Source organism: Trematomus bernacchii, unplaced genomic scaffold (genome assembly GCF_902827165.1).
Source record: "Trematomus bernacchii unplaced genomic scaffold, fTreBer1.1, whole genome shotgun sequence".
Classification (NCBI taxonomy): Eukaryota; Metazoa; Chordata; class Actinopteri; order Perciformes; family Nototheniidae; genus Trematomus; species Trematomus bernacchii.
The window spans coordinates 2,740,940-2,885,118 of NW_022987524.1; the positions used below are offsets into that span (position 1 = coordinate 2,740,940).

The 144,179-nt window shown below is 43.3% G+C and overlaps 6 protein-coding genes across 9 annotated transcripts; 2 read left to right on the plus strand and 4 right to left on the minus strand.

The window, feature by feature from the left end:
* The first annotated feature begins 7,102 nt into the window (after positions 1-7,102).
* On the plus strand, positions 7,103-9,745 carry LOC117473677 (homeobox protein engrailed-2b-like). Its single transcript, XM_034119412.1, has 2 exons — positions 7,103-7,571; positions 9,429-9,745. The coding sequence occupies exons 1-2, from the start codon at positions 7,103-7,105 to the stop codon at positions 9,743-9,745; spliced, it is 786 nt and encodes a 261-aa protein (XP_033975303.1).
* Positions 9,746-20,461: 10,716 nt separating this feature from the next.
* On the minus strand, positions 20,462-40,892 carry cnpy1 (canopy FGF signaling regulator 1). The gene is made up of 6 exons (XM_034119426.1): positions 40,787-40,892; positions 36,911-37,013; positions 34,725-34,840; positions 25,360-25,572; positions 24,428-24,524; positions 20,462-20,634 (listed from the first exon to the last, which is right to left on the minus strand). The coding sequence occupies exons 2-6, from the start codon at positions 37,002-37,004 to the stop codon at positions 20,594-20,596; spliced, it is 561 nt and encodes a 186-aa protein (XP_033975317.1). The 5' UTR covers positions 37,005-37,013; positions 40,787-40,892; the 3' UTR covers positions 20,462-20,593.
* Positions 40,893-52,900: 12,008 nt separating this feature from the next.
* On the minus strand, positions 52,901-55,664 carry LOC117473697. Its single transcript, XM_034119450.1, has 3 exons — positions 55,098-55,664; positions 53,932-54,067; positions 52,901-53,723 (listed from the first exon to the last, which is right to left on the minus strand). The coding sequence occupies exons 1-3, from the start codon at positions 55,232-55,234 to the stop codon at positions 52,971-52,973; spliced, it is 1,026 nt and encodes a 341-aa protein (XP_033975341.1). The 5' UTR covers positions 55,235-55,664; the 3' UTR covers positions 52,901-52,970.
* A 9,250-nt stretch (positions 55,665-64,914) lies between these two features.
* On the plus strand, positions 64,915-66,407 carry LOC117473301. Its single transcript, XM_034118820.1, has 3 exons — positions 64,915-65,236; positions 65,489-65,662; positions 65,967-66,407. The coding sequence occupies exons 1-3, from the start codon at positions 64,915-64,917 to the stop codon at positions 66,218-66,220; spliced, it is 750 nt and encodes a 249-aa protein (XP_033974711.1). The 3' UTR covers positions 66,221-66,407.
* Positions 66,408-91,000: 24,593 nt separating this feature from the next.
* Positions 91,001-113,186, minus strand: LOC117473703 (retinitis pigmentosa 1-like 1 protein). Of its 4 annotated transcripts, none has more exons than XM_034119472.1 (12): positions 113,020-113,186; positions 107,521-107,679; positions 106,563-106,607; positions 104,794-104,862; positions 97,608-97,697; positions 97,110-97,181; positions 96,620-96,735; positions 96,395-96,475; positions 95,509-96,289; positions 94,949-94,993; positions 94,763-94,804; positions 91,001-93,224 (listed from the first exon to the last, which is right to left on the minus strand). In XM_034119472.1, the coding sequence occupies exons 1-12, from the start codon at positions 113,060-113,062 to the stop codon at positions 93,217-93,219; spliced, it is 1,551 nt and encodes a 516-aa protein (XP_033975363.1). In that variant the 5' UTR covers positions 113,063-113,186; the 3' UTR covers positions 91,001-93,216. The 4 variants fall into 4 exon arrangements, with proteins under 4 accessions (XP_033975363.1, XP_033975354.1, XP_033975371.1 ...); XM_034119463.1 differs by having other exon boundaries at positions 94,763-94,807; XM_034119480.1 differs by lacking the exon at positions 106,563-106,607 and having other exon boundaries at positions 94,763-94,807.
* LOC117473726 (legumin B-like) lies at positions 98,048-104,787 on the minus strand. Its single transcript, XM_034119501.1, has one exon. It carries the CDS (start codon positions 100,303-100,305, stop codon positions 99,787-99,789), a length of 519 nt encoding a protein of 172 aa, XP_033975392.1. The 5' UTR covers positions 100,306-104,787; the 3' UTR covers positions 98,048-99,786.
* Positions 113,187-144,179: the final 30,993 nt, after the last annotated feature.

A 144,179-nucleotide genomic window follows, 5' to 3' on the forward strand; every position in this document is an offset into this window, starting at 1 on the left:
GAGACACAGAGACACAGAGACACAGAGACAGAGACACATAGACACAGAGACACAGAGACACAGAGACACAGAGACACAGAGACACAGAGACACAGAGACAGAGACACATAGACACAGAGACACAGAGACACAGAGACACAGAGACACAGAGACACAGAGACAGAGACACAGAGACACATAGACACAGAGACACAGAGTCACAGAGACACAGAGACACAGAGACACAGAGACACAGAGACACAGAGACACAGAGTCACAGAGACACAGAGACACATAGACACAGAGACACAGAGACACATAGACACAGAGACACAGAGACACAGAGACACAGAGACAGAGAGACACAGAGTCAGAGAGACAGAGACACAGAGTCACAGAGACACAGAGACACAGAGTCACAGAGACACAGAGACACATAGACACAGAGACACAGAGACACAGACACAGAGACACAGAGACACAGAGACACAGAGACACAGAGACACATAGACACAGAGACACAGAGACACAGAGACACAGAGACACAGAGTCACAGAGACACAGAGTCACAGAGACACAGAGACAGAGACACAGAGACACAGAGACACAGAGACACAGAGACAGAGACACAGAGACACAGAGACACAGAGACACAGAGTCACAGAGACACAGAGACACAGAGACAGAGACACAGAGTCACAGAGACACAGAGACAGAGACACAGAGACACAGAGACACAGAGACACAGAGACACAGAGTCACAGACACAGAGACACAGAGACACAGAGACACAGAGACACAGAGACACAGAGTCACAGAGACACAGAGAGACAGAGACACAGAGACACAGAGTCAGAGACACAGAGACACAGAGACACAGAGACACAGAGACACAGAGACAGAGACACAGAGACACAGAGAGACAGAGAGACAGAGACACAGAGACACAGAGTCACAGAGACACAGAGTCACAGAGACACAGAGACAGAGACACAGAGACACAGAGACAGAGAGACACAGAGACACAGAGACACAGAGACACAGAGACACAGAGACAGAGAGACACAGAGTCACAGAGAGACAGAGACACAGAGACACAGAGACAGAGACACAGAGACACAGAGACACAGAGACAGAGAGACACAGAGTCACAGAGACAGAGAGACAGAGACACAGAGACACAGAGTCACAGAGACACAGAGACACAGAGACACAGAGACAGAGAGACACAGAGTCACAGAGAGACAGAGACACAGAGACACAGAGACAGAGACACAGAGACACAGAGACACAGAGACACAGAGACACAGAGACAGAGAGACACAGAGTCACAGAGAGACAGAGACACAGAGACACAGAGACAGAGACACAGAGACACAGAGACAGAGAGACACAGAGTCACAGAGACACAGAGACACAGAGACACAGAGACAGAGACACAGACACAGAGACACAGAGTCACAGAGACACAGAGACACAGAGACAGAGACACAGAGACACAGAGTCACAGAGACACAGAGACACAGAGACACAGAGACAGAGACACAGAGTCACAGAGACACAGAGACACAGAGACACAGAGACACAGAGACACAGAGACACAGAGACACAGAGACACAGAGACACAGAGACACAGAGACACAGAGACAGAGACACAGAGACACAGAGACACAGAGACACAGAGACACATAGACACAGAGACACAGAGACACAGAGACACATAGACACATAGACACAGAGTCACAGAGACACAGAGACACAGAGACACAGAGACACAGAGACACAGAGACACAGAGACACAGAGACAGAGACACATAGACACAGAGACACAGAGACACAGAGACACAGAGACACAGAGACACAGAGACAGAGACACATAGACACAGAGACACAGAGACACAGAGACACAGAGACACAGAGACACAGAGACACAGAGACAGAGACACAGAGACACATAGACACAGAGACACAGAGTCACAGAGACACAGAGACACAGAGACACAGAGACACAGAGACACAGAGACACAGAGTCACAGAGACACAGAGACACATAGACACAGAGACACAGAGACACATAGACACAGAGACACAGAGACACAGAGACACAGAGACAGAGAGACACAGAGTCAGAGAGACAGAGACACAGAGTCACAGAGACACAGAGACACAGAGTCACAGAGACACAGAGACACAGAGACACAGAGACACAGAGACACAGAGACACAGAGTCACAGAGACAGAGAGACACAGAGTCACAGAGAGACAGAGACACAGAGTCACAGAGACACAGAGACACAGAGACACAGAGACACAGAGTCACAGAGAGACAGAGACACAGAGTCACAGAGACACAGAGACACAGAGACACAGAGACACAGAGACACAGAGTCACAGAGACAGAGACACAGAGTCACAGAGTCACAGAGACACAGAGACACAGAGACACAGAGACACAGAGTCACAGAGACACAGAGACACAGAGACACAGAGTCACAGAGACACAGAGTCACAGAGACACAGAGACACAGAGTCACAGAGACACAGAGTCACAGAGACACAGAGTCACAGAGACACAGAGACACAGAGTCACAGAGACACAGAGACACAGAGACACAGAGACACAGAGTCACAGAGACACAGAGACACAGAGACACAGAGTCACAGAGTCACAGAGACACAGAGACACAGAGACACAGAGACACAGAGACACAGAGAGACAGAGAGAGACAAATACACATGGCCTCATTACTGCAGGAAGACAGATGAAGAGGGAAACAACTGGAGAAGTGACAGCTCCAGGCCGGAGAGGAAGTAAAGATTGACAGCTGTTTTGGGATCTGCTGATATGGGATCTGCTGATCTGGGCTCTGCTGATCTGGGCATGTTGATCTGGGCCTGCTGATCTGGGTTCTGCTGATCTGGGCTCTGCTGCTCTGGGATCTGCTGATCTGGGCTCTGATCTTCTCTGGATGATCTGGTCACAGGTCAGCCGGCTTCTTCATGTCCCTTTGCCGATAGAGCCAGAGTGTGTCCCCGCACTAATTCCCTCCATGCATACACAGGCAGACAGAGTGGAAGAGGAAGTGTCCCATAACCTCCGGGCCCCCCTCGCCCCCCCTCCCCTCGGGGAGGTTTTGTAAAGCGGACAGGAAGCTGATGGTCCCAGCTGACCTCGGCTTTGTCTCTCGGCTCATCTCACATCTGGGCACCAACACAATGTGGAGACAGCAGCATTCAGAGGCACAAAGCCTGCACTCCCCCCCCTCACTGCACATTCAGGCTGTGATATGGAAATGGAAATTGTTATTAGATATGTCGAGGATGATGAGGCTCTGCAGGTCAGGACCTGTGTTCTCACTGTAGCGTTAAAAGGTAAAGTCTTCCACTCATCTGACATTTCTCTCCATCTTTCTGCCTGTACACTTATGTTCTTCAGAAATTCTCTGATATGTTAGTAATGATGAACTATTTTGACTAAATACTGATCTGTGGGTCAGATTGAAAGTTCAAATCTGGTGTGATTTGAAAGGATTCTCTCAGCGACACATCAGACAGAAGCAGCACGTGTTCCTTTACTGTCTGGTTCTAATGCTCTTGCATGATCCTTCCATTAATGTATAATGGAAGGATGTACCATGCAGTATTATAGCATTATCAAAACTAGTGCATAACACGTATAACACTTATTAAAGCTGAAATCATGAACTGAAATCATTAACATCAGCATATGTGCAACACTTTTCTAAAGATCCCTTAAAGTCCTCAGGTACACAGGCTGCATGACTTTTTTAGATGAAAGAGTCGGCTGTGTAATACGCAGCGCGGCCTGACAGTGAAGGCATCACTCCGGTGCCCGTCACAAACAATGGAGAGAACCAGGAGAACCTCAGAAGGCTGCGCAGCTCTCCGTCTTCCTCTATTATTAATGATTTCTATTTTTTCAGATCATTCTCCTTCAGTCAGGATTAGCACAGAGACCGCTCTTTTAAGTGAATACAATAAACCCTATGAATCCATAACGATCCTGATATCTCTTACGTTTCCAATCCACATAATGTGCAATATTTTATACATTAAATAACAATACGTTATTATTAAGATTGCGTACTAATAATACATTGGTAAAAAGGGAAATCGAACAGGAGAGCGGCCTATAGAGCCGGCGTTGTGTCCCTCATGTTTTACGCGTACCGCATGTCTGTAATAAATACTCATAACTGTCACCCCTGAACTCTCTGTGTAACAGTTGGAAGTGCAATATTAAGACAAATACTACTTAAGTGTTTTGATGGATTTGGTTTTCTTAATCTTGTTTTTGTCATAGATTTATGTCCTTTGTTTAAATTGGATATTTGGCACGTTTGTGACATTTTCATCCGCGTTTCTGTTTTTTGTTGAAGGTTCAATCAAATTAACGAACACTTTTTAAATGAGCTCTTCAACAGCACATTGTTATCTGTTACAACTAATCGAAAAAATGTATACGTTATTTTTTTTTTAAAAGGAAGGTTGAGTGAAGTACATTGAAGTCCCCATCGCCAGCGGCTTTCAATTAGGGTTACAAAATCAATCATTAAGCTTTCTTTAGCAATTTGATTTTAACCCTCATCTAAATTCACCTGCAGTGCTAGTATTTCAAAGATTGTGAATAACGGCAGAGACCCCGGTGAGGCCCCCCAACACCGCGCTGTCAGGAAACAGAGGTTTTAGTAATTGGTCATTTGGCATCAATATGACATATTTCTCCTTATATGATTATTCTTCCTTCATGCATGCGATCATTCTTCCTGAACTCCCTCGGCCTCATCAAAACATTAAATCAACTCTAAACTGCATTGTCATTTTTGACTATTTACATTTTGAGACTTTTAACTTTAAAAAAACATTTCAACCCCGTTATGTTAATGGTTACTTTGCAGATTATGATTTTGAATTCAGCATGCAATCATCTCATGCTCAGTGTTGCTACAGTCCTCAGAATGTGCAGCTGTTGTTTAACGCAGAGAGAAATCCTGCACGAGCGGTCCGATATGAACAATAAATATTAGTATAATTGTTTTTATTTCCCAGTTATTACCTTCAGTCGCCACTAATACAGTCATATTTTTTTCTGCATATGAACGTGAAACAGAAGTGTTTTTTAAACGATGTAGCCTAAACAGAGAGTGAGTGTGTGTGTGAGCGGGCGACTCATTTCGCGCGGGTGTGAGCGAACTGAAGCGAAATCCTCTTCGCCTGATCCAAAGAAAAAATGACTTCTTGGTCCATGCTTGCACGCGACGAATAGAAAGTCTTCAGATTATTTACTTTATATCATTTATTATTATATAATTTATATAATTATACTGCAGTGTAAACATACTCAGTTACAAGGAACAGTCCTGCATTCATAATTGTAAAGGTTACTAGCATCAAAATATACTTGATCCAGAATGGCCCATTTAAGCACCATGTAATACAAATAATTGTTGTGATCATCACTTTAATGGTGCACTTGGTTTTAGTTGGATTTATTTGACTCACCTTATATACTAGCTTAACCAATAATATTATATAATAATGTAGTTGTTGATTCAGTAAAGGTAAGTAAATAAGTGATTGAGTAAAGGTACAACATTTGCCTACAAAATATATTGAGTAAAAGTGTTCCACTACTGCATAGACCTAAGAAACAAACACATGGGTTGGAGCAGGCTTGTTGTTATATTTTAAATGAACCAGAAGAGGAAAATACCCCATGACCCCCATCTCACAGTTCTATACACGTTGCCCTAAAGGCTACATACCCCAGCCGAGCCCCCCAGCAGGAACAGGCTGTTATCAGAGGCACTGCACCCTACAGAATGACTAACCCACACAGTCTGCAGGACACTGCGCTGCACCATAACCAACTCATGGTGCTTTGGCCCAGGTTCTATGATCTCCAGATGGACTTGAACACTCCTGGAAGCAGGCTGGTTATTGGTCCACATAACAGGTCCAATGATGGAGTGCAGGCAGAGCATGAACCTGCTGTAAATATCAGAGGAATGAATTCAGAGGTTCTCACTACAACTTGACTTTTACACATGTTCAGCTCCATGTAATGTTATTCAGCTGTATTTCAATTAAAGATGCAAAGCCTTCATTGTCCAAGGTGCAGCATGCAACAAACTAAAGACTTCAAAACAATACAAAATAGTGCAAGGAAAACTTGAAATGAACTAGTGCTAGACAATAGTGCAAGTGACACAATGTGCACGTAATACAGAAATAAGCTACATTGAAAAGAGAATAAGATAAAAACTGAATGTAAAATGTTAAATAATGTACAGTGTAAAATACAATCTGTAAAATACAACTGGTTCTTTTTGGCTATCAATGCAATGATGTCCAGCCCACAAACACCGGCGCCCAGCAGCTGATGTGTTGCTGGGACAGTGTGGACCCATCTTATAAGACACGCTGATAGGCTATCACTCAAAGCTGGGCTGAACACTGTTTTCTGTTAGGAGCTACATTAACCATAACACTAAAATCCTTTAAATGTTTAAATAATTAGGCTACACATTTCCGCTGTAACCTGAATGCATCATAAACCATTATTCTCCGTCTCCAGGGAATTCCGGGAAGATCACATGACACCAATTTTGCAGCTCTATTGGTCCGAGGCACGTGTCTAGGAGAGCCGTAGTACAACGTCATCACAACCTCATCAGCCAATCAGAAATGAGAACCAAATTCCGTAGTGAAAGTATTTGAGCGGCGTCTTTATCAGACTACTTTAGTCCTACTAGAAGCATCAAAACTAGTGTGCAGGGACTGCAAATAAATCTTTTTTTTTTCTACCACTTTTACGATTTTGAAGTAAATACAAATATGGCATCAAGTCCTGGCATGAGGCTTTTTATTAGAAGCTGAGCATGCCTTTATTCTGTCCTTATTCTAAGCGGCGCGTCAGCAAAAACAAAAGAAAGTATTGTGCCAAAAAAAGGAACTAGTCCAGCTCCTCCAAGGTTTGGTGTTCCAGTCAAAAAAGGGTATCATTAATCATCGAAAATAAAGTGAAGCGGACCACAGCACAGGAGTTACTTTGTGTTGAGGGCCCAGAGGCAGAGGCTGAGGGGGATCCGGATCCATCACTATGGAAGGAAAGGCTCGCAGAGACCCGCAGCGCCCGCAGGACTCCGGCCAGGAGTCCAACCGGGCCATCCTGCCCCTCCTGCAGCCACCTGTCCACCAGCAGGCCCACAGGGTCACCAACTTCTATATAGACAACATCTTAAGACCGGACTTCGGACGAAAGAGGAAGGACGGGACTCTGGTCCGGGAGGGGGGCAGTCTGGCAGTGATCCTCCGCAGAGAGGAGCAGACAGGGAGGAAGTCTAGAACTGGAAATGCGCCGCAGCGCGGAGCGGGAGGCGAGGAGGAGCAGGACGAGACGGGAGAATCCGACCAGCAGGACCCGGACACTGTGGCCGAAAGGCCGGAGCTGAGAGCCGGGGAGGAGGCGATAGAGGGCCGGGGGGAGGCCAGCTCGGCCCCCGCCTCCAAGCCGATGCTGTGGCCGGCTTGGGTTTATTGTACCCGCTACTCAGACCGCCCGTCAGCAGGTTGGTGGAAATATTGCTGGTCCACTTTTCGTTAAATTAGAAGAACTGAAATAAATGAAAGGAATGTTTAAGGTCCGTTAAACTGAAAACAGATACATGTTTTTCAGAGAAGAAATACTCCCAGGATATCTTTAACCGGTTTCAAAGCTCTCGAGGATAGCCTACTTCTTAGAGAAAGAGAATGACATTTTATTCTCTGAGCTTTGCAACCCCCCCAACCCCAATTGATTTATCTTTTATTGCACCATCCTAACAATAATCATCTTATTATTTAATCATTTCAATAATAAAAAACCGAGCCGAGTCCTATTTAAATAAAACAAACTACTCTAAACGCAAATGAGAAAGTCGTCGGAGGAGTTTCGGATGGGAATGTTGGCTTTAAAATCACCTTCAAGTTGACAACACGACTTAATGTTACAGGAAGCGACATGAAAACAAAGTTATAGTTAAATACAAGTCGAAAGTTAAGTTACAATATGGAGAAGGGAACTAAAACCAAGTTTAACGCCATTGTTCATCAGTCTTCTTTGTTGATATACCATTAGCATATTTTTTTTGACAATGGCGGGGTCTAAAAAGTGAGGGCCGTGTGTCCCAAAAGAGAAAGATTCGATGTGAAATGCTGAATAAAACTTCAAAGCCCTTTAACCCGCCAACGAAATAAACAAGTCATTTTTGATAGCGTTTCTATTTTATGAACATCCTCGAAGTGAAGCGGTGTGAGGGTCCTCTGTCTCTGCGCCGCTGGGGGGGCTCGGACCGCTTTAACACACATCATGTTTTATCCTGTTTTATCATGTTTTATCCTGTTTTATCATGTTTTATCCTGTTTTATCATGAACACATTATGGCTGGTCGCAGGCAGGGTTATGTTCTGAGTGGACGCATGGTGCACTTGGACTTTCCTTTGTCGTGATTTAGATGCACTGATTAATAATGTTCAAAACTAGAAACCCAGCAGAGGAAGGGGATTTGCGATCTGTCGGAGGGGCGGGAGAAAAAAGCCCAAAACGAAGCGAAAACCGTGAGAATTATAGTTTGTGTTGTTGTATGGAAACTCAAAAAAAGTTCCATCGAGGTCCAGGCCCGACATATGGAAGTGACCACAAAGAGGCAGGGAGCTGCATGGTTAGGACTATTAAACCCAATATAACTGTGGGAATTAGTGAGAAAGGTTTTATAAAATGATTAAAGATGTATTGGTGTCCCTGTGGTGTCACCTCGATGTAGCTCTTCTTTATTGTACGCACCGAGGCCCAGGCAGAATGTTCCTTCTCTTTATTTCCGCTTTGCCTTTATCGTGAAATATCTGAATATTATATTAGTAACGAAAAGAGTTATGGCTAATTTTAGGAGAGTACTTTAAAAAAAATGGAGTTCCTATGGTAACAGGGAGAGAAAGAGGCGCCTAACTCCCCATCCTCCATCCCAACCCCACCCCCATCTGCACCTCCTCCCTCCTCCCTGAGCCGCATGATAACAGACCATATTACCCCTTACAGCTGTGATTAAATGTGTCTGTGGATTTTTTATTTAGGCTATTTAAATTACACTTAAAGTATTCACGGACCCAAAAGCGAGTATTTTCCCCAAAACGTTTAGTTCCTTATGACCCAAAGTCACCATTCAGTTCCAAACAAAGGTAATATATATCATGCTACATTCAAATAGTTCGTTTAATAGCAGGGACTTGTAATACTGAACATGTTTCTCCACCTGCTGAGAGCCTTTCTCTCAGGGTGGTGCAGGGACGCGTTCATGGAGCACTCTGTGTTCACGGAACCAGCTCACACTTTAATAAAACACCTGTGATTTTTAAATATGAGAAATATTAACTGAACTTTACACCTCAAGGGCCCAGATCCCGCAAACCAAAGAAGGCCCTGACCCCCAGCCCGGAGGACAAGCGGCCCCGCACGGCCTTCACGGCGGAGCAGCTGCAGCGGCTGAAGACGGAGTTTCAGGGGAACCGGTACCTGACGGAGGAGCGGCGGCAGGCCCTGGCCGGGGAGCTGGGCCTCAACGAGTCCCAGATCAAGATCTGGTTCCAGAACAAACGAGCCAAAATCAAGAAAGCCACCGGGAATAAAAACGCTCTGGCGCTGCACCTCATGGCGCAGGGACTGTACAACCACGCCGGGGCCAAGGAGGACAAGTCGGACAGCGACTAGAGGAGACCCGGGGACGGGGGTCCGGACCATGCAATAAAATCACTCCAGTACCAGCATTCATATTTAAACTCAACCAGAGACTGTGTGTGTGTGTGTGTGTGTGTGTGTGTGTGTGTGTGTGTGTGTGTGTGTGTGTGTGTGTGTGTGTGTGTGTGTGTGTGTGTGTGTGTGTGTGTGTGTGTGTGTGTGTGTGTGTGTGTGTGTGTGTGTGTGTGTGTGTGTGTGTGTGTGTGTGTGTGTGTGTGTGTGTGTGTGAAGGGATGCTCATTAATGACGGTGCCCAAAATGTCCAAAAACTCCAAAGTGGTGGTGCGTTCGTGTTGCGCCTACGAGTCGAAACAAACAAACCAATTTCTGTACGATGTAACGTCCAATAAAGAAGAGCCATGCTGCTGGTGCACTGTTAACAACACCATCCCGCCATTATTGGCCGGTAAATGGCTCTGGGTCTGGTCTGAAACCAAACCCCTGGAGAGAAGGGAGGCCTGTCGGCTGCTGATATCAAACCCTGTCACCTGAAGGTATAACCTGTCCCAGGTGAGGCAGTCAAGCTTATGTACTTTTGGGATAACATATGCGTTTTGAAATCATTTTGATTGGTCTACTAAAAAAAGGATTATCATAATTATTCATATTGTTACTCGGATGTTTCTTTTTAGAGTGACATTCCGGTGACATTAACTCGGAAAACTTTCTGAGTTGTATTTCCATCTATAACAGCAATATGTTGACATGAAGGGGTGCGGGGTGGGGGTCTGTTCCGGGGTCCAGACACGGCCCAAAAGCGGACAGCCCCAATCCATCAGGGTCAAATATGGACATTAAATCGCGGCCTGACGTCACATTAACTGTATTAGCGAGAAGTCAGCCAATAAGAGCTGAAAACCCGAGCTCGAGGCCGACAGAGGCGGATGGACGCGCCGTCACGCGCAGCCTGTCTCCGTGTGTTGTGGCTGAGGAACTTTTTGTATTGATTATCAAAACTTTATGCTGAAATCCAAAGATTGTGTCTCCTGCAGCATGGAGACTGTGAGGGTACTTTGTGTTGTGTTTTCTCTTTCTCTGTTTCCTTTTACTCTCTATTCAGTCTGTAACATGTCTCCGGTGTGTGTGTGTGTGTGTGTGTGTGTGTGTGTGTGTGTGTGTGTGTGTGTGTGTGTGTGTTAGATGGCGCCATGCAACGTTGAGGAATGTAATGTTATCTGAAATTAAAAGTCTGCTTTTTAGAAGCTGTCTGTTTAAACTGAAAACCTGGAAAAAGAGCCACACTGAAGAACACAGTCTGATGTCTGATTTGAGCCTATAGTGCTGAGAGATTGACATGCTTTTCTTTAAGATAATACATTCGTTAATATTCTTTTTCTATAAACCCTTTTTATGAAATGTGTCCAGAACCTTTGTGTTTCTGCCTGTCGCCTGAAGCCTTTAAACAGACTGTCCGCTGCAGCTTCGCCAGGAAGCCTCGAATGTTCAAAGACCTTTTTATTATTATTTATATTACAGTGAACCTCTACAGTCGCGTTCACGGTGCTGGAGTGTTTGCATAACTTATTTTTACTACCTTTGTTGAATGCTACATGTAGGCCTTGCCGGGTCTCCTTGATGCAGATCCAAACCAAATGGTGGTCTTACGATGCTGTGAATGTCCCTGTTTTATTTCTCTGCTGTGTTATAGGGTTGGCTCTTATTGCACCCAACTAACGGAGGAGCTTCTGCCTTACGGTTTCAAAAGAACACATAATGAACATTTAGTGGTTTTCTCCTCTCAGCTGAAAATCTCTTTTATATGATCCTATGTAAATAATTTATATATAATAATGTTGTGATGGTCAATAAAAGACAACAATGCAAATGTGTATTTTCAGAAGATTTCTTTTTATTATATAGGCTGGAGCACACGGGAGAAATGAAGTCTTCTGTGAAGATGAGTCTGCTTCATAATGATTGGGATGGCACGGGGCTTCATCTCTGAGCACCAAGCTCTTTAGTTGAATGCCACTGTGCAATAAGAATACACCAACCATAGCCCATAAGGGCAGCCCACAATTTCATTTCAAGTAGAATCATCTTTATATAAGTACAACATCAAATGATAATAAAGCTGATAACTGAAGCACTGCAGGCTTCTAAACCTTTGGAGATACAAGCCGTCATGATTATGACATAACCATCGTTGGAAGAATTACCTCCTTTACTTAAGTAAAAGTAGCAATACTTTGGTCTGAAAATACTTAATTACAAGTAAAATTCCTGAATTCAAAATATTGCATAGAAGTACAAGTATTGCCAGCTAAATGTAATTTAAGTATCAAAAGTAAAATGACTCATAGACCATGGCTCTTTTGAAAATGATATTATTTTAGAATATTAAGTTATTCCTCCTTCTAATTGCTTACAATTACATGTAGAGCATTAACTTGTAGTGTGTTAATTTTAAACATACATATTGTTGGTACCATTATATCCTATAATAATGTCATGTATTTTATATGGAAACCGTAGCTGTAGTGTCAAATAAATGTAGAGCAGTAAAAAGTAGAAAAAATGTAGAGGAGTAGAAGTACAAAGTAGCACAAAATGGAAATACTCAAGTAAAGTACAAGTTTGACAAATTAGTACTTAAATTCAATACTTGAGTAAATGTACCAGACAAGGTTAGATTTTTCACTTTTATTTAGATTACATTTTTGACACATTTGGAACAATTAGTTTGCGTCTCCCTCCCTGTTCTTGAACGTAGAATACTCAGATACACACACTTCTTCCAGACCTAACTGCTGTTCTTGAACGTAGAATACTCAGATACACACACTTCTTCCAGACCTAACTACTGTTCTTGAACGTAGAATACTCAGATACACACACTTCTTCCAGACCTAACTGCTGTTCTTGAACGTAGAATACTCAGATACACACACTTCTTCCAGACCTAACTGCTGTTCTTGCCAGTTTTTGAACCCTAAAATAGAGCCAGATTCCAGAAAGTAGCTGAACTATAATTAAGGCTGAAAAATAATTGTCCATTATCTTCAAGTATTTAGGCTATTGTGTCAAATGAGACAAAACGACAAGAACAGGTTGATATTAAATGGAAAACTCACAGAGTGAAATGTAGTCTCTGCATTTAACCCGTCCAATACGGAGCAGTGTGCACACAGCGGCAGGGAGCAGGGTGAGACGGAGAGACTGATAACCTCAGCTCAGGTGAAGTTAAGGACTCTCTGAGTGTTTAGATAGTTCACTTAGTCTAAGTTATCTCTGTGGGTCTCAAACGGTTTGGTTACCATTTATGTAAACACATATTTCCATTTGAGGGGGGAGTGATTAGTAAAATATGCATGAATAATACAAACAAAAAAGTTAACTAGGTGAAAAAAGGTAAGATGCACTTATAAAACTTGTTGAGAGCTAAAACTAGTCTTTGCTGCTGCCTCAAAGAGGAGCAGGGGGGAGAGGGGGGGAGGAGGGAGAGGAGGGAGACAGGAGAGGCTGGTTCAGGAGCACAGACACACTCACAACTATAAATGAACCAAAAATAAATAAATAAACAACTTTCAATTTTTTAAAAATATTGGATATGGTATCTTATTGGTTATGGCCATGTTCTTATGATTTTATGATTATTTAAATGTATACAGTTCTGTTTCATACGGGTGTAGTCTCTTTATTTCCCCCTCAAAGTGCACCAGATTGATGCATTTAAGTCCAACATTTAAAAAAAGCAACGCTGTAAATATTCACAAATAAATCCAGCAAAATGGCACAAAAGCTGGTAGTGGCCTGGCTGGGTGTATAATTCCCGGCCTGACTTATTGTCCCAGTCCGGCCCTGGTTTGAGTTGAGTTACTTGAAAAACTAAAGTGAAACTTGATTTATTTGATTGTGGGGTCTGATTATTCAATGTCCTTGTTTATTTGTGAGATGCAGTGGTACAAAGAAAATGCCTACTTTGTTTGGGACTAGTAGGTAAAAAAACACTGGTTGTTCTTGTTCCAGTCTGTTACTGTCACTTTGTTTTTGACACTTTAAAATACTATCCTACTAAAATGCTGTACAAATCAGATTACTAAATACATTTCAAAATGTTTCCCCAACATTTTTTATTTTTCAATATTGCGATAAATACCGTACCGTGGACTTGTTATTGCGATATTATCGTACCGTGAGTTTTTTGTATCGTTACATCCCTAGTATACACATCATTGACCTGATCAGTTTGTCCAAGTAGCAAAGTCTGCTACACAATAGAAGAAACAAAAAACACACACGACTAGAACCCACCCACCAAAGTTAAAAACGGTTCAAATCAAAATGATTTGCAAACCCAAAACACACACAGAGGATCCAGCAGTGAAATGGACCTTTACACAGAAATCATTTCTGTATATTGTTTACCTGAACCTCGTAATGACTTGGAGAAAAGTAGGGAAAAGAAAAAAAGATAAAAAGAAAAAAATATGGAGAGCAATAGGAGATCTGTGTTCTGTGACTCCTGCACTGCAGCGGCTCTGTGAATGGCTGCAGTCTCATCTGCATTTCCTTTCTTGGCTGGCTTGTATGTGGAAGTAGCACCCAACGGTCGCTGACTCCATGAGCTGAGCTGCTGTTGACTGGAGTAGAGAGGAGGGGGGGGGAGCTTGGTTTATATGCACAGTGTGGGGCTGTCAGTCTGTATAACCGCCAGAGAACCTGGATGAAGGTCAACATGTGTTGGACGTTGATTCAAAAAGCAGCAGGTGACAACACTTCAGCCAAAAAACGGAGAGAAACGGACATCCCAAAGCCCAGCTCCAAATGAGAGGACGTCCTTTAGTTCTTTTAATCATGGCATTACATTTTATTATTGATAACCATTCTTCACTGTCTGCCTCACTTCATGCATGGCACAATTCCTTTTTTACTGAAATTGATTTATTCAGGATAACCCCTTGAGATGAACCATCTCATTTTCAAGAGGGTCCTAACATATGGTACAAACAGCAAGACAGTAAACAACTAAAAGATATAACAAACAAGCAAATTGACACAACCAAATCAAGTCACAATACAACCAACAGGCATGACTACTACAATCACAACACCAAATATGAAATTAGAAATTAGTATGTAACCACTATACGGCCACAGAGAAGACATGCACAAATACATTTGCCCAGCAATAAAATGAAATAAATACAAACGTAGTGTTTTGTACGTAAATCATCGATAGCATGTACAATTCACCTCACCAAGCATGGTGCTGGACACACACTCACACCAGCAGGACTCTAAGATGCTGGTCTCCTCTCTGGTGGGCTGAAGACATCAGAAAACAGATCTGAAAATATTTGATCAAGCTGTATGCTGAGAAAAAAAGTCATTCAAAAACCACCTCACAAAGTTCCAGAACGAAAACACTCCCTCGGCAATAACAAGCCGCTGCTGTCACACACTCATTGTTTTTAATGTTCTCTCCAAAATAGTATTTTTTTGTGGCTGTAAACCACAGCCATGTATAGATGAGAGTAACACCTACGTCACTTCCGGGCGAAAATTACGGCACCGCCCACTTTTGGGCCGATGATTACGATGGCCAGTCAGGCAAACAGTTACATTAAATCATTTGAAATCGGGCTCGATATATGGTTCAATTAAAATCAGTAGGCGAGGCTGTAATTTCAGCCGGCTGTTACTCTCATGAGCGAGGCGGAAAATAATAGTTTTATCATGCCAAAAAGCTGCTGTGTCGTTTATTGCACCTCAAACATTAAAACAAATCCAGAGTTCAGTGTTTCTGTACTTCCTCTAAGAACAAAGGACAGTAAAAGAAGAGCTCTGTGGCTTCAGGCTCGATCGCCGTTCAAATGACAGCGTTGGTTTCCCCCAAAAGTGGGCGGGGCCGTAACGTGACGTAGATGTTACTCTCATCTATGGACATCGATTGCCTACTGCTATATTTAACCATATATCGAGCCCGATCTTGGATTTACAATGGCTTAATGTAATGGCCATTGTAATCGGGCTCTTTGAAGATCCAAAAATCCACGGTTTTCTTAAATTTCTGATCGGATTGGCAAAAACTTCAGAATTTGTATTGACCGCCATTCAAATGACAGCGTTGTTTTTCCCAAAAAGTGGGCGGAGCCGTACTTTTTGCCCGGAAGTGACGCATTTGTTACTCTCATGTATATCTGTGAAAGTTATGTCCTGACACTTTTGTGGATGCATAAAAAAAAATCTTAACTCATCACTGCTACTCTTGGTTTTCATCAGCGCTTGCTGATCGTACGTTCTTTTAAGGAATTCAATGCTTAAACAGCATCATGGGGAACATCATCAAAACGGAGCAGCAACATTTAGTAGAAGCAGCATCATCATCAGACACTGCTGGGACTGCCGGTCTATCCCAAAAGCACAGGTCTAAAGTCTTTTAAATCAAATACAAATATTATATATCAAAACAAATCTGGCTAAATATAGTACCTTAAAGGTGGGGTAGGTAAGTTTGAGAAACCGGCTCGAGATACACTTTTTGTTATATTCCATGGAATGCTCTTAACATCCCGATAGCAATGAATATCTTAAGTGCTTTGACAAAAAATCCATAAAGAAAAGTCATCTGTGGAAGCCGTAGTACTGTAAAAAGCACGACCAATCATTTTAGCCGGCCCGGCTAAAATAACTGGATGGCCTACCTGCCTGTCAGCCTTCCATCTGGGCACAAACTTATCTCGAGCCCTCATTGGTCATGTGCGCGTTCGTGTGTGTTGGAGGAGGGGCTCTGTAAGGAAGTGGCAGATTTTCTCCGGTTGTGTATTTTCAAATTCTAGCGATCTCGAGCCGGTTTCTCAAACTTACCTACCCTACCTTTAAGCGAGGCACTTTTTTATTTTGGACTTCCATTTATAAACTGTATTTCTCCAAAGACTGCGGTAACAGAGAATGAAACGTAAAGATAAAACAACACCACACATTGGTTTTTATAAAACATTTTAACCAGCAAGGTCACGAGAGGCTGTAGCTAATCACAAGCAAACCACATTCTCAAACACGACTGTCACAATTAACTATGAAAACTCTGTGAGAGGGTTAGGGTTGTAAGACGAGAACTTGGACAACACAAAAACTGGGCAGCAGGTAGCCCTAAACTAAAGCATTCATTACGATATCATCTGTTTTACTCTGAAGGGGACCATCGTTTACTAAATGGACGAAGTGAAGAGGAGGGTTATTTCCTCATAGACTTCTCTACAATCAGATTTATTTTTACAACCACAGGATTTGCTCCCTGCTGGCCATTAGAGAGAATGCAGGGTCAGGCAATATTGCGTTGGCTTCACTTTAGAGAACACAAGGTTTCCACCTGTGAGCATGGTCAAATGTTGCTGAATCTGTCCATGGAAACATTCAGGCAAAATGTGCTGTTGTTTTCTGGCTTTGTGCAAAGTATCATGGGTAAAACATAAAAAAACCCATCTTATTTACCCTAAGTTCTTCCATCTCCTTGTCATAAAACTAACCCCTCCAACAGGCAGAGGCAAAGGGCAGAGGAGCAGAGAAAAGAACATATAAGTACATATTAAAAAGTATTGATGTCCCCTGTGTCTCTGTCAGACAAAAGACGGGCCGTCCAGCACCCCTTCCCCCCACTGAGTAATTTAACCATAGTTCTCTAAATGCTTCCTAGTAAAACTTGGAATATGGAATGAAGGGGACGGGGGCTCTGTGGCGGAAATATAATTACGGCCACTAAAAGCTGGGGAAGGTGGAGAATGGGGGATGACATCAGACCAATTTCACACTGTGGCCCTGGATGGCCAGCCCAAGCCAGGGCCTCGCCGCGCAACACTGATCAAAGCCTGCTGCAGCCGCCCCAAAAGCCAAAAAAAGGGAGACTTAACTATGCTAATCTCCAGGACAAATATATTTTAATCTTGTTAGAATACAAGTTAATGCCGCAGCTCAGTGACCAAACTTTATGCTATAAGAGAAGGAAACAAGAATACAAAATCACACTTAGTCTCCAAGTTTTCTATTCAGCAAGCAAATGTTGATTCTCATGAAAAACAAGAGTTGAGGAAATAGTCATACCTCATATGGTCATCATGTTCTCCAGACACTGTGAGCTCATGCAGTACAGATCCTAAAGTCACTGATAGTATAATATGCTTCACAAATGTTGCTCTTCCTAACAATCAATAACCAGATTAGAACGATTGTGCACCTGATTATTTATGTCCTAGGTCAATGTTCACTGACAATGCAGGGCATAGTGTCCTTTAGGAGGCATAAGGCAGGGGTATGGAGGTCAGGGTGGTGGACAGGACTTTGATTCAGGGGAAAAGGAGTTCACTCACAGACCTGCAATCAACAGCCGTGTCATCTCCAAAGTACTTGCAGGTATCTGGGTGCACGATAACATTACTAAAAACTAGTCAAATGATGAAAAGACAAACACCCAACACTTTATCCCAATCTAAACGGCTTTATCTCTGCTTATAATCACTCACAGGGAATCTGTCAGAACAGCAGATCAACATTAGAACTGGATGTTGCTCTTTAAACTGTGATACATCTCTCTGTGTTCCCAGATGTCAGCAGGAAAGAACGATAGACAGAACCACCAACAACAGACCCAGTTTGTATGACATTGGAATTTCCCTTTAGCTAGACTCAGAGTTCCGCTATATAATATTTAGGTCCCTCTGCCAATAAGACTGTCTATGCCCTCAGAGCGGCTCTACTTAAGTAAACTGAAGACCCAGTGGTCCATCAATGGGCTGTGGGAAATGAGCATTTAACGGGTGTGAGGGTTGTCTGTCACGCTGTTAGCAGTCAGCACCTTGGTAACCCTTGATCTGTCAGGGGTGGAAGCTGGGCTTCTAGACACTTCTAAACAGGCAGCTAAACAATGAGCTTGTATGGATCCTACTGTGACTTCAATCCCTGGGCAGAAAGGAAACTAAAGCGGCAGGGAGGGAGGGAGGTACAGACGTCCTGCTGCGGGGGGGCAGCTGATCTCAGGTTGAGGTTGTGTTTTTTGCTTTGGAAGATGCACAACCTGCACAAAGTTGTCTTGCAGTGGCACATGGCTCAGACTCACGCTAGAGTTTGTATTTGCTAATGTTAACAGCGTTATTATCTATAAAGGAAAGCTTCTCAGAGAATCTGAAAAAGGAGTCTGGGGACCCCTTCAGACTGGTTTTTGTACTGATTAATAGCCTACCCTCTTTGTTGACCACTGTGGTTTGGTAAGGCTGGCTTCTTTCTAATTCCACACTACCTCCTGATCGCATGGTCGCACATCCTCACCACTAAGCTAAAGGCGGCTAATGTGTCTGCTGTGATGGTGTTAAGCCACCTTTGTTTTTAAGACTAATAGAAGTTTCAAACTTCGCCCAGTAAGGTATTTACTGACGTATTTTATGTCGTAGAGCAACACGTGTGTTATCCACAGACCTTTTTTCAGGATAACATCCAAAAACACATTCAGATCAAATGAGTGAACAGGAAGTGGCAAAATGCTGACTCGTGTTCAGGTTAAAGGACTCATTCCTGCACCTCTAAGCTGCCTGGTTGGTGAATGAAGACAAAAGCTGTATGGTACATGATTTCTTATGGCCTGTAGTTTATAAGAGCTACACTATGACTTTTTTTGTGACAAAAAAGTAAGTATGTATCTCCAAAGTGGACTTACTCTTATTAACAGAGCCAATAGAGTGCCACAGTGTCGCGTCCTAAACCCCGGAAGTAAGCTGAGCATGGGTTCCTTCGACAAAAAAGCAATGCAATTTCTCCACCCATCTTTTATAATTTTCTAATCATAAATCTATCGATCATAAATCTATCGCTTCGATTTATGATTTGAAAATTATAAAAGATGGGTAGACATGTGGAGATTATCCGGCTGAACAAAACGTGATCCGTCTCTTAAATGTGTGTCAACCACAGACCTTATTTCAAGCTATTTTCCAAAATCCTATGGAGAAATTGCATTGCATTTTTGTCGAAGGAACGGGAAGGATAATAATTAATTATTTATTTTCTATTTAATGAAATGTACATTTAATATTATATTAATTAATGTGTAATCGAAATGCTGCTATGACAAAAAATATCTGAAATTGTGATCAATAAAGTACATCTGACACTATCATATCTAATCTAATGGTGCTTAAATGGGCCATTCTGCATAATGAGTATTTTAACTTTTGGTACTTAAAGTATATTTAAATGCCATCACTTTTGCCCTTTTGAATGCAGAATTCTTACTTATAACAAAAAAAATGTACACTGTAGTTTTCCTACTTTTACTTAAGAAAATAATCTAAATACTGAATCTCTGTTCCTGTATGTACCTCATCTGAACTGTTCAGAGAGCATGACAAAGAAATCACTATATTTATAACAAAAGAAAGAACACAAATGAATGTGAGATAAACACACTTTTGTAATTATAGTGTAGATTGGATGGCACATATGATGGTTAATTCTATCATTCATTTATTTCCCATTTTTCCAGCTGAAGATGTCAGACTGTGGAGCTGGAGACAGGGAATCGTTGGCTTTAAGTTGCCGCACAGTGTTCATATCAGATCGTATGATGTTCTTCCAGCTCAAAGCCATCAGTTAGGTGACTGAAAGCCTTCATCTCTGTGCCTGGTGCATACCACAGGGTCAGACAGACATTAAAGCAGCTGCTGACAACACTATTTACAAAAAATAATATGCACATAATGGCTTTCAACATTAGATTTTTTTATTTATTACAAAAGGTCAGTAATTTGTCAAAAACAGATTATTTGAAATATTATTTGATTTGTTGTGATCTCTGCAACAAAGCTGGTCCCACCTCCGTCCTTTGAAACTCTACAATTCCTCGTTAGTGTGACTGCTGTCTTTACAGTAGTCTGAAATCAAATCAGAAAAACACAAATAGTTAATGACTCGAGTGTGTGGTGGAAATTCTTGGAATGAGCTAGTCAAAGAGATGGGTCTTTAATCTTTTGCAAAAGAGGCACACAGCATACAGAAAGCTATGTCTCCACAGCCGAGTACAAAAACTGAAACTGAAGAGAGTTTCAGTTTTTGCAATTCTCTGATAATCATAATTCCCAATACAAATGACAACAGTAATAATAGATGAGTGAAAAGGTGGTACTATGTTGATTTATGACATAAACACAAAGAGGGGACTTGCACTCTGAGTGTGTGTGAAACACCCTGAAGTGTGTGTTCAGTATGGAAACCAACCCAAAAGGGAAGAATCAGCAATACAAATGATTCAATAACCACCGGAGTTCACTGTGCAAGGTCATTTTTGTATATCGTAGCAGAGGGGAAGGCATTCAACTAAATGAAAATATTGAAATCAGAAACAAGCAACGAAAAGACCAATGTTAAATGTTTTTTGAACAAAGCATGTGGGTCATTTATCAAAGCTATTAATATTACAAATACTTTTCAATTATTTTAATTCAGCTCATTCTCCATGACCTTTTTCAAAGCAATATTATAGAGCTATCCTGTGTGATTGGAATGCTGCTGCCAAGTTATTAAACCCTCCAACATGAAGTTATTAAACCCTCCAACAGGAAGTTATTAAACTCTCCAACATGAAGTTATTAAACCCTCCAACAGGAAGTTATTAAACCCTCCAACAGGAAGTTATTAAACCCTCCAACATGAAGTTATTAAACCCTCCAACATGAAGTTATTAAACCCTCCAACAGGAAGTTATTAAACCCTCCAACATGAAGTTATTAAACCCTCCAACATGAAGTTATTAAACCCTCCAACATGAAGTTATTAAACCCTCCAACAGGAAGTTATTAAACCCTCCAACATGAAGTTATTAAACCCTCCAACAGGAAGTTATTAAACCCTCCAACATGAAGTTATTAAACCCTCCAACAGGAAGTTATTAAACCCTCCAACAGGAAGTTATTAAACCCTCCAACATGAAGTTATTAAACCCTCCAACAGGAAGTTATTAAACCCTCCAACAGGAAGTTATCAAACCCTCCAACAGGAAGTTATCAAACCCTCTAACAGGAAGTTATTAAACCCTCCAACATGAAGTTATTAAACCCTCCAACATGAAGTTATTAAACCCTCATCCAGGAAGTTATTAAACCCTCCAACATGAAGTTATTAAACCCTCCAACAGGAAGTTATTAAACCCTCCAACATGAAGTTATTAAACCCTCCAACAGGAAGTTATTAAACCCTCCAACATGAAGTTATTAAACCCTCCAACAGGAAGTTATTAAACCCTCCAACATGAAGTTATTAAACCCTCCAACAGGAAGTTATTAAACCCTCCAACATGAAGTTATTAAACCCTCCAACAGGAAGTTATTAAACCCTCCAACAGGAAGTTATTAAACCCTCCAACATGAAGTTATTAAACCCTCCAACAGGAAGTTATTAAACCCTCCAACAGGAAGTTATCAAACCCTCCAACAGGAAGTTATCAAACCCTCTAACAGGAAGTTATTAAACCCTCCAACATGAAGTTATTAAACCCTCCAACATGAAGTTATTAAACCCTCATCCAGGAAGTTATTAAACCCTCCAACATGAAGTTATTAAACCCTCCAACAGGAAGTTATTAAACCCTCCAACATGAAGTTATTAAATCCTCCAACAGGAAGTTATTAAACCCTCCAACAGGAAGTTATCAAACCCTCCAACAGGAAGTTATCAAACCCTCTAACATGAAGTTATCAAACCCTCCAACACGAAGTTATTAACCTGTTAAGCCCTGAGCCTGTTTTTCAGGTCTCAGGCTCGAAAATGACATTCCCAGAACAAATGACCATATCTTCCCTTCTAAAAGGGTTAAATTAATAATCTTTTTTCTCAAAGTAATGATAAACCTGTGAGTTGGATGTAGAAAAGTCAGAATCAATATAGATGTTTTTTATTTTAAAGAAAATTTAGATTTTACATAGTAAAAAACTGTAAATTATAGTGTCCGTCCAAAAATTCTTTTTTACTTATAGTGAAAACTACCCTTGGATGATGGGTTAGTAGACTAAAAGCTTTAGGAATCCAAAGTACAACATATAATAAGTACCCTGTATCAAGATTGATGCAAAACAAGTGACATTTGACCTTTTTAGAGAGATTTAGCAAAAATAAACCACTTCTGGGGTCATTTGGGTGGATTTTTCATATCTCTGGCCCCCCTTGCTCGATTTTGATGGTTGACACCTCTTTCTGACCGTTAGAGCCAATAGAATCCAAGGGGGAGTCCCCCACACACACGTTGTGAAGAGAAAAGGTGGGGGCTTCGCGCATGTAATTTTGCATCAGAGTGGACCTATCTCTAGCTTTGACATCTGGAAACGGAAAAGCAGTTTTAATGCTTATGGATTATCAGAAATCATTTCAAAGGGACACAGACACATTAGATTAACCTATGGATTAACTTCAGCAGCGTTTTTATCATTTTAATGCCATTGAAAACCACTTTGGAGAGACTACAGAGCCAAGGTAAAAATCTTAGCATTTTTAGCTACCTAGCGTCACCTATTTTGATGTCCGTTTTTGCTTATAACGTCGCAAATACGTATAATTCAGTGGTAATGTCGGTGTCAATCGATTCTGTGTCACCTCACGATGTGAATCGATGTGTTGGATGTGGTGAAAAGATAAATAATAAGGTTTTGTGAGTGATCTTCGGTGCAGTAAGGTGTTAGCATTTTTCGCTCGTTGCTAATTCAGAGGCTCAGTGTTTATCATTGTGGGTTTTCTTTGAAAAAAAAAAAAAAAAAATGATCAGTTAGATGAGTTTCTTCCCGTTACATGGATATAAAACATTCATAGTTTTATTAAATGAACATGCCCTCAGACACTGTTTCCTGCAAGATGTTGCGGCAGTACCCCGGTACCGGGGTCTCTCGGGCTTAACAGGTTAAACCCTCCAACATGAAGTTATTAAACCCTCCAACAGGAAGTTATTAAACCCTCCAACAGGAAGTTATTAAACCCTCCAACAGGAAGTTAATAAACCCTCCAACAGGAAGTTATTAAACCCTCCAACAGGAAGTTAATAAACCCTCCAACAGGAAGTTATTAAACCCTCCAACAGGAAGTTATTAAACCCTCCAACAGGAAGTTATTAAACCCTCCAACAGGAAGTTAATAAACCCTCCAACAGGAAGTTATTAAACCCTCCAACAGGAAGTTATTAAACCCTCCAACAGGAAGTTAATAAACCCTCCAACAGGAAGTTATTAAACCCTCCAACAGGAAGTTAATAAACCCTCCAACAGGAAGTTAATAAACCCTCCAACAGGAAGTTAATAAACCCTCCAACAGGAAGTTATTAAACCCTCCAACAGGAAGTTATTAAACCCTCCAACAGGAAGTTATTAAACCCTCCAACAGGAAGTTAATAAACCCTCCAACAGGAAGTTATTAAACCCTCCAACAGGAAGTTATCAAACCCTCCAACAGGAAGTCTGCATGTGTCCTGACTAAACTAGCTTCCCTGCCTGACCCCGTTTATTGATTCTAAACTGGTTAGGAAAAGTTGGGACAGTTCCTGTTTCTGTCAGAGAGGGGAGTTCTTGCAGAAGCTTCTCCCGTATGTACTCCCCCAGCTGAGGGAAGGAGCCTCCTTCAGCTGAGAGTGAGACCACTCCGTCACAGAGTGGGAGTGTGTGTGCTGTGTGATAGGATGGAGCGCTGTACCTGAGACTCTGCTGCACAACTCCTCGCTCACATGCTCCGTGTCCCGTCTGAACAACAAGATGATCTCATCCTCCAGATCATCCACCAGCGACTCACACTGGGAGAAACACAAAGCAGAGACCACACACGAGATTAGGTAGAAGCTGAATAAATGTTGGATCCTGAACCCCAGACAAAACACAGGGGGCCGCCATTTTGAAACTAGCTGACGAGGATCCCTGACTTTTTAAATTAGCTTGGCTTTTAAACATTGCTATGTTCAGTCTGTCTGCAATAACCACATCTACAGGGTGTGTCGTGAAGCTCAATGTGAATTCTCAGCATTCCAGTACCCTAGTAAGGATACAAGGAGTAGGGTTAAAACAAACACACATGAAAGCCTTTGAGATTTTATTTCCTGCATGTAGAAACAAACATGATTTTTAAACATCTGTTTTATCTGTTAAATGTTTGGGTTAGTCTAACTTTTATTGTGCAATGATTGTGTAATCCTCTACACACTCGCTTTTGATTGGACAGTACTACAAATGTTTCCTCGCAGCAATGACACACACACACACACACACACACACACACACACACACACACACACACACACACACACACACACACACACACACACACACACACACACACACACACACACACACACACACACACACACACACACACACACACCACACACACACACACACACACACACACACACACACCACACACACACACACACACACACACACACCAACACACACACACACACACACACCACACACACACACACACACACACACACACACACACACACACACACACCACACACACACACACACACACACACACACACACACACACACACACACACACACACACACACACACACACACACACACACACACACACACACACACTTCATTCTGTATGTTTGCACTCACTGCGAACTTCAGAGCGTTGGATGCGTCTGGGCCGTCAAACTGGAAGTGGTTAAAGTCGGGGAAGTCCCCGGGGGCCCCGCCGCTCCTGGGAGCAAACCTCCTGTACTGCTTGTGCTGGGTGTCGGGGTCAACATGGAGGGCGTAGTCGTTCATGCTGTTGCACACCTCCTCCAGGAGCTCACTGAGGTGAGTCTCTGAGCGGGCGAGGGGTACCTGGCCCCCAGGAGAGAGAGAGAGAGAGAGAGAGAGAGAGAGAAAGAAAGAAAGAAAGAAAGAAAGAGAGAGAGAGAGAGAGAGAGAGAGAGAGAGAGAGCAGACGTTGAGCTGATGCTTCCTCTCTGGATCAACAAACTAATGGCTTCCCTCATATTTACCCAGAGTTTCCTGCACCAAGTGAAACATTAACATTTGTACACTAAGCTCCATGTATGGTAAACACAAAGAACATTAAACTAAGCACATGTGTCACTGCCATGGCAACCATGATAACACAAATGTTGAGCCTCAGTGTCTGCTACATCGCAGGGCCCCTGGGGTCAGCAGGGCGGCCCCTTGTTTCCGCAGTGTCTCCTCCATACTCACTAACAAACCTCACCCTCCAACTCTGACTTTTAACCTGCGCATACCCTCCCAACCTCTCCACCCAGTCTCCCCGTCCTCTTCCTCTCCCCCGGTGAAGACACAAAGCCAGGCGCTGGTGTCTAGACGGGTCAGGACAGGTGCAGCGCAGCACTCCCCCCACCCCTGAAGGAGAGCGGGTGACAGGGGGTGACGCCCTGGGGATGAAGGGGCAAGGATGGGGAGGTGAAAAGGGTGAAAGGGTGGGGTGTTATCTTTACACCTCCGAATGGGCTGGAAAAATCCAAAGGGAGTTGGTTTCCTGAGGAGGGTGGGGTGAGTGGAGGACTGAACAGAAGCCAAGTGCAGGGTAAACAGCTCCTCTGCTTCTGCTGGCCCCCGGAGCCCCCTCCACCCTCCAACCATCAAAGGTGGGAATCTTCCTTGTGTTCTTGGTCTAAAGGTGGCAGGGTGGGTGTGGGGGTGTGGCACAGGGAGGAAGAGGGGGTTGGTTGGAGGGCATTTTGTAGTAGATTTATTCTTCCCTGAACCCTTTTGTGCTTTTTAGGAATTGGCAGTGATCCCAGAGCCTACTGGTTACATTAGACGCACGCACGCACACACACAGGATGTCACAAAGTCACAAAGCGCCTCTCCACCATCTGTTTGCCTCTTCCTCTCCTCAAATATGTGGTTGATGGTGGAAACCAGTGGAGCCGCTGACTAATCCCTGCGTGGTCTTTAAGGCCCGCCCCCCTCTTTAACTTCTGCCTCTTTCAGCTGGAGATCCATGAGCTTGACAACACTGTTGTGCTGAGGAGGAAGTGGGTTGGTGAACAGAATGTGTTACAGCACGGGGCCAAAGGTCGGAGGGCGAGCAGCGAGGGATGTAGGTCAGGAAGGCCAATGACGATGAGGTTCACCTATCAATCAAAATGTGTTTGTGATGACTTTGACACCAGTGCTGACATCCACAGAGAGAGGGAAATGAGTCGTTGGCTCTCACTTATAACATTTGTGGAGCTGTCTTTTTGATTACCTACTGATGCTCATGACTTTATGATTTGCTCTAAAACATTTGCAAAATGTTTTGTATTGTTCAACAAACAGCCCAAAAAACAAAGGTGTCCAGTTTCCTATTTTAAAAGAAAATAGTCGTGGAAATGACTTTGGGGCCATTATCAATTCCTTCATTTTGCATTTGTTAGGTTGCTATTGTTAAACTAGTACAGCCTACACATTTTGTAAAGGTTTGGATATTAGCGAAAGTGCCAGATTAAATATTTAAACAAATACAAGGAAAGAGAAAGCATTGTTTATCTTCTTCAATTAGTTTTTAATTTATTATAAATAAAACAACAACATGTACACCTCTTGTGAATATGACGTCTACCCCTGTAAATTAAATACTCCAGTACAAATGATGTCCTGACTATTCAAGTTTTTGCTTATCATTATGAAATGAATGATCGCACTGGTGATAAAATAATGATATCATGTGATTTTGTCCTTCCTAGTTGCTAATGGTTACTATCCCCGGTAACTAAAGAGTATCAATGTGTGGTGGATAAAACCATTTTTTTGTATTTTTATATTATATGGTAATTATAATATGTATTATTTAAGTATCATCTATATGTTGCAGTTGGCATGGCTAAAGCTAAATTAGCCAAATTAAGCTAATGTGGACTATTTTATATAGAGGTTTTTTTTTGTTCAACCAAAAACATTCTTACAAAACTAAAGTGAGTACTACAGATGTCAGGTAAATGTACGGTTACAGCTTAATAAGCAGGTCAAATCACGGCTTATTTTCTCATTGTCTGAAATCCGACATTACGCGAACACAAACGTTGTGTTATGACTGTGGGCCATCACATAACTGCTGAAATGTGACTTTTTTATTGTATATATGAAATTGATAAATACAGAGTCTAAAATCTAAACACAAATTAAATCACATGAAAAAAAATAAAAAAGACAACTCGCCCCAACGGACAATAAAACACGTCGGTCCCGTCTTTATCATGCCATGCTACCAAATGGTTTGGAATTAAAGCCCTTCCTTGCCAGTCGGAGTCTTGTGAAAGGGAGCTGTCAGTCACAGTGTTGTTTGAAGAATGGGGCTGGGGGGCGGGGGGTGGGGGGGGAGAGACCGGTTGGGCCAGAGAATAGGCTTCTCAGGGATGCTATCCTCCATTCAATTCCCATTGGACAAGGAGCCATTATTGCTTGCTGTGGACAGGGGCCTTTCAATTTCATTGTCCTGGTTTTATGGGCAAATGAAGACCCATATATTAATAATAATAATGAAATTGTCATCAAAGCTGCGAGTGGAAGGAGAAGCTGAAATGTCATTTTGACCATAAGATTAGTTCATATTAAATGATAAAGGTTTGATGATAATAATATCACTTCATTATGACAAAAAAGACATATTGAGACATTTGTAATTAGCTGGCACTTCTGAATGTAAATGAAATGCATCCTTATAAAAGCATTCATCCTACTCTAAAGATGTTTAATTCTGAAGAGGATAAAGTATAGCTACATCAGCTGTCACATTTCTTCAAAGCAAGAGGGAACATTTTGGGAAATAATATTTTAGTTTTTATTCATTATTCCAATGAGAAGATCAATGTAAATCCAGGGTGTGGTTAGCTTAGCATTAAGACCAGAACCAGTGGAAAACTGCTAGCCGGGCTCTGTGAAACGGAAAATATGTACTTTTATTAAAGAGTGCAAGGAAAAATATTTACCCGCACTATAATCTCTAAAAACAAATCAGCTGAATTGAGCGTTAAGTTGTATTCAAAGACATAAAGAATTCAGCTGTTTATTTTTTCACTGAAGTACATCACAAACAAGCCTGTTTTTTTGCTAGCCAAATTAGCAACCAGATTAAGGTTAAGTATGGATGCACTTTACTAATTAAACTAGCTAGCGCTAGCTGGTCATTTCATGTTCGTTTAGCTAACAGTGGCCCTGGCTCTTGCCCTAAATCGTCATTAAAATCAGGTGTAGGGAAGCACCCCCCTCACCCCAAACCATACATACTTTTCTTGAGATTAATCAAATATGAAATGTATTATTGAGTTTTAGAGTGTTCCAGTAAGGTAGATTTCTTTGGAAGGTGTACACAGGTTCACATTTCCCCCAGTAAATATGGCATGAGCCCTCATAAAACCGCAAACTGTTGGTTTTATAAATTTGTGTTGGATTTAACAAAAAGGACTTGAGGCAGGCTAATTTATAGAATATCTAATTCACAGGCATTTCATGTGTCTCTGTTTCTCTGTTGAACGATTCCTTTAACAACCTTTGGGCAGATTAAACGCGAAAGCGCTCTGGATTATAAAAAAAATAAAATCAGTTAACTGCATGTCACCTCACTCAGTCACATATTATGTGTCACTATGTCAGCGTGTCATTGTGCATCCTCTCATTCTCAATGCATGACTTCCCATCGGTCACTATGAGATCAGCTCACCGCTGCAACTAAGTTCAATGTCTTTGGAGGCCTTAAATGTGTCATTGTTGCAGCAGGCAGGTTTAACTTTTGTGCAAAAGACCAGCCCCATGCCCCCAGGAAGTCCTACTGTGAGGAGGCCAAAGAGCAGAGACTTAAAACCTGCAAATCCTCCTCACTGATGGCATCTAAGCTGTGACATCCCTCCCTCTCCGATTCACACTAGGTCAAAAGCTGCTGAAAGGAGGGAGTCGGAGGGCATGGGATCAAGGTTTGGCTTCTTCTGTGGCTCAGTAACATTTGATTGAGCAAACAATGCAACAGGTGGAGGTTCGTGTTAGCTAAGGGCAGAGGAGGAGTCATCTCCGGAAGACTATCTGTTCCTGGTTACTATAGCATGACCACAACCCAAACTGTCGTCACTAGAAGAGCTGCTTCATCCACAGTTGGTCAAATACACCAGGGTCTTTAGGATCAAATATAAAGAAAACATAAGTTTGGGTGTCAAGTTGCACAACCATGGACAATTCTAGAAGTATTCAAATGGTTGCTCTAGAGAGGCTATACCTTTAGTGCAGTGAGTGGGTTGGGGCTACATCATGCCATCCAGCTGCCAGGTCCTCAGGGAGGGGCCCGCGTTCTGTTCCTGCACCAAAGCTTTCCTCTGCTTAACCAGTTGCTGATTCTTCCCCTGTTTTTGCCATTTTAGGGCCATGTGATTCATGTTCAATATCTGCACTGGAGCAACTTTGGGTCAAACTTGGTGATGTGATTAATTAGATTACATTTGTTATACGCGTTAAGGTTTCCAGATTAATTGTTAGCGTTAACGCTCACTGATATCATAGTGACCGTCGACAGCTCTAGTTATTATGCTCCAAATATCTGGAACAAACTAGCAGAAAACAGCAGTTCTGCTCTCACTGCTTTTAAATCCAGGCTGTAGACTTTTCTTTCTGCCGTTGCCTTTTATTAAATCAAAGAGCTATTCATATCTCACACTGCACTGTTGTGCCTTTTTTTGTTCTTTTAATATGTACATTTTTGGCTTTTTAATTAATGTCTGAAATGTATAATAATAATAATTTTAAATTCATTCAATTTATAGCACTTTTCAAGATACACAAAGACGCTTAATGTCATTTCATGATGTTCCTTTAATGCTTCTTGTGTTTCTGTAAATGACCTTGGAGTGCCTTGTTGCACTGCCTAACGTAGGGCCTGTTGCACTGCCTAACTTAGGGCCTGCTGCACTGCCTAACTTAGGGCCTGCTGCACTGCCTAACTTAGGGCCTGCTGCACTGCCTAACTTAGGGCCTGCTGCACTGCCTAACTTAGGGCCTGCTGCACTGCCTAACTTAGGGCCTGTTGCACTGCCTAACTTAGGGCCTGTTGCACTGCCTAACTTAGGGCCTGCTGCACTGCCTAACTTAGGGCCTGCTGCACTGCCTGCTGCACTGCCTAACTTAGGGCCTGTTGCACTGCCTAACTTAGGGCCTGTTGCACTGCCTAACTTAGGGCCTGCTGCACTGCCTAACTTAGGGCCTGCTGCACTGCCTAACTTAGGGCCTGCTGCACTGCCTGCTGCACTGCCTAACTTAGGGCCTGTTGCACTGCCTAACTTAGGGCCTGCTGCACTGCCTAACTTAGGGCCTGCTGCACTGCCTGCTGCACTGCCTAACTTAGGGCCTGCTGCACTGCCTAACTTAGGGCCTGCTGCACTGCCTAACTTAGGGCCTGTTGCACTGCCTAACTTAGGGCTTGCTGCACTGCCTAACTTAGGGCCTGCTGCACTGCCTAACTTAGGGCCTGTTGCACTGCCTAACTTAGGGCCTGCTGCACTGCCTAACTTAGGGCCTGCTGCACTGCCTAACTTAGGGCCTGCTGCACTGCCTAACTTAGGGCCTGCTGCACTGCCTAACTTAGGGCTTGCTGCACTGCCTAACTTAGGGCCTGTTGCACTGCCTAACTTAGGGCCTGCTGCACTGCCTGCTGCACTGCCTAACTTAGGGCCTGCTGCACTGCCTAACTTAGGGCCTGCTGCACTGCCTAACTTAGGGCCTGTTGCACTGCCTAACTTAGGGCTTGCTGCACTGCCTAACTTAGGGCCTGCTGCACTGCCTAACTTAGGGCCTGTTGCACTGCCTAACTTAGGGCCTGCTGCACTGCCTAACTTAGGGCCTGCTGCACTGCCTAACTTAGGGCCTGCTGCACTGCCTAACTTAGGGCCTGCTGCACTGCCTAACTTAGGGCTTGCTGCACTGCCTAACTTAGGGCCTGCTGCACTGCCTAACTTAGGGCCTGCTGCACTGCCTAACTTAGGGCCTGCTGCACTGCCTAACTTAGGGCCTGCTGCACTGCCTAACTTAGGGCCTGCTGCACTCAAATAGCGATTTTTTTCTGAATTCCCTAAAAAGCACTCTATAAATAAGATATATATTATTATTATCATTATTACACCACTAATAATGATAATAATGGAACAAATGGGTGGACTGCTGAGTGGACTGATACAGTATATATGAGGCTGGTGGTGTGGCAGTGTATTCTCTTTGCCTCAGTGACATTAGCTTTATAGAAGCTAACATGCATGTTAAACTCTAGGTTGTTTTTATAAAAGAGTGTTGACTTTCACAAAAGGGCCTTATAATTCAAAATCAGAAACCGGTTTATTACCAGGTAGGTTTACACGTACGAGGAATTTGACTTGGTGTCGTGGTGCATACATAAATATTATACTCTGTATTGAGGTCTCTTTAAATAAAATATAATGTGTGAACCCATTCATTTCACAGAAAACAACATGAAGACACGCTGTATCATGGAAGGACTCGACCTACAGATGTTTTCCTCTCAGCATTATCTGCACACTCGATCAGTGCAGCTGTCAGTGATTAAAATCCACCAAATCAATGAGAGCTGGACACCTCAAGATAGCCTGGTCCCTGGGCAGAGGAGGACGTCCAGGGTCCAGTGGGATATGACCTCATTATCCCAGGAACAATAGGATCCATAATCTCACTGTGTTCACAAAGCATCACACACACAGCCACACCAGAGAGCAATGAGCTCTGAGGTGAAATCTACTCTAGTGTCACCTTTATACTTGATTATTCATTTATAATGTTATGCCAGTGACAAGCAATAACTTTGGTCTGTATTACTTCTTGCACTATTTAATGGTTCTTTAAATTAATTGTATTGTTTTGTGTCTTATATACGTATACTGATGTTGCATTGTTGGAAGGTGGAACTTATCTAAACTGTAACTACTTTGCATATCATATGACAATAAAGCCTTGGAATCCTAAGAGTAGATCCAAGCGAGAAACAAGATGCGTTTACTACTAATAAAATGCCTACATAACCTGTGTTGGAAAAAAGAAATGATGCCAACACACTGAAAAAGATGTAGCCTTTAAAGCGCTGACACCACTGACCAGCAAGGTGTGAACTTTCATGTAGAACTCAATAAAAAACATTTTTATAATTATTATTACGTCACCGCGTATACTTCAGCAGAATATCAAAACAACGGCCCAGGGTGCAAAACGCACCAATGAAAGCGACCCTCTACCACACAAAACAACACCTGTAAATAACCCAATTTGTGTTATTTGAAATTGAAAAGGATATTGCATTGTGTTTGTTACTTTCGTTGCAGTTGTATGTCTTAAGTGTAATTTGGCATGCTTTTATTTTGAAGGCGAGTTTACGCTGTTGACAGGAAGTTGTTTTTGCTATGGAAACAAGAAAAGCTTCACAGCGGGTTGAACTTGTCATAAAGTCCGCGATAATAAAACCCACCCATTTAGAGGGAAGATATGATTGGTCAATTGTACTGTCATTTAGTGGGAATGCTGATACAGCATTCCAACTGTTATTCTACGGACAAAATTGTTATTATTCCGCCGGAATTTTGCACCTCTTCTCCTCCTGCATTCAACATCGCAGAAACTCTATTCAAACATCAAAACGTTCAGCTCGGTCGGGAATCGATGGCTATTACTTTTATCATTCATAACTTTCATAATTCCAGAGATACATCCCATAATTCATCAAATTTTTAACCATTGAAGTCAATGGAGAAACTCTTCAGACTTGAACAATCTTCATGCGACTTCAACTGCTAACTGTTCATTCATACTTTCACTCAGAAACCTCATTCCAACTTTAAAATGTTACACATCTTTCTGACATTATTCGTGTAACACAACGATTTCTTCAAATGCCATTGCCATGGCAACACAATGCTCGCCATGAAACACGGTTTTCTCATAACTTCAGTGAAAATGCTTCAAACGGCCCAAAACTTCACAGGTTTGGTAACGATGCAGCCATCAACGCATCTAACCGTATTATGGGGTGTCATCAAATGCCGTTGCCATGGCGACAGACCACTCGCCATGAAGCACGATGTCGCTGTAAGTCCAATGGACACGGTCCGATCGTCCCCCAAACTTCGCTTGTATATCACCGGTCCAGCCCTCAACAGCTCTACGTCAATTATGGGGTTTCTTCAAATGCCGTTGCCATGGCAACACAATGCTCGCCATGAAACACGGTTTTCTCATAACTTCAGTGAAAATGCTCCAAACGGCCCAAAACTTCACAGGTTTGGTAACGATGCAGCCATCAACGCATCTAAGCGTATTATGGGGTGTCATCAAATGCCGTTGCCATGGCGACAGATCATTCACCATCAAGTTAGTTCAAAAGTTTGCAGTTCAAATATTCAAGCCTTTTTACTTTCTTTTCTTCACTCATCACACATTCAAGCCCCCAGCTTTCATGTATCATTTCAATCTAAATTATTCACTTTCTTCTTACACATTACATTTCAGCATAGCAGTTTAGCGTCAGATTTTCAGCATAAAGCATTCCCACTAGCAATTTCTTCAGGAATTGCATTCTCTAGTTTGACATTACTCTCTCCTTCAGTTACTATAGTGGGCCCTCTGTGAATTTACAGCAGGACCACCAATCAGCTCCTGTCTTCACAGGAACTCGCAGAGACGGCTAAAGGAGCTTCTTTCATTTAACCCTTCACATTCAAACAGAAACTGAATAGGCAGATTCGAAGGATTTATTTATCTGGAAATGTTATTTTAAATACAATTAAATCAAGTTATTTTGGTAAAACTAATGAAAAATATAACAACAACAAAAAAATATATATATATATTTAAAAAAATATATATATTTTTTAATGTTTTTAAATATTATTTTGTAGAATATCTTAGGCCCTCAGAGAGGAGCTAGAGGGACCTGGCGGCTCTCCACTGTGTGTATGTACCGAGAGCTGTAGGACAGGGGGGGACACATCAGTTTACTTTACCTTTTTGTCTTTCATGGTTCCGTCAGGGTTGAGTCTAAAGCTGCCAACGTTGATGGTTTTCTTTGGGTCAATCTGGCTGATCGAGTAGTTCAGTTCGTCAGCAATGGCCTTGCATGCTGGGAAACAAAGGTAAACCTCAGTGATGGCAACAAACTGCTTATTGTCATGAATTGAATTTTGTTTAGTAGGTTCTTTAAATAGAAAGTTCAAGGGTAATTTGTGTTGACTGAAGGGTACTCAATGTTACTGTTAATAAATGATACTGACTAACATGTTTAAGCTGTTTAGGACAAAGACGTCTGACACTGCAACCCTATGTGTGTCCAATGCACTCATACATCTCATGAGTTTCTGACAACAAGTAAATCGTGTGGCTGTCATTTTTCATTTTATGATCTGGATTTCATTTTAGAATATTTAGCCATCTTGCTTATAGGGCACATTTCAGGCAGACACACCACCACACTTTATCATGCTAGGTAGGGGTCGACCGATTATCAGCCTAACACTATAAACTGAGGAGTGATTCCACTGAGTTTAATGTATTATCTTCACTCTGCTGTTAACTGCTCGCATGTTAAGAAGTATCTGATCAGTGATGCACTGCAGCGTCCAATCAGTGAGCGATACACAGTAAGGGGGCAGGGCGAGTGTCTGAGGATTTCCCTGAAGGATGGTCTGGTGGTTCATTGGTTATCGCTCCTCGCTCCTCCGGCACAATTAAGCGCCATGGGACGCTCCTTAAGATGGTTATTACACAAAACTCTACTTCCGTTGAGAGAGAGGACTGAGGAGCGAGGAAATGATGAATTATGCGGCTTTCACACCAGCGCATTTCCCTTTCGAGCTCCTAGCTAGAGCTTTTCTGGTTCAGCTCCGGTTTCCCTTTTCTGCTCCCGCTCTGTTCACACCGCCCAGCTGCCGCTGCTGCGTCATGGCGTCACCGTTTACATCGCTGATTTCCTCCCCAACGGAGCTCACAACAACAACAACGGGGGGTGACTGCGTCGGGTCGATGATCGTGTTGCTTTTAATCATACGAAGCCAGATTAAATTAAATAACGACTTCTCCAACCTTATACTTTTCTCCAGAGTGCCGTGGTTCATTGTTTATTAATGTGTTTCAGCGGCATTTACCGACCGCTGCAGTGCTGGCTGCTCTTCCACGGGAGTTTATTCTCCCGTTAGCTCCGGGTTAGCTCACACGGCTCTAAAGTATTCACTGTCTGACTGTCACACAAGCAGCTGATACATATCCCCAGTTCCCCTTAAGTGAATGCGTGTCAGTCTGAATTGACGCTGTTTGGCATCACAACGCTGTTATGAAAGTTTCTCTGGTATAACATGGGTGATGTTAGCATAGCAACCGAAGCTAAACTGACTACTTGCTAAGCCGTTTTCTACAGGCACATTTTACCGGCGTATTTTTCATTATGATTCTACTTGTGATAGTCGGACATGACAACCTGTGCAGCCCATGTATTGATTCCATCCGATAGCTGCTATAATAACAAACAAAACATCTGCCTGCTCTCCACAATGATCAATAACAGCGAACGGATGGTCAAAGTAAGGTACAAATAAACAGAATCACACGAAGCCTGGTTAGTGTTGCCTGACTTTATAAAGTGTTTTTTTTTTTTATAAGTGTGTGGTTGCCTTCTAGTCACTTTGCTCAGCACTACTGCTTGTATGCAGGCATGACGAGACTCTTCAGTCGACCCATGTTCAGGGGAGGTGGGTTTAGTTTCCTGCACGCCTCGACGTAAGAGAGACGTAAGCGACGCCGCCTCTTAGCTCCGAAGCTCTTGCCTCTAGACCGACAATTTTTTGGAGCTGGAAGTGAACCGCATTCCGGAGCTATGACGCGGCGCCGCTGCGGTGTGAACAGGAAAAACCGGCGCTTTTCCAGCTCCAGCTCCGAGCCGGAGCTGGAAAAGCGCCGGTGTGAAAGGGGCATAAGAGGCCTGAGGTCCAGCAGCCCTGGTCCAGCCGTACACTTATTCTCTTTACTTCCCAATTGTTTTTATTTGACAAGTTAACCTCCTTTATTTATGCTAAGTAATAGCAGAAGGCAGTAAATGTGGAGGGACAGACACTTCTGTTACCCTTCAAAACACGGGATTGAATTCAAATGTTTTTGAACAACAGCAGCATCTTCAGTACTTTAGGGATGAGTGACTCACCGGAGCAGTAGAGCTGCTGGTCCCTCTTCCCCTGGCTGCTACTGATGAACACAGAGAGCACCATCATAGTCGCATGAATAATCCATGAGGCCATATTACAAACCTAGCAGGACAGACAGTTATATTAGCAGTGTGATTAGACAGGAGCGCATTCTCAGGAAACCAACGTAACATACATACGTAACATTGGTCAAGGTCATTTAATAAACCAAACAAGTGACACAATTGCATTTTCCATTCAACTGAATTATCAACACATAAAGTGCTGGGCATTCATTCATTAGCATATATTTGTTTATATAATTTAGTGGGAATGTTGATACAGTGACAAACATGGAGGGTGACAGGAAAGACAACGAACCGACATGGAGCACAGGGGAAGACAAGACTAAATACACAGAAGGGTAATCACAGGACAAGACACAGCTGGGCAGGGGAGGCAGAAACACAAGGGCAACAGGTGAACACAATCAGGGCAAACTCAGGAAGGAAGACCAGACACAGGGAGAACAGAATTTCAAAAATAAAACCATGACTAGACAGACAAAAACTAAAATCGTGACAGTGCAGGTGTAGCTGTTTTTCAGGGTTCTCCAGCAAGATCACATCGAAATGGAAATAGAAAATGGCACTTTGAGTCATTGAAAGGTTTGGATATTTGAAAAGTTATGTTTATATTGTAATATTGTCAGAGGCAAATTAATACCAGTTGTATGAGAGTATTAAAAAGACTGTTGAAATACTCAGTGGTGGCTCTAGGCCTGGGCATCATGAACAGCCACTGATGTCCTATAGCTATCTGTGTGCAGCTTCTGACACTTATTTGATGCTTGAATAAAATATACTTGTTTGAACTTTGTGTCTCTAGGCTAGCTGGTTTGTGTAAGTAGCCTTTTGTAAGTGCTATTATAATGATATTACTAGTTAGTTTTTAAGAGTTCACACATACCTTGAAAACCCCAGTTTTCAGAATGAGTATAGTTGTTGGTCAGACACACATCCCAGTACTTTGTAATGTGGATAACTTTCCTACCAGATGAACAAATCATTAACCAGACTGGTAGGCCTACCCGTTACATCAGCTAGTCTGGTGAGAGGTCTGGTGTTTGTGCCGTGCAAACTGGTTTCACTGGGATGGATTCAAACTCCCTGCCTGAATTATTGTCTCAGTCTGCCATAGGGGATAGGCTGTGAGGGATAGTAACTAAGTACATTTACTTAAGTAGCCTACTGTACTCAAGTACAAGTACATTTTGAGGTACTTGTACTTTACCTGAGTATTTTCACTTTATGCTACTTTATACTTTACTCCAGGGCCGTATCCACCATTGAGGTCACCGAGGTCCGGACCTCTGTAATTTTTTTACCTGCTTGTGTTCATCAGGACATCATATGACCAGCAGATCCTGTGTGAACGCTCTATGTTATTCAGTGGACGTCCGACAACATGCACACTAACTTATATTGCAGCTATAGGCTATACTTTGGTTTACATTGCGTGAATAAACTAGCTAGAGAGCTAAAGTTAATTACATTCATCCAATGTCAGAAGGATTACCTTTTAACAAACGTTGTAATGCTTTTCTTTCATTTCAATTTGAGTAAAACATTGAAGATATAACATTGTATTGTTTTATTTTTACACTGACTCAGATATAATGAAAAGACTACGTCAGTCGAAGCTCAGCTTTGGTTAGGAAGAGACAGGACAGGCAGAGAGAAAGAGAGAGAGAGAAAGTGATGGAAGTCAGGGAGGAACTGCAGGTTCAGTCACACAAAAGAATGTAGGCTTAATAACCCCATCTATCTATCTATCTATCTATTTATCTATCCATCTATTTATTTATTTATCTATCCATCCATCCATCCATCCATCCATCTATCTATCTATCCATCTATCTATCTATCCATCTATCTATCCATCTATCTATTTATTTATCTATCCATCTATCTATCTATATATCTATCTATCTATCTACCTATCTATCTACCTATCCATCTATCTATCTACCTATCTATCTATTTATCTATAACAATAGTCTTCATTTACACTATAGACCAGGGGTCGGCAACCCCTGGCACGCGTGCCACCAATGGCACGCGGCACCGTAACCAGTGGCACACTAGGAATAAGTGGAATAAGTGTACAAAATATTTATTTTATTTTCGGATCCTGAACGAGACCGCCGCCAGAGCGCGTCTCCCTGTTACCTGCAGAAGGAAGCCATGCACGCAACGCAGCCCCACTCAAAAAGGCCGATCGCGAGACGTAACATACAAGACACTTTTCTCTGTGTGCGGCAAAACAAGCTCGCCAAAATGGCTTCACTAGTCTGGCAGTATTTTAAGGTGTCCGAAAAAGACAATAAAATAGCGGTATGCAACGTGTGTGAAGCAGAAATCCTGCAGCTCCACCCGCTGTGACGGACCGGTGAGCGGAGCAGAACACACACTAAGAGTTAGACCTAACACACTTAGCTATTTGATCTACCTTTGGAACTAGTTATAAATATATTTATTCTTCACTGTCACTCATTACTGGATCAGTGAGCTGCATGAGATACTGACAGGCTGTCAGGAGAGAGAGAGGGGGAGAGAGGAAAAGAGAGCGCTTCCGCTCATTTCCCCCGTGTTATTATCCAAAGTTAATGTAAACTTGAATAATGTAGGCTACTTCATTTGAATGTAACAATTATGTTTGTTGTTGTTTGTGGAAGCGCCAGTGAATGAGCCCCATTAACTGAGTTTTAAACATCACTTTTCACGAGTGTTTTCGTCGAGCTCTTCAACACCCCCGTTGATAATTCACGATCGTCGGCACGCTGATAAAACATTTTTTTTTAGAATGGCACTTCATATCAAAAAGGTTGCCGACCCCTGCTATAGACAATAGGCATAATTTTAAAACAACATACATCTATTGCAGTTATGATGTCATAATAACATACAATTGTATAAAACACATTTTGCTTGCATTTTTGTTCTCTTTTGAGAATCAAACAAAACAGATTTAAATAAAAAAAATAATGCAAACAAACAAGTGAAATGAACTAAATTGCTGAATTGCTTTTAATTCACTGGCAGGAGCGACAAGTGAGAAGGAGCAACAAGTGAACAACGAGGGAGAGATTGAACAAAGAGAAAGAGTAGAGGACAGAGAGAGTAATGAACAGGAAGAAGACAGAGAGACTAAAGAAGATGGAAGAGAGGCTGCAGGTTATGGAAAGGAGAGAGACATGGAAAATGAATGTTGACAATATTGTGTGATCATTTGAGCCTCTTCTGCATGTCCAGATCATTCATAGTAACAATCAACTGATTCTTATGCATTACACTTTCAAAAATAATGTATTCTGCAGCCCACTGACATGGTTTGAAATCAATATATTATCCAATTTGTGACCCCCCACAGGACTTAAAAAGCACCTAACTAGATCATGAAAACCCCACAAATCTCGGGGGGGTATATCCCCGAACCCCCCTAGCATGTTCGGACCTCGGTATTTAGGAAATCCTGGATACGGCCCTGCTTTACTCCATTACATTTTGGAAGCCATCTTTAGGCTCTCCCCTTCCCTTACCTGACAGAGGCAGCCTAAATACCAAACAGCGACAGACAGGTGATCAGCCTGCAGCCCACCTGTGCCCCCCTGTGAGCACCTGCGTCATGTTCTTCTTTATTTTGTTGTTTAGGAATTCATTACGGATCGACTGGGAGATTACCGACATATTACTTGCATTTGCAATTTTAAGTTCAGTTCTGAGCATTGCGTTATTAAATGACAGATGAGCAAACATGAACTATATTGAACTAGCCTATATATTGTTAAATGTCGCTGTGGAGTGTGTTCATCGGACGCCAGCGGCATGTCTTACCTGACAGGAGCTCCACAGCGGGCTCTCTGACTGATGACCGCCGAGCTGTCACTACTTTACCCTGTACATGTTAATATTTCATCTATGATCAGCACTCGCAGCTTACATTCAAACTACACTACAAGTTGTACATCTCCGGTCAAAACTTTCAAAGTAAAATTCTCGTTGAACAACACTTTGCTATATCTGCGTAACACACGGGGATTGAGTAAACAATTAACATGTAGGAAGTAATACACAGTAAATAATATTTATTTTTCTAAAATGGCATCTTTCACTACTGTGTTTACTTCATTCAAGCCCTTTCCTGCTTTTATTTTGAAAGCGCAGTCCGCTGAATTCCTCTCTCGCTCCGCCTGGTTCCTACTGACTTGACGCATGACGGTGAAGCTTCACGTGCTGGCCTGTGGTTGAGCCACGTTCACCCGTCAACCATCTGCTGAACCAATCATATTCAAGACTCGAAGAGCACAGACCAATCACAGCTGCGGCCACAAATACAAGAAAACAGGTAACAGCTAAAGGAAGTGGTGGGAAGTAACTAAGTAAATTACTCAAGTACTGTACTTAAGTACAATACTTGAGTATTTCCATGTTATGCTACTTTATAATACTTCTACTCTACTATATTTAAAAAGGGAAATAATGTAATTGCATATATTTAAAAGCTGTAGCTACTTTTAACAAAATGCATCTCTAAAAATAAGAGTAACTCTTCAAGTCACAAAAGAGTCAAATTGTTTAAATATATTTTGTAAAGTCAACCAGAACTGTGTTTATCTACAACAGTAAAATGCTACATAATGCAACAATTTTGTCTAGAAATGTCACATATATAATTATATACACACATAAAGGCAATTTTTCTGCCGAATGAGTACTTTTACTTTTTCTACTTTAAATACATGTTGCTGATAATACTTTTGTACTTTAATTAAGTTAGATTTTGAATGCAGGACTTATAATGAAGTATTTTGAAAAACAATGTATTGGTACTCAAGTAAAGAATCTAAATACTTCTTCCACCAACCTTTTTACCTGATATGGTCAGACAAACAAAATATGCAATGACAAGTGTAATAGTTTACACTTAATAATTGAATGCTGAAATGAAGTAGGGTTAACTATCAAGTAGTAGGCAACTTCCAATCAGGAGCTCCCGTCTCTGCTGAGGCAACACACTGTCTCCTCCTACCTGAGTGGGGAAGCAGGTGGTCTCTTCACAGGGGCTCTGACCTGCTTTTCCTCATACTATTTAATGTCCTCTATAACATCAACGTCTCCATAGCACAGGTAGATGAAAATGTCCTCAGTTCAGCGTGACTTGTAGTGGTGTGAGAAGTAGCCGTGTGAAGCCAGACAAATCTAAGCTGCAGAGGTCACAAACTGTATTTAAGTGTAATCTTGAGATACTTGTACTTTACTTGAGTATTTCCATGTTATCCTTACTTATGGCGCGTTTCCACTACACGGCCTTGCTCGGCCTCGCTCGGTATGGCTAGGCCTCGTTAGGACTGGCTCACTTTATGGCGCATTTCCATTACAGTTTAGGAACTGGGGTAGTATCTATAGTAACGCAGTGTAGGCGGAGCCGTGACGTCATTTTCAATGAGAACCCCAGAAAAACAACACAGCCGTTAGCTGTTAGCACTCAGAGCTCACAGCCCCTCATATATGTTCAGAAACTAGACAAAAGTTAAACAAGTACAAACCACAGACTGCCTGTGTCATGGCGAATACAGTCGCTGCTTTATTAATGTCTGTATAGGCCGTTGTTGTGAGTGTGGACGGTCGGAGCATACTTAGCTTAGCCAATCTCCATTTAGAAAACACGCATTTTAAAAGGTTTTTCGCCTGCCGTCTGTCTGCAGACTTGTCAAAGCATTAATTCATGGTTTTTACAAACCGGTATCAGTATGTTGTTACTTCGGCATCATTTTGAAACGTGTATTACAATTAAATCACGGTCAAATATGTCCATCTTGTTGTAGTTGTAGCCCCCTTGCCAGCGATTCTCTCTCTAGTTTAGCATACTCAGCCCGACTCAGCCTGGTTGTCTCTGGCCCCAGACCCACGATTTTATGAGGCCAGAAAAACTGTGAATTAGGACCCGCCGGCCGGTACTAGGCCAAGTGGAAACGCAACCAAAGACGGGCCGCTGACGTCACAGCCCTCTTAAACCGTGCTCCGCGCTGTAGTGGAAACGCGCCTTTATACTCCACTACAATTCAGAGGTAAATGGTGTACTTTTACTCCCCTACATGTATTTATCTGTAGTTACTTTACAGATCTGGATGAATGATGTGAAATATAATCAAGTCTTAAAGGTCCCATGTCATGCTTTTCCGGTTATTACCCGTCCCCTTGTGTGTTATGAAGGTTTTTATGTAAACGGTCTGCAGAGTCACAAACCCTCAAAGTACACCCTGTAGGGAGTAAAACTCTAACACAGAAAAGACCTGTCTATGCTGCCCCAGAACGCCTCGTTGGAGATTTCTCTTTTTCCATTGTTTACTTCTTGGGTACAGTGACGTGCCCATACCCAAATGGACCCATTGGTCCAAATGGACCAATCCGTGTAGCCGTTACGTCCGCGGAGCCGTTACGTTAAGTAAACTTCCTCACACACACACACTCTTAATCTTTTCTCAGCTGCAGCTCCGCCGATTTCTCCTCCCTGAGACGGCGGGATGCGGCGAGGCTGTGAGTCGGTGTGTGAGCACACACACAAACTCCCAGCCAGGCTGCGGGTGTGTGTGTGTGTTCGGGCTGGTTTCGGGCTGGGTTTCGCTGTGTCTCGCTGTCTCGCAGATGGCCACTGGGCTCATAGGGAGGGGGGGACAGGAGCTCCAACAAGCCGTTTAGGACAGAGTGTGAATGCACATACTATACAGAGATGCTGTATGAGAAACCAATGCGATTTTGGAAAATTGCACAATATAAATCTATTCTAGTAGACCTCAACAATGGAATTATGATCAGTAGAAATGGCCTTTAAATCAGACTTTAGTTCCACCTGGAGTAAATTCACAAGCGACCCTGCAGTATACAAAGTCATTCAAACTAGCTGCTCCTTTACCAGCTTTGAGAACACTTTCATGCATCAATATTTATAATCAAAACATATCATATAGAGTGGAGGAAATCATTATTATATTATATATATATAGTACTTGGTGGAGAAACCCTTGTTGGACAGCACAGAGGTCAGATGCTTCTTGTAGTTGGTCTCCAGGTCTGTGCACATCTCAGGAAGGATGTTGGCCCACTCCTCTCTGAAGATCCTCTCCAAATCCTTCAGGTTTTGAGGCTGATGCTTGGCATCTGGAAGCTTCAGCTCCCTCCACAGATTTTCTATGGGATTAAGGTCTGGAGACTGGCTAGGCCCCTCCCTCACCTAAATGTGATTCTTCTTTAGTGAACACACTCTCACTCCATAAACGTCCAGGAGCGACGCTTGGTCAGGGTCCCGAGGCGTGCAGTTGGGACGCTCCTAGGCTCCTTCAGCTTCATAAAGGGACGCAAATAGCTTTCAACTGATTGCAATGTATTCCCATCGGCGACGGGATTTGACGCTCATGGAAGCACGGCATTCGTTTGTGTCGGAGGCTGTTAAAGGCAATGTGAGCGTCCATTCCCATTGGATAACGGAGAATTGTACACCCGGAAGTAAGTATTCCCCTTACTGTCGATTGATTTGACAGTGATATCTGCACTACTCATCAACTCAAAAACACCAGATTATCCTTGTTAATTAAACGACATTGATAGGTTTTAGTGTGTGTACAATGCTTTTGTCACGTTTTCCCCTTCAATTCTGAGAAACAAGTTGTTTTCTATGAGTTTTGGATGGCCGAAGACATTACATTACCCACAATCCTCTGTAGCAACCATAGACTGTATAAAACAATTAAATAATACATTATTCCGAGTGTGCTTGCTTTTCTGTTTGAAAGTCATCACATAACGGCATTGTAATACACGTTTCGGCTGCATTAAATATGACATATCTGCCGTAGTTAACTCTATTTATAGAGCCCTGATGACAAGACTTCTAGACAAACAGGAACTGCTGCCAAAACTGAAAACTTGACGTGGATCTTAAATATATAAGCAATTAAACAACATCTTACATTTCTTTTCACACAATACGTCTCCTTGCAGTATCAACACTAATTCGGCTGACTTTTATATTTGATCCAATTGGTAGATAGGCTGTATTTACGCCATAACGGTACACAGCTGATAGAAAGGGACACCTACTGGTTAAAGCACGTTATTGCATTTTATAATTTTATTATTAGATATTAAAGGTGGGGTAGGTAAGTTTGAGAAACCGGCTCGAGATCGCTAGAATTTGAAAATACACAACCGGAGAAAATCTGCCACTTCCTTATAGAGCCCCTCCTCCAACACACACAAACGCGCACATGACCAATGAGGGCACGAGATAAGTTTGTGCACAGATGGAAGGCTGACAGGCAAGTAGGCCATCCAGTTATTTTAGCCAGGCCGGCTAAAATGATTGGTCGTACTTTTTACAGTATTACGGCTTCCACAGATTTTAGGGATTTTTTGTCAAAGCACTTAAGATATTCATTGCTATCGGGATGTTAAGAGCATTCCATGGAATATAACAAAAAGTGTATCTCGAGCCGGTTTCTCAAACTTACCTACCCCACCTTTAAGATTTAATAAACTATGAATGTTTCATATCTATGTAACGGGAAGAAACTCAGCTAACTGATCTTTTTTTTTTTTTTTTTTAAAAACCTCAAAGCCAATGCTGAGCCTCTGAATTAGCCACGGGCAAAACAATCTTAAGGCTGTTAGCACAGAACTCTAGCTATACCGATCAATATACTTATTGGATCTGCACAAATAAGTTTAGATAACATCCTGAGATTCCACAGATTATAGAAATATAAGGATCATCACTGAGCGATCAGAACTCGTGACAGGGGAAGCAAATACAGACAACACACAACGTAGCTTTAGGTAGCAAAACACGGAGATATGCTCACTTTAGCTGTTATTCTGATCAAAAGTCGTGTTCAATGGCATTAAAACGAGAGAAAACGCGGCTGAAGGTTAATCCATAGGTTATACCAATGTGTCTGTCACTTTGAAAAAATTATTGATAATCCATAATTCCATTTTTATGCAAACATCGGAGAAGAAAAATTAGCTGCTAATGGTAGCCACCAGAGGTTAGCGCAGCTTCCGGTTTTTCTACGCGTCACTATCACTCCTTATTTGGTAACGTGTGTGTGTGGAACTTTCCCTCGATTCCATTGGCTCTGACGGTTAGCAAGAGATGTCAATCATCAAAATCGACCAAGGGGGGCCAGAGATAGGTCAAATCCACCCAAATGACCCCAGAAGTGGGTTTTCTTTGCTAAATCTCTCTAAAAAGGTCAAATGTCACTTGTTTTGCATCAATCTTGATACAGGGTACTTATTATATGTTGTACTTTGGATTCCTAAAGCTTTTAGTCTACTAACCCATCATCCAAGGGTAGTTTTCACTATAAGTAAAAAAGAATATTTGGACGGACACTATAATTTACAGTTTTTTACTATGTTCAATCTGAATTTTCTTTAAAATAAAAAAACATCTATATTGATTCTGACTTCTCTACATCCAACTCACAGGTTTATCATTACTTTGAGAAAAAAGATTATTAATCTTCCCCTTTTAGAAGTGTAGTTATGGTCATTTGTTCTGGGAATGTCAATTTCGAGCCTGAGACCTGAAAAACAGGCTTGGGGCCACAAAAACCATTAATCATCACCACATTTCATTTAACACCCTTTGAAACTGTAAATATTGTATCAGACTACTGGTATACATGAAAAACTGCAGTAAATATACAAAGAATAGACACTGAACATGTATTGCGTGTGCCAGATGTGATCCATGTGGGGGGATGGGCACATAAGAGCGGGACATGTGTCAAATTGTTCTGTGTGTGTTTGTGTGTGCCAGGTGTGATTCACATGGGGGGATTGGGCACATAAGGGGGGAACACATCTAGTGTGTGTGTGTGTGTGTGTGTGTGTGTGTGTGTGTGTGTGTGTGTGTGTGTGTGTGTGTGTGTGTGTGTGTGTGTGTGTGTGTGTTGTGTGAGATCTGGATGGTTACTAATTCCTTTTCTTTATGGCGGTCATTTTTGACCGGCAACACCATGGGTCATCCAAAATTCAAAGAAAGTGGTGATCAGCAATTGTATATGTTCAAATGTCTACTGTGAAGGATATCATAAAGCCTTAATGCAATTGAATGTAAAACAAAAAAGTTATGATTGATGAAAGTAGTAAATCGGTCAGATTTGACCCGAAGACAACAGGAGGGTTAAATCCATGCAGGTATGTGGTGCAGTGACCTGCCTGTAAGGTCAATGGAATTGGGCTAGTATCAAAGGCAGATTTACACACATGAACCCAATGGAGATACCTTCCTTCACCATTCAGTTGGGTGGTTGCACAATGACTAGCAGATTGGTCAGAGAACCATATGCTTCATATTTTATATGCATAGGCCTACAAGTAAATAACATTTCGCTTTTTTGTTTCCCTTGCAAGGTTAATGTCATGACATTTGGTACTCATATATTGCCACATTTGCCAAATGAGTCCCTGACTTTTCCTGATGCGCCACAAGCAGGGATCCATCAGGATGAATTATATTACTATTAGTGATGCTATGACTTCATTTCTCACAATCATCAGGTCAAAATGTCAATTTTTATATTTCTTAGATATATGTAATATTGTAGTGTGGCTTTCTATCCACTCTCCCAAAACTCAGTACTTCTTGAAAGTTCCTCCACCCTACTGATCAGGCCTGTTTCTAGACATGAATGTAGAGAATGTAGAGAAGCCTATAGATAGTGTTCTACCATAACAATGTAAAAAAATGATTTTCATTGAAAACAGTGAGAAATAATTGAATCATCAAAGTAAAAAACAGAACAAATAAATAAAATAAAAAGAGGGAAGCAGAGGTGTTCTCTGGTGACAACTGAATCAATGAGTCCATGAATCCAGAGTGTGTCTGCTTCCCAGCATATCTGCCCCATCTGTTTGAATGCCTGGACCCAGAGGGAGGATGGAGGCAGATAAAAGGGTGAGGGGAGACATCAGGACGCAGTCCTCACTCTGCTCCACTGTGATGCAGCCTGAGGATGACGATGGCCGCCCATGTGCCAGTTCATCCATCCAACATGTTGGTGTGGATGGCTCCAAATAATGGTTCACACATACAGGCAGCTGCGGGGGGGTGAAGGTCCTTTTTTGAGGTACACATTGTTTTCTTCCTGTGATGGTGCACACAGGCCAAACAAAGTTTCACACTGAACCTTGATGATCCCTGTGTGTCCTCCCTGATGCCTGGTCCTGCTGAGAGAACAGGGCTCTGACGGTAACTCATGCTCCCCAGAGGATTGACTCCATTGGTAGTGTTGACCTTGTGGGCTTTCCATGCAGCATACTATGTAACATACAATGTAACATGCTGCTGAACACAACATTGATGCCAGCTGTAAATCCAGTGGAATGATGTGTGGTGCCCTCTTAATGACTAACATACAGTTGATATAAACAGAAAAGGATTGCACAAACAGGGATATCTCATGCAGTAAGCTGCTTATGAATCCATTAGCGTATTTGTATCATCTGGAGTACAGACTGTGACCTTGGCAGCGGGGGGTGTGTGTGTGTGATCTGCTCAACCCGGTATCACGGCAAGACGTGAACATGTGACGATCTACCATGCTGGGAGACGTGAATATGTCACGGTTTCGTCCCTTCAAACATGACAGTTACACGGTATTGTTAACATGGCCCAGAGCCGTATAATAGAATCTATCTATATGGCGCTGACATGGCCCAACCAGTGGAGAAATACCCGGAAGTGCCTAGCAAATGGTCTACCGCGCCTATTGGTCGGTTTTTATTGTCAAAATGAGATGTTTTTAATTTATTTTTTAATCGTCACACTTGATTTCGCCGATTTTCTTGTTGCCCTAGCTGGTCGACACCTCTTTTAGCAGAAACAAAGGCTACATTAATGTATTAAATCGATGTTAATCCATGTGTGTGGAGGTGAGGATGTGGAATTAACGGACGTGACGTTGTGCGATTGCGTTGCCAGGCAACGCAATTTACAAACTCTTCAACTACAACCCTAATTATATTTAAAAACATTTTAGAAGGTCTCACGAAATACTTTAATGTAAATTAAAATGTAAATGTGAAGGGGTGTGTGTAATATGGTGATTGACATTATTCACCCACGGATCTATGGGTGGGGGGTATTGTTCCGCACGGACATTTTAGTTAAACGGACTTACTGTTGATGTGAAATCCGAAAAAAAATACGTTATACACCATAACGGTGCACAGCTGATATAAAAGGACTTGTCGTTTTTAAAGATATTTGTGATTTTCTTTGAATATAAGAATGTAAATACTGAGTTGAGAGAATAGTCAGGGGATTTGGGTGATGGGAGACACATCTATGGATTCACAATTTCAATAGCTTACTGTTAAATGACGGATATACCTTTCTGTCTGATGTTTTACAAATCAGATATTATAAGTAAAACATGTGAAATAATATAGCAATATCCTGTACAATTATGTGAAAACATGAATAAAACTACACATCTTCAGATGTTATACATACACAAGTGTCCTACACTAATAATACAAAGTTATTATGGCTGTGTGTACCTTGTGTGCACCGCCTAGTGGTTAAAGCACGTTATTGAATTAGTTGTGTATATGATATGTCAATGATCCTTAGAAAATCTTGAAATCTTGAAAGGGATGTGCAAAATAGCCATTATATACAGTCTTTCATTAACTATTAGTAGAGAATAACGAGTAATGAATATACTTTATAGGGATCTGCAGATAAATGTTTAGTCTTCTCAAGCAGCAACTATCAAATATCTCTCCTGATTGTTGGCACTTGACAATCACCTTTCCCTGAATTTTACTCAGGTGTAACTAAAGCCTGATTTAAGGGTTGTTTATATTTCACATCATTAATCAGAATCTGCAAAGTAACTAAAATAAATGTAGTGGAGTAAAAATACCAGGTTAACCTCTGAATTGTAGTGGAGTAGAATTGCTGTTTTGTTTAGTAATGGATATTGAATATGGAATAAAGGTTTTGACAAGACCTGGTGTAACAATAATCAAAAAGGACATTAAAAGAGCTCCAGATGTCAATGATCTAAACAAAACAGCACACCTGAAATGTATATTTAAATACTTTATTAAGGGCAGTGAATTAGTTTTTTCTGTATGTTTTTCAAATCAGTGTTATACAGTAAGTGTCATAGACAGTGTTACATTGCTATTATTATCCTTAAAATATATATAAAACAAAACCATTTATGATCTTTTTTTTTGGGTGGTTTACTAATGACAGTTAATTCTGTTTCTGCTATTGATGGTTTCATTTTTGTGAAAAATAATAAAATAATAAAATTAAATAACGTGCTTTAACCACTAGATGTGCCTTTCTATCAGCTGTGCACCGTTATGGTGTAAATACAGGCTATCTACCAATTGGATCAAATATAAAAGTCAGCCGAATTAGTATTGATACTGCAAGGAGACGTATTGTGTGAAAATAAATGTAAGATGTTGTTTAATTGCTGATATATTTATGATCCACGTCACGTTTTCAGTTTTGGCGGCAGTGCTTCCTGTTTGTCCAGAAGTCTTCTCATCAGGGCTCTATAAATACAGAACTACGGCAGATATGTAATATTTAATGCAGCCGAACCGTGTATTACAATGCCGTTATGTGATGACCTCCAAAGAGAAAAGCAAGCAAACTCGGAATAAAGTATTATTTTATTTTTTTTAAATGTTTTCGGATTTTACATCAACAGGAGTCCGGTTAACTAAAATGTCCGTGCGGAACAATACCCCCAACCCATAGATCCGTGGGTGAATAATGTCAATCACCACATTACACACATTCCTTCACATTTACATTTTAATTTACATTAAAGTATTTCGTGAGGCCGTCTAAAATGTTTTAAAATATAATTAGGGTTGTAGTTGAAGAGTTTGTAAATTGCGTTGCCTGGCAACGCAATCGCACATCGTCACGTCCGTTAATAGGCTACATGCACAGTCACTTCCGCATTGTGCGTAGTACTGCCCAACTGTTTCCGGTACAACAACAACAACGGCGACGTTCTACACCCGGTGTCTACAAGAGCTCCTGAAATTGAAAATTAGCGATGTTCATCGCATTTGCAGGACGACTAAAGCCCCAGCCAGCAAACTCGATAAAGGCTTCAAATTATATGCTGCGTCATATATACACAACTATGAAGGTAAGAAGGTAACAGGTACTAACCAGCTAGCTTATGCTACAGGTTACGCTAACGTCAGCTGTCAAAAGCTAGGTAACGCCAGAGCCCTATAGTAGAACTACTATTATACTACTACTACTACTACTATAGTAGACTACTATAGGGCTCTGGGTAACGCTATGTACTGTTTCTGGTGTTAATTCTTTAAAACATTAGCCATTTTACTCAAAAATACTATCGTTTAATAGCCTTATAGCCTAGCCAACTAAAGGTTGTCTTGTTGTTAGCCACACTGCATAATGGTATCAGCTTTTGTAAAGCAATGTTGCCATAGATGTTTTGACGTGAGTATAGATCTAACGCTGTTGCTCTGTTTTTCTTCATTCAGTGTCCAATAAAGACAGGCTGACAGGGCAGGTCAGCGTGAGAGCCTTGTGCTACAGGTCAATGAGGAAGAGCGAGACAGCACACAGTTTGAGTGTAGGCAGGCAGCATTGACACTGTGTTCCCCCCTGTTTATTGAGTTTCAGTTCAGTTAAGCATTAGTTTACCTTAAGGGAATCTCAACAGTGTCCTACTTCTCCCTGCTTTATCACAGCTGATTGGTCAGATATTATTACATTGATTATGGATGTGTAAGTTTGGGGGTTCAAATATATAGTCAAAACTGCTTTAATACAATTTTCAAGGCATCTTAGTTTCCAAAGAAGGTTCATTGTGGTATTGTAGGGTTAGAGGGTAACACTAAGCATTCAGGAATACATGCTTCTTCTAGGATAATGGGTCAGTAAAAATAACCAATAATTCTACTCATAACCTCCTGGCTCATTTACCACAAGTGAGGTTACTAATCACTAGTATTTCTTCTCTCTTTTTTAGATAACGCTTCGTGATTCATCACCAGTGGTGCTCCTGTGTTGCAGGAACTGTTTTGTGCAATCACACAGTAGCATTGCTGTTCCAAACGGCACACTACACTGAACTGAACATGCCAGTTGTGCCGCCTGTGCATAGCTGTACTGAATCGGAACAGCAATGGCACAAGCCGCGAACAATGGTAATTTCAATAAGGTTCAAATACTTCTTTCACAGAGTTTTTGTTTTAAAGTGACTCAACTAACAGTATTTGTCTTTTCCTTAAGGGTGTGAAGCCAGGGCCCATCAACTCCATGGTCTTCACCAAGCCTGTACCAAATAGGATGGTGCAGACTGGAGTAAGGTAATTTTAGCTGAAAAATTGTGTTTCCTGTGTTTTTTTAAATTCATAATGCTATTCTGGTGCTGTATTCCTTACCTTTATTGTCACATTAATGTGCTATATTGTCTTTGCCATTCTTTGTAGGAGTGGATTCTACAGAGGCATGGTGGGGCCATTACCAGATCCCTGCCTGTTCAGAGTTACGGAGGCATACTCAGCATTCAGCATTGAAGACAGACCGCTTGTGACCACAATGAACATGAGACCCTTGTGGAAAGTGCCTTCGGGATGGTGCAGGAGGGCAGTGTTCTGTCTTATCAGATGCCTGCTTTGACGTCTCGGTACACCACACTTCACACTGACACACCACCAACACCCCACTTGCCCACATGTTTTTGATATATATTGTTTGTCACATTTCATATGTAAATAAATATACAATTGTATTTAAAAAGACAATAAAGTGAAGTGATTTTTTGTAATTAATAGTAAATCATTGCATTTGTAAGAAATCATCAACACATTGTAATTTGCAATTTACCATTTATTCAAACAAAACACTAGTGTGTGTTAGGCAACACGGGATTACGGTGTGCTCACCCAGCTTAATCACAGCTACCTGCACAGGTGTCATCATCTTGTCTTATTTCACCCATTTCTTGACCAGTGCTTTGTTCTGATAGTTTGACAGCATACATGCTACTGCAAACAGTTGGTTGATGTTGTAGGCATGGGACAGGAGGATGACATCATCAAAAAGCTTGTTCTCTTTTATCCTCCTAATGACACGCTCCACATGAACCCTCAGTCTGGCAATGGCCTGTGTCTCCCTCACCTGATAGGCTGGCATTTGCTTCTGCTGTGACAGAAAAGGTGGGCAGTACACCTTGCATTTGCAGCAATCGCTGATCAGGAAGCCCTTATCTACCATCACTGCCATGTTTTCAGTCAACAACGCAGCTATTCCAGATTGTTTGAAAATCTCCTTGTCGCTGACAGAACCACCATACAGACTGGAAACAAATGTCACTGCGCCATGTGGGGCTATGCCAACCAGGGCTTTCATGGTGCAGTGAGATTTGTATGTGGAATACATTTCACTTTGGAGGAGGAGTGAGGATGGTGTTTGACACCTCAGCTCTGTGCAATCCAGGATCACCTGTGTGTCTGGGAAATCTTTGAATGCCTCTGGGAGGTGGGCTTGAACTTCTGCAGGTGTAAGCCAGATGCACTGTGACCCCAATAAAGTTGTAAGAAAACTTGTCCATGTTGCAATGATGCGGCTCACAGTGGACTGGTGTACGTTGAAGCGGTTTGCAAGGTCCCTCTCTTTCAAACCCACCGACAGGAAGCATAGAAAAAGAAAGAACTCGTCAATTGGCTGAAGCAGCTGTCTCTGGAAGATAAAAACAAAAAAAGGTTACTGTATTAATGTCATGAGTGTAGCACACTGGGAAAAACATGAAGTTGTTTTAGTTCTCTGATGTATTCAAAAAGGATTGAGTACTTTAGCCTTTTAGCCTACACAAAAGCAATGAAATGTCGGAGAAACATTTTCCCTTCAGTTTGTGTTTAGATTGTGTGTTAAAAGAAACGTAGCCTACCGTTGATGGACGTGCGTGTGTAACCACTTCTTCATTCCTCTTGGCAGCTGATATCGCTCTTGTAACACGAACCATTTTATGAATTGAAGGCTCAATCAAAGACCAGAAGGCCATCAGGTGGTTATAGCTCGGGAATCTGTTCACAAAAGACACATGTCAGTCATTAATTGACAGTAAATACAATCGTGTTAACTGTAACACATGGGCTAATGTTTTCCTCTTGTTTGCTATAATACATTACAATTCAAACTGATTAAGAAGGCACTTGGTGCAGGTATAGTAATCTACAGCAGTAAAATGTAACAACTACATTAAAGCAGCAGTAATAATAATCTAAAACATACAGGGAACATTTTACACACAATGACTACTTTTACTCTTCATTCTTAAGTGTGCAACTGGGGGAAACACAGTGGATATTGACATACTTTTACTTTGGTAAGGTTTTGAAGATTTCCACTTGTAGTAAAGTATTATCAGTATGTTGTTAGTATTAGTATGTTTTACTCCACCACATTTAGTTAACCTTCATAGTTTCTAGTTACTTTTTATATATGAAAACACATGATTTATGATTCTACATGTTCAGTTCAGGAGTATTTTAAAACCATAGTATTTGTACTTATACTTCAGTTAAGTTGACAAAAAACACACTGGACGCTGCACTAGGTCAGAAACCAGAGGAGACTGAACTCCACCACAGACGGACCACTTTTGGTCAAAATGTCCTCTCCGTTAACACAGGGGTATCTCCTCTTGCACTTTATCTAGCACTTTTATCTTCTCTTGCACTTTATATGTCGTAGCTGCTATATTGTACTGCCATGTGGTAAATACTTGTGTATGCTGCTCTTGCTCTTTTGCACTTTTTGCATATCATGTATTTTGTTTTTACCATGTTTGTAAAATGTAATTTTCTTAAATGTTTAATGTGAGGGACTGCGGATGGAAATTAGCTCAAAGCTAAATCTGGCACTGTTACGCTTGATACATTTTAATGTTGTAAGTGTTCATTACTGTGCATTGTCCCTGCCAAATAAACGATTAAATAAATAAAATATCCCAACACTGCATGCATATAGTCAGCGGTCACACGGCAGGTAAACAGGATTCTTTATAAGCTAACCCATCTCAAAAACTTGGATAGAATTGAGACAAAACATTACCTGGTATAGAATCGGATGTTGTCGTCGGAGCCAGCAAACCGCTGTAAGCAAAACTCTCGCTGGACTCTTAACTCCTGCAGTTGCTTCTGCAGATCCTCCACTGTTTTGGAGTTGTCTTCTGTAGCTTGAGAGGACATGTCCAGTGAAGCTGGTTCAGGGGTTGAGCAGTAATCATGGTCACGGACATCGATGTGCTCTTCCTGCTCCTCCCGAGAGACTGGTTCAGTGGGCCGCTCCCTTCTCTCCCAAACACTAGCCCGCTGTGTTTGAGCAGTAAAGTGATTCCACTCAAACAGAGTTGGTACAGCACCTTTCACAAGCCTCCTACGGCCATCAAGGGTTTTTGGCTCTATTAGTTGATCCGTAGCGAAGTGACGACTGCAGACCTTGGAGTGAGAGGATATTGTAAAGTTATCGCGCCGTATTTTTACCAGCCACTGTCTTCGCAGCTCGAGTTCGGTTGGAAAGCCATGGAAACTTAGGACGCCGTTGAATTTAGCTGACGCCGTACAAAGTGGGACACAGCAGTGCTCGGAGTAGTTATTCACTTGTCTTTGCAAATGTTCCGTTTTGAAAATCTTCCGCCGACTCATATTTAAACCATAGATTTAAACAGTAAAACCTTTGTGGACGATCTCCCGCTCAGCTACGCAGACCGGAAGTAAACCGGAAGCAGCCGAGCAGTATTACGGCTAAGGCGGAAGTACGTCTCAGACCCTAGTGCATGTAGCCTATTCCACATCCTCACCTCCACACACATGGATTAACATCGATTTAATACATTAATGTAGCCTTTGTTTCTGCTAAAAGAGGTGTCGACCAGCTAGGGCAACAAGAAAATCGGCAAAATCGAGTGTGACGATTAAAAAATAAATTAAAAACATCTAATTTTGACAATAAAAACCGACCAATAGGCGCGGTAGACCATTTGCTAGGCACTTCCGGGTATTTCTCCACTGGTTGGGCCATGTTAACAATACCGTGTAACTGTCACGTTTGAAGGGACGAAACCGTGACATATTCACGTCTCCCAGCATGGTAGATCGTCACATGTTCACGTCTTGCCGTGATACCGGGTTGGATCTGCTTGGACAGCTAATAGTGACAGCTAATTCAGAGCTCCTCAGTCTGAACTAAAGCGTGTTCTGATGAACTCCGCCTCACTGAGAGGATTATTTACCTCCTCACAGGTGTGTAATCAGGTGCCTGTGTGACAAGATAATTGTTTCTTCCCCTTTGTTTGTTTGTTGAAGAAAGGACACTGCTTTGATCCGGTGGATGATGTTACCGTTGTGTTTTCGTGATAAAGGAAGGGAGAATATAATGAAGCATCAATATGTGATCAGTTTGCTGACTGGATCATTACAGTCCGACCGTGTAGTAGACTGACAATGTTAAGAGGATGTGTCTTTATTCGTAAATAACCATCAGTGAAGAGGACGAGCACTCATTAGTCAGTTCAATTTACTAACATTAGAAATGAACTGCACCTAGACACTGTGTGTTAGACACTGTTGCCACCTAGTGACACCGGAAAGAGGACCGCTGGATTGATCTCTGTTTTGTTCAAGTGGCAACCTCTATGCCTGAAAGGTGAAGCCAATCCAGAAGTGTCTTAAAGCTGCCTTCTTTCTAATGAGGGGGACCCTCCCCTGGATGAAGAAGTCTTGTCGTTTAAAGTTTAGAAAAAAATGACCTGGCTTCTCACTTGATTAATTACCTCAGTTCAAGGTTGTGGTTAAGCTGCATTCACATGACAAGTGGTAAAATGGGCGTTGCACAGTGTTCAGAATCACGAAAACGGACTGTTTTCACCGCCCAACCTCGGGGAGAGCAAAGAGAAAATCATTTGAATGCAGTTTTATATGGTATCAATCACTGGTTCAATAATATTTGTTAATACAACATGTCCATTTCGTTTTTATCTCATAACTTTAACCCTTACACTGTGGGTTTTCAGTTAATGAAAGTTAATGTAACATTTTGACCCCCTTATATATTTTGTGCTCAGTTTGCTTGTACTCTGCTCAACCCTCTGGCTTCAAATAACACGATGGAAAGGGGAAAGGCCAGTGGCGAAACTGATGAGGGTGTTGTGGGCATACTCCACCCACAGGAGTTGTTTTGACCAGGCCGTTGGATGATCGGACACCATGCAACGGAGAGTGGTCTCCATCTCCTGATTCTTCCGTTCGGTCTGGCCGTTGGCCTGTGGGTGGAAACCGGAGGTGAGACTGACAGTCGCCCCGATCAGTTCACAAAATTCTCCTTAGCTGACGGGATCTTAGGCAGGGGTATGAAATGAGCCAATTTACTAAACCGGTCTAGCACCGTCAAAATGGCAGTATGTCCGTGGGACGGTGGTAGACCAGTCACAAAGTCCAGAGAAATATGTGACCAAGGGCGACACGGGACTGGTGACGGATGAAGGAGGCCAGCAGGCGCCTGGTGAGAGGGTTTGTGCCGATTGCAAGGCGTTCACAAACTCCCGGGCAGGACCATCCCTCGGGTACGTTGAATCCCAGGATGGCAGGAAAGTCTGGAGCTGTGAGCCCACTGAAGCACCTCAGCCCTAAAAAATTGAGGCACAAACAACCGGTTGGGAGGACAAGAACTAGGACCGGGTTGGTCCACCAAATCGGTTTTAACCCTCTCCTCAATCTCCCAAGCGAGGACACCGATCACTCGAGGAGCAGGGAGAATAGTGTCCGGGATACCGCAGGTGTCTCAGGCGGTAGGAGAGGAAAAAGTTAAACCGGGTGAAAAATAACGACCACCTGGCTTGCCGGGAATTAAGTCTTTGTGCCGACCTGATATATTCCAGGTTCTTATGGTCGGTCCAAACCTGAAATGGTAGTTCTGTCCCCTCAAGCCAGTGTCGCCACTCCTCCAACGCCAACTTGACTGCTAGAAGCTCCCGGTTCCCCACGTCATAGTTTCTCTCCGCCGGACTCAATCTTCTCGAAAAGAAAGCACAGGGGTGAAGCTTCTGGTCCTTACCAGAACATTGCGACAGGATGGCCCCCACCCCTACGTCAGAAGCATCCACCTCCACCACCAACTGTCCAGCGGGGGCTGGTACTTGTAGGATAGGAGCCGACGTAAACTGGCCCTTGAGGTCCTGAAAAGCCTCCTCGGCTGCAGGGGGTTAGGGTTAGAAACAGCGTCTGAGGCAGGGGCGTCGCCTGGACCTGAAAACATTCGGGGCTTAGCCCACAGTGGCGGCGGCACTACAGTGGCATTTTTTACTGCAACACTCCCCACACGCACACACACAGTACACCCGCGACTGTTAGCGACTGTTAGCGCGAGCTCCGCGCTGTAGTGGAAATGCGCCATAATGGCGCATTTCCACTACAGCGCGGAGCTCGCTTTAAGCGTGCCGTGTCGTGCCGTGCCCGTTTTTGGTTGCGCTTCCACTAGGCCTAGTTACGGCCCGGCCCGGGGCCACTTTTTCACCTCTTTTCTGGCCCGACAAAATTGTGGTTCTATCGGGGCCAACAAACAGGGCTGAGTCGGGCTGAGTATGCTAAACTAGAGAGAGGAGCGCTGGCAAGGGGGCTACAACTACAACAAGATGGACATATTTGACCGTGATTTAATTGTAATACACGTTTCAAAATGATGCCGAAGTAACAACATACTGATACCGGTTAGTAAAAACCATGAATTAATGCTTTGTCAAGTCTGCAGACAGACGGCAGGCGAAAAACCTTTTAAAATGCGTGTTTTTCTAGATGGAGATTGGCTAAGCTAACGCAGTATATGCTCCGACCGTCCACACTCACAACAACGGCCTATACAGACATAAATAAAGCAGCGACTGTATTCACCATGACACAGGCAGTCTGTGGTTTGTACTTGTTTAACTTTTGTCGAGTTTCTGAACAGATATGAGGAGCTGTGAGCTCTGAGTGCTAACAGCTAACGGCTGTGTTGTGTTTCTGGAGTTCTCATTGAAGATGACGTCACGGCTCCGCCTACACTGCGTTACTATAGTAACTACCCCAGTTCCTAAACTGTAATGGAAGCGCAGCATGAAGTGAGTCGGCCCTGTTAAGGCCCAACGCGGCCAAGCCGTACCGAGCCGTACCGAGTGTGGCCGAGGCCGACCGTGTAGTGGAAATGCGCCATAATGAAGGCTCGATAATCAGCTCACGGCATATAGGCAGGGGTAAAGTGGTATTTTTTATGAGTGGGGGGCTCACCTCCTCGTGGGGGGTCCGGGGGGATGCTCCCCCGGGAAGATTTTTTTTTTAAATATTGAAGTTAAATGCATCAATCTGGTGCACTTTGAGAGCAAAATGAAGAGATCTATGGATACCTCTCTCAACACCCATATGAAGCAGAACTGTAAACAGATGTACTTTTTCTTTATGGATATTTTACTAATCACTCCGCTTTTAAACTCTATTCTTGTTTTACTGCCATATAGTATTTCATAACTGTTTTTCCTTTATTCTCTTTTTTTTAATAACTATAATGATCATATGAAGGTGTGCCGCGGAAATAATCTTTTGAACAATTTGTGACCAAACCGTTTGAGACCCACTGAGATAACTTAGACTAAAGTTAACTATCTAAACACTCAGAGAGTCCTTTAGCTCACCTGAGTCTCTCAGTCTGAGAGGAGAGGACTCTCCTCCAGCTTCTTGTGGAACAAACAGCTCCTTATGTCCGTTAGTGCAGCTAGCTAACCAGATGCTAACAACACGGTCCATGCTGACACCGGTCTCTCCCTCCCCCTCTCTCCCTCTCTCCCCCTCTCTCTCTCTCTCACATGCGCTATTGCCACACACACACACAGAGCCGAGCTTGAATGACACACGTTTATTTCCATGCAACTCTCTGATTGGTCTGGTGTCATGCCTCTGTTGCATTCACTGAACACGGGAAATTACAGTGCTGCCGTCCTCTCTTGTGTCATGATGAGGTTCACGTAAAGCACGGTTAATGTATTATATTATTGAGGGAGAATTGTCCGGGGCTACAGAAAAAACATTCGGGGCTAAAGCCCCGGATGCCCAGGCCAGGCGACGCCACTGGTCTGAGGGCTTCTTAACATTTAACAAACTATGAATGTGTCATACCCACCTAACGGGATGAAACTCAGCTAACTGACGATACGAACCATTTTTACCGAAACAAAACACAAGTCTCACAAGAAGCGTCTAAATGAGCCCTGAGCGAAAAAATTGTAACGCACTTAGCATAGAACTCACGGTAGAAATATTTATCTGCACAAACAAGATATATATAGAAAGCTGAGATTCCACAGATTCTAGCGGTATAAGTATCATCACTGTGCGACCAAAACTCACGGCAGCTCAGGCAAACCCAGACAACGCACAGCATAGCTTTACTGAGCCAAGACGGCAAATAGTCTTACCTTTGCTGTTTTTCTGATCAAAAGTTGTGTTCAATGGCATTAAAACGAGAAAAACGTTGCTGCAGGTTAATCCAATGTGTCTGTGTCACTTTGAAATGATTACTGATAATCCATCCTTCCATTTTTGTCAAAAACGGAGATTTCATATTAGCTGCTATTAGCTGCTATTAGAGCCACAACCCAGCTTCCGGTTTTGGGCAAACTGCTTGCGCATCATTCTCACTCCTCAATGGAAATGTTTAGATGGATTTAGGAACTTCCCCTCGATTCTATTGGCTCTAACGGTTCAAACAAAATTAACCGAGGGGGGCCAGAGATATGGCAAATCCACCCAAATGACCCCAGAAGTGTTTTTTTTTGTTGCTAAACCTCTCTAAAAAGGTCAAATGTCACTTGTTTTGCATCAATCTTGATATAGGGTACTTATTATATGTTATAGTTTGGATTCCTAAAGCTTTTAGTCTACTATCCCATCATTCAAGGGTGGTTTTCAATATAAGTAATGGTTTTCTTTTGGACGGACACTATAATTTAAAATGTTTTACTATGTTCAATCTGAATTTAATTCTGAGGGAGAGGTTAAAAAGAGAAGTAAGAGGTGGAGCAATAAAATCTGCAGCTATCTTTAAAAAGAAAGGTTCTACGTTGTCCGGGCCAGCCGGTTTCTTAGGATCTAACTTAGATAATGCTTCATGAACAACATTTACAGTAAAAGGAGTAAAACTGAAAGGGTTTTCCAGACCACATTGTTCAGAGTCACGGATTGGGGTGTTCACAGAAGCAGAGTTAGTGACAGAATCAAACAGAGAGCCACAGGACACAAAATGCTCATTAAAACAATTTAACATGGTGGCCCTGTCTGATATAGAGCCAGATGCTGTGGTAATGCACGGAGGTAGCTCATTACGGATCTCACCGGTGGATATCGATTTTATGGCTTTCCAAAATTTCCTATGATTATTTAGGTTTTCTGTGGTAACTGACAGATAATAGTTAGACTTAGCACTTTTGACATGTGAAGTGAAGCTATTCCTTAGCTGCCTAAAACGCAGCCATTCTACCTCTGAGCCTGATTTCCTAGCCTTTGCCCAGGCCTTGTTTCTCTCATGTAGGAGACTAGATAAGTCAGCAGAAAACCAAGGATTGTCTCGTCCCTTTACTCTAAATGTACGCAGGGGTGCATGTCTATCAATGATCTCCATAAAACCAAGATACAAATAAGACCATGCAGTTTCTACATCAGCACACAGATCGATTTTTCCCCAATCAAACCCAAACAGATCATGTACAAAACCCTGCTCCACAAAATGTTTTTTGTCTCTCTTACTGATAATGCGAGGTTTAACCTTTTGGACCTTAGTGTCCCTAATTGTGGCTACAGCACAGTGGTCACTCACATCATTCGCAAATACTCCCACAGATGAGTATTTATAGGGAACATTAGTTAGAATGAGATCAATTAGGGAGGATTTATTAGGGGACTTAATGTTAGGGCGAGTAGGACTTATTCTTAACATAAATGGCAACTCCACCACCTTTATTAGGCCGGTCTGAACGATACACATTATTACCATTTAAGGCAATGTCAGAGGCCAAAATAGATTTATTTAGCCATGTTTCTGATAAAACAATGACGTCAGCGTCAGTCGAGCTTGCCCAAATGCCACAATCTAGTTTACCTAACGCACATTCAAGTGGATGAAACCCAACCCAGACCTAGCTTTAAAATCAGCAGGAGTAGCGATCTGACTACTACTACTGGGCGGACCAGGGTTAGGTTGAACATTTCCTGACAGTAATAACAACAACAAAAACAGGCATCTTTTCCTCTTAAACGACACACATACATTGTCATCTACTTTAGAATCACCGGAAAGGTCTGCGAGAGTTTGATTAGAGTTTAAGAAGCAGTCCTGAAGTACCATCATCGCAGGCAAACAAAAAAGACAAACATATTTTATCGAGCAGATTGTCTGCGACAAGGCAACCGGTAACTGTTTGTGTAACACATCCGATCCTTTGCAGGGGATGCCTACTGCGGGTGGCAGAACAGACCTGAATCCAGTAGACTTCTCAGGATGACTAGAGATCTTCTCATAGTCCAGAACAGTTAACAGGCACAGCAGAATCCCGATATGGGCCATTTTCCCAGACCAGCACACAGTATCCGCGATGATCCTGGGGCAAAAATCCTATTCCTCACAGCAGCAAAAGACAGGCGAAAGCAGCAGCGTGGAAGCGCTCCGGTCTCTCCGTGGTATCCCCGGGGTAAAAGGTCTCCTCAGCAAAGCAGCACACGACACTGCAGCACACGACAGGTGGGAGCAGGCCTCCGCAACAGCAGAACCAGGACAGGTGGAAAGCAGGCCCCAGCCGCGGCAAATCCTCCTCCGCACAACAGCACACGCCCGGTGGAAGCAGGCCCCAGCCCGAAGCGTGGAGCCACTCCGTCTCACCGCGATGTCTCCGGGATAAAATCCTCCTCAGTACAGCCGTACTCTACAGGTGGGAGCAGGCCTCCGCAGATCGTAGATGATCTGATTGTGGTTTCAGTAGTGTGTAGGATTCAGGCCTCTGTCTGTCGGTCTGTCGGCTAGCCTTTGACGATATATCCAATCGTATTTACATTGAATACCCGTCTTTAGCCACACAAAGTAATGTTATATCGTTATTAGAAGTTACCAGAAACTGCAGAAATCACTGAAATGTTTGGTCTCTGAGCCCAACCCACGAGCTGCGTTAGCGAGCGGCTCGGTGGCCACCGGTAAAGTCAATATATTCCGCCGGAACCCCTGTGATATCCGGAACCAGGTTCATATCCACGGATAGTTGAGGTGCGGCGGCCTGCTTGAGGCAAACCTGATGACAGGAGGGACTCCAACCTAAGATGGACCCCGTCGCCCAGTCGATGTTCGGGTTGTGGCGGCGGAGCCTCGAATAGCCCCAAAATCAGAGGAATTTGGGGGGACCGTAGCACATGAAACTGGATTGTCTCATGGTGGTCCCCCGACATAAGCATATGGACCGGTGTCGTTTGGTGTGTCACCGTTCCCAGCAGTTGACCATCCAAAGCATTAGCCGGCACCGGCTGGGGCAGCTGAACCTGTTGGATGCCCAGCTGCCGTGCGAGTTCCTCGTCAATGATGCTGACATCTGATCCGGAGTCGATAAACACAGCCAGGGCCTGAGATTTGCCTGTCAGGAGGAGTCGAGCATGGCAAAAGGGTCTTTGATTGGGGATCAGCTCAGAGGTTTGGCCCACCAGTATACTCCCCATTACTTGTGAGCCCTGCCTTTTACTGGTCAATGGGAAACAAAATGTCCAGCCCGACCACAGTAAAGGCATAGATTACCTCTTCGGCGTAATTCCCTTTCCTCAGAGGTAAGACTGGTACGACCCACTTGCATAGGCTCGACCTCCCCGTACCGTGAGTCAGAGTAGGGATGGGAATTCTCTGCCGAAACCGGAAGTCGAAATCCCCCAGAAACCGGAAGTCGAGGTTCCCCGGAAGTCGTTGTCGCGAGCGGTGGTCTGCTGGTCTCGTCTCCGGGTCTGGATTCGCCTGTCAATCCGAGAGGTGAGCTCGATCAACCCATCCAAGGAATGAGGGAGATCAAAGGAAACCAGGTAGCTAAGGTAGCTATCGTGACCTCCTGTCTTTGGATGGCATCCTCAACCCTCTCAAAGCGGTCTCTAGGAGACCCGGTGTTTGCTTGGTCCATTTCTGGCCAGATCGTTCTGTCACGAACGAGCTGAGAACCAAAATGCAACACACGGGAGACCAGGGAAAGTCGGTAACCAGCTTTATTATAAATTGTTTCCAATGAAAAGTTCTGGTGTAAGACAAACCGGCAGACAGTAGGCAAAGGGCTGATCGGAGACAGGCGAGGGTTTCAGGAATAGGCAAGACGGGAGATGCAGGTACAGGCAGGGTCAGGGAACAGGCGAAGCAGGCTGGTCAGGGACAGACAAGGTCGGAACCGGGAGAGCAATCTGGGAGGTAATGCGGGAAAGAGCTGCATGCTATGATCTGGCACTGAGGTGAGAGTGAAGGGGGCCTATATACTAGTGGAGCTGATGGGTGTAACAGAGTGTGAGAGAGAAACAGGGTGTGACTACCAGTGACTAATGGCGCATTTCCATTGCAGCGCGTAGCTCGCTTTAAGCGTGCCGTGTCGTGCCGTCCCCTTTTTTGGTTGTGCTTCCACTAGGCCTCGTCCTGGCGCGGCACGGCGCGGGGCCACTTTTTCCCCTCTTTTCTGGCCCTAGAAAATTGTGGTTCTATCGAGGCCACACTAGCGGGCCAACAACTGGGCGGACTGCTGATTGGTCAGAGAGAATCGTCACAATTCTCGCGCGAGTTGATCATCCCTAGCGTCGCATATAATGTGATGCTTGCAGCATTTTTGAAAACAGAGAAGCTAGAAATGGCAAAAAAAAGCACACCGTGGTCCGTTGACGAGGTCACGACGTTCCTCCATCTTATAGCAGATGATAAAATACAGCGGGAGCTCGACGGCACAACACGGAACCTAAAAGTTTTCCAGGAGGTCTCTGCACTGTTGTCCGTACGCGGATACTCAAGGACTTTCCAGCAGTGTACAACGGACCACAACGGCCGGAGTGGTTCGGATAGGAGAAGCTGGAAGTGGTTCGATCTGATGGACGATATTTATGGCCATAGACCGTCCAGCGTTGGGAGGGAGGGAGGCCTGGACTCTGCAACCGCGTTGCTGGAGTCTCTGCATGGTAAGTCTTTGCTAACGCTCTGTTATTTGCTAGTCTATTTTATCCTTACATTTAAGTTCTACAACCCATGCTTGTATGGATCCCCGAAGAGCTACATAGCTAGGGCAGATAGCATTAGCTAGAGCTATTGTTTGCTACCACCACATGTGCCATTGTTTACGTTCAGTTTTTCTTTTCTACAGTTGTTGTTGTTGCTATTTAGTATTGTGCTGCAGTAGTTTGTGGAATTAACAAGTCATGTTGCTGTTATAGATGATGCCATTGTCTCGAGTGAGGAGGAACAGTCCCGAGTAATGGGTGATCCGTCCTCGTCGTCGTCGAATCCAGAAGGGACCCCAACTCGACCCCAGACACCAGGCCCAACCGAACACCCGACAACTCAACCACCAACGCCGAGTGCCATCGCGACACCGCAGCGTGTTCTAGGTAAGAAATAGGCATGGCAAAACGACTGCAATTGTGACTTTTTTTTAAACTTTAGATCATCCATCGTCAGTAAGTAAAATAAGCTATACCACTGTGTGGAAGTGCTCTGTTACAAGTAACTAGCTAGTAAGCAGCTAGTACAATTTTGTGTGACATCCTATTATATACATATATTTATATTCATTATCAACAGGCTGGACATAATGTAATTCACTTTCACAATCATTGTGTGACCTGTACCTGTCCTGTGTTTTTCATTGTTATTGCTAATTCTTATTGCTATAATTATCTTATCATCATACAGGCAAGAGGAAACGAGGAGGAGACGAGCACCTGGCACAGGAGGAACGGCACCATGTAAGGCACCTGGCCCAGGTGGATCGGCACTGGCAGCTGACCATGGAGGAAACTGTCCGGGCAAGGCAGGAGGAAATGGCCTTCAGAAGGGAGGAGAACGCTCAAACGCAGGCATTTAACATAGCCTTCCTGCGCACTCTTGGCCAGGTTGTGAACAGCCAACGTGGCCCATCTCTTCATGAAGATGACCAACCTCTGTAATTGCCACAGTAGTGTCTTGTACATGTTTTACCCTTTTTTTTTTTGTTTTTTAATGCCATGCCTTTTTATGCTGCAGCAACATTTTTAAATTTTGTACAATATCTTGCCTTTTTATGCTGCAACACATTTTTTTATTTTGTACAATGCCATGGCTTTTTTATAATTCAATAAAGTACTTCTCATCTTATCTCTTGTTGATAAATGCATCGTCTGATTTCCTGCCATAATCTGATTAACCAACTGATTTTAGGGACCATGTAAACAAAGTCACTGGGTTGCCACTCACACACAATTTTGTCATCCAATGATAAACAGAAATGAAATGTACACGTTTCATTAAAGGCCTTTAAATCAGCAGAACAAAATCACTGAGAATTGTGTCTTAGTCCAACCTTTAAAAAAAAATGCACATATGCACATAATTTTGAGGCTGAAGTTATAGGCCTATATTTGTTCTAAATAATAATAAAAATAGGCTACTAATAACATTTGGGGATCTAACATTGTACATGAATTTATAAAGCAATAAGAAACACCAGTTAGGAAAAAGGGCATAAGATAAAAAGGGAATTTGAAGAATAGATTTAAAGCAAGAAATAGTTTGCTAGCTTGAGGTCCTCCTCTAAAACATTCTTTGGTAACTGACACATTAAAGTCGAAAACTACCTTTTATAAATAAACTGGAAGGGGGTATTTCGGAAAAAAAACGGAAAGAGGATGATAAGACATCATTTGTATTTGTTTAGTTTACTTGGATATTTGCTTAATTTAGAGATTTTCTTTTCAGGATCTGATATTTGCTCAAATGTTCTTATGGGGCAGTACTTACTGGTACTTGACATTCTAATATTTACTAAATAGTCAATTCTGATAACATTTTTTGGTTTAAATCATTTGACAAACACATCTATGTGAAAGAGAAAAAAAGATTTATTTATGTTCAACACAATGTAGTAATAATAAACACAAAACAAAATGTCACTACCCTTAAATGGCCCACAATCTTTCAATTGCTATTCAGGTAGCGCATCAAACCCTCTCTTATGTCAGTGCCCCCCTCCTCTGCACCTTGTGCCACTGCCACCCCAGGCTCTGCTGCTGCTGCTGGTGCATCCCATTCATCATCGTAGGCCTCTCCATGAGTCTCGCAGAGGTTATGCAGAGCACAGCATGTCAGCACCATAGATTTCACAAGGTTCATCACAGTCATTCCTTTTCATGAGGCAACGCCACCTTCCCTTCAGTCTACCAAATGCGTTTTCGACCACTACCCGTGCTCTGCAAATGCCCTTGTTGTAGATCACATGTTCTGCTGTCAGCTGTCTATTGTCAGGGAACGTTTTCATGAGCCAGTTTTGTAAGGGATAGGCATTGTCTCCCAGGATGTAGTAGCCAGCATTAACCCCACCAATGTTCCTGGTGCAAGCTGGAAAGTAGTTGCCACGACTGGCCAACTCCCACAATGAGGACAGCCTCAAAACCCGAGCATCATGCATGCTCCCAGGCATTCCTGCAAACACATTCCAGAAATGTCCCCTACCATCAACAACTCCTTGAAGGATGATGGAGTGCCAGCCTTTACGGTTAAAATAGTCACAGTGGTATTCCTGTGGTGCCAAGATGGGTATGTGTGATCCATCAATAGCACCTACACACTGTGGGAGCCCCCACCTCGTCTCAGTGTAGTCGGCCATTTCTGCAAACTTCGCCCGGTCTGGTGAACGAATTAGTTCCGGCACTAACAAAGTCTCTGCAGCAGCACAGAAGTCTTGCACACACCGGCACACAGTTGTGTTGCTCACCCCGAAAAGATGTCCAATGCTTCGGTACTCTGAGCCGGTCGCAAGCTTCCACAGTGCGATGGCCACCCTCTTCTCTAGAGGTATACACTTGCGGAATGATGTGTCCTGTCTCTCCATCGCTGGCCGCAGTTTGTTGCACAGGTAGGTGTATGTGTCAGACATCCTAAAGTTTTCCACCCACTGAGTGTGTGTGAAAGACGGAACAATCACACCCCACCACTCGGTAGCTCGGTCGAGCATCCAAACACATGGTCTGCGGCGGCGACCTAACGTCTGAAATACACAAACAAAAGCATACATATTTTAATACGTAAAAGTGGTAGCTACAATTAATTAAATACTTGAAACACTTTGGTCGTATAGTGAGCGTGAAACACATTGCTAGTTAGCGAACGTTAGCTTACCGAGTAGCGTTGAGTCGTGCCGGAGTAGTCTCTGCTGCTTTCTACGATTGCCATAAGTCTCCCATGAGCTTCTTCTCTCTTACGTCTTGCTATAAGCCGCCTTTTTCGAAACAAAGTCTTCCTTCTTGCTGTGATAAAACACCACAGACACAGAAACAACTTAACGATGGTATCCACATCCTCCATTGTTGCGTGTTGTGTCGCATTGAAGATGACGTCACGGCAGTTGTATGCAGCGTCGCTCCGCCTACACTGCGTTACTATAGTAACTGCCCCAGTTCCTAAACTGTAATGGAAGCGCAGCATGAAGTGAGTCGGCCCTGTTAAGGCCCAACGTGGCCAAGCCGTACCGAGCCGTACCGAGTGTGGCCGAGGCCGACCGTGTAGTGGAAATGCGCCATAAGGTGGCTGAGAAATGCTAATGCAGAACATAGGTAAGTGAGGGAGCTATCCTTACAGCTATCCTTGCTGTAAGCACCCAAGGTTAAACCATGACGTATAACGGAGGAATAAATCCACGTGGGGCATCGGTACTTTGCTCAACTGGAACTCCAGCATTGGGGCGTGAAAAAATATACTCCTTTCAGGTATTTCAATGCTTTACTAAACAAATTCGATTAGATTAGATACGCTTATTTATACTGTATCTAGAGGGGTAAAATGAACACAGTCTAACACATATTTCAGTGTAACTCCACCTGCATTTTGAAAAGCAAAATAAAGAGAATAAGAGAAACATCTTTGGTATGATTTGATCACTGTAATCAGGAGCCGACTGCCTGTGATGTTATCTGCTGATGGCATGGAACACAAAAGACACAGGGTGATGGGGGGGGGGGGGTTATTTAGATGGTTTTAGGGGGATGGTTAGGTGTAAGGGGGGCCCTTCAACTGATGAGGGGGGGGGAGGCAGGGAAGGCAGATTGGCTGCCACAGATACACGACAGTTGGCTTGCTGTGCATGTAAAGGAGCTTTTTGTACTTACATTTTGTCAATGTCTATTTTTAATCACCATCATAATAATTAATAGCACAAGAACACAGAGTAGCAAGGAGTTTTACCAAAAAAAAGTCATTTTCCTGCTTAATGTTGCCCTGCCAGTTTCATTTTCGTGTCTGTTTTAAAGCCTGTGTAGGAGGGGGCTTCTCAGTGGGCAGGGCTCCAAAGAACCAATCTGAGATGTCATGTGGAATCATCTCATTACACTTGCTGAGGGAATTAACCTTGACGTTCAGTAGCAGGGCTGTAATTTAGGCTTCACAGCGTTAAAGATTGCCTGTCAGGTTTGATCCGGTGCCAGCTTTGTACTTCACACACTCCAGGGTATCCTTCTACCATAAGATGTGTGAGAGCTGCATGGAGTGAGATTTGGTACAATGTTCTGGTTTCAGAATAGCAGAATTTAGTTTCACTAAAACACGTTTTACCTGCATCAGATTTCATGAAGACTAGATCAAAATTCATTTCATAGTTGACAAGGAGCTGTATTTGAAATAAAAGCACTTGACATGAATTATGCCGCTCTCAGATGGTTAGTACCTTCCCCTCGACTGCCTGTTTGTGTTTTTATCATGTTCTGTTGTGTTTAACGTCTTAGAATATTTACCAAATTGTACGGTGTCCTTGGGTGTCACGAAAGGCGCCCTTCAATAAAATGTATTATTATTATTATCTGGAAAGAGAACAAATACAATTGTAAAAATAAATGTGTATTTTAATAATGAAAGTGGCTAACCCTGCATACTGCATATTAACCTCACAGAGTATACTATACTATACTAGCCATATTATTTATATGTTTATATGTCACACAAATCTTTTGTACCTAATATTACATTGGGATTTACAAAGACCAAAGGAGGCGGTGCTGTGTTTGTTGGGCTGAGTCAACCTAGATTTAAGTGAGATGTGGTTCAGAAGCATGTTGTGTACTCTTGCTGACAGTAATTACACATTATACAATAATACAGAAATATATTATATTCAAATTTTACAGTTATCACCTCTAAACCATTTCATAGTATGAACATTGTTCATATATAGAAAATGTATTTAGCTGGGTTCTCTTTAGTGTTCTTAGAACATGTTTGACAGTGTAGAGCCTTGTTGTAATGTTTAGAGGCCATCACTTCTCCAATGTGTTTACCATAGATCAGCAGGTACACAAGTATACCATAAATATATTTGCCCGTGGAAAGCAGCGGTATCGGGTACCATACTTACTTGTAACCCGGTGACAGTTGCCATGGTTTTTTAACAAGCTCTTATTCTTCTGTTGACAGTGTGTCCTCAGTGGTGCTGCGAGTGTTTGCTTTCCACAAAATACCAATTAACCCGTCCTCCTCTCCCCTCCACTATGTTGGTGTTAGGGATTACCCAGTAGACGACTTGGCACTGTTCCTGCTGTCAAGGTCTACAACTTGACATTTCAAATGTGCCCCAGTGATATTTAGTTGGTTTGCTTCTCCTGACTGGAATGTGATATAATGGATTACAGCACAAATGACCAGTGGAGGGGTTTCAGGATGATTGTGCTGGCTTCATGTTAACTACTCTTTCCAAAGCATTGACATCAGGAAAGAAAACACAAGCGCTGCAATATTTTGGACATTGTAAAATACATAATTATGAACTTTTCGCAACAAAGAAAGTTCTATCTCACACAGGCTCCGCCCTCTACTGGACTCTATGGGTACTACTCCTCAACAATGATACGCGAGCGTTCACACACTGAATTTACATAAACGTAGCCGGCCAATCAGGGTGAGCCTACCTGAATGCGCGCGCAGGCCGCACAGTATATAAGGCAGCTACACCTCCTGACTGTGATCCTTTTCTCTTCAGCGAGCGGGACAACACCTGAGAAAAGCATTCGAAACAAGTAAAAAAAGTATCTTACCTCCAGGCAAGCGAATGGAGGAAACCCGGGCCTGTCCCTCATGCCCGGCTTAATAGCAGGCGCCGATCCCCACCAGCTCTGGTTCGAGTGCCTGGGACCAGACCACGCCGAAGACGAGTTTGAGGTGGTGGACGTGGGAGACCAGGATATGGCCGAGGCGACGCCACCAACGTTCGCCATCGCAGCCGTGCGGGTTATGGCTCCGTTTGCTGAGGAGGAAGAAGATGACTTCGCCTCATCGGTGTCTGGCACTTCCGAGTCCGGAATCCACGGAAGTCCGCCGTACATGTCTGCCCGCCAGGGCTTCCCCCTGGTGATGGCCATGGCGGCGGAACGTGTCGGACTACCGCTCCCCCCACCACTGCTGCCGAAGCCGGTAAGCCGGTTACGGTTTGCCCAGCCTGCTCCCACAGGCAGCAGGCTGGGCGGGGAACCTCTGCCCCGCTGCCGCGTGACAGGGCGGCTGCAAATATCAAGGGTGTGTAGGGCGTCCTTGGCCACAGTGCGATCACGCCACGTGGCACTTTCCAAAAAAAGACCGTGATGATCTCCTGGGAGCCCCCGTGTCTACGGAAGGGCTCTTTGGATCGATTTTCTCGGTCACGTGGATGAGGGGAAGTCGCAGCTCATCCTCAAAGGGGAGAATGCTGCGCTATTGTGATACACTGTCCCACACTAGAGCCACCCCCGCTGTAACTTCAGTATAGGAGGCAGCGGGTGGGCGCGCTCACGTGAGTGTTATAAACCGCAGGAAGTGCCGTCTAAGCGCTGTGCGCGTTCAGTGACACTATAGCCGGCCTGTTGCTGTCAGAAAACACCTCACCTGGGGCCTCATTTATAAAGGGATATACGCTCAAAAAATGGCGTACGCCAGTTTCTGCGCAATGTTTGCGATTTATAAAATACTAACTTGACGGGAAAATGTGCGGTCCTCCACGCAATCTCTAACCCATGCGTACGCACTAAGCACAACAACGGGAGAGACGAGAAACTGTGACACCGTTGGCAGAAGGAAGAATGGAGAGAAATATGTGGAAATAATACCATAAATAAAATGTTACCTCTCATTTATCAAATATAAAGAATTCATTTTCAAACATTGATTAAAGTCAATCTTAAAATGATTAAACAAACGCCTGTTTGTACAGCTAATATAACACAACACATTAGTTGTATTTCCTTTAACTGGTGGATTATGGATATATAGTTGCTGATCGACAGCTGGAACACAAACCACCAAATACAACAAAATAATTCAGATCCAGTCGTCATGACTCCACTCCGGAGGGATTCCCCGATCATTTCTTACAGTTTCTCATCAAGGGGGGGTCTCCTGTCTCCGGGACAAACACACTGCCTGAGGAAGGTTATGTGTATTCGGACCACTTATTTATTTATTTTGGTGACGATCCGACCTCCATGCTGCTACTCTGGTTCAAACTGCATCCACCAAACAATATGATTTATCTCCACCTCCCCAAAATAACCAAAATCTGACACGGTGTGAGATGTCTTTTTTAGCTGTTCGGTCGTCATTTCCTGCGATCTTCTTCATGCAGTCAGTCAAAATGAATGAATGAATGGGCGTTTCTTTGACTATTTATAGGCAAATATGGGCGTTACGAGTCGATTGTGATTTATAAAGGGAAACAGGCGTAGAAAGTGCCGTACGCACTTCACTCGCCGGTACGCAATGTTTTGTGAATCGGAAAATGTCGGATATTTTCTGTACCTATTTTTTTGCTTTGTACTACGTAAGCAACCTTCCCACGTGAATCCTACGCAAGGCGTTATAAATGAGGCCCCTGGTATAGTGGCTCCGATTAAATGCATTTCACCGTTAATGTGAAACACAGCGTTAAAACTAAGGCGCAAGAGTGGCCGCGGTGCGTTCAAGGACCTCCGCGGAGGCTCTTCCCTTTTCGCCATTTGCGGCTCCACAGCTGCTTGCATGTCCCCTAACACAGTTTTATGGGGAATGGAAGCTCAGCTGTGTACTGACAGCAGTGGCGAGCCGTGAGCTTTATACCTAGGCCCTCTGACCCCCACCCCTTCCCTCGAAAAAAAGACGTTATTACGTCACAGCGTATACTTCAGCGGAATATCAAAACAACGGCCCAGGGTGCAAAACGCATCAATGACAGCGACCCTCTACCACACAAAACAACACCTGTGAACCCAATTTGTGTTCTTTGACATTGAAAATGATATTGCATTGTGTTTGTTACTTTCATTGCAGTTGTATGTCTTAAGTGTAATTTGGCATGCTTTTATTTTGAAGGCGAGTTCACGCTGTTGACAGGAAGTTGTTGTTGCTATGGAAACAAGAAAAGTTTCACAGCGGGCGGAACTCGTCATAAAGTCCGCGATAATAAAACCCACCCATTTAGAGGGAAGATATGATTGGTCAATTGTACTGTCATTTGACATTACTCTCTCGTTCAGTTACTATAGCGGGCCCTCTGTGAATCGCAGAGAGGCCCGCTATAGTAACTGACTGTTACTGTGAATACAGTCGCTGCTTTATTTATGTCTGTATAGGCCGTTGTTGTGAGTGTGGACGGTCGGAGCATATACTGCGTTAGCTTAGCCAATCTCCATCTAGAAAAACACGAATTTTAAAAGGTTTTTCGCCTGCCGTCTGTCTGCAGACTTGACAAAGCATTAATTCATGGTTTTTACTAACCGGTATCAGTATGTTGTTACTTCGGCATCATTTTGAAACGTGTATTACAATTAAATCACGGTCAAATATGTCCATCTTGTTGTAGTTCTAGCCCTCTTGCCAGCGCTCCTCTCTCTAGTTTAGCATACTCAGCCCGACTCAGCCCTGTTTGTTGGCCCCGATAGAACCACAATTTTGTCGGGCCAGAAAAGAGGTGAAAAAGTGGCCCCGGGCCGGGCCGGGCCGGGCCGTTACTAGGCCTAGTGGAAGCGCAACCAAAAACGGGCACGGCACGACACGGCACGCTTAAAGCGAGCTCCGCGCTGTAGTGGAACTGCGCCATTAGTAGGGGCTTGGACTGTGAGCCGTAGGGTCGCCGGTTCAAGTCCCCGACCAGACCTAAATATGGAGTGTGGACTGCTACTTGGAGAGGTCCCAGTTCACCTCTTGCCCTGCCTTGAGCAAGGCACCGGACAACCCAACACATATATTCACAGAACATTCTCTACATTACGCCTGCAACTGTCCCAGTCAGAACGTGTGGTGTGTGTGGTGTCAGCAGCTGAGCTGTACCATGGCTGACCAGCTAAACGTCTTCATTCACTGCCTGTCACACTGATCCGACACACACATTCACTGTGTCCTGTGTATGTGCGTTCGCCTGTGTGTATGTGTGTGTGCATATGGCCTGAGGACTGTGTCCTGTCACGCTCGTCATTTTTCATTCAGTCCTGCAGGTGCTCAACGCTTCTGCTAATCTTTTCCTGATAACTGCTTTACCATACTGTAAATACTGCAGATACATTAAAAAAAAATCGCGGACCGGTTGTCAATTTTGACTGATTTTAATATTTACTCACCACCAGCAGGTAGCAACAGAGACTAATTGTATGTAACAGCCTGAACAAATACTAGAACAATATGCATCCAAAACATATTAACAAAGTTTAAAAAAGAACCGGTGTTGTTTTTTGGTTTTTCGGAAACATATACACAAGGCCCATAACTTTGACCCAGTTTATCAGTTCATACTGTCCTGACTGAGCACAGGCACCTGTAACCTTGGCTGCTGTGCTCTCAGTGTTTTGTCTCCCTGTTCCTGCCTGTTGGCGTCAGCTGATAGAGGTGTTATCATTCTATCTTGTTATACACAATGTTGATTATTCTCTCTGCACTAACTAAATACACGGGTCTGGGGTAGAGGTCTTCAGAATTGACGTGGCAACTCTACCGTGAAGTCAGATCCTCTGACTCTTTGACTTGTTTTGTGAATCCTCCGGCCGAAGCTCAAAAATAAACCCATCAGTGTTTGACATCAAAGCTCCAGCTCCCCCCTGTCTCCTTTGAGTCGGTGACTCCTCCTGCATTGCTACACAGAAGTTTCCCCCACAGTGCCAATATAATAACATAACTTGAACCACACGGTGGGGGCAGATGGGATGATGCAGGTACAGTCAGAGCTCTGGACATCGTTATGGCACATGATGTTCAGTCCAAACATACGGCTCACACACACTTCATGAACTTCTCTCACACACATTTGCTCTGTCAGGATTAACCTCTTTTCATTTTAGAAACTCCATTTACCCCTTATCTTCTCACAACCGTCACTGGGATTAATTGTCTACTGTTCCTCCAGACTACTGATTCTATTCAGGTTCTGAGTGTGTATGTGCTTACACAGAAATGAAAGGTAAGGACGGGGTCAGTCCAATAAGACATCATAGTCAGCTGGTTACAGGTGCAGAGACAGCAGCAGGGATAAAACAGGCTGGTATAAATTTACAGTGTCATTCCAAAATCATAATCCAGAGCACATATCCATCCATTCTTGTTGGTACAAACTTCATAAAGTACATGAATGTCCTTCATAATAACAACCCGAGCATATACGATGAACCTTACGTATGAAGGCGTACCATGCCTTCTTAATCATAATTGTGCTTTGTGTTCATCTGCTATCACCATAACTCAGCCTTAAAGCTCACCTATTATGCTATATTTTAACAATATATTATAGGGCCATTTCTATACAAAACATGTCTCTGGAGTGTTTTGCTCAAAATACCAAACAGATCACCCATTGTAGCATGCCTCATACCCATAGACTGTATATATAAATGGACGTAGGGTCCGTGACGTCACCCATAGGATTCTGCAGAGTTGCCGAGAAGCCCTTAGTAGGCGGAGTCGGCCACTAACGGCTCGACAGTGACGTCAGAGTCTAACTCCCGCCTGCTCCAAATAAGGGCAAAGAGGCGGAGCCGAGGCGGGACCTGCTGCCTCCGAGCTGGAAGTAACAGAGCTAGCTCAAGCTAAGAAGCTAAGCTAACATGCTCCCCATCTGCACACTGCCGTCACATTTTACGTTTCTAAGGTAAGCGGACATGAAACTATTCAGCAAAACTATAAATAATAATCTAAGTTATTGAGTTTTTAGCATAATACTTCAGAATCTTAAAATCCCTTAACGTTTGTATGCAATTGTGCTAAATGCAACACTGGAATCAAGCAAATTATGAATATGTTTGCATGACATTAGTTATTTATATTTTGCTATCACTTAATTATACGTTTAATACATTTAAGTCAAGCTAAGGTACATGTGATGATAGCTAGTTAGTGCTCTTACCTGTGAGGCCTCCTCCAAACAGCATTATAACCAGACTGTACCATTAAAACTATAAGTACCAGTTCTAGATCCTTGACTTTAGACAAACAATTCAAAAGACAAAATGTATTTAAAGACCAATCTTTATTTGAATGTGCCTCTTAACCTGAGATATTAGTTATACAGTAATAGTATTGACAATCTAAAAAAACTGAGCAACTCAACAGTCAACTTTATATTTCTTATTGTCTAAAGCATTTATTTTTTTCATTTTTCCCCTCTCATATTCAGTGTGGAGTGTGGACGGATTGAGACAGCGTGGTGTCCAGAGAGCTGCAGAGACTTCAGGTAGAAACCTCCGTGTGATGGACGTCCAGTCTGTTGGTTTGGACGGAGAGGACTGAGGGTCTTTCCTCAGCGAGGAGGACCAGGCCTGATGGAGGAGCCCATGCTGGGCATAGCTGATACCAACTGCACAGGCCTTGTCTGTCACTTTATTTGACTCATGTGTTTACTTATATATTTAATAGGTTTACACCTTCTGTCCATATGTGCTTTTTATTTAAAACATGTTTGATTAACTTTTGGTTCACATTTCAATAAATTGAATTTGTATTTGCACTCCTTTTGTCCATTATTCTTACTGAAAATGTTAGATTACACATTCACATCTGACTGAAGATTGGCCCCATTTATTTGTGACGTTTTAAACTCTGCGGTACAAGGTACATGTTGTGAAGCTCATGAAGTGAAGCAAATAGAAATAATCAGCTGATGGAGTGTAGATGTGGAAATAGGTGCATTCGATCAGCTGACTTTGTTTTCACAATAAAAGTAGTTTCTTAGTGAATGTCCTGTACTGGTCTTAACATCTCATAACATCAGCTTTTAATTTTCCTCTTGGATGTTCTTCTTGACCCTCAGAGAAGGAGAAAATGTTGAGTCGTGTCTTTCAGGCATGTCCTTTCCTAACAAAAATTACAGGAAACATAACACATCTTATTATTGTGTTATTTATGAAAGAGGTGTGTTTGTGTGTTTAGGGCCTGTAGATATAATTATTTTATATGTTTTGTATGTTTTTTTTAAATTTCAACAGTGAGCTACAAAGACAATCAGATTATGAATGAACAGTATGAAATGCATCAACATTGAAATATATTTTATTATCAAAATAATATTGAACTGTTATCAAAATGTAGTGCAACTGTAGAAGCTTGCTCTGTTGTCTCACTGAAAGAATAACTTTGACCACGTTTTTACAGACAATATTGAGAGATAAATAGCAGTTCTCACTATGTGTTAAATATCTTTGCTTTCAATACATTAAATTAGAAAGCTGACAAAGTCATATTGCTTGTTAACATCTAAATGTAACCTTTTGCATGGAAAAAACCCTCAACTTAACTGATGTGTAGGTGATCTAGTATTTAGTATTGTTTAATGGAATGTATATCAGTGTATTAAAGTACCTGTGTATTTGTGTATTTGTACCTGTGCTGAAGTTCACTGCTGTGAGGAGTCCAGTTCTGTCTCTCACTCTCTGGTACAGCCTGTCTGCATCACCTGGGCACTTTAAACAAACAGATATATATGTAAAGTACCATGTGTACAAACAATATAACTGATTATCTTCTGTTGAACATGTTGGATTGTGTATTGTCCGAGTCAGGGTCCTTTTTATTTTACTGTAACTTTGGAAGTTGTGTTACCAATGCTTACTATTTATTTGATACCAATTTGGTAATGCAATTAATAAAAACAACAAGGTTTGGGTTCGTTCTTCAGATGACTGTGACGTTAATGTGTAAGCTCAATAATGAACTCCAGCTCAAACAACCATATTGTAATATCTAAGTAATCATCTTGAAATATGACATTAATAATTGTAATATACACACATCTTATTGTGAGGTTGATTTCACATACACTACTTCGACTTAGCTTGTCTACATACTCGAGCATAGCCAATTTAAATTAACCTTAGCGATGCATAAAGTTCCCTACATAATAACATATCTCTCTAAGTTACAAGGATGACCTTATTTTATCAACCTCAAACAGAAGCCGTTTGTTCTACAGTATTATCCCACTTAACGCTTAACACTTGTCTATTTCGTTTTAACCTTTATATATACGGTCTATGGTTTTAACTTGGAGGCTACGATTAGCATCGTTAGCACCGATGTAGCTACCACACGCTTACACGCTAACACATTCATTATGTAGCTGATTAAAATCATAAACACATAAATAAAGTACTCGAATTTCACTTACCGCAAAACGGCATTCATGCACCGTCTGTTTTAACCGCAGAGCGAGTCACAATAGTCCGATATATAAGCATGAAGAACAAACAAACACAGCCGGGGTCAAGTTGTGTTCCCTGGATGAACTGAGCAGGCAGAGTCCCTGTAGCTTCACGGAGCAGGGAGCAGGCAGCTAGCAGAGAGACAAGAAGCTAACAGCAGCAGTGACTTGACAGAGCTGTCACTCAATGTGACCATGCCCTAATTTATGCAAAAACTTTAAGACCTAATATAAATAAAAGGGTCGCGTTAGAAAACAATTCACTCACAGATTCATAATCATGAAGGTGGAATCTAACTATATCAATAATAATATTTATTGGATCCATTGGTAGAAACATGTTTTTTTAGGCTGTAAAATTGGGCATTTTAACATGGGGGTCTATGGAAATTGCTCCTTTCTGCAGTCAGCGCCTATCGGCCAATATATGAACTGCAGTTTGTGGCACTTCCGTATTGGCGTCCCGGCTCTTCCCCAGAGTTTGCCGCTTGCTCATACCCCTCTATTTCAGCCCTGTTACTAAAGTGCTGATTCTGGGTCTGGCCCTTTAAATGTAACCGAGCTGCTGCTGGCCACGCCTCTTTGGAGCTGCTGCTGGCCACGCCCCTTTGGAGCATCCGCATGCAAGCAGTGAGCTCTGTGAAGAGAAGGCTGCCGTGATTAAACGCCATAGTATGTTCCAAACCACATCAAGCATTATTTCTGAAACAGTATGGAGCTCAAACGCTTTCTCTCTCGCGGGTTTACCACAAGGACAGTACCTTTTATATCCTGCTTCTTTACACATATTCTCTCCAGTACAGCGTTTGCTCTGAGTGTTAGCGATGCTAATGTAAACACAGACCATATTACTTCCAAAACACGTCGCACATTGTTTCTGATACAGCACATAACTTGACGTTCTTTATTCAGTGTTTACTGCTAGAACAGTGCCATTATATGTATTATATAATAACAACTTTACTCTAAAGCCGCGTTCACACCGGAGTACTTTTCACCATACTTTTCGCGTTTAGTTCCGTGAGTACCCCTTATGTCGCGTTCACACCAAAAATCGTACTTAATCTCGGGTACTTTTACCCCCATTTTTAGAGCCCGCTGGGAGAGCGTACTTTTCTGTGGGTGAAAAGTGCCCCAAAAGTGCCCCAGTGCTGATTGGCTGGGCGAATTGCAAACCACGCCCGTACAACAGTGAAAATGTTGTGTGGAGACGCCATTGTTTTTCCTCGCTACACAAACCCAACGCACCAACGGAGCGTTGGGTTTGTTTTTGAAAGCAGTTATGGCAAGCATCAAGAAATGATGAGGAGGTGTCGGCGCTTCTGGAGATCGACGCCGAGGACGCGACCCAGGGAATGCTACTGAAGCCAGTTCAGTAGCTTTCACTCGACCTGGGAATCGTGCACAGCCGGCTAAAAATAAAGAAACTCAGGACTACAAACGGCGGATTCAGTGGCCAACGATGACGACCACGACGAAGGTAAAATCAACTACATGCACTGGGGGTTTAATCTGCACAATAATGGTCTCAGATGTACTTTTATTTGCTCAGTAGATCAAGCTAGCCATGCTGGGCTGAATAGGCTAACACCGGCCCCGAGCTAGCTACATCTAGCTAGCTAGATATTCTCGGCCGCTATGAAAACGTTTTGACTTGTGAATAACTGTGCAGTGTTTCTGTAATTTGCTTCACTAACTCATGGCACTAATCGTCTGTTTCAGGCGAGGATGGACAACTCTCGGGATTGGAAACAAGCGAGCTTTGCATTCTAGATCACAGCGCTTTGTCGTCCTCCTTACCAGCAACCAAACGCAAAGGTACACACACTGTAACTTTGTCTTGAAAGAACGTTACGCATCGAACTGATGTTCACAATCATGTTTATTTCATAATATTCATCATATTTTATGTTTAACTTGCCTCAACAACATTAAACAAAGTTCAAGCATACATGAAGCACTCTTCAAAAAGGAACAATCCTCCGTGTTTGAACCTCTTAAATCGCTGCATAGCCGATTTATTTGGACTGGATTATCCCAGAGAGGCCAAACATTCTTTATAACACAGTTTCAGATTTGTGAAACCTTTAATTCTATTTGTGAAAATACAAAAAAGAGAGATGTTAGTGCTTTTTCGCATCCTGGCCACATTAGACCAGGTCCTGATCTAAAACCACGATACCTAGACTCATCAAATCTGGACTGGATTATCCCAGAGAGGCTAAACATTCTTTATAACACAGTTTCAGATTTGTGAAACCTTAATTCTATTTGTGAAAATACAAAAAAGGGAGATTTCAGTGCTTTTTTACATGTAGACCACATTAGACCAGGTCCTGATCTAAAACCACTATACCTAGACTCATCAAATCTGGACTGGATTATCCCAGAGAGGCTAAACATTCTTTATAACACAGTTTCAGATTTGTGAAACCTTAATTCTATTTGTGAAAATACCAAAAAAACATTCCTAGTATGTTGTAAAACTACATGGCGACTAAACAGATCTTGTATCTTGCTTATTTTCCCCTCTTAGGAAAGCGGACACGGGATGCGAATTTCTTTGACACCGTCCAGGCGTTGGAGGACCGGCGTGTCGTGGTGAAAGAGTCGATGCACGGGGATCAGATGGTGCTGTTCACCAAGGCCCAGGAAACGGAGGACAAGATGCTCACCAGTTCATTTTATATTATTGTTATTACTGTTATTATATAGTCTTGATACAACTGACACTTTATTTTATATTGATAATGTTAATTTACATGTACAACTTCTATTTTATTTACATTAAAAATGTGAACTTCTATTTACTGTTAAACAGATCCTGTAGCTTGCTTATTTCTCCTGACACTTTATCTTTAGTGACCTGTGTAGCATCCTATACATCACATGTAAGTGATTATTCTGATACCATCATGTTTCATCGGTTATAAACTGGCAAAGCTTTATTTGTCATTTATCATCAATGTTGCAACCGTGTGGAGGAATGGCAGGGGCACATACACAAATATGATAATTTATATCATTTTAAATATTATTTGACCTAAAACTAAATGTTTTTATGATTATCCTCTGAGGAGGACATGGGGATTTGCAAACTTTTAATTCCCCCCCCATTTTACACAACACAAAATGGAGTCCACTATGGGCCGAAACTAACATGTATGTTTATGGCAGACGGATGCAGTGGGTCTCAGGAAGATAAATAATAACGGTGGGTTTGCTGCTGAGCCTATTTACTGTGCATACAACACACCTGGCACAGTTTATTGTTATTATATTGCCACACTGTACACTATTGTAATGTTGCCTGTCTTGACTGGAAAATAAAAGAGAAACAAAAGCACTGTACAAAAGATTAGCTTTATTGTCAAAATGTTTACAATTTACACGCTGTTCAGATGCCTCATAAAGCTGGGTCGCCGGTAAGGCAGTCCATTCGTCCCTGTACTCATTACTTTCACAAAGGTTATGTAATATGCAACATGCTGCCACCTGGATTGTGATCTTGTAGTCGTTTCTTTTCATCAAGCACCGCCACCTGCCCTTCAGTCTGCCAAAAGCGTTCTCCACCACCACTCGTGCTCGGCTTGTTTTGTTATTGTACGCAAGTTGCTCAGGCTGCATTAACTCAGTTACAAAGCTGTATAACATGAGCACAAACAGCACAACTTCAGTCGACTCCATCATGTCTGAGGTCGGAAGGTAAACAACAGACGCCTAATGTACAGCGAGTGGGTGGGCGTCGCAGTATACCCGGGAAGTTTTTCTTCTTCTTCTCTTGTTTTGCAGCGGATTGCAAACAACTTTAAGGTGCATACCGCCACCTACTGTACTCGCCGTGAAGTGGTTTGTGGCCTGCCAGTAAAGCCAAAGCAGAAGAAGAAGAAGTGACGTCAGCGGCTCATTTGCTTAATCTTCCCTCAGGGAAAAGTACTCCGGTGTGAACGCGATCTGTACTAAGTGCCCTGGGGTTAAAAGCGCCGGGGCTCTTAGTGCCGGAACTAAGTACAGGAAAGTACTTGGTGTGAACGCGGCTTAAGTCCCTCTCGTAGACATCCTGCTGAATACACAGACACACAGCTGAGGGAGGGGATTCAGCTAGCGACTGTATATGGGGACGATAGGTTGGGACGTGGGCGGGACGTTTCCAGGAGTCCAACGTAAAGCCAGCCCACATTTTAGTAATGTCCAGCAAATCTGGATCAGCTCCGTTGTATCCCCATTTTTAGAGATGTGGGTAAGGAGGAAAAGAGAGAGGGTTGTATTTCCTGACACTTTGTGAGTCTCCTTACACACCGGGGACACACATATATATTTTATGTTTATTAAAGACATAAAAAAGTACATTTTGCATAATAGGTGACCTTTAAGCTTCACATAAACCTCACATTCAACATTTTCTGTAAAGCTTTGTTAAAGGGCTCAGAATTTCAGAATCATTTCAAAGAAGTTGTCTCAAATGAACTATGTGATTTATCATGAATTTCAAGATTAATTTATTGTTCACACGGTCAGTGGCGGATATTGATATGGGCGACATGGGCGGTTGCCCAGGGCGGAATTTTGACTGGGGGCGGCACAAGCGCAATGAAAAAATTGTTATCGCCAATTTGCACGAAATTTCTTATAGTGTATTGTTGTTGTGGGTCGAAGGGGGCGCGGCCGCCCTCATGACGTATCCTACACACGGGGTGTTTCTCAATCGCGAGTAAAGCTGCTTCAGAGCCACTATTTCAAGCATACTACGTCATCGAGTGCCGCCGAAGTACTGTTCCAATCTCCAGCATACTTGGAAATCTACCGAGCCCGGCGTACTCCATTTGGAGATTTATCGAGGCTGCACATGAGTAGACTTTGCGGTCTTAAAATCCCCACAATGCTTTGCGCACAGACCAATTTCCCCAAATCTGTGGCGGAAGATGTAAGGCGGGGCCTCTCATATGACGCACACCTGCACACTTGCTAGCGTGTTCCACTCTTCGTTTTCCGAATGCCAGGAAGTATTCTTGACTCGCTTCTGAAGCAAGATGCTCGGCAGACATGTGCTACCAAGCAAGCGTACTCGCGATTGAGAAACACCCACGGTTCCGTCGCGTTGAAGCTTGCTGGTGGTTGTGTCTGGCGCGCGACCAGTGGCGGCGCCAGGGTATGGCTGGGGTAGGCTACAGCCATACCAAGAAATGGCTTAGCCCCACCTTAGCCTCACCATGAAAAGTGATGCAAATTCAATTAAATAATAAGCGAAATGCTAAATGTTGAGAACACGGATTGCGAAAATATACGGGTCGTGTCCACAGCACACAAACTGATCCTGCTGTAACAACAAGTGCACGTTACTGATGCAATATGGTTGAGACCATTCGGGCTTATGCTATAAGAGGGGTGCAAGGAATAGTCTAAGTAGTGGGGGAGTTTTATACACTAAAGGTGTGGAAATTCTCTGGCGTTATAATATCAGCGCGGCCGCGGTCAGATCAAAATGCCTCCGAATGCAATTTGAATAGACCTACAGCCAATCAGAGCAACGCAACTTTGGATCTGCGTCATGCCTTATTGATTGAGATCAATCGAAACCGCCATTCAGTATCCCCATTGGATCTTCAACGTGTACTATCATACGTCACGTTCACAGTGATCCCTTTTTATTTACTACAAGACAAATGTGCCGTTTTATTTCATACAGTTCCATTTTGATTGAGACAGGGAAATAATCTAAACCTCACGCGTGGCGTTTCACTGTCAAGGGGGCGATATAGCGTGTATGTAATTACATTGCAAATACTGACTTGAGCACCACCACTGTATGGGTTGGCCCTACCATAGATTACCCAACAAAAATGCTCTGGCGCCGCCACTGCGCGCGACCAACAACCAATCACATTAATCTCCCGCCCCGGACACACAAAGCACGCGGTTTGATTGGCTAGTGCTTGTACTGGCATATGGTTTGATTGGCTGACGTTTGCTTGAAAAGTTGAACTTTTCTCAACTTTCACGTAACCTACACACGGTTCCGTCACGTTGGCGCTTGCCGGTGGGCGTGTCTGGTGCTTGGGCTTGAAAAGTGAATGGGAAGCGTCTCCGTTGAAGCTCGCAACGGAACCGTGTGTAGGATGCGTAACAGCAGGCAGCTGGGATGGAAGGTCTCACACTCAAAGAAGGGCGGAGGGTGATCTCAGGTCGCCTCACTATGGGGGAGAGAGAGGGGGGCGGCCGGTAAACAGAGTTGGGTGTAACGCGTTACTGTAATAATATTACTTTTGTCGGTAACGGAGTAGTGTAACGCGTTACTTTTATAATTCAGTAATCACACTACAGTTACTAACATTGCCCCGACACGCGTTACTTCGTTACTTTTATAAAATCAGTCATAATCACACTGACAGACAAGAGGGGTTTCCGCCGCAGGTTTATATGTACGTAATCTGCGCGACTTGCGCGTCCACTAGTGATGGGAGTTCCGGCTCTTCTTGGTGAGCCGGATCATTTGGCTCGGCTCACCAAGAAGAGCCGGCTCTTTCGGCTCCCAAACGGCTCTTCAGTTTACCACATATTATACCTTTTATAATTCAATCAAATGTAGCCCTGTTTTGACTAATGATTTATGTGTGGACACATATCACTTAAATTATTCAATACATCCTTTGTACTGAAGTATTCAAAAGTAAAAATTACATGTTTAATATCAATTATTTGCTGTGGCCAATTGTTTTCATTGCATTTACAGACCCTTGTATCTCTCTGATACCACCCAATGAATGCACAGACTTGCTTGTAGAACCACGCTACACAAAGCAGATAGCAACACCTATAAAAACTTAAGCATAGACATTTAAAAAAAGGGGCTACTGTATCGACATTTTAAAATTATATTTAAAGAAAACGCCCTGACAAAACAGCAGGGCTCTATTTCAGTATTAACTATAGAAAAAAAGACAGCAACAGCTGACATCAAATCTTTGCTGAGCCTAAGGATAATCATAAATAAATAACATAGTGAAAATAAATATATTGCAATGCTCAGTACAGCAGCATCCAACCGTCTCTAATCATAAAAAAACATAATACAAATAAATGTATTGCAATGCTCAAAACAGCAGCATCCAACAGTCTCTAATCCTTGGATATTACATGTCACTGCATGCATGCACAGAGCAGCTGAAGCGCGGAGATCATCATATCATTCGGGGGCGCGAGCCGAACTTAAAAGAGCCGGCTCTTTGAGCCGGCTCGTTCGCGACCGACACATCACTGGCGTCCACATCTCCGCGTGCAGTGCTGCATAAACATGGCTGAGTCAGCGATAACTTTCGAGGGGTGGAGGTATGCCCATTATTTTGAGTTCGTCCGAAGAATAGACAGGAATGTGACGGTGAGGTGCAAACTGTGTCCAGGCCAGAAGCTGTTATACACTGCTGCAAACACCACGTCCAACCTCAACAAACACCTGCAAAGAACACATGCTAAGGTGAAGCTAATAGCTAAGGACCGGACCCCCGAACCCAGAGTGAGGATGTTGTGAGTGCGCCGCCGCCGACTCTGAAGCGGCACAAATTAGAATTTGGAGGACCGGTAACCAAAGCAGAGATGGACAGGCTTGTAGCATCCTTCATAGTAGAGGTAATGTTGTCCATTTGCACAGTGGAATCACCATCGCATCGTTCAGAGATATACTGCGCAAAATACAGATAGCAGGAGACAGAGGACAGCCATGGTCAGAGCTATCTGGATCAGTCTTATGCGGCAATGGAAACTGAACTAAAGAGAACATTTGAAACTTTAGCAGTCTGCGTGATCTGCCTGCAGGGAGGGGCGGGCCGGCCCTGCGAGTAAAGTAACGAGTAAAGTAACGAGTAAAGTAACGAGTAAAGTAACGAGTTACTTTATGTAGAGAGTAACGAAGTAGTGTAATATATATTATATATATTACTTTTTTTTTAAAGTAATATGTAATATGTAATATATTACTTTTTTTTAGTAACGACCCCATCTCTGCCGGTAAACTATCTCTATCAAATAATCACTTTCGATGTTTATAAAGTATTACTGCAATTAGTCAAATGTATCTCACGCCTCGAAATGCCACCAAATTCATTCATACAATATAAATAGTTTTGCAGATAAATGTTTTTCCTGGCCTGGGTTGTATGAAACAATAAATAATTATTTAAAAACTGACTACGGCAAATTGGTATAGTCTTGACCTGTAGTTGACAGTGTTGGGGGAGGGGTACGCTATGCATTGATTCTCGGGTCGAACATTAATACATACGGTGATGGAGAAAAAAAGGCACAAGGCATCAGGTGCCCAGTTTAGAAAGAAAAGGAAAGAAGAAGAAGAGAAACGCTCAAAAGATAAAGGTATGTATGCACCTGTAACATCTCTTTTATTTAGTTGGGCTTTATTAAGCATGTCATTAAATTATGCCGGTAACCTTAACTCCATTGCTGCTTGTTAGCTGCCTGTGTTTCGTCATGTGGTGCAGAGAGGACGTATTCTAGTAGGCCTTCCAGGAAGTTAGCATATAATATAGATCTGTGGCAAACATACAGTATGTGGGGCAACTGTGAGTGTGAAGTGGTACGGCCATCTTTCAATTGAAGATGTGGGTTCGATCCCAGCCCATGCAATACAAATATAAATCTTTGGGCAAGATACTTAACACCATTTAAAGAAGACATTAAAATTGTAGACAAAGAGTTCACAAATGACAACAACAATGATGTTTCTATAATGAAATGAAACTGCATTGTGAAACACTGTCAATCAGGTTTCTTGGTAATGTATTTATTTTTCTCAAGGGTAGCATTTGTTTGAGATACAGCAAGTGAGAAGGAGGAATGGAGTGGAATGAAGATGAGGAGAGGAGTAGAGGACAGTCCGGAGGAGAGGAGCTGAGGGTCTGGAGGATGGAGTCACTTGAAGGGCTGCCAGCTGCCAGCGTCCTGTAGAGAGAACCTGCTGACGGCAGGAAGATCCTCGCAGCTGGGTCAAAGTCTTCTCCACATGCTTGGGCTGGAGGAAACAGTGTGGTGTGGAAACAGCTCTTTAGCCCCCACCCAGTATTTGAACACAGAGAGATAATTGGCTGGGGGTGGATGTGGTTGGGTTTTCTTAGCTCTCAGCTAAGTTTTCTGGAGGACATGGGTCAAGACTAAAAATAATTAAACCTATTCAATAACACATATATTTAATAGGTAATTAATAATAATATTAATTAGATATAGGGTATTAATAAGGGAGTTATGGTAGGAAATTGTTCATATCACCTCCACTATGACAATATATCTTACTGATAGTGACACGTGTAACTGGCCCGGTCAGCAGCACTGCTGCCTGCTTTTCTAAAGCTTTCTTTGGATTGAACATCTTGCTAATAATGCTGAAATACTCAGATGTGTGGCCCAACAAGCTATGCATATAATGGCAAAACTATTCAAATGTTTTATATAATTAAATAAAAGGGGAATCAGCAACCATTAAGTATCACTTTCCTTTATTTATTATTCTTTCAAACCAAAGTAATACATTGTTGTTCAGGTTTATAAAGTGTGCATGAAACTACATGATGGGAACGCACAGGGTTGTGCTTTTATTCCATCTAAAGCAGATGCGGGTACATCATAAGTGCAGTCTCTTTCCCGACTGCTGATCAATTCTCTTCTCCCCTTAACCCCATGACGATTCTCACTGAGGTTAAGGAAAACACATAGGACCTGTTTGTTTTTTTGTTACAATTTATCTGTAATCTTGCCTGCCTGATCAGTGGCAGCAACATGTTATCAAAGCTAACAGCACCATCTGCTGGTTATCATAGCACAGTACCAGGGCTAAAAGCAGAGTTGAATGCGGGGCACAGAGGAAAGAGGCTCATGTCTTTAGAGTGTTGTATTATGGTCAGTGTTGGGACTAACGCGTTACACTAACGCGTTACTGTAACGCAACTACCTTTTGCGGTAACTAATAACGTTACTAGTTACCTATTCCCATTCAGTAACGCCGTTATAGTTACTGTGATTTAAATGGGTGCGTTACTGCGTTACATTATGCGATCCAACTGAACCGAATCTTCGTGCGGATGTAACAGGCGAATACAGTGATATCCTCTCACAGTACCATGGAAAAGTGAAAGTGACCAGAGAGGAGTGATGATTGGTTAACGCGGGGTAACTTTCCGGGTAAGCCAATCAGAGACAGAGTTGGGCGGGTCTTGCTTTACGGGGAAAATACACAGACACACAAACACTTGCTAACACACACACATACACGGAAACGCCCGCCACCACCAGCACACACACACACACAATGGCAGATGCAAGTATCAGCGAGAGCAGCAGCGCATTTACAACTTGGAGATATAACCACTATTTTCAATTTGTGGGGATAAAGGACGCAAAAAACATTACGGTCAAATGTAAACTGTGTGCAGGACAGAAAGCATTGTCCACATCGAATAACAGCAATGCCAATCTCCTGAAGCACCTAACTAATGTACATGGGGCTATAAAACTAGTCTGTGCCACAGAACAACACAAAAACTTGTATTTTTATTGTTATTATTTTTAAAGTAAAGTAAAGTAACTTGTTACTAGTTACTTTTATAATTTAGTAACTAATAAAGTAACTAGTTACTTTTTTGAGAGCAGTAACTATAACTATTACAAGTTACTTTTTTAAAGTAACTTGCCCAACACTGATTATGGTATGGCTGGTATGGCCTTGAAGTAGCCTGGATTTCGACCGTCAGCTTGCAGTGTTCTGCTAGAGCTGGTCTTATATCAGACCATTTATTTGTCAGAAGTATGCTCCACCAAATAAGAAGTGTGTAAGTCTGGTCAATACTCCCATCCTGCACTCTTTTACAGTTGACTACAGTGGAAGCTGATTTGGTATCATTTTGACATTGCTGGCAGGTCAAGTATGTTTTACATGACATTACAATGTTGCTTTTTTTTTTAACTTCATTTTAGATAATTTCTGAATTTTAGTAGCTGAAAATGGTTGGCTGGCAGAAAAGCCGAGCGAATAATAATTGTTTGTTTGAAGCTGCATGATTTACAACCTGCATTACTTTTTTTGTTTTTTACTGATCGATGGAGTGATTATGTGAACATTACATTACTTCGCATCATTCAGCTGACACTTTAGTCCAAAGCGACCAACCAAAAGAGCAATGAACCATGAAGAGACTGCAGCAACACCAGCTCACTGAGCCAGGCTCTCAGGCTGCCATGGAACTCTCCCTGCTATCCAATGGGGTGCTCGTTGCACCAGATTGGAGCAGGAGAGGTTTTAGTTGAGGGTAGCTGAGTCCCATTCGGAGTGTGAGCGCAGTGGCTGATGCACAGTGAAGTGCACGTGCAATATCATTGGCACATAGCAATAACATTTTATTTTCAGCCCAAGTGAGTCGTTTCATTCACTCATTCAAAACTCAGATGTAAAATAGAAATAAGTACATTTTTATTTTACTGATTTATTTATTATTTCTGGAATGCCATTTAGACAAATGACTACTACAAATCTATTTTTAATAGTCATTAAACTATGACTAAATAAATAAAATAAAAGACTTATCCATTCAATACAATAAGTGTTATATGAAAGAGACCCTATTCTTCATTTGGTGGTGTCCCCTCTCCTGTAGTGTGCTCTATAAGTTTGTGTGCATGTAAATGGTCTGCAAAGGCTAAAATCCCTGTGTTCCCTCTCTCCCAGTTAGATTTTGAATGGAGGACTTGTAATTAAGTATTTTGAAAATTAAATATTGGTACTTTACTCAAGTAAAGAATCTGAATACTTCTTCCTCCACTGACCATCTAGTGCCACAGCTGATGAGCTTGTATTGAAGGTGATGCTTGTCTCTTGTTGCAGTGCTGCAGTGTGTGTGCAGCAGTCTGACAGAAAAGTATTCAAAAGAAAGACATGTGGGGATGATGGAGGTCCACAGCACAAACGTGAGGACACCTTAAGGACACTGGAAAGCTACGAGGATGCAGCAACTTTGCACACGATGAACTGTATGCGGGTCTTAAGTGGAAATGAGTGACAAATACTCAAGATGAAAAAGACTGGAGTCATTGATGAGTTGTCCCAAACCTTTTATTAAAGCAACAGATCATTTACAGAAAACTGACAATCCATCATTACTTCATAATAATTTATTCACTGTCATCAGTGTGTATCAGAACATGTGCTGAAACACTGAGGCGAAGAGGGGCAGTTTAACCAGCAGCAGCCTGTCTACTGCAGCGCTGTGGTGGAGCTTCAACACTCTGTCTGGGAGCAGCGCTGTCATCACAAGCCTTCCCTGCTGATCTCACATGATCACCCTCTTTCACCAGGTTGCTGTAGTGTGGATTTTGTTTTTGTTATTGAAGTAGCACAGCTCCTTTAACCCGTCACAAAATAGCTTATGGCTTTACAAAAAGCTTTTAAAGCATTTTCAGAAAAAAACTTTTTTTTATTTTATTTCTCCATGTCCTTTTAAAAAAATGTTCCTTTTAAAAATCTAGAAGCTCTCTCTTGGTAAAGATTGTAATCTTTAATGTTAAAAAGGTTTTACAGTTCACATTGACTTACAAAGTGTCAGGAAGTAGAAAAGACCAGCTAGTGGGCAAGACATTCTACAAAAACCACTTCTGCACCAGACAAACTATCTGGCGTCACGAGTCAGGAGCACAAATAACGTGGGAAGGCGACACCCTGATAGGAGAAAAAAATATAAGAGGTATGTTTTACCCGGCGTATCTTTTTCACAGAAGTGTTTACATTTTTTTACTGTAAACGTTGATCTACATATTGTTTATGGTCAGTATCACTACAGAAATGTGTTTTGTTTCCAGAGTGCTGCACCCATTGTTAGTGTCCAGATCATACCTGCTGTGATATAACAGGAGCTTTACCTGCAGACAGACCCCTCCCTGAGGACAGTCAGGTGCCAACACTTATGCAGCTTCAAAACACTTCTGCCATACGATGATGCAAGAGGAAGTTTTGATCTGTGATCTTCTGCTACCATGGATCAATGAAACACATTCTGACATCACAAAGGAAAGGGCAACAGGGACTAAAGAAAGTTTCCCTTTGAGCTGAACACCAGCCACTGAGGATGAAAACAAAGGGCTGGGGTCATTAACTGTCAGCGTGGTGTTGGCTGACAGGAACATGACGTCTGATCCATGTAACCCTGTGTGAGCTGTAGGGCCTTCACACAGGAGGCCAGATCACACAGGGTTACACGTTTCATGTCACGCTCCTGTAAATCCGTGGACACATCCACTCTTAACATCACAGTTTGAACCTAAAGAGCTCAACATTAATTAGAAATTATTCAAACAGATTTTTTTTTGTCTAGTTAGATGGTCTTGGTACTCATATCTGGAAAAAAGAAAAAAGAAACAGCTAGGATTCTACAGAACTCAGACACACAGAGAGGTAAAGGGAGATGCACAACCCTCCAGAAGACAACGTTTACAGCTCTCAAAAACGACTTCATGACACTAACGGCTCACACAAAGGTCTGACTAGTAAAAGAGACTTGCCAACACACAAGGACATGCTCACACACACACACACACACACACACTAACACACACGCTCTCTTCACATGCTAGCACACGGCTCATCCTGGATTCAACACATACTGAGTGGTAAATAAACGGCTGGGTGAGGAGGGGGGAGGGGGGGACAGACACCACCACAGCTTTGCATAGAAACACTGAGCAGAACTAAACACAGCTGAGTGGAATGTTCTCTGATCAGCACTGCAACAGAGGAGGCTGCAGCGTTCAGAACCAGAGGAGAGCTTCACATTTGACCCAGCTGACTGCACAGAGCTGGCTCAGTCTGACTGCTAAACACCGGCTCAGCTGCAGCCTCAGTTACTGGGCAACAGAATTCTGATGCAGGAAGCCAGACTACATCACTGAGACTTCAAAATAAAGTTCCAGCTCTACAGATTGGACTCTGCAGACTGCAGATGGAGCCGAGTTCACACTGAACTGAACCCCCCCTGACAACAAAGAAATGGACTATCTACTGAAAGAAAAACAAATGTTGATTCAAAAGAAAAGAAGGGTAAATCAGGAGTACCAGATCAGGGAACAATTCATAGATCATCACAAATGAACAGCAAAAGGAAAGTTTATGGAAGGTGTGAAAACATAGGGATGGGGAGAGTGTTGTCATGACGACTCAATTGTTTCTCTGGAGGTGGAGAGGTGCATCATCGCGCTCAGACGGTGCTGACGCAAGGTCAGTGGGTCCCTTCTCCGTCACCACGACGACCACGGCAGGCTCTACGTTTCTATGGAGAGCACAAACAGGAAGTTGAGGCTACTGATGCAACCAGGGTTCATACAGCTTACATAGAATAATATTTAATACCAACTTTAGAATAACCACAATAAAAAGAAAGAAAACATTGTCGGTTGAGGCTCATTGAAAATTAAAACAACCACTTTCTTGTTAGCATCCACAACCAGCTGATCTCAGATGTATCAACTAGAGGATGTAGGTTGTCTTGACAACACTGCAGGGCCATCCAAAGTGAGAGCTGTGTACGGGACTGGGCAGTAAGACACACTAGTTTCAGGTGAGGCTTGGCCTCCGCCAGGGCTCCATTTGTCACCAATCCTGTTTGTGATATTCGTGGACAGGATCTCTAGGCATAGTCGGGGGGGTTGCTTTTGATGATGTGCTTCTGATGGCGTCATCGGACTGCGACCTTCAGAGAGGCCATGGGTCTCAGCAGGAAACCAACTGACTGTCTACTCCACGTAGGGAATTGTGTCCTTACCCTAAGTGAATGAGTCCTTAATAGGCGCGTTCACACCAAGTACTTTGCGGTATTTAGTGCCGGCACTCAGTGCCCCGGCACTTATTACCCCAGGGCATTTAGTACAGATCGCGTTCACACCGGAGTACTTTTTCCTGAGGGAAGATTACGCAAATGTGCCGCTGACGTCACTTCGTCTTCTTCTGCTTTGGGTTTACTGGCAGGCCGCAAACAACTTCACGGTGTATACTGCCACCCGGAGTCCCCGGCCGGAAGTCCCCGGAGTTGGGGACTGGCTTCAGTAGAATGTGCTGGGACTCCCAGCAGCTTCTACTGAAGCCTTCCGAGTAAATCGCCAGAACGCCGACACCTCCTCATCTCCACCGCTCCCATGTTTTATTTTGTGTTGCCATAAGTTAGTCTCTCTGCGTTTGTGCGCTGGGCGAATGCTAATGCTAATGCGAGGATAATCAAATGGCGGCTCTACAAAACATTTCAGAGTTGTACGGGGCATGGTTTGCAATTCGCCCAGCCAATCAGAACTGGGGCACTTTTTTCCCCCAGGAAAGTACCATCTCTCAGCAGGCACTAAAAATGGGGGTAAAAGTTCCCGGCACTAAGTGCTCTTTTTGGTGTGAACGCGACATAAGGGGTACTAACGGAACTAAGCGCGAAAAGTACGGTGAAAAGTACTCCGGTGTGAACGCGGCTAATGAGTTCAAGTTATTGGGATCTTTTTCTTGAGTAAGGGGATGCTGGAGCATTGAATGGGCTGGAGAATCCGAGGTGCTCTACTACACCGTTATGATGAAGAGAGAGCTGAGACAGAGAAGTTGGGGGCCCTCTGCTGGAACTGCTAACCCTAACCTCCGCGACCCGACTTTGGGTAAGCCAATGAAGATGGATCGATGGATACCAGTAATTGTGATGTTTATTCATATATACCAAACATTCTCTCCTTTCAGCTTCCTAAGGTATAGATGTGTGTCCTGTTCACTCAGCAGTGGCGGACACATACAATAGAAATCCTCCCGATGAGCATGAATGTGAATAAAAACAATGTTTACCTATGGGCTCATCCTGGATCTGTTCCTCTGTCTCAAACACAGCTGCTGCAGAAAGAGACAAAGATGCACAAGTAAATCCACGAGATCTTAAACATATTGTAATGTTATCCCCTCACAAAGCCCGTGGCCCCATTTATGCACAGTGCATCCATCCTACGGTTGGAAGGCGTGTGCGATTGTGCCCACCTTCTTCTGCTGCCTCCTCTACTTCCTGTGCTTCTTCTTCTGCCTCTGAAGGTGGAACAAAGACATTTGAAAGCATTAACAAAGTGTTTGCTACGAGGCGCCTTGCAAACAGCCACCACACCGTGTTCAGTAAGAGGACATTTCCCAGACCTATGCAGTGTATTAAACAAAGATAATAATGTACACTGGCATACTTCCACACACTTCAGTATGGACCAAAATCCATAGATTTCACTGAGCCTCACAAAATGTCAAACAGATGATTCTTCTTTTAGATCATCAATATATATATAAGAGATACACCCCTTACTGCAACCGCTGGGGATGAGGGGAAAGGGGGACGGTAAGTGTCATCTCAAGGAAGTTACCATTGAACTGGCTAAAACCTACCACAGCCTCTTAAAGCACTGAAACACTTTGGTATGGTATAGAATGATCTATCTAATGTCTTCACTAGTCTGAGGAGTTCCCCTCTAATGTAATGATCTAACACTCCTCTAACTGGAAGGGAGTCACCGTCACACACTGGGTCTCTGGACAGTATCATACTCCTGCTTTACCTGGCTCTGTTCTCTCTTCTACTTCTTCTGGAGCTGCCTCTGTGTCGGCCTCCTCTTCCACAGCTTCTTCTGAAGATGCTGCCTCCTCTTCCTCCACAGGTGCTGCCTCCTCTTCCTCCACAGGTGCTGCCTCTTCCTCCACAGGTGCTGCCTCTTCCTCCACAGCTTCTTCTGTAGGTGCTGCCTCTTCCTCCACAGGTGCTGCCTCTTCCTCCACAGGTGCTGCCTCTTCCTCCACAGCTTCTTTTGTAGGTGCTGCCTCCTCTCCCTCTGCCTCTGCCTCTTCTTCCACAACTTCTTCTGATGGTGCTGCCTCCTCTTCTTCTGATGGTGCCGCCTCCTCTTCTTCTGATGGTGCTGCCTCTTCTTCAACAGCTTCTTCTAGAGGTGCTGCCTCCTCTTCCTCTGAAGGTGCTGCCTCCTCTTCCTTGGCTAAATCCTCAACAGCTTCTTCTGCAGACTCCTCTAAAGGTGCTGCCTCTTCCTCAGCGGGCTCTTCAGCAGCTTCATCTTCTTCAGCAGGCTCCTCAACAGCTTCCTCTTCCGCATCAACTTCTGATGCCACCTGTTCAGCAGCAGCCTCTTCCTCGGTGTCTTCAAATGCAGCCTCCACCTCTGCCACAGGTTCCTCCACAGCCTCTTCAGCGGCCTCCTCCTCCTCCTCCTCCTCCTCCTCCTCCTCCTCCTCCTCAGCTGGTTCTGTTGCCGTTTCCTCTTCAGCTGCAGCCTCCTCTTCTTGCTGGTCTGCCATCATCTCTTCCACCTCCTCTACCAGTTCAGCCTGGATCAAGCAATATTGTCAAAGAATGTTTATTTTAGCGGTTAGAAAAACATCAGCATATATCTGTCAATCAGGGATGGAACGCAAATGATCATAGCTACAGACCTCAGGGGCCTCCTCCACAGGGGCCTCCTCTTCCACAGCAGGAAGCTCCTCCTCTAGCACCTCTGGATCTTCCTCAATAACCTGAAAACATAATGATCCCCCAAATGCCATTAACAGGTTTACTTTAGTGACCAGACTACATAGGAGTATGATATAGAACTGATTACCTGAAGGGCCACACTAATCACTGCATGTTTTATCAAATAAGACTTGGCCTGTACCAACCTCCTCAGCCTCCTCAGCCTCGGGTTCCGGTTCAGCCTCTGGTTCAGGATCTGCCTCCGGTTCAGGTTCTGCCTCGGGTTCAGGTTCCACCTCGGGAGCTTCCTCTGGTTCAGGCTCTGGAGGAGGATGAGAGGGTTGGAGAGATTTACACACGTCACAGTTCAAGCCCAGCCTTTATTCTGAAGTCCATTTGAGACATCTTCAGTTCGTGAAAAAGACACAAAAAAAGATGGTAGAAATGTTTCTCACTGCCTAATGCTTCCTTCCACACCTGGATCTAAAACGCATTGATTATAGAGTTCCCAAAGACGACATTTCATACATACGATATCAAGAAAAGAGAACAGAATATTCCATCTATTCTCTCGTGAAAATACACATTATATTGAACCAGAAATCTGTTCTCTGCTTTTTCTAACTGCCTGAATTGAGGAATGATTTTCTAGCTCTTGTCACATGCAAACATTAGCACCCATTCACACTGAGGTACCTGCTGGAGGTGCAGAGGTGTCCTCAGCTACAGCAGCTTCAACTACATCCACAGGTTCAGGCTCAAAAACAGCTGTGGAGAGGGGGCGGATATGTTACGTTATGTCCGATCAAACTCAACGCTCAAGAGTGGTCCTTTATTGGCCACATGTCACTGAATGGAAATGACAATACATTTAAAAACATGGGAGATGTTTCAGATCATCAATAATCGATATACAACAAGGGAAGCTTTAACAGCCAACATCTCAGTAGAACTGTAAACATGTCATCCAACAGCATATCTTTTTGCAAGACACAACCCACCGGGACGTAATTTAACTTCTTCTCCACCCTACATTTCCAGTGCACAGCATTTGTGGTGGTATCCATATGTGTTCAGTGTTAGAGATAACAGATACTGATGAGCCAGCCATGCTGTTGAAACCTGTCACCTGTGACCATGTCCTATCAACATGTTCCTGTGAGGAACATTAAGTATAAAGAACATGTGAGGTACCTGGTGGGGCGGGTTCAGCTTCCGGAATCTTCACTGGGAAGGCAGCTTCTTCGCTACGGGAGGTTACCACCACAGCCTTCTCTTTCAGCCCTACATGAGATCAATCAATCAATGTTTATTTATATAGCCCAATATCACAAATGTTACATTTGTCTCAGTGGACTTCACAGTTTGTACAGAATATCACTATGACAATACGACACCCTCTGTCCTTAGACTCTCACATCGTACAAGGAAACACTTCCAGAGAAACTCCCACAGTTTAAAGGGGAACATGGGAGAAACCTCAGGGAGAGCAACAGAGGAGGGATCCCTCTCCCAGGACGGACAGACGTGCAATAGATGCCGTGTGTAAATTGAAAAGATAATACATTTACAACATAGGTAGTCCAAATGTTTGGAAATGCATGTGTCTATAATAAGAAGATGAATCCACGAGGATGTCAACAATCCTGTGGGAGCCATCAGGGAAGTAGGATGATGAGAGTCAGGCAGGACCAGTGATAGGTTCAGAGATGAATGCACATGTTGCTGCCACAATATACATGTACATTATAGACACAGGATACATAACCATAACTGAGTCTTCTGTCCTACTGAAAACATATCAGATCATATTAATTAATTATAGGGATGCACCGATACATCGGCCAGACATCGGCCGATGTTCGCCCTATTTACTGCCATCGGCAAATGATGTGACATTCACCGATGGCAGTCGACGATGCTTTTGTTATTTTTTTGTGCGTTCCGTCATAACATCTGCGGCACCCGTAGTTCGTTTATATATTAAAAATAAAAATAAAAAACATGTCGGCAGTGGGGGACTATTTCACCCAGAGATCCGCGATTTGCAAAAAGTGTTCCGTTGACACGGCCCGGGTATAATAAACGGGGCGCTCTCTCTCCCTCCCTCTCTCTCCTGACAGCCCGTCAGTATCCGTCTCATGCAGCTCGCCGATCCAGTAATGAGTGATCCGACAGTAAAGAAAAAATATATTCATAACTAGTGTAGGTAGCTTCAGAGGTAGATAAAATAGCTAAGTGTGATAGGTCTAACTCTAAAGGTGTGTTTTGCTCCGCTCACCGGTCCCCTCACAGCGGGCAGATGCAGGTCATCCACTGCGTACTTTCTAAACGGGGTACTATGATGTTATAACGAACTTGCTCAGCCTTTGAAATTGAAACCATTTTGCGAGAATTTGTTTTTCCTGGCAGAAAGTGGAATAACAACAGTGGAAAAAAATTACATTAAAACATCGGTATTGGCCAAATTGTTATTCTTAACATCGGCCAAGAAATGTAGCATCGGTGCATCCCTAATTAATTATTAATTCATCTGGATTTAAATATGCCACATGTATGATAGTGATGCACACTTATGAAGAAGAAACTAAATAGTGGGACATGTGGTGTATCAGAGAGGAACTTGTACAGGACCTTGGAAGAACCTTCGGAAGCTTCTCAACAGGACATTGGGTTTCTTTAGCGGACATAATCGAGTTTGATCAGATATCTCATGAACTCTGTAGTTATTAGAATAGGCTTAGGCTCAACGTTTGTGTTGCATTTCAACAGTTATTTTGATTGCCTAAACTGGCTGTTGGCCTTAGGTCATGCGGGTCCATAGTTTGATCTGATTTGCTGTGCGTCTTGCCAACATGCACTCCAGCGATTCCACAGACAGAAGATTGGAGTTCACATTAGAAAGGAAGCACTTGCAGGGATCATAAAACTTTATTGACAAAATAAAATAAAACATAATTGGTTATGAACACAAATCCCCCTACATTTAGAAAAGCTCAAAAATGTAAACATCATTAGAACTACATATCATACTGAAAAAGAAATGTCAGTGCTTGTTTTGCATTATGCAGTTTTTTATCCTTTAACAAACAGTACAGACCAAAACAAATCAAACTATTACTTGTTATTCCCAAATAATTCCCCAAACGTGTAGCAACTGTGCCAGCTCACTACAGCCTATTTATCTTTTGTTAAAGGTTATTGCAGTCCCTTAAAAGTCACTCCCGCTAGTCTATTGACCAACACAAGCCTTTTTAGCTAGAAAATTACTTTATAAGATCCTTTTGTTGAAAAGGTTCAACACACAGCTCTGGCATCATTTGAAATATGTATAGTGCCAATAACAGTGTTTCGACCATCATATCATCTCTCTTCATTTCTGGCCTTTTCTGGCAGATTTCTCAGCTTTGCTCCCCTTTCGTTTGTCTTTGGCATTCTCTTTCCCTCTCAACTTGTCTTCGTCCTGTGCCTTCTTTACCTCCCCCTCCCTATTACTCTCGGATTTCTCCTCTTTCTCCTCCTTGATTTCCTCATCCACTTGTTTTGCTTTTTCCTTCCTTAGTTTCTCCAGAGCCTTCTTCATCTCTTCTTTCTCCATATTCTCCTCTTCCACTTGCAGTCTCGTTGCAACTCGTTCCTTCACTCTGGCTCTTATTTCGTCTCTCCCTAGCTCCAGCTTCTTCTCCTCCTCCTCTTTGGCCAGGAGCTGTCTGACCTCAGCCAGAGCCAGCTTGGCGATCTTCTTGGCCTCCACACGTTCGTGGATGATGGTCAGCTGCTGCTTCAGAGCCTCACGAAGCTTCCTGCCCACATCCTTAGTTGGATAGGATTCTGGGAATGGATGGGCAACAAATTGTTGGATGTTCACCACTTCCAGACTGACCAAGACCATGCTCAAATTCACTCAGTTACTGGAAAACAGCACGCACGGAACAGGCATGTGCAGAACCAGAAATCGGTTCATTCCATACTGTTGCGTTCACCTCCAAGCAGTGAGTAGACTTCTACATCACACTGGTATGTTACTCAATTTAAAACGGATGCAAAATCGGATTTACACCGGTTTGTTAAAAATATGACCAACATTAGTGTACTGAAGAGAAACCCATGTTGACCCTAGTGGTGTTCTAATCAGACATTTTTAAGTCAATCTTCACTTGAAAAATCGGGTTAATAACTCCATGATTATTAACAAGCTTTGTGAGAGGTTGGATCTTATTCCATTAGTGTGGCCCAGTGCAAGAGCACATGCTGCAGGAGGATACCTCTCTCTGATCCTGCCCCGGCGGCTGCTCCTCCAGCTTTCTCATCTGATGTTGCAAACAAACAAGAAGTTACAACACTGGGACAGTTTCCAGGTTATACCTTTGTAGTGGTCACACTGTTTGTAGAGATCAGTCCATTAACACAAGTCGCCACCAGTTGCACAATAAAGCATATCTCAGCCTCGAGCTGAAGCAAACCACACTGATTCTGTCGCAGAAGCCACTGTTGTTATGTCGTCTTAACTTGGCCATACATCAAGGAGATAAACTCAACCTCAGCTGTGCAGAATCTGACGAGCGCATGGTATAGTCCTTTTTCATAGGATGCCTCAGTTCTATCATAAAGCAGTCATGGCAATTACCAGGAACAAGAATTGTGTTAATATGAACTATGGCTCACATCAAACGGACACAGTCAGCAGCTCACCTAAGCCTCGAGACGATGCGCTCACTGTCACAGTTAAAAGAAAAGTCATCGCTCATCTGCTGTTTCTGTGCCATGAAGGAGCGCACAGTTCATGTTGTTATCCTCGTCCTTAGAAATACTTTATTTAGAAGCTTGTTCTTTTTATTTCTTTATTTAAAAAAAGGAATGGGTTAGGGTCCTGTTAGAGTGGATATGGAATGATGTTAGTCACTCATCTTCCAGTGTTTGTTTTTGTGCATCAATAGCATCATGTAGATGATTCTTTAGAAAAGCTGTAGCTTGAATCCAGAGCAGGAAGAACCCATTTCTTCATCAGGTTTCTTCCATGCATTCAACAGCCATCAAGTTCATTACACACACCCCGTGTCATAATAGAGTGAAGCTTAATGGATCAAACGTGCCTCTCCTCTGCATCACCTGCCCGTTCTCTCATTGTTCACACAGAACAGAAACAAACTGGAGGGGTACCAATAGAACATGAGTGTATTCTACTTGTGCACAGCCACAAACTGAACTAAACAAAACAAGTTGGCTTCATGGCTGATAACTAAGTAATCACATGAGTAAGACATGTGCATTATATGTAAAAAAGAAGAATGGAACCAAGGGATCTAAATCAAATCAGCATTTTGACTAGTCAGAGGGGAGGCGGGAGAGAAACAAGAGAAGGTACGTTTTAGGCATACGTTAGGCAGCGTGGGAATTAAGACATAGTAAGAAAAGCACATGAAATTAAAAACATTTACAATGGCTTGGTTCCATTTTGTGGAATGGCCCTAAAATGCTATGGCATGTCAATGTCTGCCATTTAAAAAAATAAGTTATATATGCTGTTATCTAGCAGAGTAATAGCATAAGACAAATAATATGAAGCTTGACTCTATTATTAAAAAACTTTGCGCCATTTATGAGTCCAAGGCCCCCTATTTCCCTCCTGGAATAAGCCTGCATACTCAACCTTAACTTTTAAAATAGATTGCATCAATTACTTGTGGCAGAGAACCATCACTATAAACGCTAGTCCACCTCCAGATGTTGGCAGGAGGTCAGCTTTATAAATCCAATTTGTTCTCATCCAGACACACTTTATGTGTTAAGGGTCCGAGGAAAGGCTGAGGATGTGTTCATTGCATGCAGCAATAGGAGAAAGGGACAGTGGAGCAGCTGTCCAAGTGGAAATTGCATTCAATGTTTTTAATAGTTTTAACACATTTGTGCCAAAGAAATATATGTTCTAAAAAAAAGTGTTCCTGAGTATCGTGTTCATATCCCAGCTCGTTTGTCAAATTTGACAATATCTTTTTTTAAAACCTTTGATTGGTTGAGCTTATAACACAATGTTGGACTGGACATTCATATCTAAAGAGACTAGCTTGGTCAAGTTTCCAAAACTCTCTAAAGTCAGCAGAAAAATGATTTTGTCGATGTATCTGTTTGCACCCTGCAGTTGGAAATTGCATTCGAGGATAAACGGGCTGCTGCAGTTGAGTAGAGGCTATTGGTTATGTAGGCCGACTATGACAATCTTCTGGCCCTGATATCCATTATCATTTGCTCCTCTTTTTCTGACCCCCCGGTCATCTTCGTCCTCCTCGTCGTCCTCCTGTGCCTCGTAGAGTCCTCCTGAGGCACGGTACTCCTCCTGCTCCTCCTCCAGGTGTTCCAGGGGGTTTATCAGACCGTACAGGAAAGTGAAGAAACTGTCTAACCAATCAGAGCCGCCCTCTTCCACTTCTTCTAACCAATCCAGAACCTCCGATTCCCCCTGACCATCGCCCTGACTGGTCAGGCCTACGCAAACAAGAGGGGAGGTGGGGGGGGGGGGGGGCATGTGTGGATGGAGGGTAGAGTTTGTGGGCACAACGTTTGGAAGTGAGATGGAAAGGAAGTGGAATAAACTTTAAAACAAAATAAAAATGGCAGGAAAATATATGGGGGAAAAGACATGTAATGATATAATGTCAGAGGGTTTAGAGCAGAGGGGAGGTGGAAAAGAAACAAGAGGAGAAGGTAAGAGAAGTTTTAGGCGTATGTTAGGCAGCGAGGGAACTAACAAGGCATTATCATAAGCAGCTGGGTCTGGCTGACTACACATCACTGGTCAATCAAATTAATTGACAAACTGTATGACTGAATGTACTCTTATATAAATATGGAAGTTCAGCTCACACTATTTATCATGTGGAGACAGCCTAAAAATCATAGACGGGTTAACTTTAGCTAAAAATGTACTTTTACTGTATAGCCACGTTTGTACCAGCCATTGCCATAAGTGTGTGTTATTACACAGATTTCCTATGGTTCTATAACATTTTTTTTTTTTAAATCTATGGAGGGACGGACTCATACACAAGACAAAGAAGAGGAAACAAAAGGTATCAAAATAAATGTGAAAAGGAAAATATATGTATTGGAGCATGCATAACAATGCCATGAAGCAAACTGTGAGATTGAAGTGTTTACAAATTGTTAGAGCTTATTAGTGTAGGGGTGGTATGGATGATGGATTGCTGGAGGGATAGAAAGGCTGGAAGTGGGCGGGGCTTAAGTTCCACCTTTTGCCTAGAACTTTCTATGAGAACAACTGACAAAACAGAGCAAAAGCTGGAACGCAAGTACCTCCGAAAGGGAAGATTCAAGCAAAGATTACTGCGCGTAATGATAGCATTCTAAATGTTTTCTTTAAGAGCCAAATAGTTAGTTTTTTGAATATTGCAAAACAAGCAAAGTGTTGTCTGTACATTCAAATATAGCCTAGTACACGTGTGAGATGTAAAGATTGAGACAAAAACAATCTGTGATTCTCATGCCTGACTAGAGCCAGAGGAAAGAGAGCAGTATACTAGGCACAACATATTCATATGAAATAGTGGTACAAAAATATGAATGTTTTATATTCTATGCAGTTCAACATGTTGACTCTTGTATTGGAATGAAGCCATTTGCATACAGCTCTGGTCCAACATGTTAAGCTAGTGTACAGCATTCAGTATGTTGGAGAGTCATATAACTGAACACAGAAATGTGTCATGCAGCAGGCATCACATGGGGAATCACAGTACCCAGGACACACTGAAACCTACACTTTATCATCTTCTCCTAGTTGTCTTCAAAGTGTCATATGAATTATATACAATGAAAATTAGCCAGAGGAACTCATTAGGTACATGTGAGAAAACTGTTAGCCATAAACTCCTCCGGTGACCTTTCGTTAAAAAGGGGACAGGAGCACCTACCTTCTTGTTGTGACCTTAGTTTTAAGAATCTTACACCAATTTGGACTTTAATACTCTTTTCAATTAGAGACATTCAAAGTGGGTTAATTAAGATAACAAAGCAGTTACAGAAACACGCAACCCTGCACAGAGGTACTGAGGTAGGAAGGATTTGAGGAGTTGGCTTTTCATTGATGAGATTTTCTCTATGATACCTGCCAGCTTTTTAATAGTCAGTCATGCTAGACAAACCCAAATCACTGTTAAATGTAATTAAGGAACACGAAATCATGTGGCCAGCAATGCTCAAGCAAGTATGTTCCGCTTGCATGATGACTGGGGGTCAGGCACCTCGTCCCCATAATGCCGTGAGAAGCTCCAGATGTTTGGCACTGGAGACAGAGATTCCACTAATGCAAAGCACTGATCGTAAACACCAACATTAGTTGTAAATTAGAGATGAATCAACTTGCCTAGCAGAACTTTAGCATCCTCGACATCAAAATCACCATCGCCATCTGTATCGTATGCGACCAGTTTACCTACAGCAGTAACAAACACATGTAGACTTACAGTTTGTACTCACAGGAGAAATCAAGACACAGCTTTACTATACATTGACATGCACCATTCCACACAGACAGACACTCAAGACATGCACCAAGCTTATCTTAACTCTAGTATCATTCATTAAACCACATTCATAGTGGCTGTGCTCTTTGTTTAAATGGGTATATCAGCAAAGGTTACAACCAGCTTGGTGAATGTCTTTAAATGTGAGGGGGGTCAAGATATAGTGATAGAGGGTACTAAAACAGAGGCAACAGAAAGGGGGTTCATGCTAGACATGTCTTAGAGTAAACAGAAAGCAATATGACACTGTTGGATATAAACAGTGTGTTATAGAGTGGTGCAGGGATGACGTAGTTACCCGGAAGTAAACTGCTGGTTCCCATGACAAAAAAGCAATGGGATTTCTCCATAGGATTTTGGAAAATAGCTCAAAATAAGGTCTGTGGAAAACGAAGCTGTTTGATAAATGCATGTTTTGTTCAGCTGGATAATACCCACATGTATAACCTACTTTTATAATTTTCCAATCATAAATCTTATCGCCAGAAGCAAAATGCTAACATTATGCTATAATCGAACTACAGCAGGGTCGCTGCTTCAACGTCACGCCAACTTAAGATCCATATTCAAAAATACAGATTCTAAATTGTACAAGTTGAAGCGTTTGTTTGAACAGTTAGCAGGTACTTGCTTTCAAGCAGAACAGGGCAAACAAACTTAGAGGAGTGTTTACGTGTTCGGCGTAATGACGTACAACGTCCTCCACAACTTCTGTAGTCCTATTCAGCCACTTGGTAACAACCATCGTTTTTCAGACACGTAAACTCTTCAAAAATCACCAGTGGGGTCACTGCTGATGGATTTAATGTCCTAGAACAAAACGTGATCCGTCTCTTCAATTTGTGTCAAACAGACCTTATTTCCAGCTATTTTCCAAAATCCTATGGAGAAATCCCATTGGCTCTGAGACGAGGGAACCGGTAGTAAAATGCTAACTCACTTCCTGTTTTAGGACTCGTTCCTGCACCACTCTATTAACAGCTGAAACAGAAGCCCTGGATCTAAAGCAGTAACTGACAAATTGTCATTCTCTTTATTATATTACTGTCAGGCACAAAGAAAAGTTAGTTTAATAGAAATAGTTATCAATAACTCTATTTCAAAACAATTCTTAAGAGAATGGTACATCTTTGTTAACATTTATTATACCTCCAATTGTGATGTTGCGTAAGTGACAAACATAACATTTGAGATAGGCGCACCCTACAGGACAGGGATAGGACTTTCTTCTCCAATTGTCATTATAGCTACTTCTAAATAATCTTCCAACAAATACATAACATGAAGCTCAGATCCATGCATCACAGTCAAGTCTTAATATGGCAGCCACATTGTTGTCACTTCAATGGGTTTCTAATGTAGACCCTAAACCTTTTATGACTGGCCTCGTCTAAGAATACTTCAACACAATAGACCTGTGTAGAGTTCCTTTACCATTACTACCAGCCAGCATAACCTAACACTGTTGAAAAGGAGCGTCTCCATTTTTTAGATCCAGGGCTCTGAGAAGTGTGTAAGGGAGTGAGGACAATATTTTGAGAGGATAATCACCACAGACAACAATCATTCATGTAAATACGGGTAATAGAAATATGTCAGTGATTTTTACCTTGCAAGGCTTCAGACAGGTTAATTTGTAAGCCCTTAGCCTTGTCTGCATGCAACAAAAAAAAACATACACATTGGAGCCTTAGCTAGATTAAGAAATAAGACACAAGAGATCCATAATTCACAAATAAATAATTGAAAATTAATAATTAAGGATGCCGATTAGTGAGAGACAGTATCCTGTGATAAGAAATGACAGACATGCATCCACAGTAGAAATCAGGAAATATAGATGAGGTTTTAATTGATGGTCCACACGCTACAGACCTGAGGGATAACAATGTTTGGTGTGGGAAAATAGAGTGTTTCTGCAATGGTGCTATAATAATGTTACCATGTAACCGTTATCAAATTAAAAAAACTTTACAATCAAAAGATGAAAATGGTGATGTTCTATAAGCTATGACATTTATATGCCCACGTGTATTCAAAGACTAAACTAACATTGACTGGTGTTCTTTGACCAATTTCTTTCTTCACTTGATTTGAGAGACTCATGTTATCTTTTTCAGACAGATTTGAGAACCATTTTCATAAATACGGTGTATTGAAGTAGACTAATGTCAGGTTGGGAATTACTGCTCAGTGTATCCTTTCAGCTGGCAGCTGATGAAGGGTGTGGGTTGAGGATAAGCACTTTAGCGACACAAAAACACTCAAGTAGGAGGTCAAATATACGCCTATGCACAGAGCTGCATAGGCGTATGAACGACTGTACATTTGTAGAACACTGTTGGAAACACTGCTTGTTATGTGACAATGGTAAATCATAGTCAGACTGGTTCTTATTCAGACAGGTGACAGATGCACATGTATGTAGACAGACCTGTATGTGAGGGGAGAGAAATTCCATAGGGCTACCACACCTTTTCAGCAGCGTGCATGAAGTGTGAGATAATGCAGAAAGACACTGTCAGCTACTCTTTAACACACACATTTGTGAGGCAGCCAATACTCACCGAGGACTCCCTGATAGTCGACCAGATCAAAGTAGACCACAGCTACCGAGGTCCACACACCCAGCAGGGCCAGGACAATGAACCAGGTGAAGAAGCTGCTGCTGGACCCAGAGTCAGCCTTCTTCCCATTCTTATTGGCTGATGAGGTTTTGGTAGCATCTGCAACCAAAAGCCAGTAGATGATGTCAGGGTCACATTCAAACTCAAAGTCATGCTGTACATTCAAGATAATAATGTCACAAATCTATCAAAAACCAATATCAGCTAATGCATCACTCGCACACTATGTGTGTGTTAGTGTGCACATCTTCATATAAACAGTTTTTAAATGTTTAAGTTGGCAGCCAATGTTAGTTGCATCACAGAGGGAACACTACCAATTATATAAAAGGCTCAATGTCTTACCAAAAATAACCCTGTTAAAATATATTGTTAATCTGGGATGAGCTTAATTGGTTAACCTTTGCGCCGCCATCTCTTGACCTTTTTCCCACCATAATTGTTAAAACCCTTTCCTTGCTTTCAAACAGGAGGAGAACTAACCAAGCTTAGGTGGAGAGACCTGATGGACTATAAGGGAAGTGTTACATTCAAACATGGCTTGTCTATAAGGAATCATGTCATCACCTGCATCTGCAATAATCCATCAGAACTGGCTTGAGGGAAAGGCTATGAGGTGATGGAAACATAACAAAGCCAAAACAAGTTGTCCCATGGGTGCTGAAGTCCCACAATGCAAATGTGAAAAAGACTGCAGCTAAGAGAATGAACAGGTGTTGGAGTCTGTTACATGGAGCGAGGTCAAGCGTTATGCAACCGACTTCAACACACATAGCTCACAGTACTTGGCATAGCAGGGTATATTAAAATCTACAGTGTAACATTGCAGTTTAACCTCAGTCTGAACAAAAACATAACACTTACTACTTAAATATCATAACTAACCTAAATGTTAACCCATTATTTGGTTACATATTACCATCCAAATTGTGTGTAGTCTGACAAATACCCTCTGGGCTAAAGAGACAGACATCCATATGAAAAAGTTCAAGTTAAAACGGCACTATGTTCCTCACTGAATCCATCAACTAGCAACCAACCGCCAGCCCCCCCCCCCCCACAATGAACTCCAGCCATCGAAGAAACCTCGTTAGAAGCCCTTGAACGAAAGTTGCCTTCACCTTGCGTTACCCCAGCTATCAACGTGGGGATCGCCGTGACAACAGGAGATGTAACGGACTCAAGCAGGATGGCAGGATCCCCCATCACTGCCCACTAACTGAATAAACGCAAACTGGCAGCAAAGACAGCTAACAGCATCTGCGTCGTCTTCTCTCCGTCTGACGCTCCCCTCTTTCTCTACTGCTCATCTGTCAGTTATCCCTGTGCTCTGTCACTTTTTTCTATGAGCCCGATTCAGCTCTGGAGGTCAAAGTCAGCTATATATAGTGCTGTTGGACCAGCTGGCCCTGACAAAAAGGGAGAGAGGGACAGGCTACCCAGCACTGCCAGTTTTAAAGGACAGCCCCTTTCTCCTTAATCAGGAACTTTTTACAGTCAAATAAAACCAAATAAATTGATTTCCAGTTCTACCTAGGAATGTCACCGTCAGTATATCAGTTCTAAGTCTATGCCAAAAGTCAGAGAATCTGATGGTCCTTGAAGGCAGGGGCAGAGGGGCTGGAAGCGGTTCATGTCCCACTGTTCCAGGGACCGTAAACAATGTCTTTGGAATCTGCACTGGCAGACTTCAATTCTTATATAAACTCAACAGAGAGGCGAAGTCTCTATGGGACCTTATTTCGGAATGCACCACCTGAAAAAAACACACCAAAAAACCATGCAATAACATACCACTCTGTTCTTCTACACACTTCATTCTCATTAGGACCACAGCAGCCAAGTCACAACTGTGCACACACGTGCACACTTTTTCTTCAAACTAATGGAAGCCTCTCTGCTCAGCGTATTCTCTGTGTAGCTCAGAACTCATTGTGGAGGCAGAGCAGCTCCTCTTCTCTCTTATCTAAGGCTGCTGTGCACCGCCTTCACTCACTTCTTTCCTTCTGGCTTTAACATGCGTACATGTTCATGTGTGTACATAAGGTTTTTATGTCTTTTAACATCATTTCAATCACATTCACTAGGCTAAGACACTGTAGACCATTACCCAACTATTCATAAAAACAGGTCTTTTGGAAAAATGTGGACCAGAAGAAGGCCATTTGGATGTTTTTAATATTTGTTTAAAGGGTCTCATAACACCAAACTACTACATTTTCTAACTGAGGATCGGCGAGCCTAGCAGGTAATGACTTCCACTCCTTTAGTGCAGAACCATAATGACAGTACCCTGCGACAGTGCAACAACAGGTCAAACAGTACAGCAGCAATTTCTGCCTTTAAAGTTTCAAGTATTTCCAACATCAGAGAGGACAGTCGTTTTACACCATCACAAAACAGACTTGTAATGGTCATGTTCCACTCCTGCTACACGACACATCAAACATAGCTACAGTCAACTCACTATAGACTATATTAGTAATGCTGGATAAACCATGCTTTACTTTATGTTAACATTTTAACTTGTTAAGAATGATTTTTAAACTAAAGAGAACCCCATCTTTTGCTTTACATTTTGGGTTCAAAAGAGCAATATTATTATAAAATCTAGGGATGCTCCGATCGATTGGCCGCCGATCGATATCGGCCGATACTCCCTCTCTGCCGATCGATCGGTGCTCTCTAAAAACTCAGATCGCGAGAGCCGATCACATGACGTAAAATACATGACACTTTTCTCTGTGCGCGGCAAAACAAGCTCGCCAAAATGGCTTCACCAGTCTGGCAGTATTTTAAGGTGTCAGAAAATGACAATAAAATAGCGGTATGCAACGTGTGTGTGAAGCAGAAATCCTGCAGCTCCACCCGCTGTGACGGACCGGTGAGCGGAGCAGAACACACATTAAGAGTTAGATCTAACACACTTAGCTATTTGATCTACCTCTGGAACAAGCTAAACTAGTTATAAATATATTTATTCTTCACTGTCGGGTCGCTCATTACTGGATCAGTGAGCTGCAGGAGATAATGACAGGCTGTCAGGGGAGAGAGAGAGGGGGAGAGAGGAAAAGAGAGCGCTTCCGCTCATTTCTCCCGTGTTATTATCCAAAGTTAATGTAAACTTGAATAATGTACTTCATTTTAATGTAATAATTATGTTGGTTGTTGTTTGTGGAAGCGCCAGTGAATGAGCCCCATTAACTGAGTTTTAAACATCACTTTAAATGGAAGATCCCCATAGGCCCCGCCCACTCGATCGGATCGGCGATCGGTATCGGCCGATACTGATTCCGGCGATCTGCCCCAAAATTGGCGATCGGAGCATCCCTAATGAAATCCATAAAAATTGTCGTGTATAATTGTACCTCTTCATTTCCAAAAACTGTAGCACCAAGCCAACACATGGGGATGTTTCCATCTAAATTACATTAAAAACACACTCTTGCACATGCCAAGAACACGACACAGCATCACACATCAATCCAAGACTGACAGATCAGGATTTTACCCTTTCAGCTGTGTACCTCTTAGCCACGGCAAGGCCTTTGGAGGGGGGATGGGGAGCCTGAGGGATTTAATTGATGTATAAAGTAGAAAATAAAAAAAGATGTAACGAGGTAAAAGCCAAAAGTTAATGGGCTAAGACAAATAAAGCTAAGATTTGAGTAAAGTGCAAATATCTACTAATGATTACAATTCCATCCCTCTTGTATTCTCACAGATCAATGGATTCAATGAAGCATAAAATCAGCACATCTACAGATATTCAAGAAGAATGTCGCTAAACGGTTTGTTGGGATGTTCAAAAACACCTGGCATACAATTCAATGTTTATACTCCATCAAGATGTTCTGTTAGAGCCAAAGTCATGTGCAGCAACAAGACTAGATATGAACCAAATTTAGGACATTAAGCTTCCACATGAATACTTGTGTTAATCATTCTTGAATTGTGTGTCACACACAAGTTTAATTTAATATATCACACGTGTTGTTCATTCAGAGCAGTCTCCCCCCTATAAGAGCGTTGGTGTTGCCGCTGGTTTCATTGTGCTCCCAGTGAGGGGGCGTGGCCAGTGAGAAGACGGAAAACTGAACATTTTGTTCCCTGGATGTTTCCAACCAACACTGCCCTTTGATCCGCTACAACAGGAGACGTTATGACATCTGAGATAAAGCTACAATCAGTCAAACTGATTTACCGTCGGTGTGCCATAATGAGCCCGTGTATCTGAGTGTGCTGTGTAGCGCGCTGCACGTCGTCAACACATGCAGCCAAATGTTTTCACAAACCATGATTTGTTATATAATAATATATCTAACTTTTATATTTTATGTGCGCTTTGCATAGTACTGCTGTAGTATCCGGATAGTCACCTTATGTTGTAGTATAGGAGGACCTTACAGTCCTGTGTGGCTACTGTACAGGACATAGTGTACCAAGTTGGCCATACTAGCCTCTTGTATTAAGTATGAACACATTACGGAATCATCTACACACAGTACATCAGCACGGTAAGTACAATAATAATGCAAAAATGCACCCCCTCCCAAGTCCCCTGCCAAGGAGCTTTTACACAATATGTCTGCAGCCTGTGTTTAAAAAGGGATACTATAATGGGAATAAACTGCGACATGACGAGTCTGTTATGGACTTAAGATACGTGCAAGGTAATTAAAGATTCACTGTATTTGGAACGGTGTGAAATATTCTGCCCAAGAACCGAACGAGTGCATATACGGGGGTACAATGGGGACCCCCAAAGAGCCACGTATATGCTACACCACCGACGTATATGCTACACCGCCGAAGCCTCTCATACTGACACGTGAGCATTTAGAAGAGTGACTCGTCCTACACTGGGGGCGTGGTGCCCCGGGGGGGCACACAGACTCGCAATGCTGGCTCAACTGGTCCCACTGCTGGAGCTGAGGGGCCTAACGTCCCGGTGTCAGCCAGGCAGTGTGGCCCATTCTCCCGGCAGGCTGCAGCAGACCCAGCTGCTCCTCACAGAGCCAGAGTGCTCAGTAGGGAGGCGGGACGCTGCTAGCTTGTCTTGCTAATACAGAACTCATTTTGAAACATGTAGGCAGAGCTAACGTTGGTAAACTCTAATCTGTGACGTAGCTAGGCAGCCCTGCACGGTTAATGTTACGTTAATTTGTGGACGCATTAATAACAGGAAGCTTAGAGACACAGTGTGTACGTGCTCCATAAACCCAGCTTAAGTGACGTTCCCGTTAAACCGTTTCACTCGCACGGAGCACCTAGCACGTCGTTAACAGTTTCTAAAGGTAGACGAAGCTAGCTAGCAGGACCAGGGCCCTGAATGAAAGAACAGCTTGCTAACAGATTCACTTCAGAGGCCTGCAGTGAGAGCGGACGGCTGCAGCATCATCCCACCAGTACCCTGCGCGAGCAACAAAAGCAACTTACCTTTGGGCTTCGCGTTCACTTTAGCGTTTTTTTTAGCAGCCATGGCGGATATCAGTTCGCAGGGCAGGTAGACGTCTGAGGGAGAGCACTACAGCGGCCGGAGGCTCTACTTCTAGCAGTGAAAAGAAATACAAAAAAATCTCCTGCCTCATAAAACCCAGCGCCACCCGTCAACCTCAGGAGTGACAGCTCTCTAAACCAATGAAAGACCCAGTCAACACAAATGGGCGGAGCAGGAGAATGATTGAACCAGTCGATGTGAAGAGGCGTCTCATTTATTCAATCGTGTGGATAGGGAGGCGAAGTCCCGCCCATCTACTTCCGAGCCATGGGTCTTATCTCTGCCCTGCCCCCCCCCCTCTGGAACGTGGCAAGATGGAAGACCCTTTCTCTCTCCACACTAATGTTTATTTAAACATCAGAATCCACGCACAAACATGTCACAACGTAACATGTAACATTAAAGATAGTTTGACAGGGCAATAACCCTCCTGCCGTCAAACTCATTTTAATATGGGCTTGCAGTAGAGTAGGCTATGGTTTAAGTTAGGCGAAGTTCAAATTTTCTTTGGGATGTTGTAATGAAAAATACTATACTGTAAACTACTATAAGATAACTTTCCATTTGATTTATATACTAAAAAAGACATATGGTGAAACAGTTGCCTGCAAACTTCAAAATATCCAAATGTAGGCTTCCCATGGTTGCTGATAACATTACCGACGGCTGCGTTGTCTTCATGGGTCACATTCAACTGGCCCCAGGGGCAGCAACATTACAATCTGCCGTCATTCACTTTATTACTTACTCCTTTGCTTTTCCTACTCTCTCAAAAATATTTCCCACAATAAAGATTTGTTTATTATTATTTTATTTTCAATACATGGCTTTTTATATAATGGTGTGTTCTTTTCATTATTCGTCTATCTATACTGCCATAACAAAGAACATTTCTCCCTCTGTGGGACGAATTAAGGAATTATGTTCTGATTGTCATGAGACAACTGTAATCTGCTTTAACCTGATTTATTTTCTTAAAGTCATTTTCTTCGATTGGGACACGATTTCTTATTCGAATTAAAATAAACATTTAATGTATGTTGTCTTTTTCTGTAAGCATGGTTAAGTTATAGTTTTCCAAAGCTGGTTGTCTTCCAGTCATTTGGGTGGCTTCAGTTGATGTGTGATATGTTGGAGAATACAGAGCTCTGACCATTTGGTTATCTCACATATGGTCAGCTCACACAGACTCCCTGCCCAGGGGGTATGCATGAGAGAGGGGAGGGGTGTGTGTGTGTGTGTGTGTGTGTGTGTGTGTGTGTGTGTGTGTGTGTGTGTGTGTGTGTGTGTGTGTGCGTGTGCGTGTGCGTGTGCGTGCGCATGTTGTTGGGAATATAAAGGGTCTCGCCCAAAAGTAAATTAGAAGGTTCAAAAAACCACTGCTGGCTCCCTGTACAAGTTTATTTCAGGGGGGGGGAATCCTGTCTGTATGTTGGTATTTTCAGAAGCATCATGATTGACTAATCGGTTTCAGTGAAAAAATAATGCCATTAGTGGAAATATTCTTTCAATGAATGAGGTTAATTTAAGAATAGATTTGAAATTATTTTAGTAATATATAAAGCTTTAAACACAGAATTTCTGATCTTTTGAAATTGGCGCTTTTGATGAAATATTGCCTTAGTTTCAAAGCTTGGCTCTTTGCTTTTCCAAATTATATTTTTCCTTGCCTGAATTTTTTTACAGTATTTTATTTTATGTTTTTTCTGTCTTTGTTGTTTTAATCTTAAAGGTCGGCGGCATTTATTTATGAAAGGTGCTTTTGAAATAAAGTTGGTTGAGATGTGTTTAACAGCAAAGGGATGGCATCCCAGCTCATGCTTGGAGTCAGCATCAACTTTTTAATAACTGTGGGCTAACTAAACATTATTTTTTATTATTGATTATTTTCTCCTTTTATCAAATGATTGATTTGTGTTTAAAAGTCACCTATTATACAAAATGCACTTTTTGATGTCTTTTATACATAAATATAAACACATCTCATCTCTAAAAACGGGGGTACAACGGAGCTGATCCAGATTTGCTGCGGTCATTGACGACATTACTCAAATGTGGGCTGGCTTTACGCTGAACTCCTGGCAACGTTCCGTCCCAACCTATCGTCCCCATATACAGTCGCTAGCTGAATCCCCTCCCTCAACTGTGTGTCTGTGTATTCAGCAGGATGTTTACGAGAGGGACTGGCTGCCTTTACACGGGAACATTTGCGTTTAGGCACAGTATGCGTTTTCAAAAAAGTCTTCCGTTCACACGCATTCGTTTCATTTAACGTGTCTGTTCACACGAGACCGCTGGAAACGCTGTAGTACATATGTCGGGACTGTAAGTGGCGCTGTACTTCCACACAAGACCGCTCGAAAGCGCTGGACACGCTGTAGTACATATGCCGGGCCTTTAACTGGCGCTGTAACTTCCGCCACAAAATACACCAAAAGCAGCGAAGAAGACCCCGGAGCATGGTTGCCATGGTTGCCCTTCTGTTTATGCCCCGCGGTGGATTTAGCAACATGAGTAGTTCATGTAATTCTCCATGTCCACTTGTTGCTGATGGTTGTGGTAGAGGAGCTGTAGATTTTGCACTAACATCTGTAGCATGGTCGAGCTGTAGATGTTGTACTAACATCTGTAGCATGGTCAGTAGCAGTAGCACTAGCAGTAGCTACTGACAGTAGCTAGTGACCATGCTACAGCAGTGAGCAGCAGAGGTGGGGAGAGGCGGGGCTATGGCTTCATCTATTGGGAAATGATCGTATAGAGGCGATTACACGGAGCCGTTTGACCCCCCAGAGCGTTCCGTTTGCAGATCTATCCACCTTGGGACCCGTTATCGTTTGCGGGGTCCGTTTCTATCGTTTTGTTACGGCCTCGTGTAAATGAAAGGGCTATACGCAAGAGAAACTATGCGGATACAACCCGTTTCGTTCTCGTGTAAAGGGGGTCTTAGAGTAAAGTTGTTATATATATATATATAATACATACAAAGGCACTGTTCTAGCGGTAAACACTGAAGAAAGAACATGTCAAGCTATGTGCTGTTTCAGAAACAATGCACGACGTGCAGAGGTAGGAAGTAACTAAGTACATTGACTCAAGTACTGTACTTAAGTAACATTTTGAGTTACTTTTACTTTACTTGAGTATTTCTATTTAATGCTACTTTATACTGTACGTCTACCCCACTACAATTCAGAGGTAAATTGCTTTTACTCCTCTACATGTATTTTATACACTTAGTTACTTTGCATATTAGGATTAATGATGTGAAGTATAACCAACTCTTAAACTAGACTTCAGTTCCACCTGGAGTAAATTCACAAGCTACCCTGCAGTATACAAAGTCATTCAAACTAGCTGCACCTTTGCCAGCTTTGATTACACTTTAATGATCAATCATTATAAAACATATCATATATATTATTCTGAAATGGACCAATCTGCACAATGACTACTACTTTTACTTTTGGTACTTTAAAGGTCCCATGTCATGGCCATTTTTGATCATAATTCCATTGTTGAGGTATACTAAAATAGATTTATATTGTGCAATTTTCCAAACTCACATTGGTTTCTCATACAGCATCTCTGTAAAGTATGTGTATTCACTCTCTGTCCTACACGGCTTGTTGGAGCTCCTGCCCCCCCCCCCCTCCCTATGAACCCAGTGTGCTCTGATTGGTCGGGACGTTGCGAGGCTCGCTGCTCAGTGAGCTGGCTTACTGGTGTGGTTTCCGGGTCGGCGATACAGCGGGACAGCGCGAAACTCATCCTGAGCACACACAAACACTCACAGCCGAAGTAAAAACAATAAGTGTGGCTTGATATTGAGTAAGAAAAAGGTTTATAAACGCTGTGAGAATGGGTCTGCGGAGAGCATTTCTCCGCGATGCCAACTCGTCTATTACCAACCAGGGAGCTCTGTGCAAGTCAATGGGACTCCCTGTTGGTTGAACATTTACGCTAAAGGTCCTGGTGTGTGAGGAGCTCCGCGGATTGGTCCATTTTGGTTCCCGGAAGAAACAAATGGAAAAAGAGAAATCTCCAACGAGGCGTTCTGGGGCAGCATAGATAGGTATTTTCTGTGTTAGAGTTTTACTCGCTACAGGGTGTACTTTGAGGGTTTGTGACTCTGCAGACCGTTTACATGCAGAAAAACCTTCATAACACACAAGGGGAGGGTAATAACCAGAAAAACATGACATGGGACCTTTAACTATATTTTGATGCTCATACTTTTTGTACTTTAACTTGAGTAACATTTTCAATGCAGGACTTTTACTTTTAGAGTATTCCTACACACTTTTTTTGTTGGTACTTTTTACTCAAGTAGAAGATCTGAGTACTTCTCCCACCTCTGGCGATGTGTTCTGGAAGTATTGTGGTCTGTGTTTACATTAGCAAGCATCGCTAACACTCAGAGCTAACACTGTACTGGAGAGAGTATGTGTAAAGAAGCAGGATGTAAAAGGTACAGTCCTTGTAGTAAACCTTCGAGAGAGAAAGCGTTTGAGCTCCATACTGTTTCAGAAATAATGCTTGATGTGGTTTGGAACATAATATGGCGTTTAATCACGGCAGCGTTTAGCTGAGTTTCTGCTGGTAGACAGCCTTCTCTTCACAGAGCTCACTAGTGATGTGACGTTCGGGAACAATCCGATTCTTTTGAACGGCTCTTTGGTACGAACGAAGGGAACCGAGCCCTACTTGGTGAGAGCCGTTCTTTTTATCGTTGGTTCACTGCCTGCCATAAATCCACTCGCCTTTACGGGAACTTGCTTTCCTGAATGCACATTAGCCATAGATGATGGCATAGCGCATGCTGCTTGAGTAGTAGTTTGGCTGCCTGAGAGATGTAGCAAGTTATACATTTTCTGTGAGTAAAAGTAGATTTCTGGCAATACAGGCAATCATTATCCTGGTGATTATTTCGCAGATAAACCTATTAACCCCGCCCGCTTAAAAACAAAACGGCTCTTTTGAACGGCTCTCGGAAAAGAACGGAGCCATAAGATCCGGCTCCCTTCAAAGAGCCGTAATTCCCATCACTAGAGCTCACTGCTTGCGCTCCAACGGGGCGTGGCCAGCAGCAGCTCCAAGGGGGCATGGCCAGCAGCAGCTCGGTTACATTTAAAGGGCCAGACCCAGAATCAGCACTTTAGTAACAGGGCTGAAATAGGCATGAGGCATGCTACAATGGGTGATCTGTTTGGGATTTTGAGCAAAACACAATATGTTTTGTATAGATATGGCCCTATAATATATTGTTCAAATAGCATAATAGGTGAGCTTTAACAAAAGCAGATAATGCTGGAATTGCAAGCCAAATCATTTATAAACAACCAAAGATTCAACATCATTTTTGTTAAGACATTTCAATGTTTTAATGAATATTGAAAAGAACACCTGTGGGGGCCTCTGATTTGAGAGGCCTTCCCTGTCTCAAGCACAGTGTGTGTGGACTACTATGTTAGCCTTTATTGGTGCATGTAATTAACAACAACAACAACAACAACAACAACAACAACAACAGATGAGCGTACATCAGTCTATTCCCAAGTGAAAGTCTGCAGTTTCATGTTTTTATTCTTGCATTGCTTTGACAGGAAGTGCATAAACCCATCCTGCTCTGGGTTTCTCGCGCCTGGACTACTGAACTCCCTCCTGGCTGGTCTACCTGCAAACGCCATCAGACCGCTTCAGCTAATTCAGAATGCTGCAGCCAGACTGGTCTTCAACCTCCCCCAGTACTCCCACACTACACCACTCCTTCGCTCCCTCCACTGGCTGCCAGTGGCTGCCAGTGGCTGCCAGTGGCTGCCAGAATCTGCTTCAAGACACTGGTACTGGCCTACCATGCTATGAAGGGATCTGGTCCCTCCTACATCCAAGATATGGTTAAACCCTTTGCTCTGCATCTGCCAATCGGCTTGCTGCTTCCTCAGTGCGAAGTGGAACCAGGTACACCCCAACAAAGACAAAATGTTTGCTATCCTGGCCCCCAAATGGTGGAACGAGCTTCCCACTGATACCAGGACAGTAGAGAGTCTACATATCTTTCGTCGCAAACTTAAGACCCACCTGATTCGCTTACACCTTGGCGAATAAATACAAATAATAATTTAAGTGATTTGAAGTGTATATGTCAACACTTTTCTTGTTGTCCTTAGCTTGATCTCTATGGATTATTGCACTTATTGTAACTCGCTTTGGATAAAAGCCTCAGCTAAATGCTTGGAATGTAATGCAATGGAACCACTTTATGCTCATATGTAGAGTCTAAAACAGTTACTCCTGCACCCTTTCTAACACAATTGAAAAATCAGTGGATAAATGAACAAAAACAGCTGAATACCGATACCAATTGTGTTGATTTTATTTGTGAGATGAGTTGAGTGGTCCCGCAGCTCTGTGGCGCCCCCCGCTGACCTGATTCATACAAAGCACTGTGTAACTATGGCCTGTTCTCCAGCCATCACTGTGTGTGTGAGTATTATATATTATATAAGATATTTCGTATCATAAATATGAAAGAAACTGGCACTTAAATTAATAAATAAATGTCCACATTCCTATGTAAAGACTATAATCTGATCGGGTCCAATCTTCCAACTATTCGGTCAAAAAAACAAAAGCTTTTATTTTTGACAAAAGGACATGTAAAAATGTGAACATCTAGAGATGATTTATTTGTTTGTTTTGGATTTGAAACCTTTGATTTCAAATCTTAAAGCATTTCCTTTTAAAGTGAATTTCTGCTATGCCAATGCTAATGTATTCTGCATACATCTGTTAACCTCAAACATGTTTGGAGCTGTATTAATGGGACTTGCTATGCAGTGTTTCCCCTAGGATGGAGTCATAGCAGCGGTGCTAAGGCACGCGGGCTCAGCAAAATGTGAGCGCGGAGCGCGTGGAATTTTTTAGTGTGTGCACGTGCGAAGTGCGCCCCGCCAATATGTTTCTATGTGTCTGCCAGCACAAGAAAGGCTCTTGAGGCCTAGTACCAGGGCCGGTTCTAGACAATTTGCTGCCCTAGGCGAGATTTTATATATAAAGAATAAATGAAAAATCTCTACAAAAGACAAATACACTACAAAAACAGAAACTTATTGACATAGGTAATATACGTCAAAATGGCTTCAAATGTATTCAGTATTGTATGAACATGTTTGAATTGGGGGGTGGACATCACCTCCTCTAGGGGGGTCCGGGGGTATGCCCCCCCGGGAAGATTTGTTTGAACATTTTAAAGTAAAATGCTTCAATCTGGTGCACTTTGAGCACACAATTACTAGAGACCTGATCTAGGGGGTACAACTCTAAAACACCCATCTGAAAAAGATCGGTTTACATTTTAATAACCAAATAAGTATATGAACATAACCAATAACCCATAGCCAATAACAAATACATGTAACTTATTTTATTTTTGTTGTTCATTCATATCTTATTTACCTAGTTAACATTTATTTATTTATGCATATTTTTGTATCTCTCCAGTTTTAAACGATATTTTTGGTTTACTGTCCTATAGTATATATTGAAATGATTTCAAACTTGTTTTTATTTATCCCAATAATTATAAAGGAGTGCCTTGGAAATATTTGTTTACATAAATTGTGATCAAAACGTTTGAGACCTGAGATAACTTAGACTAAAATTAACTATCTAAACACTGAGAGAGTCCTTTACCTCACTGAGCCTCTCAGTCTGACAGGAGAGCTCTCCTCCACATTATTGTAGAAACATCTTCTTCTTATATCCGTATATACAAATAGCGGCGCTGCGCCGCCGCTATTTGTATATAGGGGAAACACTGCTATCTTATTACTACTGTACTTGTGATGAATAACTCTGCAAATACATTGCTTTCAAACGAGGAATGAGTTAAATTGTTTTAAAACAGGGATTTGGTGGTTATATCAAGTGATTTGTGCAAACCTTCTTTTATAAAGTGCATCAGTGAGTGCCCCACAGAGAGCTGTGTGCAAACAGGAAGCTGTGGATTGTAGATTTCATCAATTCTGTTTGCATCAAATCAATAGATAAGAGTTACAAATCAAATCCCTCCAGTCTGTTAGAGATAACTAAATCATGTCTTCACAGACAAAACCTCTCCATGTGACTTCATCACACATGCGCATACTGCTGTTTCACATATGGTTTACACATCTTTTATTTTCCATCTCCATGTGAAGTATCTGAGAGTCCAGAACCTGTACGAGGGTTTCACTCTCAGAGGGTCTACACGTGAGAGCGGAACAGAGGTGAAGCAGTGCAGGAGGCAGCCTAAATCTGTTAATTATTTATTCTTGTTAAAAGACAATGCATGTCACTTAAAACCAATAAGTGCACACAGGTCAGCACTGTGTCTAATGATTAACGGTGGGTGCACTCACTCAGCAAGCTGTTCAAACACACAGGAGTTACAGGCTGGCACTCTAAAAATCGCCTGAGTATAAGTTAAAAACTCTTTATTGGTTTTCTTTTTCTTTTAATATACAGTGTTGAGTCAAAAAGAGTTGGTTATCAATGACTTAATAAAGGATTTGACCTAACAGGTTGCTTGGAATGCTGTTGAGACGAACAACAGACTGCTTCCACCTGGATGATTTATTCAGACTAATCTTTCATCACCGCCTGCTGTTCCTGTCACATCACCAGCACTACGCTTCTCTGTTTAGCACTCTTTTGGGAGTGGTGTATGTTTGTAGGTAGTGTAATGTAAACCCAGTAGTATTGCACAGTTGGACAGAGGATGGAAGCAGTATTTCTACAATACTGAACAACACATGGGTTCCTTTAAGTTTAGAAAGTGGAGAAGAATGAATCAGAAGGTTTGTGATGAAAGTTTCTCAGTGCACATGCAGTCCATAGTGAAGCTATTAAGGCCCTGACACACCAGGCAGTCACCAGAGAACTCGCCGACGCCGACTGTTGCGTCGCCGTGTTCTCCTGCGTCTTGGCCATGTGTCGCACTGGAACACACCGCAAAGACTTCAGCCGAGCACGTACGAACTGCGCATGCGTGAGTGGCAATAACTCTCCTTACCAGCAGGCGGCGGTAGTGTGTATTCGTCATTCAAAAGAGGCAATAACCGGAAGACAGAGAAGAAGAACAGACTGTGATCTAAACAAACAACAAATAGCGTGTGCGTTCCATTTTCACTCTCGTCCATCGAAAACATGTTTCGTGCGGTACTGGGCCTATCAGCCATTGGAGTGTTGCTTGTGGAAGACATTCTCAAGCAACCGTTTCGCTTCTCATGCACTGATTCGAATTCAGAGTGATTTCTTTGTCCGATTGCCTGTGTCCGACGCACGGCCGATTCAACATGTTGAATCGGCCGTGCGTCGGCCATGAAAGGCCAAATAAGGCGTGTCACGGCCGACGGTGCGGGACACACCAAATTGAGTTTGGGCGACAGGGCACGCTTCGTCGTCCGACTAACGAAAACGGGCCTTTAGACGACGTGCTGGATGTGTGCTGCTCTCTGGTCAATGGTCTGCAGTGAGCGTGCACAGAGAGCAGAGGAGAAGGGGGGCACAGACACAAAGGGAACAGCAAAGGTTAGGAAAGTAAGCTGTATGACTTTATAAAACTGATTATAGAGGGCTTTTATACCTCTGACTTAATGTCTATTTCTATTTATTTATAGATATTTTACAAATCACTCCCCTTTTAAAACTGTATTCTTGTTTTACTGTCATATAGTAGGCTATTTCATAACTGTTTTTCATTTATGCTCTTGTTTTTTTATACTGATCATATAAACGTGTGCCTCGGAAATACTTATTTACATAAATCGTGACCAAACCGTTTGAGACCCACTGAGATAACTAGACTAAAGTTAACTATCTAAACACTGAGAGAGTCCTTTACTTCACCTGAGCTGAGGTTATCTGAGACTCTCAGTCTGACAGGAGAGAGTTCTCCCTCCACCTTGTTGTTGAAAAAGCTCCTTAGATCCGTTAGCTTGGCTAGCTAGCACCAGATGCTAACCACAACGATCTCCGGTAGATACCCACTGGTGCGTGTGCTCTCTCTCTCTCGCTCGCGCACAAAATGGCTCGTGTCACACACACACAGCGCAGAGCTTGAATGAAACACAGAGACCCAGAAGTAAGGTACTTATACTGTACTGTAGCATATTACTTTCGAATCAATGATTTTTCAAATTATGAATTTCACACATAAAAAAAAAAAATACATACATTTCTTGGGGGTGCTTAGGGGGTGCTATGGCTATCCTGGGGGGTGCTTCAGCACTGATGCCTCATACTGCTCATACCCCTCTTTTACAGCACTGTAAGGCCCGGACACACCGGGCCGGTTTCGGCTGTCGATAGATGTCAGGCCGCCGATGAGCGTCCTGTCGCCCTACTCAGATTGGTGTGTCCAGCACCGTCGTGTATTTTCGGCCATGCCGACACCTTCCTCCGATTTCTTTTGCCGACAGCCTGGCTGTCGGCAAAAGAAATCACTCTGAATGGTTGTTCAGCTTAGCGAATCAGTGCATAAGAAGCGAAACGGAAGTGAAGAAGGCTCACACAGACGGCTATTATATTTCATTTTCCAGTACCGCACTAAACATGTTTTCGATTATAAGTCGTTATGTGAAACAGTCTGTGATGGACGAGAGTGAAAATGGAACGCACGCTATTTGTTGTTTATATATATCACGCAGTCTGTCTTCCGGTTGCCTCTTTTGAATGACGAATACACACTACCGCCGCCTGCCGGTAAGGAGAGTTATTGCATGGGCAGTGCGTACGTGCTACTTGGCCGTCGGCTGAAGTCTTTGCGGTGTGTTCCAGTGCGACTTTTTGGCCAAGACACAGGAGACGCGAGGCGAGACAACAATCGGGTCCGTCGGGACGTGTTCTTTGGTGTCAGTTTGGTGTGTCAGGGCCTTTAGAGAAAGGCGGATTTTGGGTTCTTAGCTTGAAAACAAAAAAAAGAGGAGGTGGAGCTAATGCCTGATCAGAATTCTACCGGAGATAAAGTTAAATTCTGCTGTGATAAAACGCCATCCTGTTCTAAACCACCTCAAGGATTATTTCTGAAACAGTATGGAGCTCAAATGCTTTTTCTCTTGCGGGTTTATAACAAGGTGAGTTCCTTTTTTTATTTCCTGCTTTTTAAACACATGTGTTCTACAGTACAGGTTAGCTCTGAGTGTTAGCGAGGCTTGCTAATGTAAACAAAGATGAGATTAAGTCCAAAACACGTCAGGTGTCAGTACCATATATGCACGGCCTACCAGATCAGCACGGGGTCCGTTACGCTTACTAATGACGTCACGCATTGGCTGTACGGCAACCCAAGAGGACATTTTACACGGCCAAATTCCGCAAAGAATATTAAAAAATAACAATCGACAGTGAATGTATGTTAGTGGAACTGTGTCAGGAAAGTGAAGTGTTAATTAAGTAATGTTATTGAAGAACTGAAATGCATAAAATTGAAAGTTAATATGTAGCATATCCCTCCGAAATATGGTCGTAGACTTTACTGATGATTTAGAATTTATTGAAACTCCAGACTCAACGTAAGAGCTTGTGCCTCTTCGGGGGGTGCTAACATTTAAACTTACTTTCTCCGTCTTTATATGTAGAAGATATCAGATACCGTCATGTTGTTTCCATAGCAACAACAACTTCCTGTCAACAGCTCCTGTTTCACCTGCTTAATATAGTTATCATCACTGCTACTGTGGTCACATCGGGGACCCGTAACATTTACAATAGTTGAGATGTGAAGGGGGTTATGTTTTTTGTCTGTGTTCTGGGTTCCTGCAGTTTTTTGAACAGACAGTACACACGTTCAGAGGATGAACGTGTGTACTGTCTGTGGGAGTTTACGCTGTTGACAGGAAGTTGTTGTTGCTATGGAAACACCAGATACTGTTAACTTTCAATTTTATGCATTTCAGTTCTTCAATAACATTACTTAATTAACACTTCACTTTCCTGACACAGTTCCACTAACATACATTCACTGTCGATTGTTATTTTTTAATATTCTTTGCGGAATTTGGCCGTGTAAAATGTCCTCTTGGGTTGCCGTACAGCCAATGCGTGACGTCATTAGTAAGCGTAACGGACCCAGTGCTGATCTTGTAGGCCGTGGGTGTTTCTCAATCGCGAGTACGCTTGCTTGCATGTCTGCCGAGCATCTTGCTTCAGAAGCGAGGCAAGAATACTTCCTGGCATTCGGAAAACGAAGAGTGGAACACGCTAGCAAGTGTGCAGGTGTGCGTCATATGAGAGGCCCCGCCTTACATTTTCCGCCACAGATTTGGGGAAATTGGTCCGTGCGCAAAGCATTGTGGGGATTTTAAGACCGCGGAGTCTACACATGTGCAGCCTCGAAATTTCTCGCTGCGAAGTACGCCGGGCTCGGTAGATTTCCAAGTATGCTGGAGATTGGAACAGTACTTCGGCGGCACTCGATGACGTAGCATGCTTGAAATAGTGGCTCTGAAGCAGCTTTACAAGTTAGATATCAGAAATCAGTCATAACAAAGATCTATACAGAAAGGAACAGACGGGAGGAGATCAACATCACTAGACTCAGACTGGATCATACAGGATTAAACGGCACAATGTTTATAATGGGAAAAAGCGAAGTTGAAGAATGCAGGGGGTGTGGAGTGAAAGAAAATGTGGAACACATCGTATTGCACTGCAACATGTACAAAACAGAGAGGGAACAACTAAGAGACAGGGTCAGAGAGGCAGGAAGGGAGTGGAGCCTGATGGGGACACTGGGAACAGAAGGTGAGGGGGTAAGAGCTACCAGGAAGGCCATTCTTAAGTACTTCAGTGAAACAGGATTGATTGGAAGAATTTAAAACAACGTAAATACAGTGGTATAATTCCACAAGTGGTGATAGGATGATATGGTGATACACACTCTTGAACAGTAGGTGGCGGTATGCACCTTAAAGTTGTTTGCAATCCGCCAAAAACCGAGAGAAGAAGAAGAAGAAGCCGACTCCGAGCTGTCCAACTTCAGGCGAGCTTTTCAAGGCCGCTACACACCCGTAGAACGCGTACTGAAGGCTTCCCGACTTTTACGTCAGCTACGTCGCCTTTAAAAGGTTTAAATAACTTCAAGTATCTGTCTTCAGATTACATGGAGGTTTTAGTCCGATGGGAAGCAGATTTTAAGCGACACTCTTTGTTTGAAGAGCAAGCATGGGAAACAAAAGACAGCATTTACTTGTTTGCATCCAGCTAGCTAAGCCTTTTTGGTGTACCAGCTACGTGCGAAGCCTCGTGTATAAGTTTTGTCTTTTTCACGAGATTGCTGCGATATATTCAAATCGGGTTGGTCCGGTGCAAGGTCTTTAAGCAACAATTTATCTGCCAAACTTCTCCTTTCGAAAGGATTGGAGATTAGCTCTTGAACGGAATTAGGCGGGGACCGAGGTCCGGAGACTCCACCTGCACACGAAGCCATCCTCATCAACTACTGCGTCACCCGGATACGAGTCACTGTCCAAACTACTCACAGACTGCACCGGGCGCTGACATGGCGCCCGGTGACCATCAGATTTGACGACGCTGATTGGCTGAAATAATGTTTCGGCGGCATAGTTTACACGTTACAGATAGCAACAGTCAGCTGCTAGTGGCTGCTGCTGCACTGGTTGAGGGCTCCTCTCTTAGCGCCCAGACGAGAGAAGGTAATGATACACGGGCAAGGCCAGGCAGGAAACATGTGACTTATCAGTAACTTTAGACATCGTAACACAATTTTAAACGAGATTTTATTGTAGATTATACATTTTACTGATACCAATTATATAATATATTTTTTTAAATTTGTAATATGGGAAGAGGTGGGGCGGCGCCCCTAGCGCCCCTATGGACCGGCCGCCACTGGTGGAGACCATAAAGTTTGCCAAAGCAAGCCCATTTAGCAGTGTTCCCCCATGGCTTTCCCCAGAAGCTAACATAGATATGAGTATCATAGAAAGGAAAAAAGAGTGGCAAATAAATGAAGTGGGAATTAAAACGAGTATGTACCTGAACGAAAAGTATTACAATTACCTCAAAATGTATACAGATGGATCTAAGAAGCAAGAATGCGTGGGGATAGGCGTGTATATACCAGAATTCAAAATATCAATCTCAAAACGAGTGTCACATAACTTATCAGTTTATACAGCAGAAATACTCACAGCAATTATTGGGCTACAATGGGTTGAAGAAGTCAGATAGGGTGGTGATATGCACAGACTCACTATCTGCTTTGGAAAGCATACAGTCGACAATAACTCTTAGAGAAGATTTAATCATTGAACTTAACCATTGCTTACTGAGACTTCAGAGAAGGGGAATAGATGTGCAGTTATGCTGGGTGCCTGCACATGAGGGGGTTCAAGGGAATGAGCATGCTGATAAATTAGCAAAAGATGCGTTACAGAAGGAAATAGCAATACCAGTTTCACTTGGGTAAGGAGAAGGAAAAGCAATAATTAAGAAGAAGGATATGGAAATATGGCAGAAAAGGTGGGAGGAAGATCAGAAAGGGAGGAGATACCACAAGTTACAGAAATCAGTCATAACAAAGATCTATACAGAAAGGAACAGACGGGAGGAGATCATCATCACTAGACTCAGACTGGATCATACAGGATTAAACGGCACAATGTGTATAATGGTAAAAAGCGAAGTTGAAGAATGCAGGGGGTGTGGAGTGAAAGAAAATGTGGAACACATCATATTGCAACATGTACACAACAGAGAGTGAACAACTAAGAGACAGGGTCAGAGCTACCAGGAAGAGAGTGGAGCCTGATGGGGACACTGGGGACAGGAGGTGAGGGGGTAAGAGCTACCAGGAAGAGAGTGGAGCCTGATGGGGATACTGGGGACAGGAGGTGAGGGGGGTAAGAGCTACCAGGAAGAGAGTGGAGCCTGATGGGGATACTGGGGACAGGAGGTGAGGGGGTAAGAGCTACCAGGAAGAGAGTGGAGCCTGATGGGGATACTGGGGACAGGAGGTGAGGGGGTAAGAGCTACCAGGAAGAGAGTGGAGCCTGATGGGGATACTGGGGACAGGAGGTGAGGGGGTAAGAGCTACCAGGAAGAGAGTGGAGCCTGATGGGGACACTGGGAACAGAAGGTGAGGGGGTAAGATCTACCAGGAAGGCCATTCTTAAGTATTTCAGTGAAACAGGATTGATTGGAAGAATTTAAAACAACGTAAATACAGTGGTATAATTCCACAAGTGGTGATAGGATGATATGGTGATACACACTCTTGAACAGTAGGTGGCGGTATGCACCTTAAAGTTGTTTGCAATCCGCCAAAAACCGAGAGAAGAAGAAGAAGAAGAAGCCGACTCCGAGCTGTCCAACTTCAGGCGAGCTTTTTGAGACCTCCCCCGGCTGCAATCGGCTATTCTCGTCTACTTTCGAGGCGAGCCGCAGCTCATCTCAAACAAGCCTAATGTTTCTGATTGCAACTTTCTGTGGGTCCGCCGCCGATTTGACGTCATATCGGCAGCAAATCTGTATCCGCTCGTTGTGAAATATACTATTTAAAAAGCCTCTCTAAGTTATTTTCTATTTTTCACCAACAGGTCAGTCTTATTTAGAAAATGAAATTCACAAAGGTTGAAGGTCATTATGTGGAAATGTAAAGGTTATTTTAGGTAATATTTATGCTAACATCAAATTACATTGTGATATATTTGATCGCTTTTCTTAAGTCTGTCATTTGACCCTCATGTCTGTCATCTCAAGCCCGCTGCTTCTTGATCAATACTACAAGTTGAATCTGCTGACACATTAACATGACCAGTAGATATTTAAACTTAGAATCCTTCACTTGAATAGAAAAGATACCTATTTGTTACTGACATATCGTCAGGCTGAGCACATGCTACACATTTATTCACAACATTCAAAACATTTATTTCTTGACCCTTTAATGTGCACAAACCTTACAAGAACAAAGGGTTGATGATTGCTTACCAATCATGTTGTGTCAAAACTGTTCAAATGTGTAACCACATGAGAACACAATAGGCGCTTTCACACCAAGTACTTTGCCATACTTAGTTCATCAGAACTTAGTTCATCAGAACGCACAAACAAGACCAACAGGGTGGGTGGAGGGGGTCTGGAGGAGGGACGCACAACCAGGACCAACAGGGTGGGTGGAGGGGGTCTGGAGGAGGGACGCACAACCAGGACCAACAGGGTGGGTGGAGGGGGTCCGGAGGACGGGCCCGGAAGGGGTCCCGGGCGGACGGCCCGGGAGCAAGGCAGAGTCCAAAAAGGGGCGAAGGCCACAGCGGGCGAACTCGGGGACCCAGGCATGAGAGCGAAGGCAGTGGTTGGGAGAGTCAGGGGGCCGGGCTCGAGGGCGAAGACCACGGCTGGGGAACTCAAGGGGCCGGGCTCGAGGGCGAAGGCAGCGGCTGGAAGAGTCAGGGGGCCGGGCTCGAGGGCGAAGACCACGGCTGGGGAACTCAGGAGGCCGGGCTCGAGGGCGAAGACCACGGCACTCAGGGGGCCGGGCTCGAGGGCGAACAAGAAGGCGTCTACGGGACAGCTCCGGAGGACGGGCAGGAAGGCGCTGACGGGACAGCTCCGGAGGCCGGGCAGGAAGGTGCCGACGGGACAACTCCGGAGGCCGGGCAGGAAGGCGCCGACGGGACAACTCCGGAGGCCGGGCAGGAAGGCGCCGACGGGACAGCTCCGGAGGACGAGCAGGAAGACGCCGACGGGACAGCTCCGGAGGACGGGCAGGAAGGCGCCGACGGGACAGCTCCGGAGGACGGGCAGGAAGGCGCCGACGGGACAGCTCCGGAGGCCGGGCAGGACCCAGTATTGGCCGGACAGGAACCGGAGCCGACGGGACAGGCGTAGACGGGATCCTGAACATGACATGGGCTGGTGTCAATGGGACCCCGGATGGAGCAAGGGCTGGTGTCGACTGGACCCCCAACGGAACAGGACACAGAGTTGGCAGGACCCCCGGCGGGACAGGTGTCGGCGGGACCCCCAACAGGACAGGATCTGGTGTTGGCAGGAAATCCGGCGGAGCAGGTGTCGGCGGGACCCCCAACGGGACAGGACAAGGGGTTGGCAGGACCCACAGCGGAACAGGTGTCGGCAGGACCTCCAACGATACTGGACGTGGAGTTGGCAGGACCCTCGGCAGGAGAGTTGTCGGCGGGACCCCCAACGGGACAGGACATGGAGTTGGCAAGACCCCCGGCAGGAGAGTTGTCGGCGGGACCCCCAACGGGACAGGACAAAGGATTGGCAAGACCCCCGGCAGAAGAGTAGTCTGCGGGACCCCCAATGGGACAGGACACGGAGTTGGCAAGACCCCCGGCAGGAGAGTAGTCGGTGGGACCTCCAACAGCATTGGACATAGGGTTGGCAAGACCCCCGGCAGAAGAGTAGTCGGCGGGACCTCCAACGGCACCGGACACAGGACCGGCAGGACCCCCGGCAGAAGAGCAGTCGGCGGGACAGGACATGGAGTTGGCAAGACCCCCGGCAGGAGAGTAGTCGGCGGGACCTCCAACAGCACAGGACATAGGGTTGGCAGGACCCCCGGCAGGAGAGTAGTCGGCGGGACCTCCAACATCACAGGACATAGGGTTGGCAAGACCCCCGGCAGGAGAGTAGTCGGCGGGACCTCCAACGGTACAGGACATGGGGTAGGCGTCGGCCGTAGAGCCAACAGGACACGGGGGGCTGGCGTCGGCCGGAGAGCCAACAGGAGACGGGGTGCTGGAGTCGGCCGGACCACCGACAGGACACGAGGAGCTGGAGTGGGCCGCACCACTGACAAAACACGGGGTGCTGGAGTCGGCCGGACCACCGACAGGACACGAGGTGCTGGAGTCGGCCGGACCACCGACAGGACACGGGGTGCTGGAGTCGGCCGGACCACCGACAGGACACGGGGTGCTGGAGTCGGCCGGACCACCGACAGGACACGAGGTGCTGGAGTCGGCCGGACCACCGACAGGACACGAGGTGCTGGAGTCGGCCGGACCACCGACAGGACACGAGGTGCTGGAGTCGGCCGGACCACCGACAGGAGACGGGGTGCTGGAGTCGGCCGGACCACCGACAGGAGACGGGGTGCTGGAGTCGGCCGGACCACCGACAGGAGACGGGGTGCTGGAGTCGGCCGGACCACCGACAGGAGACGGGGTGCTGGAGTCGGCCGGACCACCGACAGGAGACGGGGTGCTGGAGTCGGCCGGACCACCGACAGGACACGAGGTGCTGGAGTCGGCCGGACCACCGACAGGACACGAGGTGCTGGAGTCGGCCGGACCACCGACAGGACACGAGGTGCTGGAGTGGAATCCACAGGTGGACTGGAGGAGGCAGGAAATGCAGCAGAAGACGTCAAAGTCGAGACCCGAGCAGCGAGGCCCGGGAAGCATAGAGCCAAGGACCGCTGGCTTTCCTCAAAGTCTCGCCACGCCTGCTCATGTTCCTGAGAAATGGCGTGCTGGAACGGAACAGAGGGCGGAACCATGGCTGCCGGGGCCAGAACTGGGGCTGGAACCATGGCTGCATGGGCCGGTTCTGGAGCCGGAACCATGGCTGTTGGGGCCAGAACTGGGGCTGGAACCATGGCTGTGTGGGCCGGTTCTGGAGACGGAACCATGGCTGCTGGGGCCTGTACTGGAGCCCAAAGCATGGCTTCTGGGGGTCGGGCTGCTAGCCTGGACTTGCGACTCCTTCTCCTAGGAGCCTTTTGGAGGCTCCGTGGACCTTCAAAAGCCAGACGAGTGCCCGCGAACGGCTCCTGGACAGGAGCAGGAAATGGGTAAGAAGCAGGGGTTGACTTCAGACGGAACACACCGAGATGTATGGTGTTAGGTTGGGAGTTGGGAGGCAGGGGGCTAGCATGCCTGGGGCTAGCAGGCCGGGAATCACACGTCGAGAGGAAATCCAAAATCCAGTCAGGTAAGAACTTAACTAGAGATGGATCCACTGTTGCCACCTGGTGAGCCTCTGCCAGAGCAGCCTCTCTCTGCTGAACACTGGACGCTCCCCTCCACCTACTATAGCAGCAAGCCAAAGAAAAGGTAAAATGTTGTAATTCCACCTCAAATGGATCTGCTGGACCCATTTCTGGTTGGTTCATTCTGTCAGGGTTGAGTAGCAGGCAGGACCCAAATGCAGATTTCCAAGAATATTCCTTTATTCCAAGGTACAAAGTAGAAACACAGAACACTACCCTGTGACACACAGTCAACTACCAACAATGACAGACAGAAAAACCAGAACTAAAATACACACAAGACCAATCACACAAACAAGACACAGGTGAGGAGGGAGGAGAAAACACAGGGGCACCAGGTGAACACAATCGGGCAATCAGGCAGGACAGGGGTGAACACTTTTCAAAACAAAACAGGAAACAAAAGACAGAAAAAGACAAGAAAAAACCCAACACAGACAGATCGTAACATGTTTGCTGTAATTCATAATTTGTAAAATATTATACTACATGGGCTGTATGATGTAAATCTTGTACCGTAAATGTTGTATTAAATAAAGTTAATATTACCGACGTAGATTAACGTCCCTGTAGCTTCTTATTGCACTTGCAATATACCATTAAAAGAGTTGAACGTTGCTGTTAGCTATTCCTATATAATACCACGCAGGGATAAGCCAGAGTTTACAACCTTTGCATGTGGGCACAACACGTTTTGACCCAGTTTGATTAATTCGCTATACCATATGATATCGCCCGGGAAAGTCGTCATCCTTATACATATATAAATAAAGATATATGTTTCAAAGCTCTTATCAAATTAAGAGTTGTATTAATTGTATTAATTATAATTGTATATGTATTGTATATAGCCTGTGTGTTGTATATTTATACACACAAAGGAACAACCTTTGTTGTCAAAAAACAAATAACAAGTTGTATTGTAGTGTTTATTTTAGTGTTGTTTTATGCTTATCCACATTTTGATTTCAGAGCACAGGACAGGAGAATGCTGGGCACAACATAAAGCTCAACTGCAGCTGGCAATGCTGAACAAAACCATCTAGAGTTATAATATTTATTCAGCTGAAAAAGTCAAAGCTCTACGAAAATGTAATTAAAAATATATTGCACATGGTTGGTATTTAACAACAAGGGGTGTTATAGTCTGTGTTGTAGTGTGTGATATTGGTATTTATGGAAACATTGTACACCTTTCCTTCAAGTATTATACGTGTTAGTTACTTGTGGGGTACTTAACATGAATAATCACAGTTACTATCCTTTTACTCCATCATATTTCAAAAAGAAATAGGCTATTGTTATTTTAACTCCACCACAGTAATCCATCATCAGCTTTACTTTTTAGATAAATATTTAACTCACAATTGATCATAACTCAAAATACATATAATTTAGTGGGAATGCTGATACAGCATATGTTATTCTACGGACAACATTTGTATTATTCCGCCGGAATTTTGCACCTCTTCTCCTCCCGCATTGAACATCGCAGAAACTCCATTCAAACATCAAAACGTTCAGCTCGGTCGGGAATCGATGGCTATTACTTTTCTCATTCATAACTTTCATAATTCCAGAGATACATCCCATCATACATCACATTTTTAACATGGAAGTCAATGGAGAAATTCTTCAGACTTCAACAAATCTTCATGCGACTTCAACTGCTAACTGTTCCTTCATACTTTCACTCAGAAACCTCATTCCAACTTTAAAATGTTACACATCTTTCTGACATTTTTCGTGTAACACAACTTTTAAATCTGATTCTTACTATTAGAGATATTAAACAATGTTCAGACCTTGTTAAAGAGGTTTTCTTCAGATTTTAACATTAACTAGAGTGCGTGATGTCACAGCTAGAGGGTAGGAAATCTTGAAATTTGCCTTCATATTTCTTTTTAAAACTGCCATAATTCCCAAACCTTACATTCCTGAGACATAATTTTTCATGACAAACGTAGGAAAACATCTCGTAGCTTGAAAAAGGACAAATAATTAGGCAAAAAATAATTAAACAAAATGCCTCGAGGGCATGAAGTGACAAAAACTTTCAACATGTCTCCATTAAAACCCATTGTAATTTCAGGCTGATATTTCCTCACAGCAGCAGCCGCACACCTTTAGTTAAACTGCCAAAAAGGCCACATTATTAACCCGAAAGTACACAAAAATTACACTTCAGATACTCAACTTCCTTGACATGCTTCACGTTTAGAAATTTCACAGATATCTGTTATGGTTCTTCCACAAAACGTTCACATGTAAGAGGTTTATCTCTCATTCAGAACAATGCAAACCTTTGATCTCTACAGAGCTCGTTAGCTCAACTATAAACACCTGTGTAATGGAACACGATGATGTCATCACTCCAACTGACAGCAGTCAGTTCTAACTGTTCCTCTCTCTCTCTCTCTCCCTCTCTCTCTCTCTCTCTCTCTCTCTCTCTCTCTGAGTGAGTGTGTGAGGAACGGTCGGAGGAGCGTGGTGTGAGTGAGTTACTAACTTTTTCACACGTTTTTCTACTAACATATTTATTGTTTTATGTTGTAAGTTGTGTGTATTGTGTACATGGTTTAAACGTTTTATTGTTGGTGTTTTCTAGTGGTTTGGGCGTGTGTGGTGTGTGTTTGTTTGTGTGTGTGTGTTTGTGACGCAGCTGCGGCATGGATTATGCCCGGCTGAGCCGCAAACATGGTTTTAAAATGTCTCCGATGACACCGTGCTCGGTGGAGGAGTGCAGCCTGGCTGTGGGGGCCTTAGTGGGGCACAGCAGCATCAGATCTGCGGCTCGGATGAACGGCGGGGTGGTGATATTTGTGGACACAGAGGATAAAGCGAACAAGGTGGTGGAGACCGGGATCGTTGTTAACGACACGTTCATTTCCGTGTCTCCACTAACCACTCCTGCTACAAGGGTAACAATCTCAAATATCCCGCCGTTCATACGGGATGACTTCCTGGTGAGAGAGCTGTCTAAGCACGGGAAGATAGTGTCCTCCATCAGGAAGCTGTCCTCGGGCTGCAGATCTCCACTGCTAAAACATGTTGTGTCTCACAGGAGAAGTGTCCTCATGATCCTCAATAAGAGAGACGAGGAACTCAATCTGGTGCTAAGTCTGAGAATGGATGATTTTAATTATGTTTTGTTTGTAAACTCGGGGACTGCCAAGTGCTTCGGATGCGGGGAGGAGGGGCACTTGGCCAGAGCGTGTCCGGGGAAAAATAAAAAACAGGGGGAGGAGGAAAAAAATGAAAAACAGGGGGAGGAGGAAAAAAATGAAAAACAGGGGGAGAAAAAAATAAATAAAGAACAGGAGAAAACTCCAGAAGAGACTCCTGATGTAATGACTGCAGCGGGAAACCCCACTGAGCGGCCCCCGGAGCAGGGTGAGGGTTCCTCAAAGCCCCCAAAGCGGGCTGAGAGTCCCTCAAAGCCCCCAAAGCAGGGTGAGGGCTCCTCAAAGCCCCCAAAGCGGGCTGAGAGTCCCTCAAAGCCCCCAAAGCAGGGTGAGGGTTCCTCAAAGCCCCCAAAGCGGGCTGAGAGTCCCTCAAAGCCCCCGGAGCAGGTTGAGGAAAATTCTGGGGAAAAAAAGATTAATGGGGAAAATAATGAAAAAAGCGACCTTTGTGTTGATGTGGGACAAAAGGTCGTCCCTAAAAAAAGAGTGGAGACGGCAGAACTCGCTGCATCTGCTGCATTCAAAGAAAACATGGAAGCTCAAGTTTCTACAAAAAAAAAGAAAACAAAAACAAAAAGAGAAAGAGAATAGCTCTCAGGCCAAGAAAGTGGCAGTGAGTGAGGAGGGGGAGAAAGAGGAGGAGGGGGAGAGAGAGGAGGAAATGGTGGTGGAGGAAGAGGAGGTGAAGGAGGCAGAGGAGGAGGAAAGTGAGGAAGATTTGATGGAGGATGAAGAAGATGAGGAGGAAGAGGACTGTGTTGAGGCCAGCCAGCCTCTCACCGACTCACAATTGGAAAGTCCATTTTTTAAAGTGGAGCAAATTAAAGACTTTCTTAGAAAAACGAAAGGCAGGAGAGGAGTAAAGATAGAGGAGTTTTTTACAGACAAGAGCTTGTTTGTACAGTCTGTAAAAGCTCAGATGCATCTCTTCACTGACAAAGAATGTTTTCGTTTGAAGGTCCTGAAAATGAAGATACATAAAGAGATTTTAAATGAAGAGGAAAATAACATGTACGGCACTTAGTATGCTGGGTTTTACATACGTGTTGTTTTTAAGCGGTGTGTCTCTCCTCACATCCTTTTTAATGAGTGATTTTAAAGTCTGCACTTTAAATGTCAATGGAGCTAGGGATGTGGGGAAGAGGGCTTGTGTTTATGAGCTTTTAAAAATAAAAAAGGTCAATGTAGCAATGCTACAAGAAACGCACAGCGACACTTTAAACGGGACAGACTGGAGGAGGGAGTGGGATGGGGAGGTGGTTTTAAGTGGTCTTAGCAGCACCAGTGCAGGAGTGGCAGTCCTGTTTGCTAAAGATTTTATCCCCAAGTCCCACACAGTGGAGGAAAGAGTAAAGGGCAGACTGTTGGTGGTGAGAGCTAATTTTGAGCTTTTTAATCTGGTTTTTATCAATGTATACGCTCCTAATTCAGGTCCTGCCAGAGTTCAGTTTTTAAACGAGCTCAGCGCTGTTTTAAGTGAGTGTGAACCAGAAGAGTTTTTATTTTTAGGGGGAGATTTTAACTGCACACAGAACGACGAGTTAGATAGGAACCATAGGGAACCTCATGCTGCATCCAAAAGAGCCATGACACAGTTAATAGCAACACATAGCCTATCAGACATATGGAGAGAGCATCACACACATCACAGACAGTACACATGGGTCCACTCTAGGGAGAACCTTTTATCAATGGCTAGGCTAGACAGGTTTTACTGTTTTAAGCACCAGTTGAATGTTTTTAAAAAGTGTGCTATATTGCCTGTTGGTTTCTCTGACCACTCCCTTGTATTGTGTGATGTTTTTATTGCCAACATAAAAAGCAAATCTGCGTATTGGCATTTTAACACTGCTCTGCTTTTAGATACACATTTTAGAGAGGTTTTTATTTATTTTTGGAAAGGTTTTAGAGAAAGGAAGGGGGATTTTAACTCATTGAAGCAGTGGTGGGATTGTGGGAAAGCCGACATCAAGCAGCTTTGTCTTCAGTACACTCTCAATGTTTCTCGTGACATCACCAAGTCTATGAGACATCTGGAGATGGAAATAGTGGAACTGCAGAGCTATGCAGAGTCCACAGGAAATCCAGGTTGTATTGAAGACCTAAAATCTAAAAAAGCCATTTTGGCAGACCTGCTGGGTTCCAGAGCACAGGGGGCGCTGGTCCGGTCCCGATTCCAGAGCGCTTCCCTGATGGATTCACCAACAAAATACTTCTTCAGTCTGGAGAAGAAGAACGGGCAGGGCAGGCTGATCCACGCTCTGAGGTCAGCAGGAGGGCAGCAGCTGACAGGAAACAGCCAGATCCGGCAGAGAGCGGTGGACTTCTACTGCGACCTCTTCACCAGTCAGTACACCGAAGATGAGGGAGGTTTTAATCTGTTCTGCAGGGGCCTACCAACAGTCTCTGAAGAGACGAACAAAGAGCTCGACGGGCCCCTGACTGAGGAGGAACTGTGTGCAGCACTCAAGAGCATGCAGGGGGGGAAGGCCCCTGGAATAGATGGCCTCCCCCCAGAGTTTTACAAGACATTTTGGGACTTTTTAAAAGAGGATCTAATGGACCTTTTTAATGAAAGTTTTAATGACTCTTTACTCCCTCTGAGCTGCAGAAGAGCTGTTTTAACCCTCCTTCCGAAAAAAGGTGACCTACAAGAAATAAAGAACTGGAGGCCCGTCTCTCTGCTGTGCACCGACTACAAGCTGCTGTCCAGGGCCCTGTCCTCCAGGCTGAGGAAGGTGATGGACTAGGTGGTAGACCGGACCCAGACCTACTGTGTGCCCGGCAGGTCAATTGTTGACAATGTGTCACTAATTCGAGATATTTTGGAAGTCTCTGGTTCATTGGGTTTCAACACTGGTCTGGTTTCATTGGACCAGGAAAAGGCTTTCGACCGGGTTGAGCACCGTTACCTGTGGAAGGTGTTGGAGAGGTTCGGCCTCAGCCCGGGCTTCATCGCCATGATAAAGGTGATGTATGTGAACATTGAGAGTGTGCTTAAGATAAATGGCGGTCTGTCTAGACCCTTTAATGCAGGGGTGTCAAACTCAATTTCATCGCGGGCCACATCAGCATTATGGTTGCCCTCAAAGGGCCGGTTGTAATTTTAACACTATATAAATATACATATATAAATATCAAAATAATGTTTTATACTGTATAACAATATTGCCTCTGCATTGGAGTATTATTGGTTTTGGCAATAACTACGTCTGAAAGCACATGGTTGTGCATTAATGTATTGTGCACGTAGACACAAAAATACTGTATGTGGGCTCAGACTAACATTTCACTCTCTTACTGTTACATAAATCCCATGAATTTATGAAATTTAGTTAGCCTCATCATATCTTATCAAAAAGAGATACAATGTTTGTGAAATCTATTTTTTGTGAATAATAAAGTATTTTTCTTTTGTATATCAAGCATTATTTAAGTAGGCTATATTTCATTTGAATTCAGCAATAATATTTTAATAGTCTGAAAGCCAAGACTTTGAGAACCCCCTGTCCCAGATCCTGCTGTGTTACTATCACCTGTCACTCACTATTTCAGTAAGCAGTGAGTGGGGGGGGGGGCGGCGGCGTGTTGAGGAGGAACAGAGTGAGAGGGGACAGGGATCGCGGAAGTTTTCCTCCTTCCTTTACAAACTTTACACAAGTATTTATAAGTATTTATCGTCTGAATATAGCAAAAAGACGTTCATACTCTGCAAGCCAAGACCTCATATATTTTAATCAACCAGAAACCGGAAATAACCGTAACGCGAGTTTTTCTAAAACATAATAAATCCATGTGTGTCTCTGAGCCGCAGCAACACCGACTGATTCTTAAAGAGCGGGTCATTCTGTCTGTTTGTTCTGGGACTGGAGTTGCTTGTCTCGGTTGCTGAAGCAGACTTTGCTCCGTGTTTGGTGTCTCTGTGCCGCTGTAAATTATGTTCCTTCAACTCTGTGTCACTCACAGTCACACACTGGTCACTCACCGCCTCAGAGTGCCGCTGCTGATAGGAAGTCGCTTCAGTGCGCACGTCACAAAACGAAATGCATTTTGGGACATGCTGTTTATGGGCAACGTGCTTAAACGGCATGTAACCGTATAATAAACTGTTTATATTCTTTGCGAGCTCTCGCGGGCCACATAAAATGACGTGGCGGGCCACATTTGGCCCGCGGGCCTTGAGTTTGACACGTCTGCTTTAATGTGACCAGGGGGATAAGACAAGGCTGCTCGATGTCAGGTATGTTGTACACACTAGCAATAGAGCCCATGCTACACAATATCCGCTCTTTTAATGAGGGCCTGTTTTTACCTGGTTTTGATACACGTTTTATTTTATCGGCCTATGCAGACGACATCATTGTTTTTATAAAAAATCAACAGGATGTTTTAAAGCTAGAGCAGGTAGTGGATACTTTTCAAAAGCTCTCCTCTGCAAAGGTCAACTGGGCCAAAAGTGAGGCCCTAGCAGTGGGGGAGTGGACTGGTGGCCTCCCTCAACTCCCAGGTGGGTTGACTTGGAACAGGGGTGGCATCAAGTATTTGGGGGTCCATCTTGGAGATGAGGGCACACTGGGGAAAAACTGGGAAGGAGTTCTAGAAAAGGTGGAGGGGAAACTCAACAAGTGGCGTTGGTTACTTCCCCACATGTCCTACAGAGGCAGGGTGCTGGTCATCAACAACCTGATAGCATCCAGCCTCTGGCATAAGCTCAAGTGTGTGGAACCCCCTGCTGGTCTTTTAAAGAAGTTGCAAATTATTATTTTAAATTTCTTTTGGGACAAGTTGCACTGGGTTCCTCAATGCACGCTGTACCTACCAAAGGAAGAGGGGGGGCAAGGGTTGGTGCACCTAGAGAGTCGAGCAGCTGCTTTTAAACTACAGTTTTTACAAAGATACCTGACAGGAAACGATGATGTCGTCTGGAGGCCGGTAGCCAGCACCATTTTAAGGGGGGTAGCTGGCCTGGGTTTGGATGCGTCATTGTTTTTAACAAACTGTGATTTTACTCGTGTGTGTGTTTTGCCTCCGTTTTACAAAGGACTTTTTAAAGTATGGACACTTTTTAAATGGGCCAGAGTGGGTCCCGCAGCATCTCTGTTCTGGCTCCTGGAAGAGCCTCTGGTGTGGGGGGCCCGGCTGGACGTCCAGGACAGCAGCAGACCTGCACTCACTGAGAGACTTCGGTCCGTTGGGGTCGTGAAGCTGAGGAACATCGTGGATGCTGCAGGTCCTGGACTCCACAACACCGAGGCTGTGACCTCTCTGCTCGGCCTGAAGTCGGCCCGCCACACCAGAACCATCCTGAACGAGTGGACTAAAAGGCTAACTGACGATGAGATGGAGATGCTGCGGGAGTATTCTAACAGGAAGGAAACCCCTGACGAAGGGGACCCTTTTCCAGACATTGGGATTTTAGCAGACCAGGATGGACTAGAACCCAGAACTCATTCAGACATTCACATGCAGAATGGAAAAGGTTTTTATAGACTCTGCACTCTGGCCCTGAACAAACAGAAACTAAGTGAGAGGAGAGACACGGTGTGGAAACAGAGGCTTAACGTCCCGGGGGGCTGTGAACCTGTATGGAGGCTCTTCTACAAACCTCCACTGAACAAGCGGTCTGGAGACCTGCAGTGGAGGATCCTCCACGGGGCCCTGGGCGTTAACGCCTTTGTGTCGAAAATAAACCCCAGCGTGTCCTCCGAGTGTCCGTTCTGCACCGACAGAGAGACGATCACTCACTGCTACCTGGACTGTCACAGACTGAAGCCTCTTTTTAATGTTTTAAAAACTGTGTTTTTAGACTGTGGGGAGGTTTTTACAGAGACTGCTTTTATTGTTGGTGCTGGCTACAAGAAACAGAATGCAGGGAAGTGGGAACTGTTGAATTTTATTGTGGGGCAGGCAAAAATATCAATTTACAAAAGCAGGAAGAACAAAGTGAACAGTACAGCAGGTCAGCAACTCACTAACATGTTTTTATCTTTGGTAAAAGCACGAGTGAGAGTAGATTTTAGATTTCACTGTCTGATGAGAAGTATGGAAGAGTTTTTAAACCGGTGGTGTTTCACTACAGTTGTGTGCTCGGTGGTGGGGGAGGAGCTTGCTTTTAACTCTGTTTTTGTGTGAGGAAAAAAGGGGAATTCTTCTCTCAATGTATATAAGAAAATAGTTTTAATTGTTTGGTGAAAATCTAAATAAAAGTGTTTTTTAAAAATCAAATCTGATCTATATATCTCTCTATGCTATCTCTCTCTCTCTCTCTCAGCTCTACTCATCTCGCTCTATCTCAGATATCTCTACTCTCTCTCTCTCCTCTCTCTATATCTGTCCTCTCTTTTCTCTCATCTCTCTCTCTCCTCTTCTCTCTCTCTCAATGTTCCAAACGGCCCAAAACTTCACAGGTTTGGTAACGATGCAGCCATCAACGCATCTAAGCGTATTATGGGGTGTCATCAAATGCCGTTGCCATGGCGACAGACCACTCGCCAGGGCCGGCCCTAGACTTTTGGGGGCCCTAAGCGAGCTTTGGCTTGGGGGCCCCCCTCACTCTAGCGCGTTCTCACTACACACATCACGGAACCAACTTTTGTCTTATGATGTTAGCATAAGCACACATATTGTATAAATAAGCATGTAAACACCGTGGACCTAACATCTAGGGGGGTCCTCACTGCTCCCCCGGGAAGATTTTTTTTTAAATATTGAAGTTAAAAGCATCAATCTGGTGCACTTTGAGAGCAAAATTAAGAGATCTATGGATACATCTCTCAACACCCATTTGAAACAGAACTGTAAACAGATTTTTCTTTATGGATATTTTACAAATCACTCCCCTTTTAAACTGTATTCTTGTTTTGTCATATAGTATTTCATAACTGTTTTTCATTTATTCTCTCTGGCTGTCAATCTCATAATGTTCACATAGCAACTAGCTGTCAATAGGAATATCATTCAGAAGAATTATAATTTCATGCAAAAATCTGTCACAAAAAAAGGTTGCACATTTACATTCAGGTGTTGTTATGGCAACGTCAGTGGCCAAACAGCCACATTTACTGCTGCAAATACGTTCAATCATGCTGTCGACACGTAAAGCAGTGGCAAGTATGCCACCATTTCAGCTGACTTTTTGTCCGACTCAGAAAAACTGTCACTTAACATCCATATATTTCAATGCTAGGTTGATGCTTAGCTAAGCTAACTATGAAACACTTTAACTGACAGGACTCAGGATCAACTGTGTACTGTAAGGTAGCTTCTAGCTTCATGTCGAACAGTAAGTCAACATTTCCCAGAGAGCTTTCTTTGAAATCACCAGGTAACGCTAAAAAACATTACATTTAGATTGTATGACAAAGTGTTTATTTAATATATCTGGCTAGCTATAGCTACTTGCTAACGGTTTAGCTTACCCCCGCGATTCAAAGTAACGTCAACGTAGCTGTAGCTAGCCTTCTCCTGGCTCAAGTGCTGGCTCTGGGGTTGTTGTGTGAACCACCACTTGAGAATTGTCGTCTTTTTTAAGAACAAATGTTCTTATGTCCATCTTCAAAAACTCTGAGTCTGAGACTGACAGTTTATTTTAAACATTGTCACAGCTCACAGGATAGGTACCTGTCAGCCAATAAGACCAATGTTTATTTCCATTCAACTCTCTGGTTGGTCTGGTGCCTTGCCTCTGTTGCATTCACTGAACACGGGAAATTACAATCCTGCCGTCCTCTCTAGTGTCATGATGAGGTTCAGGTAAAGCACGGTTAATGTATTATATGATTGACTCAATAATATAATACATGACTTTGAGAGTAGGCAATCTAGGCATATTAACAAAATTAATTAAACATACTTATCACGGTGACGGTGTACTGAGATAAAAAACGGTGTACTGAGATTTTTGCTAGGGGGCCCTAAGCGGCCGCTTATGTCGCTTAATGGGTCGGGCCGGCTCTGCCACTCGCCATGAAACACGATGTAGCTGTAAGTCCAATGGACACGGTCCAATCGTCCCCCAATCTTCACTTGTATATCACCGGTCCATGCCTCAACAGCTCTACGAAAAATCTGAAATCTCACCATATGCCGTTTCCATCCCTCGCCATAAAACACGATGTCCCTTTAACTCCAATGAAAATGTTCAAAAAGTGCTAAAAATTCACATGTGTGCTAACAGTCCAGCCGTGAAGACATCTACGAGACAGTTTTGAGATTTCTTCAAATGCCGTTGCCATGGCAACACAATGCTCGCCATGAAACACGGTTTTCTCATAACTTCAGTGAAAATGCTTCAAACGGCCCAAAACTTCACAGGTTTGGTAACGATGCAGCCATCAACGCATCTAAGCGTATTATGGGGTGTCATCAAATCCCGTTGCCATGGCGACAGACCACTCGCCATGAAGCACGATGTCGCTGTAAGTCCAATGGAAACGGTCCGATCGTCCCCCAAACTTCGCTTGTATATCACCAGTCCAGCCCTCAACAGCTCTACGTCAATTATGGGGTTTCTTCAAATGCCGTTGCCATGGCAACACAATGCTCGCCATGAAACACGGTTTTCTCATAACTTCAGTGAAAATGTTCCAAACGGCCCAAAACTTCACAGGTTTGGTAACGATGCAGCCATCAACGCATCTAAGCGTATTATGGGGTGTCATCAAATGCCGTTGCCATGGCGACAGATCATTCACCATCAAGTTAGTTCAAAAGTTTGCAGTTCAAATATTCTGCTGCTTTTCCAAGCCTTTTTACTTTCTTTTCTTCACTCATCACACATTCAAGCCCACAGTGTTCATGTATCATTTCAATCTAAATTCTTCACTTTCTTCTTACACATTACATTTCAGCATAGCAGTTTAGCGTCAGCTTTTCAGCATAAAGCATTCCC

What these genes read in the sequence shown, in the direction of transcription:
- LOC117473677 (XM_034119412.1), top strand. Translation starts at nt 7,103, where the DNA reads ATGGAAGGAAAGGCTCGCAGAGACCCGCAGCGCCCGCAGGACTCCGGC. An exon ending in CTCAGACCGCCCGTCAGCAG is followed by an intron (nt 7,572 to 9,428) that starts GTTGGTGGAAAT and finishes TTACACCTCAAG; the next exon opens with GGCCCAGATCCCGCAAACCA.
- cnpy1 (XM_034119426.1), bottom strand. Translation starts at nt 37,004, where the DNA reads ATGGCCTCATGGATTATTCATGCGACTATGATGGTGCTCTCTGTGTTC. An exon ending in GAACCATGAAAGACAAAAAG is followed by an intron (nt 25,573 to 34,724) that starts GTAAAGTAAACT and finishes CCTGGGGGCCAG; the next exon opens with GTACCCCTCGCCCGCTCAGA. An exon ending in GTTGTGCAGCAGAGTCTCAG is followed by an intron (nt 20,635 to 24,427) that starts GTACAGCGCTCC and finishes ATTTGATTTCAG; the next exon opens with ACTACTGTAAAGACAGCAGT.
- LOC117473697 (XM_034119450.1), bottom strand. Translation starts at nt 55,234, where the DNA reads ATGTCCTCTCAAGCTACAGAAGACAACTCCAAAACAGTGGAGGATCTG. An exon ending in AACATCCGATTCTATACCAG is followed by an intron (nt 54,068 to 55,097) that starts GTAATGTTTTGT and finishes TTTTGTGAACAG; the next exon opens with ATTCCCGAGCTATAACCACC. An exon ending in CACACGCACGTCCATCAACG is followed by an intron (nt 53,724 to 53,931) that starts GTAGGCTACGTT and finishes TTTATCTTCCAG; the next exon opens with AGACAGCTGCTTCAGCCAAT.
- LOC117473301 (XM_034118820.1), top strand. Translation starts at nt 64,915, where the DNA reads ATGGCAAAAAAAAGCACACCGTGGTCCGTTGACGAGGTCACGACGTTC. An exon ending in GTTGCTGGAGTCTCTGCATG is followed by an intron (nt 65,237 to 65,488) that starts GTAAGTCTTTGC and finishes TTGCTGTTATAG; the next exon opens with ATGATGCCATTGTCTCGAGT. An exon ending in GACACCGCAGCGTGTTCTAG is followed by an intron (nt 65,663 to 65,966) that starts GTAAGAAATAGG and finishes ATCATCATACAG; the next exon opens with GCAAGAGGAAACGAGGAGGA.
- LOC117473726 (XM_034119501.1), bottom strand. Translation starts at nt 100,305, where the DNA reads ATGGTCTTGGTCAGTCTGGAAGTGGTGAACATCCAACAATTTGTTGCC.
- LOC117473703 (XM_034119463.1), bottom strand. Translation starts at nt 113,062, where the DNA reads ATGGCTGCTAAAAAAAACGCTAAAGTGAACGCGAAGCCCAAAG. An exon ending in CGACTATCAGGGAGTCCTCG is followed by an intron (nt 106,608 to 107,520) that starts GTGAGTATTGGC and finishes TGTTGCATGCAG; the next exon opens with ACAAGGCTAAGGGCTTACAA. An exon ending in AGAGGAGGCAGCAGAAGAAG is followed by an intron (nt 94,808 to 94,948) that starts GTGGGCACAATC and finishes CTCTTTCTGCAG; the next exon opens with CAGCTGTGTTTGAGACAGAG.